Source organism: Castor canadensis, chromosome 5 (genome assembly GCF_047511655.1).
Source record: "Castor canadensis chromosome 5, mCasCan1.hap1v2, whole genome shotgun sequence".
Lineage (NCBI taxonomy): Eukaryota > Metazoa > Chordata > Mammalia > Rodentia > Castoridae > Castor > Castor canadensis.
The window spans coordinates 1,431,357-1,565,687 of record NC_133390.1 but is presented as its reverse complement, the minus strand read 5'-3'; the positions used below and the strand labels follow the sequence as shown (position 1 = coordinate 1,565,687).

Here is a 134,331-nt window from a genome sequence, read left to right as displayed (position 1 = left end):
CTGTCTAGATTCTGATTTCCTGAGAGGGAAAGGACTGGTCAAGGCCATTACTTACCCACCCCCCCAGGAGTGTCAAGCTGGGTGCTGGTGGCCATGCTCCAGAGTCACACAGAAGCCTCTGAAACCCAAGGTGGAGGGGTCTGGGTTTGGGCCATTTCCATCCCGAGGAGGGGCCAGCAGCCAGGTGCTGCTCACTTCTGTGGACCCTGCAAAACCTTTTGAGACAAGTGTCCATGAGCCTGACCGTCACGGTCACCTTCCATTCTAAACCTGTTTTTTCTTGGGAAGTTCAGTGAAGTTCAGTGAAGTGTCTCCATGAAAGTCTGATCAGAGCTCACCTCCCACCACAGCCGGGCCCAAGGTTTGGTTCCTTAGTATGGAATCCAGTCCATGGCCAGTCTCAAGTAGACCACACCCCAGTAGACTGTCCAGCTCAAAGACTGCTTCTGGGAGGGTGAGAACCCAGGAACCAGCCCCTGCTCGGATTAGTGGCTGTGGGTGAGTCAGGCCAGGCAGTGTTCAAAGACCATGTCGGCTCCAAGACACCATTAATTATAAAACGTGACACTGTTGTGTTCGCCATGTGCACATTAAGCTATGATGGGCTATGGATGAAAGTCATCCCACTTTCTGTGCTGTGGAAGTACAAAATGTGCACCTTAGAATTGATGAAACAGTGCCTAAACGTGCTGCAATAAGAAGCTAGCTGAGTGCAGTAGCTCATGTCTGTAATCACAGCTACTTGAGAGGCAGGGACCTGGAGAATCACAGTTTAAGGCCAGCGCAGGCAAAAAGTTAGCAAGACCCCATCTCAATAAAGCTAGAAGTGGTGGCACACGCCTGTCATCCCAGCTATATGGGAGACTTAAATAGGAGGATCATCCAGGCCAGTGCCCGCAAAAATTCGAGACCCTGCCTGAAAAATAACTAAAAAAAAAAAAAAATCTGGGGGTTTGGCTCAAGTGGTAGAGCACCTGCCAAGCAAGTGTGAGGCCCTGAGTTCAAACTCCAGTACCACAAAAAAAAAAAAAAAAAGCTGAACTGTGATCTATTTGCACAAAAAAAGACTGCACCAATATTAAAAGTGATGTGTCAAAGAAGCAAAATGACACTCAGGTAGTGGCGAATCTGAAAAAGCAGCTTATGAACTATTAAGGTATGAAGGCCTGTCGAGAGATAGGACCCTCTGGCTGAGGACCCCTACTCCCTTCCCCCAGCACGGGCTGAGAGGAGGCCTGCATAGAGCTCAGTGTGCCTGAGACAGGTACGTTGGCTGGCTGGCATCGGGAAACTGAGGTCCCCAGCCTTCCTGCCCACTACAGACCCAGACACTCCACGACAAAGCTGGGGTGACACACACACCCAACCGAGGTACTGGAAAGTTGACAAATGTGAGGAATATGGGAACATGAGCTTGAAGAAAAGCCACAAGACTCCCAGCTCCTAGAGAAAGGGACAAAGGAAGTCAGAGCACCGCAGATCCATGCACGGAGGATATCTGTCCAACTGCAGATTCAGAAGGACAAACCAAAGACGTAATGGAGGACATTTCTCTGGACTCAATAAAAATGTGACTACAAGTGGAAAGGGCAGCCCAGCATCAAGTGACCAGGTGAGAAAAGACAGGTGCGAGGTACCATGTGTGAGTCTCCAGAGCATCTGGAAGGGCTCCCGGAGCAGCTGGGAAGGACAGCTGCCTCAGACAACCCGCCACAAATAACCAGAACATCTGCTTTGAAATAGTTTAAAAATCTTTTTAAAGGTATCAGATAGCTACCAAAGCAGACTTTCTCTGAGGGGTGAACATCCCAGAAAGAGGGGAAGTGATGTTTTTCCTGTTAGGCATTGGTGATTCATACGGTACATCCATCGGCTCAGGCTGCCATCGAAACGGAATAGATGGCGCCCTCCACCACAGACGCTTCTTTTGTCACAACTCTGGAGACTGAAGTCTGAAATCAAGGCCCCATAAGGGGTGGTGCCCAGCGAGGCCTCTTCCTGGCTGTGAGCAGACACCTTCTGTGTCCTCACATGGCCTCTCTTCTGTGTGCACAGTGGGAGAAATCTCTGTGTTTCTTCCTCTTTCTTTTTTGGGATTTTGAGACAAGAGTCTTGATATGTAGCCCAGGTTGGCCTCAAAGTTATGACAACTCCCCCCCCCCCCCGCCCAGCCTCCCAAGTGCAGGAATCACAAGCCTGCACCATCATTCCTGGCTTTTCCTTAATAGGAGAAAAGCTGGCTGGCAGAGTGGCTCAAGCAGTAAGAGCACCTGCCTAGCAAGTGTGAGGCCCTCAGTTCAAAGCCGAGTGCCACCAAAAAAAAAATTTTAAATAGGAAGAAAGCCTTGTTGGATTAGGGCCTCCTCCTTATGGCTTTGTTTGGCCTTCCTAAGGGCCCTAGATCCAAATGCAGTCACATAGGGTGCTAGGGCTTCAACATGTGGACTTGGTGGGGTGGGGAGCGTACATCAGAACAGAACTCAGACAGTGGACAAGAAGCTGAAACACTTCGTGGAAACTTCGGGGTCCCCTGGGGTGAGTGGCGCAATGGCTAGTGACGGCCCGCCAGGTTAGTGGGAAGAGGGGCTCTGACAGCTAACCAGGCCTTCAGCCAAGAGCAGCAGGCTCCAACTGAGAAGTAGCAAGGAGTCGGTCACAGATGGAAGCGGTGCTGCCCTGCAGCTCAGTCTCAGCTTGGACTAAGCTGGTCTGCCCTGCTCCCCTGCCAACCTGAGGCTAAGAGGCCTGGGGAGGAAAGTCTCACCCTCAGGACCTCAAGGTAGTGAACACATGATCAGACACACACCAGGACTGAAGCTGTCTTTTACAAAGAAGCCAAGTGACCCAATGCTAAGAGAACGACAGAAGACAAAGCAATAAGCCCACAGGAGAGGTGGGCATTGACTTGATGGGACAAACTTGAAGTAACTGTGATTAAGAAAGAGATTAAGGGGGCTTCCATCAGAGAAGTGGAAGATACAAAGAATCCAATGGAAATTTGAAAGCGGAAAAATTCCACAACTAAAATAATGAATTAGTAGGTGGTTTTAGGGACAGATTAGAGCTGGTGCAAGAGATAGCTAACCACTTAGAAGGTTGGCCAGAAGAACACACTGAGACAGAAACAGAAAAGATTACAGGCAACACAGCGACAGGCCTGTGACATCTGTAAAACGAGCCCCAGGAGCAGAGGGAAGGGTGGGCCAGAGCAATATTTGAAGCAGAATTTTCAAAATTGACCAACACAAAGCACAGATTTTAGAGAGACCATCAATCCCAGCCAGAAAAATCCAAAGAAAACCACACTTGAGGGCTGGTGGAGTGGCTCAAGTTGTAGAGCACCTGCCTAGCAAGTGCAAGGCCCTGAGTTCAAACCCCAGAACTGTCAAAAAAAAAAAAGCCCAACACACAAAGAACTGGCGGAGTGGCTCAGGTGGTAGAGCGCATCTGCCTAGCAAGTGTGAGGCCCTGAGTTCAAACCCCAGTCCTACCAAAAAAAAGAGGGCAGGGCAGACAAATGTGAGATATTTTCAGAAATGCAAATACTCAAGCGTTTTCCCACAGATCCTCCTCCAAGCCATCATTAAGGCTTTACTGCTGCAAAGTGCAAGCGATAGAACTCGTGACTAAGAAAATCGGGCAGGGCCGGTGTGTTGTTGGGTAGGCAATACACCATGCAACTCCGAGAGCACCACTTACCTGAAAGGACAACGTGACTGAGGATTCTGACAGTTGTGTGGCTTATTTCCTGCCTCCCACCTAAAAAAACAGTAATGAGCAAAGAAACCAACAAAACTCATATTTAATGCTGAATACTTGGTGTGCACACTGTAGAAAATACTAGCTGGGGCTGGGAAAGGTGGTTCACACCTATAATCCCAGCATCCCGGGAGGTGGAGATCAGAAGGATCACAGTTTGAGTCCAGCCCAGGCAAAATGTTCTAGAGACCCCCTCTCAACCAATGACTGGGTGCTGTGGTGTGTGCCTGTCATCCCAGCCATGAGGCATAAATAGGAGAATCACAGTCCAGGCTGGTCTTGACATAAAGTGAGATCCTGTCTCAAAAAAAACAAGGCAAAAAGGGCTGGGGGGTGACTCGTGGTAGAGCTCCTGCCTAGCAAGTTCGAGGCCCTGAGTTCAAACCCCAGTATCAACAAAAACTAGACCGCTATCTGGGGCCAAAGTCCAGGTGATGCATGCAGCAGGTCAGAGGGGCAGATGTGGGGAGGCAGAGGGGGAGGAACCGAGTCCTTGTCTGGCTCAAGGTGAAAACGCAGAGGCAGACATTAGCAAGTGCTGACAGAACAACGGGGGTTCAAACGCACAAGGTTTGTATGGGCTTTTCGCTATGGGTGTTTAACATCAATGAAAAGGTTTTTGCAAAAGAAAAAATTAGACTTATCCCAAGAAAATTAGATACTGGGAAACCACTGAGAAAAATCCCAAAGGAACAACAAAACTGAACCAGTTTAACAAGTTCTCAGACAGTGGTGTAAGGACTTGTTAGAAACACGTTAGAAATGGCAGGCGTGTCTGCAGCGCCAATGTGACCTGCACTCCGCCTGGTGCTGCTCAGGTGACTCAGGTGCTGTGACTGCGCCACTTCACAGACCTGAGGCTGGTCCTGTGGAGACAGTGCGAAGCTGGAAGAGCAGCGCCCACCCGAGGGCGAGGAGAGCTGGCCATCTGCAGAACCTGCCTTCCCTGGACTCTCAGAGCTGCACGTGCAGGCCGCTGAGTAGTGGGGTCAGTCATAGGCAAGACACGGGCACTGCTCTCCATGGACAAAGAGGGAAGAGCAGGGCTGCCAGAGAGTAGGCAACAGGAGTCCAGATAAACCTGGCAGCAAATTGCGAATGGGCAGGTGTGGGTCGTGAGAGTGGCCAGCCCATGGTGGCCAGCCCTTCTCCACAGAGCTCCACAGGGCATTCACAGGAAAGACTGGAGCAGGATGGAGCCAGAGAAGGCCAGGCTGGTGGCAGAGCCGCCCTCAGTCTTAGATGCTGGGGATAGGTGGGACACTGCTGTCCCCTGTGACACATGTGAGGACCTGTTGGGGCTGGGGAAAGGACAAGGAAAAGCCCCACCTCTCAGAGAGGGGTTGAAATCCACCTGGGCCCAGCCCTTCAGAGGTCTTCCATCTCAGGAAGGAACAGAATCCCTGAAAAAGCCCCATGACAGACCCAGGCCTACCTGACACTGAGACAGGATCGGGGCATCAGAGGACATCTGCCCCCAGCAACCAGACTTGGGAGCATGAAGAAGCAAAAGGGAAAGCCAAGAGCACGGAGAGGGGCTGGGTGAGGTGCAGGCAGCGGGGCAGGAACACGGGGAACGCCCTCGAGCAAACCAATGTGGAGGACTGTGAGGGCAGAGCACAGAGGGTAACCATGCACTACAAACCCAAACCCAGCTCAGCTCCTCCCTTGGCTGCTCAAAAAGAGGGGTGCATTCCCAGATGGGAGCTGTCCGTACCCAGAAACAAACACTGCTTCCTTGTGCTCTACGGTGCAGCACACAGTGTCTGGGTTTCAGTAAATAAGGATCACACACACACACACCACCACCACCACCACCACCAAGAGAAGAAATCAAGCGGGCACCTGTAATCCTAGCTACTTGGGAGGCTGAGATTGAGAGGATCTCAGTCCCAGGCCAGCCAGAGCAACAAAGTTTGCAAGACCCGATCTCAACCAGGAACTGGAGTAGTGGCACGTGCCTGTCATTCCAGCAATGGCAGGAAGCATAAAATAGGAGGATTGTGGGTCAAGGCATCCTGGGCAAAAGACAAGACCCTATAAGCCAAAATAACCACAGCAAAAAGGGCTGCAGCCGTGGCTTGAGTACTAGAGAGTAGCTGCCTACTGAGTGCGAAGTGCTGAGTTCAAACCACAGTACTGGAGGAGAGGGAGAGGGAGGGAGAGAGAAGAGATCTAAACAAGCTAAGATGCAGATGTAGGGTGTTCTTGTGATGCGCTCAAGTCGAGAAGGTAAGCAGCATGAATAAAAAGATGAATGTAGGCACAGAGATGGAAATGGTGGTAAGCAGTCTAATGAATGTGCTAGAAGAGCAGAGTAGCAGATAGATGCAGGATTCCTTCGACAGGCTCAAGGGGAGGCCAATGAAAGAATCCACGAGCTCCAGTGAGCCCTGTGAGTCACACCCAGGAGGCACAGAAAGGAGGACCACGAGTTCCAGACTAGCCTGGTCTACGTAGCAAGACCCTGTCTCAAAAAGGAGAAAAAAAGAAACTACTCAAACTAATGAAACCAGAGTTTTGTACCTGAGGCCCAAACTTCTGGGATCCCACATTCCCTAAATGCCAAATAAAGAGACATGGCAGGGGCTGGTGGAGGAGCTCAAGTGGTAGAGTGTCCACCTTAGCAAGTGTGAGGCCCTGAGTTCAAACCCCAGTAACACCAAGAGGCATGGGGACAGCAGAGAAAGGAGATCTATTACAGGGCCCGGCACACGCTGCGGGAAGAGGCAGAGGAAGCACTCAGCATCTTCAGCCATCTTCGAGTTGCAGACATGAGCTGTAGGTTTAAGTAGACAAAGAACTAAGGCAGGGACAAAGGTGTGCGCAGTCACAGCACACCACAGGTGGCCTGGTTGGTCATTATCTCAGTGCTTGTTCTGGGAGAAGTTCTGGAGTTATCTGGAGGGTGGTCCATCCTGAGATAGGTTTACCATCGGGGGTAGTTTCTGTCCCTTGTCATGGAGATGTTATCAGTTCTTTCTTTCCTGGGATGCAAGGTGGTTGCAAGGTGACTGCAGAGAGAAGAGACAGACAGAAAATGGAGGACAGATGCCAGACTTTCCTCTGCTTTTAACTTGTGGGTCCAAGTAAGGAGTTGGTGCTTTTCAGTAACAGCAGCTTCAGCTTAAGCACCTCTTCCACTAACACAAAGGGAAAAAGTAGAAAAAACAACAAATGAAAAATTAAACACAACTGAGCCAAAAAAAAAAGCCTGGAAATAATTTCAAATGCTCCAGTCTGTGTGTCTGGATAGCAGGAGAGAAGAGAATGGTACAGAAGAAACCTTTGAGAACACCATGCTGGGGCTGGGTGTGGCTCACGTGGCAGAGCACCTGTCCAGCAAGCACGAGGCCCTGGGTTCAAATCCGTGCTGCTACAAAAACAAAAGGTAAATCACAGCCAGGCAAAGTGGCTCACGTCTGTAATCCCAGCATCCTGGGAGGTGGAGATCGGGAGGATCGTGGTTCAAGGCCAGCCCATCTCAATCAATAAAGACTGGATGTAGCGGTGTCCATCATCCCAGGACTCAGGAGGCAGGGGTAGGAGGATTGCCGTCCAGACAGCCTGGCACAAAGCAAGACCCTACTTGAAAACCGCCTAAAACAAAAAGGGAGGTCATGGCTCCACGGTGGAGCTCTGGCAAGCTCAAGTACTGAGTTCAAACCCCAGTACTGTCAAAATAATGGTAGTAATGACGATTATTCCAGAAACAGTGAAGGACACCACACCACAGGCCAGTTCAGAAAGCCAATGTGGGGTTAAAATTATTTAAGAAGTCACAGGAGACATCTGGCAAGCGATGGAGAAGGGATGGCAGCACATTTGCTCGGGGCGAGAGGCCGAGGCCTGGGTGCCTGTCCAGCACGGCTCTGCACCGGCAAGTCGCCTTCCAGAGCCCTCCAGGGACGCTTGCTGCCGAGCACAGCCCGCTCTCCCGAAGGCGCTGCCCGCTGTGGCGCTGCAGCCTCGCACCGGGGCTTTTTTGCCATCGCGGACCCGTGGACTCGTGGACTCCAGACGGGGCAGTCATTTCCGCCCAGGCCACGTGGCGAGCCTTCCCGCTGGCCAACGGGAGGCCTGTGATTGGTGCAGACGCAGTCCCGCATTTGCATGAAGCGGTCCCTGATTGGTGCAGGCGCCCTTGCCACGCCCCCTCTCTGGCTGCATAAGCAGACAGACAGTGAGAAGACGCCCTCCCTCCCCGCTGTCCCCTGAGGTTGCAATGTTAGATCCAATGAAAGGCTTCCTTTAAGTGTGTGTGTGACATCTATCACTAGTGAGTGGACTGAGCTGGTAACATGAAGAGAAGAACACGTAGAAGTGGCAGCAGAGCTATAGTGGCAGTCACAGAGGTGTCAGCAGTGAAGGTGACAGCAGGAGTGAAGGTGACAGCAGGAGTGAAGGTGGCAGCGGCAGTGAAGGTGGCAGCAGGAGTGAAGGTGACAGCGGCAGTGAAGGTGACAGCGGCAGTGAAGGTGGCAGCGGGAGTGAAGGTGGCAGCGGCAGTGAAGGTGGCAGCGGCAGTGAAGGTGACAGCAGGAGTGAAGGTGACAGCGGCAGTGAAGGTGACAGCAGGAGTGAAGGTGACAGCGGCAGTGAAGGTGACAGCAGGAGTGAATGTGGCAGCGGCAGTGAAGGTGGAAGCAGGAGTGAAGGTGGCAGCAGCAGTGAAGGTGGCAGCAGGAGTGAAGGTGACAGCAGGAGTGAAGGTGACAGCAGCAGTGAAGGTGGCAGCAGGAATGAAGGTGGCAGCAGCAGTGAAGGTGGCAGCAGGAGTGAAGGTGGCAGCAGGAGTGAAGGTGACAGCAGTAGTGAAGGTGGCAGCAGCAGTGAAGGTGACAGCAGGAGTGAAGGTGACAGCGGCAGTGAAGGTGACAGCAGGAGTGAATGTGGCAGCGGCAGTGAAGGTGGAAGCAGGAGTGAAGGTGGCAGCAGCAGTGAAGGTGGCAGCAGGAGTGAAGGTGACAGCAGGAGTGAAGGTGACAGCAGCAGTGAAGGTGGCAGCAGGAATGAAGGTGGCAGCAGCAGTGAAGGTGGCAGCAGGAGTGAAGGTGGCAGCAGGAGTGAAGGTGGCAGCAGCAGTGAAGGTGACAGCAGCAGTGAAGGTGGCAGCAGCAGTGAAGGTGACAGCAGGAGTGAATGTGGCAGCGGCAGTGAAGGTGACAGCGGCAGTGAAGGTGGCAGCGGCAGTGAAGGTGGCAGCAGGAGTGAAGGTGGCAGCAGCAGTGAAGGTGGCAGCAGCAGTGAAGGTGACAGCAGGAGTGAAGGTGGCAGCAGGAGTGAAGGTTACAGCAGGAGTGAATGTGGCAGCAGCAGTGAAGGTGGCAGCAGCAGTGAAGGTGACAGCAGTAGTGAAGGTGACAGCAGCAGTGAAGGTGGCAGCAGTAGTGAATGTGGCAGCAGCAGTGAAGGTGGCAGCAAGAGTGAAGGTGGCAGCAGCAGTGAAGGTGGCAGCAGTAGTGAATGTGGCAGCAGCAGTGAAGGTGGCAGCAGCAGTGAAGGTGGCAGCAGGAGTGAAGGTGGCAGCAGGAGTGAAGGTGGCAGCAGCAGTGAAGGTGACAGCGGGAGTGAAGGTGGCAGCGGGAGTGAAGGTGGCAGCGGGAGTGAAGGTGACAGCGGCAGTGAAGGTGACAGCAGGAGTGAAGGTGGCAGCAGCAGTGAAGGTGACAGCAGGAGTGAAGGTGGCAGCAGGAGTGAAGGTGGCAGCAGCAGTGAAGGTGGCAGCAGCAGTGAAGGTGGCAGCAGCAGTGAAGGTGACAGCAGGAGTGAAGGTGGCAGCAGCAGGAGAGCCAGTAGCAATGAGAGGCAGCAGAAGAGGTCCCGAGTGGGCAGTGCAGAAATGACAGGGCAGAGGCGATAGAGATAATGAGGCCTGGGGACAACTGAAGACGGTCGGCCCTGTCGTTGGAAGAGTCCCAGTGAACTGTCAAGGGCCAAGGACTCAGGCGCCCTAGACTCCAGAACTGTGATACTAGTCACTGTGAAGGTCTGGGGACCCCACCCTCTAGACCTAAGAACTGCAGAGCTGATGGTCCCCAAACCCAAGGCCTGTAGGGGAGCCGTGACACCGGAAGGTGCATCCTCTTGCTGCTGGTGGCCGCTGCTGCCCTCTGCGACTGGAAGCTGAGGATTACAGAGCTGCCAAGTGCCGGGGCCACTGGCTTAGAGCTCAGAGTGTAAGCGTCAGGCTTCTCCAGCTGGAGCAGGAGGTCCCTCGCTGCAGGGCTTGGAGCTGTGAGCCTCTGGGTCTGTCCGTCTAGCCCGCAGGCCTTGGGTGATCAAGGGTGTGGGATTGTCAGAAGTTGTCCTTGCCTGCTCCTGGCTCCTATCCGGGAGGAGCAGAAGGACCCCAGCCAAGTCCCACAAGCACTCTTCTCGTCTCCAGCTGTGTGGCGCTGTGTACCTTTTGTGGCCAGCAGAAACCCCAAGAGAAAGCCGATTTTCCTGCACAGAGAGAAACCCTGCAAGCCAAAGTATGTGGGTTGAATCCAAGGTTTTGCAAAATCTTGTCTTGGTTTTTCTCATCTCCCAACGTGACCCAATCACAGAGACACACTGTGGCCTGAAACTGTGTACCCAAAACCGTGAGAGCAAAATTTACCTTTCTGGCCACAGAAACCAGAAGAAGGGAACCGGTGGTCCAGAGAGGGTGGGAAAATCCTGCTCTATTTTCCTTCCCTCCCCCATTGCTGCTTAGCCTGAGGGTAACGCCCGTCACGTAGGGGCTGGGCTGGTTAGCATTCAAGAGGAAGCCATCTTTGTGACCAGAAGACTGGTGGAGGGGCCCTGGGAGCTGGTGCCAGCAGGAGGAGGCTCAGTGAGAGGCGCGATGGACAAGGGTCCGCTGAGCCTGCGTGAGTCACACACGTCCAAGGCTGGACCCGGAGCTGCCCACGCTCAGGACAGACCCACAGCAACAGAGCGATGGCACTGGGCTGGGAACTGTGGCTGAGACAGAGCTTGACATCTGCAGTGAACAATATCGGTCGCCTGGTACCACGGAAGAGGGCAAAATGCACACTCCCAGGGGACGTCGGTAGGGCCCAGAGAGACACACGTAATACCAAACGTTCGCGCATCTGACAGACAAGGAACGGGACCGTGCGGTTCTCAAGGGAAAGAACAACGCACGTGTGTCCCCTCGAGGCACAGCTCAGTTGCTGGAATTGTCTTAGACTGCAGCCGCTCTTCAAGTCTAAGGATGCACATTGAAGTCGCTGGGAAGACAGAGGCTCCCACAGGAGAATTAGGAAATTCTAATTAAAAACACCAAGCATGGTAGCATAAACCTGTAATCCTAGAGCTCTGGAGGCTGAGGCCGGAGGGTCAAAAGTTTGAGGCTAGCCTGGGTTACATAGCAAGACCCTGTCTCAAAATATACTCAAAAAGAAACAAATTTAAAAAAAAAGAGAATTCTCCTCCTTCTCCTCCCCCTGCCTCTTCTTCAGCACTGGGGTTTGAACTCAGGGCCTCACGCTTGCTACGCAGGTGCTCTGCCACTTGAGCCATGTCCCCAGCCCAGGAAAAGAATTTAAAAAACACAATAATGGGGGCTGGCGGAGTGGCTCAAGTGGTAGAGCGCCTGCCTAGCAAGCGTGAGGCCCTGAGTTCAAACCCCAGGGCCACCCAAGTAAAGCCTCAGGGCATTCATGGGAAACACAAAAGGTCTAACTTCCATGTCATGGGAGGGCTGGAAAGACCGGTGGTGAATGAAGAAATAAAGACTAAAGACAGCCGAGGCGCTCACTGAACCCCAAAGAAGATGAGCACAGGAAAACCGCGCTCAGGAACGTGCTCATTGAGCAGCTAAAAGCCAAAGGGAAGGAAAAAATCCTGAAGGCGACCCTCACGCAAGGGGCACAAGAGACAGACTGTCACAGACAGGGGATCCTGGCCGAGATCAGCAGATTCCTCATCTGAAACCCAGGGGCTGACGAAGACGAGATGACATCCTGGGCGGGTTCTGCACCCGGAGGAGATTCGCCTCAGAAGGCTGGAAAACTTTCAAATGAAAGAAAATTACTGCCAGCAGACCAAATTTTAGGAAATGTAAAGGAATTTCTTCAAGAGAAGGTATAAGAAGCCGGCACCAGCGGCTCACCTGTAATCAGGAGGATCGTGGTTCGAGGCCAGCCAGGGAACTAGTTCACGAGAGCCCATCTCCAAAATAACCAGAGCAAAATGGACTGGAGGAGGTGAGTGTGGCTCAGGCAGTAGAGCTCCTGCTTTGCAAGTGAAGTCCTGAGCTCAAATCCCTGTACGCGACGCTACTGAGATGGGGGGGAGAGAGAGAGAGAGAGAGAGAGAGAGAGAGAGAGAGAGAGAGAGGGTACATGACCACGATGTCATTGTAGTCCCCTTCACAATAGCCAAGATACAGAACAACCCAGGTGGCTAGCGACAGATGAACGGATTAGAAAGTGGTGTACGCACACAGACAGTGGAGTACTATTCAGTCATAAAACGAAATCCTGGAGGACATTAAGTTACGAGAAATAGACAGGGTACAGACAGACAGACACCGCACGTCCTGACTCACAGAGCAGCCAAACAAGCGGATGGCATGGAAACTGAGAGGACGGTGGTTGTGAGCTGGGGAGAGAAGGGTGTGCGGATAGGAAAAGGGCAGTAGCCCGGGTCTGGTTGCTGTAGTCCCAGCGACGTGGGGACTGAAGCAGGCAACCACTGGAGCCAGAAGTTTGAGAACTACCTGGAAAATAAGGCCATGTCTCAAAAAGCATAATAAGATAGAATTTAAAAAATTAAAGAGAACAGGCATGTGGTAACCACACAAGAAAATGGAGAGCTCCGAAGTGGTTAAAATTAACTACAGATTTCAAAGGACATCTGTTCCTTATTTATTTATTGGCAGTAGGAGGATTTGAACTCAGGGCCTTGCACTTGGTAAGCAGGCACTCGACCACTTGAGCCACACTGTCAGCTCTTTCTTGCTCTAGTTATTTTTCAGATAGGGTCTTGAATTTTTGCTGGGGCCAGACTGATGGTGATCCCACCTGTACCTCCTAAGTAGCTGGGATGTCAGGTACACACACCACTGCTTGTCTTATTTGTAGAGATGGGGCCTCTCTAACGTTTTTGCCTGGGCTGTCCGTGAACTGTGATCCTCCCGATCTTTGCCTCCCACATTCTTCAGTCTTCAGTCACCTAAAAGATAGCCGACTACCTAAAACAGGAATCAGCAAACTTTTCCTGTAAAGGCGCAGAAAATGAATATTTTTCTTTCAAGGCCAAAGGACAATATCCTCAGTCTTTGAGCAGCTGTTACCACAGAAAGGTAAATCGTCCTTTAGGCATTTCACGTTCAAAGTTTTAACTTGGCTCGCGCCCGTAATCCTAGCTACTCAGGAGGCAGAGATCAGGAGGATTGCGGTTGAAAGCCAGCCTGGGAAAACGGTTATAGAGACCCTATCTTTAAAACACCCAACACAAAAAAAGGGCTGGTAGAGTGGCTCAAGTGTTAAGAATGCCTGCCTAGTAAGTGTGAGGCCCTGAGTTCAAAACCCCAGTGCTGCCATGAATAAAATAATAAAAAGTAAAATGACATTTTAACGTCAGGATCACGAGCAATGCCTATCAGGCTGGCTGGCGGCCGGGGCCTGGACAGAACAGCCTGGCGGTGGCTCACCAGGGACTTGGAGGAAGGATGTGCTGGACCTCTTGGGTGAGCAGAGTGTGACGATCTTTGTGTCCAGTGCAGGCCCAGTGGAGGGCAGCCGCCATGGAGAGGCCCTGATCAAATAGGTAAGACGTCCGTTCTCCACGCCCCCTCTCGCCTGCCCACCTCCCCCTGCTGGCACTGTGGCCTGGTGCACCGTGATGGAGGCCAGGTGCGGACAACCCTCCCAAGCCTGGTTTTCCTAATACCTGCTATGCTCAGCTTCAAAGGTGGCACTGCACCAGGACAGCACTGTCCCTTGGTCCCCTCTCTGCCAGGTCGCTGTGAGTCGGCTGCATCTTTTAACCGAAGGCCACGCCTGGTCCATGGCTGTTCCTTCCTTGCCCCTGTGATCCTCAGGATCCACACACATTCATCACCTGTCCACACAGCTCAGGGTAGCTCCTCTGTGAGTCTTGTCAGGTGCCTTACGTGACAGTGCCATCTGGCACCTGGTGGGACTCTGACTTCAGCATTTGACTTCAAAAAGGCAAAATAAGGACCAGGTATGATGACGCATGCCTGTAATTCCAGCTACTCAGGAAGTAGAGATCCAAAGGATCACAGTTCAAGGCTAGCCTAGGCAAAAAGTAACTGAGAGCCCCCCATCTCAATAAATAAGCCAGGCATGGTGGTGTGTGTCTGCAATCCCAGCTATTGGGAGGCACAGGTAGGAGGATGGAGGTCCTAGGCCAGCCCCGGGAAAAATCATAAGACTCTACCTGAAAATAACAAAGCAAGAGGGGCTGGAGGCATGACTCAAGCAGTGCAGCTGCTGCCTAGCAAGCACCTAGCAAGCATGAGGCCCTGAGTTCACCCTGGTACCACCATACAAAAAAAAAAAGCCCAATTTTTGACCAAAAATTATTGGGCATACAAAAGAATCGGGAAAGTATGATTATTGAAAGGCAAAAAAATTAATGCCTGGAAAACTGTTCCTGAAAACACCCTGATGGCAGACCTACAACCACCCCGGTTGGGCATGTGGCTCACGCCTGTAATCTTATCTACTCAGCAGGCAGAGATGGGGAAGATGGAGGTTCAAAGCCAGCCTGGGCAAAAACTTCTTGAGATCTCATCTCAACCAATAACTGGGCATGATGGTATGTGCCTATAATCCCAGCTATGCAGGAGGCTGAGACAGGGAAGACCAGGGATTTAGGACATCCCCAGTGAATAATCTGTAGGACTGCCATCCCAATGGGAAAAAGCTGAGCAGTGTAAACAGGAGACTCACCATCCAGGCTGGCGTGCATAAAAATAACCAATCCAAAAGGGGCATAACTCCAGGTGAAGCCCCGAGTTCTACCCCAAAACTGCCAAAAAAAAAAATAAATAAAAACCCAACTGCCTTGAAGATGCTCAAAGAAGTAAAGGAAGATATGGAAAAAAAGATCAAGAAAACCACCTATGAACAAGCAGAAATATCAATAAAGAGGAGACCTGAGGGAAATTCAAAAAAGAAATTCTAGAGCTGAGAAGAACAATAACGAAACTCACGGAGGGTCAAAGACAGATTTGAGCAGAGAAGAAAGGGTCCTCGAACTTGAAGTTAGAACAAGGGAAATTACTGAGTCCCAGGAACAAAAGGGAAAAAGACCGAAGGAAAGAGAACAGAGCCTAGACACCTGTGGGTACCAGAAGAGGATCAGTGTAGGCGTCGTGGGAGGAGGAGGGGTGGGGGGGAGAGAGAGAGAGAGAGAGAGAGAGAGAGAGAGAGAGAGAGAGAGAGAAGCAGTGGCTGAAAACATGCCCGATTTGATGAAAGACACGAATATAAACTTCCAAACGCTCAGTCACTCCAGCAAGGTGAACTCAAAGCCACCCAACCGCGACACACCCAGATCAAACTGGCGAAAGGCAACGCTGACGCAGCAAGGGAGAGGGACTCTCAGACGGGACGCCATCAGATCGGGTCAGGCTTCTCGGAGGCTTTGGAGATCAGCATCTTCCAAGTGCCGCAAGAAAACAGCTGTCAACCGAGAATCCTGTGTTTGGCGAAAATGTCCTTCAAAAGTGAGGGGAAACGGAGACCTTCCCGGGTAAACAAGACCTGAGGGAGTTCATTGCCGCTAGACCTGTGGTGCAAGACGTGCCCAAGCTGCAGGGTGAGGTGAAAGGCGCCACACAGCAAGCTCAGGTGCACGAAGAGCTGCAGGTCTCAACAGCCAACCCGTCCTGGGGTTTGAACTCGGGGCTTTGAGCTTGAGGAACGCCTCTTGGGCTGGGCTGGCCTGGTGTGGGCTCATACAAGTGTCTGCAGTCAGCTGGCCACTCCACAGGACACGGGGCCAGCTGGGCTGCTGCCCCCGGCAGGATAGCTCGGCCTCTCCACCCAGGCAAACTTCCTTGAGAGGCGAGCACAACATGCAGGGCCTCCAGCCACGCGGAGTCACTTCCACTGCATGTGTGGGAGGGGACCGAGAGTGCCACCGCTACAGAGATCTGTGACAGCAGGTGATGAGAAAAAACAGTGACCAGATCAGTAGACGGGGTGAGAGACGGAAATAAATGGGAAAAGTTTAACATCTGAAAAAGAAAAAAATGCAGAACAGAGGCTGTTCTGTGTCTCAGTGGAGAAGCACTTGCCTAGCATGTGCAAAGGCCTAACACTCCCACACCACAAAAACCTGCAAAAAAGCAGTAGAATTAAGAAAAGTAAGTGCCGTAAACTTGTGAGGAAAATAATGACTCAGGGTGACACCTGCATTTCACTGCCAGAGTGAAACAAATTTTGGAGCGGGTAAAGGCCATCCCTAAGGTGACCCGTCCACCTTGCAGGCTACCTGGAGTAGTGATCTGGGAGGAAAAAACCCCAAATAACTGGCTGATGAGATGTTTTACCCTTGCATTTGAAGTCTAGGTTAGATGGATGACTTTCTAGAAAAACAGGAACTAAAATGTAGGCCTAAAACCTACACAAGAAAGGACAGAGGCGGCTTGGACATTCCAGCTCCCTTCACAGACGCGGCGCCTCCAGGTCTTTGAAGGTCGTCTAAGTCTTTATGGTCCACACAGCCACAGAGACCTCAACTGTGTTTCTAGCATCACCCTGACCAAACCTTCAAGCGTCGCACAGAAAAGAAGGGCACTGACCTCATGAAAGTCACAAATCAAATTCACCAGTGTCACAGTGCTCATGCTTCATGGTCCCTCAACATCCCAGCTCCAGGAGGGGAGTCCTCTATCTGGGGTCCACTCAGGCCCTCAAGTGGACGGTCCCACCCACACAGGGAAGGGACATCTGCTTTGCTCAGTCCTCCGATCCAGATGCAAATCTCTAGAGACATCTTCAAAGACACTCTCAGAAATAGTGCTTAATTGGCTACGTGGGTGCGGACAGTGGATTGAGACACCTATGAGAACTGGACATAAGCAAAGTGAGATCCAGCTCAGCGGCTTTTCCTAAGATGTTTATCTATAAGCTGAGATTGGTACAGCCCTGGCCACAGAAGAGGAAGATGCAGAACAGCTGCTTCTCCTGAGTTGTGTTCAGAGCAGAAACACAGGTTTCTCCTGTTGCAACGTCACGCCCCTCCGTGTTTACCACTGGATATAAAAGACTCCCTGAAGGAGGACGTGAGGCTTTTACTTTTGGGCTTTTTGCTTTTGGCTTTTTGATGTGGGTTTGGAAGGGAAAAGGATTGCCAAGGAATACGAATTGCTGAAGGGAAAGTGCTGGAGGGAGATTTCTGAAAAGGGGGAAAACAATTGCTGAAGGAGAACTGCTAAAGGGGAATTGCTAGCAAGCCTGAGGGCTGAGGCTTTAAGAAAGCTAGAGAGAACACGGGACAGTGCGAGTCTGCACCGAGAACTTTATACATAGGCCTTAGAAAAGCTAAGCTAGAGAAAGGCTAAAGAGAATGTGGGCCAGTGCAAGTCTGGGGGCAAAGACTTTAAGAGAGATTATGCTAAAGAACAGCTAAGAGAAAACATGGGCCAGAGCGATCTAAGGAAAGAGACTTTAAGAATAGAAGACTTTAAAAGCAAAGTTTTAAAGAACTGTAAAAGAGCAAGGCCTTAAAGAATAAAGAGAGAGAAAAGTAGCAGAGTAAATGGAGAGAATAATAGAGAAAAGAAGCAATGAGGGTTGTGCATCTCCACCTGAGCACCCACACACCTGGCCCCAACTTTTTGTCTGTCCTGTGTCTTTTCTGCATCTCCCATCGCCGCCCAGTTAGCCCGTTAGGTTCGCTAGTAACAAGGGAACAAGGAAAAGCTCACTCTAGGTGGGTGTCCAACGAGCCAGTCAAGGTGACAAAACTACCACAGGACTCCACCCCACTGAGACTGGTTAGTCACAGTTGGAGTCAGATGGCCCTCACATGGTGACTCTCTGGGGTCCCCAGAAAGCACAGCCTAGGACAAGGCTTCTTTGGGGGAGGAAGTTGGAATGTGGAGGTGACAGCACAAGACAGGCCAGGAAGAAAAGCCAATTGAAGGGTGAGCCCTGAGCCGCAGGACTGCAGGCAGGTGACACACTCCGTGCAATAGGGACCCTGGTGACCTGGGCCAAGGACAAAGCTGGGGCAGCACCTGCTGTGACTTTGGAGGAAGGTGGGGGGCAGGAAGTGCTGTATCAGCCATGTACGGTCGAGACCTTGCCCAGTGTGCAGCTGTGGACCAGTGCAGCACTGTTTAACCAGTTTAAATTCTTGTCTTCTTGGCTGGATGCCTCCCAAAATCCAGTCACCTCCACTAAGTCACAGCTCTGTCTCCCCCACTGGCTGCAAAAGCCTCTCGCTTCTACAGGTCTCAGGTATCCACAGGACCCTTCCCCGCCCCCTCAGCCCCACTGGGAGGCCTGCACCATGCTGAGCAGCAATGGAGTCAGAGGCAAGGCAGGCAGGGAAACAGGACGCAGCCCTGGGCTCCGCAGCCGGAGTTCCCAATGAGTTGCTCCAGGGCTTCCCTTGGCAACCGCTGGCACGGTCAGAATCCCTGTGCTGCAGGCCCGAGGGGGACTCGTGGAGGAATGAGGGATGTTTGTACTCTCGGTACCACTTTGCGGGACTGGGGTGGTTACACAAGATAGGTGAGCTCACAGTAAGCGACGGTTAGGATATCGGCGAACGCACTGCGTTATCCTTAAAAACAAACCATGGGGGAGGCACAAGGGGCTAGGGTGCATGTCCATCAGATTTCTCGCATGCGGATGGGCCATTTAGTTCAGAGGCAGTGTCTAAATAGATCTTTCTAGATGGCCACAGACTATTTTCTGTACCACTTTCCCATGTGTGAAGGAATCTGAAAGCCTAAACTGAGGATGTCACTGGGATTTCCAGGCTGTGTCCTTGGAAAACAAGGCTGACCAGCCCAGTGGCTCCCACGAGGGAAGGCACGGGAACAGGCACTAGCACTGGTCTGCAGCCACGCCGCACATAGGAGCCAAGCACAGGCTGCAGAGACAGGTCTCCGAGTTGTGTCCAATACCAAAGGAGAAGGAAAACATTGGGTGGGACAGGCCAGAGCAGAGACAGTGACAAGACAGGACCTTCCCATGCTGGCCCGACTAAGGGCCAACCCAACCGCAGGTTCAGTCCTTGGGCTGCAGTGTCCAGGTCTAGTGCAGAGCGGCTCCCACAAGACAGGATGGGCGCGGAAGCCTGCCCACCCCAGCCAACCCAGTGACCCTGCCCAGAAAGGGAGCCCTGAGGAAGTGAACAAAGACAACATTAAACCGTTTTATTGGAAACTGGTTAAAAAGCAAGGCACTGCGTTTGATGGTCTTGACTGTAATGCTAGTTGAGAGAAAAGCATACTGACCAAGACCAGTCTTGTGATCACTGACGTGTTTCTATAGTGCTTGAGAGAATTAAATACACTGTATTTAACAATTGGTCACTCTTTCAGCTCAGCAACCTAAATTTTTTTTTAAAAAGTGTGATTTTATATATACTACCATATTAGTACAAAGTTTACTAAAGTCTATCAGAAAGTTTCTTTTATGAACAGTAGAAAGGCAAATCTTGATGGCTGCTATAAAAGAGGAATGTTTTATAATACTTTAAACTATCAAATGCCCAAGAAGTCAGAAGAATAAACTTATTACAAGCTATTTCCATTTCCCAAGTTTGTGAAAATCTGAGGGTAGAAGTGTCAACTCCTGGTACAAACACCCACAGGTGAGGTCACCTAGCTTCTGGGTGACTCCTTAAGGGACAGGAAGTGCAGTGGCCGCCAGAGGGCCTCATTGCTCAGCTCATGGTGCCCTTGGCCTACTTTCCTGAGGATGTCATCATTTTAGCACTGGGGCTGGAATCAGGGCCTCATGAATTTGGTAAGCCTCTACCACTGAGTCACACCCTTAGCCCAAGAAAATTTTTTTCTTCTTCAGTTCCAAGCAATCTGTCAAATGGGACTTCCTGAAATCTTCAAATTTAAGAGAAGCTTCCAGGCCATTACTCCCCAGTACCCTGCCTTCCCTGACACCAAGCACACGGTCTGCTTACGAAGGTCACGTCTTGATTTTAAGCAAATGCACGGCGTGGGCGGCATCAGGATATCTGGGGTCCCACTGGTGAGCTCCAGAGTTGGGTGAGGAAGACCCAGCCAAAGCAGAGCACAGCTGGAGTGGGGTGGTCTGCTGAGGCAGGCAGGATGCACAGATCTGTCTGTCTGGGCCCACATGCCTGCTTCCAGGATACTTGGCCTCATGGAAGGCCATGTGGATGGACCCTTCATCCTCCCTGGGCATTCCTGTCCCCCCCACCCCCCCACCACCTCACTACATGACTGACCATCTCGACAGCCTGGGGCAGGGAGGGGTCTGAGACCTATGCAGCCTGAGAGGAAGTAAGGCAGGCACCTGAGTGACAGGCTCAGCTCTCAGAGAGATGCTTAAACCTTGTTTACAGTCAGGTTCCATGGGGAAACAGTTGTGTTGTCTATTAAAGATATAGATAAAATAAAAATTATCACCTAGCAAGGGCCTGAACTTGTACGTGGAAGTTTTTTTGGTGAAATCTTTTTTAGGGGAATCTAAGAACTATTTGTTAAGAAGTTGTAAGGTAACTTCAATTATTCTTCAGTGCTATTCAGTACACTCAGGCTGGGAAGTAAGGCCTTGTCAGATTGTGGGGCAGGACATTGTACTTTCACAAAGGCCATCACAATTTATACATATGAAGCCTCAAAGAAATGTGCACACAGACACAGGCCTGGTCAGTTTTCCCAAGGCCAAAGACCTTCGCTTGCTACAGCGTGAAGCTGGTGTGCAGAAAGCCAGGATTTCTGCTGCTGTGAGGAAGAACCACAGCCGTGTGCACATCAGGTCACAGGGTTGTAATCAGCTTGCAAACTGAGAAGAATGGGGGAACAAGTACACTTCCTGAAAAAATAATAATAAAAAACCAACAAGATTAATGTTTCAAGTGATTAGATACAGAAACAGAGATAAGGGAACACAAGGTCACAGCTTGCAGGACAGAGCAGGATTGTCCTTTCGGGGCAGCTCCCACTGCCTGTGCCGAGGCTGGCCGGCACACCCACTCAGGTCAGGACCAGCTGTAGTGGCGTGACTCCCTGGGAGGAGCCTGTGTCCCAGGAAGCTTTTGCTGGATCTGAAGGAAGTGTGTGCTGGCTGCTTCAAAACTTCGCATATGGGTTTTGTTCTTTAAACAAACCTAGAAAAAAAGAACTTGAATTATAAATTCACTTACTCAACTGGAAACAAAATCTACCAGCTGTGAGTCGACTAATTTTTAAAAAATTATTCATTTATTCAAGTGTGCATACACTGTTTGGGTCATTTCTTCCCCCTGCCCTCCGCCCCAATTTTTTTTTTTTGGAGTCGGCTAATTTTATATGAAGATCACTGAGCCTGTGAGAAACTGGGCTCTCAACAGGTTCAAATACTATCTAAGCTTGACCTTGCTGCAGTCAAACCACAGGTGATTTAAGACTGAAATCAGCGGGGCTGGTGGCACACGCCTGCAAACCCAGCTTTAGAGGCGGAGGCAAAACATGGTAAGGTCAAGGTGGGGTTATATGGCAAGACCCTGCCTCAAGAAACCAAAGCCAACTCAAACCCCGAACACATGAAATAAAATTTAGCAGAAATAATTCCAATAGGTCCTAAAAGCAAAGACATGGTTCTGATGCTCATGAGAAGTCAGAAAAGTTTCTAGTTACAGTGGTGGGCTAGAAATTACACAGAAAGACAAAGACAAAAACACCACCTCCTTACGCTGAACATCAGACTTGTTGCTGAACTTTTAAAATTAAGGCTATAAAAAGAACTAAAAGCATCTATTTGAATCTCAAGTATTATGGTGTACCTGGGATAAGATATCTAACCATAAGAATGAATCTGTGGTACTCACCATGGCCTAGGATACTCCTGACATTGTACAACTTCCCTCCCTATACACACACACACCCACACACCTACACACTACAGCTACACACACCCACATCCCCCCTACACCTCCACACACCCCCCCACACCCACACCCCACATACACATAAGCAGGACAAAGTTACGTGGAGCCAGCGCAACTACACTGCTGCACTTTTCCTGTGGGCAAGGGGCAGCAACAGGGGAGTGGACAGTGTGGGCCTGGTCCTGTGTCTCTTGACTGTCAGAGCACAGTGATCACACTCTGGGAGATGACAGACACCAGATGGACAGGTGAGCAGGCTTGCCAAGGCTCTAGCCATTATGGTATGGAGGGGAAACAGACAAACTGTTCTGTGGTAAGGAAGTCAAACACCTTCTGAAACAAAGCAGCATTTGGACTGTGGTTTCTGATAGGTGGACTAGGCTAAGCCACATGCCTTCTCCCACCAGGTACTTCTGGGACTTGTCCACACAGCCATGGCTTTCCAGAGTGAGGGCCATTCGATGGCCTTTACTAAGCTGGTAACAATGGTGTCACGCTGGGTGTGGTGGCACATGCCTGTAATCCTAGCACTCAGGAGGCTGAGGTGGGAGGACAGCATACGCTATCCTAGCTCAAAAAACAAACAACAAAAAACGTTGATTCGGTCAGTGTGGGAGTATACACTATAGTTCCAGAACTTGGACAACTGAGGCAGAAGGATCACGAGCTGAAGGACAGCCTGGGCTACACAGTGAGGCCCTCCCCCCGCAAACACAGTTGTTCTCATCAGCACAATTAGGGAGCAAGTTAGTCAGGCAACAGCACGAGCAGGTGAATCAGAACAAGGACACTGAAGACACTGGCTCTGCCAAGTCACAGCTGGCCCCTGCCCACTCTAAAGATCAGCGCAAAGCGCAAGTTGAGGAGTATCACACACCTGTACTTGTGTCTGGGGATGACAGAGCAGGCGCTTTGTACCGTGTGGGCATACCATTCACCTTCTGTTTTACTCATATTGGTGTAGCCAATGTCAAAAGCTCCCTGGGACTCTTTAGCTTCACAGAAAGCACACTGCTCCCTCACAGGCTGTACAGACAAGCATGCACTCACCACAAGGGAGGATGACACCATACCAACTGCTGCATAAACAAATCCCGCCCTGGAAGCCAAGTTGTCACACTCACCCACATCACACCTGGAGTCCTGGGAATACCAAGGGACAAGGAAAGGACGAGACACCAGGCTAGCACTGCAGGGAGGAGCGGAGATGAGACCAGCCAGGAGACAAGCAGGGTCAAGTGCAGGAGCACAATGTCAGAAAAGCCCCAAAGCCAAGGCAGCCACAGTGCAGAGGAGACTGCAGCAGGGCCACCAGAGAAGGCAGTCTATCAGCTGCTGGACAGCTCGCCTTGGAGGGAGAGAGAGTGGTGGCCAAGGACCAAAGGGGCAGCCTCAGCCTGAAGCCACCCTCCAGGGCCGCAGGGTCCATTCTCAGTTCCCAGCATACAGTGTGACTTTCGAGGGGCCTACCCAGGTAAGGAGAGACCTCCTGGCCAGTGGCAGAGTCTACCAGCAAGCAAAGCCTCTACCCCAGCAGCAACGGGGCATGTACATCTCTGAAGGGCTGTAGACTATTTCAGCAACTCGAACCTGTAAGAGCCACACTGTGTGAGAGCTACACCTCACCTGGTGGCTGAGACCAACCAAGTGCTGTGGTCTGAATATGAAACATCCCCCAAAATTCATCACTGAGGGTTTGGTCCCCAATGCAATGTTCAGAGGTGGCTCTGACCTCATCGATGGGTTAATCCATTGATGGGTTCATATTCTGATGGAGTTATTGGGAGGTGGAACTAAGAAAACGGCCTGGTTGGAGGAAGTAGGTCAGCAGAAGTGTGCCCTTCATGGGGATATCTTGTCCCTTCCTCTCTTCCTGCTTCCTGGCTGTTGGGAAGTGAGCACCACACTCTCCTGCCATCATATTCTTTGCCACGAGCAACGGAGCCAGTGACCATGGGCTGAATCCTCTGAAACTGGGGGCCAGAATAAACCTTTCCTTCCTTAAGTTTATCTCAGGTATTTTGTCACAGCAGCAAAAAACTAAGGCACACAGTGATGTAATCATGCCCCTAGTGGGTAAGGTCCTAAAGAAATGGGACTAAAATGGAGCATTTCCTTATACAAATAGAGGCATCAGAAATGCACTTGTTGAAAAAACAAAATACATTTGTTGAGCAAGATTCTGAAATTTTCCTCACGAAATTTTGTCTTTAAGGCCAGTACAATGGGCTCACAGCTGGAGCCATCCCCTGGGCCTAAATGCTTGTGTCCAGGCAGGTGAAGGGGTCAGCTTCTACTGTGCTCCAAACACTATGCGACCACAAAATCCAGTGCAGAAAACTCTACTGTTCTTCACAGCTTTAAAGGGGCTCAGAACCAACTCAACGCAGGAGCAGATGGTGGGAGTGTCATGTTTAGTCACTATCATCAGTTTAGGGGACTGCTGGATTTTAATTCCAACTGAATAAAAGGTTTGCACTTGACTAGCACACTTGTTCACTACTCTGGCTCTTTCAGAGTCACCCCAGTCATTCCAAACCAAACATGTAACACACACACTCACGCACCCACACGCATGCACGCACGCGCGCACTCACGCACCCACACGCATGCACACTCACGCACACGCACACTCACGCACCCACACACATGCACACGCGCGCACACTCACACACGCACATGTGCACACGAGGATGAAGGGCCACCCAGCAAGGCCAGGAACTTGAAGAACTGAGCTTACACGGCACACCCTATTGGACAACAAGGATGCCAGAACAGCTACGATGGCCCCTCTGGAAGTCTCCACACTTCTCTTATGCTAACAAGTACCCAAGACAAAGAAGTCTGGGATAAAAGCCTGCGCGGCTTCCTCTTTTGAGAGGCTGGTGGAATCACAAGTCTACTTCTGCACCCTGGAGCAGTAGCCAGCTGCTGTCCTCAGTGGAGGGAGAGCCCACACAGAAGCAGCCACAGCCCAGAGCCAACAGTCCTGTCCCCTAGGCATCACTCCCAACCAGTCCAAAGGACACAATCAATTCTTACCATATTTTTTTCTGATTTCATCATGTCTTGATTTCATCTCTGCTCTCCTAAAAAACAAAGAAATATCAAGTAGCATCAAGCTACAACACACAAGGGTCATTTAGAAAAGATGGGGCCTTCTGTTTTCCTCCAGCAGAGGCTGTGGTTCCTGCAATGGCTTTTCTTTAGCTTCTCAAAGGAAAGTGGGGATGTGCTTGGCCATCAAGCCACATTCCCCCTAGGGCCAGCAAAAGATGGCAAAGTCAGCCTCCTGAGGCTGCTCCAACGAACCATTCTATTGTTTTCAGTAAACCAGCTTAGGCTGGACATGGTGGCACATGCTTGCAATCCTAGCACTCAGGAGGCTGAGGCAGAAGGATGGAGATGTCAAGGACCTATCTCGAAAACAAAGAAAAAACTCAGATGCCCAACATTATAAACTATACAAACTTCTTTTCATATAAAGAAAATGCACTGGTAAGTAGAAACCTCATGGCAGGTTTTGAGGATGGTTAGGAAAGTCTCCCAGCCTGGGATGGTATGACCTCTCACCCACCTTCCAGGGCTGCAGCAGGCCCCAACACACATCAGGAGGGGACAGCGTCCTCAGAGCCTCTGTAATAGTGACAGGGTGACTGGACCCCACACCCCCCGAGCCTGAGCCGCAGTGCTCATCCTAAGAGGACGGGCTGGGCTAACAATACTCAAAGCCCTGGTCACCTGGGCAGTTGGATGGGCAGCCTTAGATCATAAACAGAGTCCCTGCCAGGAGGTAGTGGCAACTGCCACCCCCCCTTAACCAGAGGAGAAACAGCCCAGGCAGCCAGAGGTCTGTGACAACAGGCTAGAGCTACCTGCAAGGCTCCCGCAAGTTTCGTTCCTTTACCACGGCCTTTCCATCTGAGCTCCTCCAGACGGGATGGCTGAGACTCACCTCTCCTCCTGTCGGATCCTCCTCTCCTCTTGCTCTCTCATGGCCCGCTCGTCGCTCTTGTCTGGTTTCCGGCCCCTCTTGGTCCTGCAGCAGCAGCAGCAGCAGCAGACTGCAATACCCAGGAGGACGGCGCCCCCCAGCACCGACATGGCAATAATCAGGGCCTCAAAGTTCACTGGAAGTCCAGATATGCAGAGTTAGAACCACAGCAAGCCTGGCATCTACCTCCAAAAGCACCTCTCCTTGACACAGCCAGCCATCACGGAACACTGGGCCCAGAGTTCCACATTCACCAGGCTGCAGATCCACGGGCTCGGCATGGTGGTGGCTGTGAGCTTCCTTCAGCCACTGTTTGTGACTTACAATTCGTAGATTAGCCACAGTGAATTGAAGAGTTGTCAGGACAGCACTTTCTACCTGAGACTGAAAGCTATTTCCCAAGGAAACATCTGAGGAAGGTTAACAGAAACCAGAAAGAAAAAGAACACAATCTGCCAGACGCTGTGGCTCACAGCTGTACCCTTAAGTACTCAGGAGGCAGATATCAGAAGGATCGCGGCTCAAAGCCAGTCCAAGCAGACAGTTCACAAGACCCTATCTCAAAAAAACCCACCATAAAAAAGGGCTGGTGGAGTGGCTCAGGGTATAGGTTCTGAGTTCAAGCCACAGTCCACAAAAAAAAAAAAAAAAACACAATCTGTTCAGACTTTCCTAGACAATCTGAACTTTTAATTTAGTGGAACTCATACAAATGGAGGTTAAGCATCCTGGTCAAAGTCAAGAATATTACAAACTTCTTTCAGGGCACACTGATACAGACCAAAGAGGAAGGACCCAGCCCAAGCCCCAGGCACATCTGGGTATTATGGATACCCTGGGTTTAGAAAAGGGTTGACTCATCAGTGCTCCTCACTGGTGTCACTTCCTGTTAGAGCCAACTTTGAGACAGATACAAACTTACTAATAACTCTGATGGTTCCTTTCAGCTTCTGATATTAAGATCTTCATATTACAACCAGTCAAGATCATTCTACTCAATTCAACCCCAAGCCAGTCAAAGATCAAGAGCAGCTCTACAGCTCTTGCAAATGTGCTCCAGTCCTCTTCAAGAGCAAACACCCAGGGCAGCAGGGCTGCCATACAACTCGAGTTTTTGTTAAACAAAGTTAAAAACTGCCACCACATGGAGCTGTTTATCTCTAAGCTGCTGGTTCTGGCGATTTGGGGAGGTGAATGCTCTGCTGAGTGTGTGAACCATGGCAAGCAGGAGGTGGAAGCAGAGTCCCCTCCTGGTGGACTCTGAATACATTTCTTGTGGGCTACTCATGTACCAGACTCCTTTTTAGCTTAAAACCAGAAATGGGTGTCACATCTGCTCAAACGCCTTTGAGAATTTAACCAAATGTTCTGTCCTCCTAATATGGAAGTGTAGAATTACAAAAAATAGTAGTCATGTGCATGATTAGAAAGAAGACTTTCACCAGTAGGTGATGTAATTTTTTCACGGGAGAACTCTAAAAAAATCAACTTAAAAAAAAAACAAGAGCAGTAACATAGCTGTCTCTAAAACCTACCTACCCCCAAACAGATTTTCTGAAAGTAGCTAACAGAAGTTGTAAATAAAAACAGAAATTTTGATACAATGGGCAACAAATATGCGGACTGCTTTATGTTCATCCTATAGGGCAAAACCCATGAGCTTCTACCCAAAGGTGCAAAAGAGGACCCAAAGGAAGGGATGACACCTTCCTTTAGGACAGGAGGCCAGAGCTGTGCAGATCTTTTTGCTCCAAATGAATGCACGCACTTAAAGCCACTACATTAAACCCCTAGAGGGGCAAAAAGATTGTAAAGTTGTAAGTGTCGGTAAGCACCGTGGCATAGGCCCAAAGTTAGAATTCCAGGCCTCCTGGACCTCTTGAAATCACAGGCCCCACTCCTATTCCCGATAAGGACCTGTCAAATAACATTCTTATCATGGGACCAGGCACAGTGCAGGGTCAACCGCAGTAGCAGGTCTCAGTTCCCTCTTAGCCCGAAGAGTCACCAAGACAATCATACGCCCCTGTGGGAATCCAGGCGCCTCACCCTCGTCACTACAAAGCTGCTTGTTTCCCAGAGCTCCTGGAAATGTGTGAACTACACATGAGTAATGAGCTGCTGTGACTCTCATCTGCCCAGGGCTGGGACAAGTGTTCACTATCCCTGTAACTGGGGTTAGAATTTCATTTCTCAAGAGAAAAATACTCACCATCTAAAAAGGTACTCAATGTCAGAAAAATGGCAATCAACACCGCAGTGAGACAGCACTACACAGCTACCAGTGGACCAAAATTAACATGACTGATTGCGCTCAACGATGACAGGGATCTGAAGCAACTAGACGTCCCACATTGTTTGTTGGAGGGGCACAAATATGTAAGGCCATGCCTACAATATGTAAGGCAGACCTACTTAGGCTGAAGAGCCATGGAGAATGAAGAGGCAGATAAAACAATACAGTGTGTGCTTCCCTTCTGTGAAGGTCAGGAACAAGAGCACTGACCTGTGCTGATGTGAGGTCACCCACAGGTCCTTACACAATGGGGCCTTCTGGAAGTGCTGGAAATGTCCTACATATTGTGCTGAGTGGGGAAACCTGCATATGCATGGAAAGTCACTGAACATGTCCACACATGTATGTGTTGCACAGTGAGCCACAGTCCAGAGAGGAACCTCAAGATGAGTGCCCTGCACTGAGGTTACACACCAATGTGGAACAGCTTGGTGGTAGCCAGGGTTCAAGGCTAGGGTTCCCAGTTGGGAAGGAAGGGCTCCAGGAAGAGGACAGCAGCAATGGTGCCGAAACCTCAGGAAGACTTTCTGTGTGAAAACACACACCCAGAATCACCCCCCTCCACCACCACCACCACAAACTTCTGGATTTCCTGGGGCCCTGACACTAGAGACACATGTTTCAGATAGAAGCCGATGGGATTTTGAGATAGAAGTCAGGTAGAAAGAGGACAGCTAAGTAAGGAGTAAGGTACAGAGAGATAAAAAATGCAAACACAAAAGGAAATCCTCAAAAGTTTTCTAAGCTTCTTCATGGAGGTGAAGAAGGCCTGTGTGACCCCAAAACCTGAAACTTTTGAAAACAGATTAACAAATTCAAAAAAATGAGTTATAGGTAGAAAGACACACCACTAATTCATTTAAAAGACAAGTTAGGAAACAAATTAAATCCCACAAAGGGTGAGTTCTCTCTCCAAAGAACACCTGTGAAAGAGACTGCATGCACACAGGTGCTGAGACCCCATGCCCAGGCAACAGGGCTGCAGGAAGCCACACGTGAACTTCCAAGGGTGGCACAGGAACACCTGATACATCATGCACAGAGAAGGCAAAATGTGTTTCCAACTTCCTCTTCCCACACCCCTCCCAGGATGTGGAGTGTCCAGCACCAATGACCAGGCCAATAACCTCAAAGGAGTCCTCCAGATCCCCGGGGACCCAGCTTCTTGCCCAGGTCCCACACCACCATTGGCTTCCTGACATTTTCTCGCTAGGATGCCTCGGGACTATGGCAGCCTCATTCCCAACAACTTCCGTTGACTGATCATATACTAGAATTTTCAAGAAACCACTGATTTTGCAAGAAGTAATTGAAAACAACTTACCCCAGCAAACGCCCCAGCGTGCAGAACTCAACTTACAAAGAGACCCTGGTGGCAAGATTTTTCTGACTGGGTAGTCCAAACATGCATTGTTAGTGTTGCACCACAGACACTGAAAGAGAGTGTCGTTAGGAGACAATGTGAAGAGCCAGCAGCAGACTGTCTCAGACCCAGCCTCCCTTTATAGCTCACCACACCACTACCTCTCCCTGCATGACTGTAACGGCCTTTCACACCCTTGCTGCCCTTCAAGGGCACACACAGTGGCCAGGGGTCCTGTGAGACCCTGTTGTCTCACATAACAAGGCACCTGTAACCAACAGCTTCTACCCAGCCGCGACCACGCTTCTGGTGGTACTGGAGTTTGAATTCAGGGACCCATGCTTTCTAGGCAGGCACTTTACCACTTGAGCCACTCCATCAGCCCTTGTTTGTTGAGAAGTGGTCTAGTTAACTTTTTTATCAAGCTGGCCTTAAACTATGACTCTCCCAATCTCCACTTCTTGAGCAGGTGGAATTACAAAGGTAAGCCAGCACATCCTGTCAGGCACAGGGAGAGCAACTCAGCAGCACCGGGGGCTGCAGCCTCGTCCCCCTTCTCTATTCTTCTCAGTCCTTCCAGGGCCTTCAGGTACTCGCCCATCTTCTAGAAACCTGTATACTCCAGACAGGCCCTGCAGGGCTGGGGCTAGATTTCCTTCCCACTAACTCCACCTTGGTTCAGAGTGGGGGCAGGCCTCGGGCTCTTCTGGACTGGCCCTACCCTATGACCTGAGCACGGCCCATCCCAAGGCAATGTGTACAATAGTGAACTATTCTTAGGGCTGATATGACTTCCAATAAGAAAATCCAGAGCCTAAAAAGAAAACAGTCAGAAAAACACCACTCTGAGGACCACAACTACTGAAGCCGGTTTTGACACTACCAATGTCAAAACAGGCTGTAGGGGAAGCTTTCCACTTCAGTCAGCAAATGCCATCATCCACTGAAGTCCCTGAAGTGATGAGATATGTCTCAGACCTGCACTACTGCCTCAGGGAGCAAGAGCAGTTTGTTGTTGTTGTTTTTTTAAATGTGGCCAGCCAATATCTCAAGAGTGGAAACCAAGACACACCTTCTCATCATTACCCATGGTCGGGGTATGGCACCTGGCTCTACAGTCCTGAGAGCCCTGTGAAACCTGATGGGAAGGGAAGGAGATGGTCTTCCTTCTTGAAGTCTTAGGAAAAGGCTATTTTCTGACCCAACTGCCACCCTCATTGCTAGTCCACCCTTGGGCTTCCCAACAAACTACATAACTCTGAGCTACACAAGGCCAGCCAAGAGCCCCTCAGCTAGGCACAGACACTGAGAGGAGCTCCTGGGGCTAGCCAAGGGATAGGCCACTGCAATGAAAAAGCCCAGAGTCCCTGAACAAAGCACGTGCTCACACTACAGCTTCATGAGATCTATGTTGGGGTGTATTTCCCCATTGTTGGTCCCTGCTTCTCCAGAGCGGAGAGCTGAGTACTATTTCCGTCAGATCCCATGGTGATCCATCTAGAAGCCCTGATGATCTCATGCCAGGCCCACCTCCTACATAAGAGTAGAGGAGCTACCCTCTTGCTCAAGGGCGCACAGGGAAATAAAGGAACTGAGAACAAAATCTAAACACAGTGGCCAAGTCTTTCCAGTGACCAGATGGCTGCAGAGTCTCCTGCTGACCTGCAGTGGCCTCCTTCCCAGGTCCCTACCTCGTTCTTGTGTGAGAAGCTGAAGGAAGCCTCCCTACCAGCCCTAACCACCACAAGGAAAGCATGGGTATCACTGCATAGCTGTGGTCCAGGGCTCACTGATAACCAGGTTTCTCTTGATGGGAGCTCCATTAGGGAAGCTGACCCTGCAACCTGTACACGATGGCAGGAAGGGCTCTGATCCCCCACCCTGTTCACTGGCACACCTCCATCCTTCTGTAAGATGGACCTAAAGTCTAGTGACCCGATAGGAAAGGCCTGGTTACAGACGAGCAGTAGTAGATTAGATGCTCAGTCTAGGGCTTGCAACCTAAGGCCAGCACACCTGATGCTTCCCAGCCAGCCCTGACATCTTCCTAGACCACCTGCAGCAGGAGTGAAGGCACGGACAGCAACTGTGCTTGGGGTATTGGCAGTTTTCATGAGAAGGTTTAATATGTCAGAGGCCGGAATCATATTTAATAACTGTCATAAAGGATACCCCATGATCTCAAACAACAGCACCCTTCCAACATCCAAGGGCCTCCTTGGACTTGGAGGAAGTGAGCAACACTACTTACGGAGACGTTCTTCAGGCACTCTTCACAGGATCTATTTGTGTTCTCAGAACAACCTGCCAGGAAAGACCAGAAAAGACAAAGGCATCACTGAGGGCACACAATCAATGAGGTGCTCAGAGGCAATGGGGAATGGGATGGGACAGGCACTGTAAACCTCTGCCTGGAATCTCCAACTGTCCTGGAACCAGCCTGCCTCAAGGTACTTAGTCAACTGACTCCCATGCTGGGCACACGGAAGGAAGAGCCAGTCTACACTATGTCCTCAGGGAAGGAAGATACCAAACACAATAGTTGTGTCTTATACCTCTCCTTTAGAAGAGGTATATCACATGGCTACACAGCCACTAACCACTGACCCCAAGCAGCACACTTTTCCTGGGAATCAGAGGCCAGAGCAATGCCACTGACACTACCCAGAAGCATGGCTGTGTTTATAGACTTCCCTCGAATTCTCATGGGCCCGTGGCCAGCCTCCCCCAGGTTTGGGGCAGTGCTCCCCAAACCCAAGGGAGAAGCAAGGCGGTATCAGCCTATTACAGCCAAATGGAGCACTTGAGAACCAGTCCACTACTTATAGCACTCTTGCTACAGGAAAGGGTCAAACTCCAAACAGCTTGGGAACACAAACAAATCAGAAGTAAAGAACTGGTAAGAGAATCAAGAAGTTCTCAAATGCTATCCAGCAGCTGCTGGCAGCTTCTCCCAACCATCCTTTAAAACAAACATACTTTGAAAAGAGTTCTGTACTCAACATCATTAGTCACCAGGGAGATGCAAATTAAAGCTGCAATGAGATGTAGAATAGCTAACATGAAAGAGATGGAAATACCGAATGCTGGCAAGGATGCACAGCAATGGGAACACTCAGGCAGTGTTAGCAGGGGTGTAACTGCCTCAACCACTTTCAAAAATGGCTAGAGTTGCTCAAAAACAAGGTATGTGCCCACTCTGAGACTCGGTAAGACTCAGAAGAGAAGTTAGAAGATAAATCCACAGAACACCAGGGCGGGCACGCTAATTCCAATTGTATTTGTAACTGGAAACAACCCAGATGTTTCCCTGTAGGAAGATGGACAGACAGACTAGAACATCCACATAGCACAACACTATTCAGTCAAAAAGAGTAAGGTAAAATAAATGAATCTGAAAACATCATGTGACCTGAAAGAAGCCTTATGCCAAGACCACACTCAGTGACTCCAAGGCCAAGCAGTCCACACAAAGGACAGTCATCCACGAAGGGTAAGAACCATCGTGCTCCATCGTGCTGGGGAGACTGGAGGAGAGCTGAGTGCTGTGGACTGCCTCTGGACAGGTGTTTGGGTTCCACTGTTACACAACGACAACTCTTCCAAAGGCAAGCATAAGTTTTCTGCATTTGATGATAGGAAAAACTCCTCTCAAAAGAAAAACAAAACCTTGGACTCTGGTTTATGACAGGCACAGTGCTGTAGGAGGGAGTTCGTGGACGTCTCCACTGACCTGCATGCGCACTCATGGAATTCTATGGCTGGATACCTGGACAGACGTAACAACAACAACAAAAACATGGTGACACACATAACCTAAGTGGCGGGGACACGAGCACACACTGCATGATTGTTCCTACTTTGCTCCTCACCCTCCTAATTTAAGGCAGACCTGAGCTAACACCTGAGTCCCTGTGGTGCTGGGGCTCACTCAAGTGCCATTACCAACTCAATTCAGAAACTGACTCCAGCTCTGTCCACACAAAGGGCCTAGAAAGGACAAAAGCAGTGGGTCCTCACACAGACTGGCCTTCTGAGAACAAAGATGGACTGAGGAGCTATTCCAGATCAATGCATCTTGTGGTCTGGATGTCAAAAGTGGGGTACCTGGTAGCGCAGGGGCTGTGCATTACATGAAGCTCTCAAACACGTATCAATGCTAGATGCCAGATTATGATAAGAATGTTGAGCTGTGCAGAAGAAAATCCTCCTTCTTAGGAATTAACCTTCTAAAAGAAAACCTCAGCAACTAACTCTCATGGTTTAGTCAAAATAACATGCCATAAAACTACAACTTATCAATTTCTGATTAAAATAAAAAAAAATATGTGCATACAATGTTTGGGTCATTTCTAAAGAAAAAATAAAAATTAAAAAAATAAAATTAAAAAAATAACATCTGGCTATTTTATGGTAACTACAAAGACACCAACAAGCAGATACAGAGGGAGTGGCATAGCAAGCATTGAGCCTTTGGGGTTCACTAACTGTCCCCTCCTCTTTCCTGCGCTGAGATCTTTCTCCTCACGTTGGGAGGGAAGCACAATATATATCTATCACACCCTCTCCAGCCCCTTTTCAAAAGTCATCTTCAGAAAAGGGTGCCATCTTTCTCATCAGTCTCACAGAGCGGCCATGGGAACAGTGAGGATGAGGTACAGGACCTCCTTCACGGGATGTCTGTTCTCATAAATGCTCTTGTGTGAATTGGAAGAATTGCACTCGAAGATACACGCCCTAAATTCCATCTATCCCCTGGCCTCTGGATTATGAGCCAACAAGAGGCTAGGAGGAAGGGGCAGGCGAACTGCCCAGCCACCCTCCTCTTCTTCCTCTGCAGACCAAGAACAGGGTGGGTCCTCAATACCAGGAAACAGTGTCGGGCATTTCTCATTAAAGTAACTCCAAAGCCTGGGAACCTTTGTTCTATTCTCTCATGGAAAACACCACACAACCTTGCATGGTAAGAAGGAAATGCACTGACCACGGGCTACTGCTCCACAGAAAGGCAGTGTGCATTTCTCAGAGGCCACAGACTAGACGTCTTGCCTCATCACAGGACAAAGAAAACCAGGTGCTGGAGCTAAGAAGAAACACCCCTGCATTTCCCAAGTACAGTGCTGATGTGGATGCCCTGGCTCTGAGGTCTGATGACTTGAAGGCCTCAGCTTACATTCCAGTTACTGATTTAAAAAAAAAAATTTTTTTTCTCAAAATTGGTTTTTGTGACTAGTTACTGATTTTTTTTTTTTTTGAGTTTACTATTCTTTTTGTGGTACGTGGGGTTTGAACTCAGGGCCTCACACTTGCTAGGCAGGCGCTATACCACTTGAGCCATTCCACAAGCCCCACAGTTACTGATTTTTAAAGAACTTTCAGAGTCATTCCCTTTACAAATCAAAAAAAGAAAAGAGTTCTTCTGTCAGGATATTACAAACCATATAACTTACTTTCGAGTGCTTTCCAAGTTTCAGATCAATTCATTCATTAAGTACAAAAAGGATATACTACTATGTGAAGAGAGATACTTCCTTCTCAAAAATAAAGGAACAAGTGAATGCTACTTATCATGCCTTTGTCACGCAGCAGGCTTCAGAGGGACATCTGCTGTGCCTTTAAACAGTAGAACACAACTGTATGGGCTTTGTGTATACTCTGTGGTGACAGGTTTGGCAAGTACCTACACCATCAGTTTCAGGTGAGGAAAGATTTCACATAGACAAAGAAGTCCTGGTTACTCCACTGTTATCAGAGAAAATAAGGAGAGAAGTGGCACCGTGTATCAAAACCAGGCACCGAGGGCTAGCAGAGTAGAGCACGTGCCTAGCAAGTGTGAGGCCCTGAGTTCAAACCCCAATACTGACAAAAAAACAAAACAAACAAAAACCACCGTATGTATCGTAGTATTCTGTGCAACTCACTTAGAACGTTTCTCAGTGAAGGGGCAAGAGAACTACAGATTCATTTCCAAACCAAGTTGCAGTATAAAGGACCCACCACCCGGGTGACTTGCACCGGCCACCACTGTGCTCCTTAGGATTCCTGGGGAGGACCACAGCTGAGGTCCTTTTAGGGAGACTGCCTTCACCCAGATGAAGCTCATGGATAAAGTCAGACTCCATACACCATTAACGAGGAGCCCAAAAGCTTCATCAAGGTTTCTTTAATGAATTCCATCAATTATATCTTAAAGATCTTTAGTACATTACAGGTTCCTAACATCTGCTCTCCAACAAAGCACACAAAATAGTACAAACTATGTGTTTTGGACTGGTGTGATATACTCTTTAAATTTATGTAGTATCTTTGTAAAGATTAAATGTTTTAGCTGGGTCCTGGTGGCTCACACCTGTAATTCTAACTACTCAGGAGGCAGAGATCAGGAGGGTTGCAGTTCGAGATGAGCCTGGGGGTAAACAGTTCAAGAGACCCTATCTCGAAAATACCCAACACAGAAAAGGACTGATGGAGCGGCTCAAGGTATAGGCCCTAAGTTCAAATCCCAGTACCACAAACAAAAGAAAAAAAAGTTTTAAACATCAGTAGCCACATTCCTACAAACAAAAGCTAGTAGAAATCTCACCTTGTGTGTGTGTGGGGGCGGGGGCATGGCGTCAGTGCTGTCAGCAGTGTCCCTCTCCAGTGACAAGCCGACACAGATCCCAAGGGCACCTGAGCAACTGCACAGGCATGACACTAATGCCTCCTTTCAAGGTGTCCCAATGAAGAGTCCACCCACCTAGGAGTGCAGGCACCACTTTGAGAGGGACACACCAGAAGGACACTTCTAGATGACTTCTCCGACTGCCCTTCAGAAGTCCAGAAGGAAGAACGGAAAGAGCTCCAGCCAACTTCTTGGCTGCTCTCCTCACACGCGTACTCCAACAACGTAAGCAAACACACCCCTGAGCCACTGATAAAGCATCTTGTGCCCTCAAACTCTCCTGAACACCATTCTGTTTGGTGAAAAGTATTCTTTGTGCATGTGTGCTTAGAACTCAGTTTAAGCCCCCAATTCCCTGCCCAGTGCTAGTCAGCAACTTCAGGAACACACTCCAAGACAGCTGCATTGGGAAGGTCACAGACACTAAGCACAGCTGGAAGCAGATAAAAACCTAAACAATCCTGGGCTTGAACAACACTCAAAAAGGTCACAAAGAAAAAAAGCACCCAGTTAGCCTAGAGTGAAAGAGAACTGGACAGCACCCGGCCTAACATGAGTTAAAGAAAATCACGGCTGGTCATGAAACAAGTCATGGGCTGCCTGTGGTTCTATTACCCTTGGGAGTGACCACCTGGGTACGACACACAAACATGAGGGACATTTCTGAACCAGGTCCAACTAGACCCTCCCCGCTTAGAGCTTGGAGACAGCCTGGCAGGCTCAGCCCTCCAGGAAGCCACCGTCCGGCCACCCTTGTAAATTCTGTGGGCTCAGGTCATACACTTTGCTCCCCAAGACTCACCCTCATTCCGCACCCATTAGGTAGTTATGCCTATTTCTTGGTCAGTGTCCCCAGGAACCCTGGGGGCCACCAGTGGGCCCCAGCATCTGGCACAGACACACGTGCAGCCTGCCCACCCAGGCCTGCAGCGTGGACAACCGGGAATCAGCTTGCTTCAAAGCAAATGCTCCGACATCGGCTCTGATACAGCCTTTCTCCGGTGCCTGAAGGCGTAAGGTAACGCCCAGTGTTCCGCTGCCCTCGTGGACGCTGGCGCACGCACAGCCACGCCAGCGGCGCTCGCCCCCTCGCGGGGCCTGGGCCCCCACACCACCCCCGAGGCCAAGGAGACCACAGTGCCAAGTGGAGGCGGGGCCGCCGCAGCAGCTGGACAGAGGGCCACCCGTCCTTCCCTCCGCCCACCGACCCGCCGTCCTGGGTCTGCGCGACCCCCGGGGTTCCCAACGGGGCGCCGCTTGTGACCGCGCGCCCCCAGCCGCCCCGGAGTCCGAGCCGTGATCCCGACCCCCGCCCTCCGGGCCTCACCCACTCCGGAAGGCTCCTGGGCAGCGGTGTCCATAATGAACAGCAGGAGCAACGCGGCGCCGCCGAGGAGCAGAGCCCAGCACGGCGTCGGCCCGCGGGTCCCACCCGGCGCCATGGCTGCTCGATGGTCAGTGCCTCCGGCTCGCCCCGACTCCAACGCCAAACTCCGCTGTTTGTGCCCGGAAGAGCCGCGGCGCCGGAAGTGGGCGGGCCGGAGCAGACGAATGCGCAGCCGCGGGCGCCGGCTCGCCCCGCCCCTAGCCCCGCCTCCTCTCTCAGTGCGCCTGCGCGGCGGAGGATCGCTCTCCACCCCGCCCCCACTTAGGGGAGGAGGGGGTAGTGGCGCTGGCTCTGCCGTGCGTTCGGGAACAGGTAGACCGGAGTTGAGGATTGGCTCCAAAGTGGCGTTGGGGTCCAGGACGGTGGTCCCAAGCACTGGCAGTTTCCTTTTAAAGAGGGCTGCTGGAAGCGGTGGTGGTGGACTTGCACTAACCTTATGCGGGTCACCACGAAATCTGGTGACGCAGCCTGGCCCCATCAAGGCCTCTCGGAAGTTGCCTTTGGTTGTCTTCCTCAGAGTAGTGACAGGTGTCCACTTGTCAGTTTTCAGGATTTATTTGCATATGTACGTGAAAAACAAACTCAAAGGTGTCTTAAACTCGAGATACTGAAACTATCCTTTAAATCCTTGAGAGAATATTGATTGCCGTAGCAATTGCAGAATGGGAATTTGGAGGGCTGGGGATGTAGCTCAGTGGTTAAGTGTTTGCCTAGCATGCTCAAATCCCTGAGTTTGATACCCAGTGGTGCCGAAAAAAAAAGGGGGGGAGAGGTTGGGAACTTGTGAAAGTTTGATTTGTTCAGAGAAACAAGAGTTGCCTGTACTTAACTGGGCCATCCTGTCTCAGAGCAGTGGCTGGTATCAATTAGAGACGTCTGCGCCATGGGTGGGGTGTCAGGTAGGTAGTCATGAGCAGGAATAAGGAAATCCCAGGCTACAAGATTCCATTCTAAAGCCTCAGAGGCCTACACCCTGAGCCAACAATTAAGATAATAGCCCTATGGCCTCCTTGTGGAGCTCACTCCCCATGTCAGGGCTGGCGTGCACCTTGAGAGCACTGGTGTACTAAACTAGGAAGGGCAAAGAAGATGAAAGGAGTTATGCAGGCATATGCTTCCTACCCCCTGGCAGCTGCTTGGAAGTCATCAGACTGTGTGGGGAGGGGCCATATGGGAAGGCCTGTGTTTGGAGTCACCTAGGAAACCCACCCTATTGGATAAAACCCTAAGCCCTGGCAGCTTCCATTCAGACAGTCCTTATGGGAACTGCCTGCCTCACTCCTCGATAAGTCACTTTTTGCTGTCTTCCTCCTCTTCAAGGTTCTTTTGCTGCACCTGAGGCAGAATCCTAGACTTAGACATCATACCTAAGTCTGCCATCTTTGATCTTCAGGGCCTCACAGACATGTCCTGTAGCTGTTCCAAGTCTACCTGAACCCCTAGGGAAGAGGACTTGGTGGGGTGGGTAATGGGCTCTGCATCCCCCCTCTCCCAGCATGCTGGGATTCAGCTCTGTGGACTAAGGAGTCTTCTATGTTTCCTCTCCTCCCAAGGACGGCTCCCAAATGGCTACAATCTAAGCTGCCCTCCACCCTAGGGGGCAGTGTGGAAAGTACTACTTTCTGACCCAGAGGTCACTGTTAAACTCCTGTATTCCTGTGTCCGTGTGCAAGGACCTAAGGCAGCATCAAAGTCAACAGAAATACAGAGACAAATCTCCAGTAAAGGAGTATTCATTTGGGAATAAAGAATAGGATTGCAGTTAGCGACACAATGCCCAGGCCAGGTGCCAAGGGAGGGTTGGAATTTATCAGAACACAGAAATCCACAGGGGTGTTTGAGGGAGTCTGCATGCTGCATCTGCAATGGCTAGAGTTGTGTGTATAGTCAATCTTAAGGCCATAGTCCGCAGTTTATGCACAGATGCTAAGAACATAGTTAAGCGCTGGTGGCTCAGGCCTGTAATCCTAGCTATTCAGGAGGCAGAGAAATCAGGAGGATTGCAGTTCGAAGCCTAGCCCTAGGCAAATAGTTTGCAAGATCCTATCCCAAACCTATCTCAAAAAACCCATCACAAAAAATGGCTGATTGAGTGGCTCAAGCGGGTAAGAGTGCCTGCCTAGTGTTAGAAATATCGGGGCACTGCATGGTCACAAATCAGGCACATGCTCGAAAGTTGATGGACAAGGCAAAATTTACTTCTGCAGAAGGGGGTGTGTGCCTCTGACCTGTCAGGCAAGCCAGCACACACACGGGGGCAGAAAGACTGCCTCCATTTTTATCCCTGACGCAGGACTGCCCCTTGCTCTAAGGGAGGGAGGTCAGGGTTCACAGTCTTTGGAATGGATTAAGGTTGAGGCTTAGGGGAGGACATAGGAGAGGAGCAGACATGATGGACAGCATGAACACTAAATTTGGTTGGTGTAATCAAAGAGGTGACCCATAAGGTGAGAATTCTAGGATTCTGGGGAAACTGAGGCCTGAAAGGACTGTTTGACCTGAAATGACAGCACCAAGTGTACAATTAACCCATGGGCCAAGGAGATCTTGAAGCAGAGATTCCTTTGGACAATGATTATCTTAAAGCTAGCAATTTGAGTTAGGACATCCAATGACAATTCTCTGCTTCAGGGCAGAAACTTTACAGCCAGGTGACGTGCCACCAAGCACATAGACGACTGGGAAATTAGCTAATATCCAGACAGTGGCAGACATTCCATAGTGTGATACTGGGGGTGGGGCAGGAGGAAGGGGATCAAACCCACAACCCTGAGATGAGTCTTATGCTCTACTGACTGAGCTTGCTCTTTGAGAGAAAAGACCCAATTTAGTTGATTCTTACACTAGCAAGCACAAGACCCTGAGTTCAAACCCCAATGCTACCAAAACAAACAAACAAACAAACAAACAAAAAAACCTGAGAGACAAAGAAAAACAAGAAGTAAAAAAATAAAAAAGAAAAGAAAATGGCCCATTTCACCAGATTGGCACAGGGCAGTTCCAGGAACAGTCATAGGCAACCAGAGGGTTTTCTCCCTAGCCCTGTTTTCTCTTTCCCTTGGCGGACAAGCACGCCTTTGTTTGTATGCGAGGCAGATCCCAGCTCTACCTGTTCTCACAACCACCACCTTCCCCAAGTTACGCAGCCTCAGAGAGCTTCAGCTCGCAGTTGAGGAAGGAAACGAGCCCAGGATCGAGCAGTCAGGTACCGAAGGTCATAGCCCAGTGTCAACTTTCCTGCCCTCCCCCTTTATGGAGACCTGAGATAACTCCGTGCTCGTGGCTCCTTGCAGTTTCCTCGGGCCTGGCACACGGTCACCAGAGGGCTGCACTTGATACCCCTGCACAAGGACGACAAGTCCCTGGTGCGTTGGTGTGCAAGGGGGTGTTGTAACAAGCAGGTTGCACCTTCCCACTGGCTCAGCACAGTGATAAAGTCCTGAAGAGGGCTTTGGCAGCAGTAACCTGTGTCTCTCTCTGCTCCGTTTCTTCCGGGGCAAGTACTTTGTGTCCCCAAGGAATCTTATGTTATGCAAAAAAGCGTTTAAAAATCTACTTGCAGAAACAGCAGACGCAGCCTAGCTATAGAACTCTGAACCTGGAACAAACATGTTTGCACCCAACCAACTAATTTAATGATGGTTAGAGGACATTAGGCATTTGTAAACAGGATAGTAGAATGCTACTATCTTCTAAACAATGACACCAGTAGCAACGTCTTAAAAAAACAAGTGGGTAGGGGCTAGAGGCATGGTTTTGTGGTTGAGTGCCTGCCTAGCAAGCACAAGGTTGTGAGTTCAAACCCCAGTACCACCAAAAGTTCACCTCATTGTATGTTAGATTTATCTTGTGTATTTCATATTTCACTGGGTGTGGTGGCCCATGCCTGTAATCCGAGCTATTTGAGAGGCTGGGATTATGGCTGGAGGCCAGCCCGGTGGACCACGCCTGTAATCCAAGCTATTTGGGAGGCTGGGATTATGGCTGGAGGCCAGCCCAAGCAAATCCTTCAAGAGATCCCATCTCCAAAACAACCAGAGCAAAATGGAGTGGAGGTGTGGTTCAAGTAGCAGAGGGCCTCTTTGCAAGTGTGAAGCCCTGAGTTCAAACTCCAGTCCCACAACAACAGTAAGAGTGCAAGTGGAACGTGCCTATAATTCTGGTTACTGTGGAGATGGAGATCAGGAGGTCAGGTTTGAGGCAAGCCACAGGCAAGAAGTTCATGAGACCCTATCTTAACCACTAAAAAGCTGGGCATCTTGGTACACGCCTGTCATCCCACCCACAGGGAAATGTAAATAAAAGAATCCTGGTCCAGGCCAGCCAGGCATGAATGGGAGACCCTATTAAAAAATAACCTAAGCAAAAGGGGCTGGGGCATGGCTCAAGTGGTAGAGCACCTCCCTAGCTAGCATGAGGCCCTGAGTTCAAATCCCAGTACCACCAAAAAAAAAATACAAATGGATAGGTTTTGGGACAAATCAGTGATGCAAAAATTCAGAAAAATTATAGCCCATGTTCCTGTTTATATCCACACAGAAGTGGGAGGAATTTAAAAGAGGGAGGAGGTAGATGACGTGACTGAACACATCTGCAGTCCACAGCTACAACTTCAATTGTTGAATAGCTCCATGCTCACAGGAATGACCCTCAGGGGACATCGTACAGGAAGCACAAACTGTAGAGATGTTTCAGAGAAACAGAACAATATTGAGAGCAATTTCTGCTCAAAAGCCTGTATGTTCCTCCAGGAAGTACAGTTAAGGAATTCAGCTGACAGCTTGGGAGCCACACCCTAGGCCCATGGAGAGGGTCTTCTAGGGTCTTAGGGTACAGTCCAGCCCCACAGGCAGAGGGCCTGTAGTTCTGGAACTCCAGGGTCCTTCCCTAGCACACACCAGAGTCACCTGCTGAGGGTTTCACCCACATTTTTATTTGGTAGCTAAGTGTCTGTTCCAGCATTACAAGTTTATTCCTTACTAGGTTAAAGAATTACTTTCAGACAAGCTACATAAGAAGACTGAAGTGTCTTCCTGGACCATAGCACATTAAACCTCAACACTGGGAGGACAAAGAGCTTGCACTGAGGGACTGGGGACTTTGTACTGCTGGAGAGGACCTGGCCAGGGGCGGGGCCTGGGTCTGTGGGAGCCCTTAGACAGGCCCAGGTCAGCAGAGGTCTGGCTGGGGAAGGTGTGGAGGGATGGCTGTGCCCCAGGCCAGAGCCCATTTTCCATGTATTGAGCAGGGTTGGGAATGTGCACCCCAGAATAAGAGATGGCTTCAACAGGGCAGAGAACAGCTGTTCACTTCACAGGGTTTGCAGCTGGTTCACTCCATGTGGGCTCTGGTCAGGGGGTTATCCCTCCCTGGCCAGCAGCCAGCCTCTCCGAGTCCTCCGGGGGACAGGGGCTTCAGTGATCCCTTCTCCTGTGCTTTTGACAGGATAGAAAACATTACTTGTTCAAGGTCACACAGCTGAGAAGAAGTGGAGCTGGACGAAGACCCAAGGCCACCCTTGGGTCTACCCTACCACCCCGTGTCTCGACCAGCTCTGAGGACACCAACTCTACTGTTCATCATGCTTGAGATAGCTTCTGACATCAGCCCTCATCACAGAATGTCACAGTGGCAATTCGATTTCAACTTGAGCTTTGGGGAGCCAGTCAAACCCCAGCAGAGGACTCTCAGAGGTAGAGCACTTGCCGAGCACGCCCGAGGGCCTGGGTTCAATCACCAGCAAACCATCCCCCCCAAAAATAAAAGGCAAGACAAGACCCATACAAACGTCAGTTCATAGGAAGAACCTGGAGTTCTAAACACAGTCTCCAAGTTGGCTTAGATCCCGTGTGAGACTTTGACCCTAGTTAGCTCTGAAGCCTGTCTTCTTTTTTTTTAAAGTTCAATTGCAATGTTAGATTTTTTCTTTTTAATTCACTGCCCTCTATCCCATCTTCCCCCCATTCCTGGAACCATTTCAACAGGTCTCATTTTTCCATTTTCACACATGAATATATAACATTTCCACCATATTTGTCCTCACGCACCCTTTCTCTATATCCTTTGTTTGTTTAAGATAGCTGCACAGGGAGTTTCTTTGTGACTTTTCCATGTACATATGTATTATAACCTGAATGGGTTCATCCCCTCTATTTTTCTCCTTTCTACCTTAGTCCTCTTCTTACGGTGATTTTAACAAGTTTAAAAGTTCTATATTCATTCTTGTAGAGGAAGTACATCAACCATGTTCACCTTCCTAACTTTCTTCTTTTACCATCCCCCTCCAGTTGGTGACCTTCCCTGAGCGTGACCTGTTTTTCATAATATTGCTTGTATTTGTATTGGGCTCTGTATTTCACATAAGAGAGGAAACACAAGGCCTGTGGCCTTCCGAACCTGGATAACGTCACTTAAGATGATATTCTCTGTTCCATCCATTTACTTGCAAACAACAAAATTTCATTCTTCTTTGTGGTGAAGCCTGTCTTTAAAATAAGAAAGCCAAGTGACAACACCGGTGAGTGTGTGTGGACTCCACAATCCACAGACCTGCGTGATTAAACAGAATCACGGTGCTGGAGCTGTGGCTGTGGGGATGGAGGCCAGGGCCGGTGTCAGGAGAGTCTGCTCCCATCTTGTAAAAAAGGGACAGGTGCCTGTCCATCTGCAGTGTCTGTGTAGACCTTGGTGCACCGGGAAAGGACTGGAGGGCACCAGCAAGGGAGACACAGGGCACCCCAGAGGAAGGAGAGCTGAAGGTTGTGGGATGTGCTGCCTTTATGCCTGTGTCCGTGGGATGAAGTGAAGAGAGGGGGCTTTGGGGTGCAGGTTCTGTGAGGCAGGCTGACATGGGAGGGTTTGGAGGAGCCCAGGGACATGCAGGACACTAACACTTATGGAGCAGGGCATGACCTGCATCCCAGCTTTGTCTGAAAAACGGTTCCATTTTTTCAATCAATTTTGAACATTTCAGATAAATAAAACAAGGCCTGATTCTTTTGCTAGATGTGGAAGGATGTCACATTGCTAGTATGGTTAACAGCACCGTGGAACAGAAGGAGGGGACCCACCTCTGCCTGGGGCACTGGGTCAGAAGCTAAGCACAGGTAGAGCGCTGTTACTTCTGTAAAGCACTGTCACTGACAAGCCTTTGCTGTAAGCACCCTCTGAAAGCTTGTTTTTCCTTAAATGTGCTTGAGATGTTGGGTGTGAAGCTAACTAATGGGCCTTGGAAACTCCACTTTGTGTCTGGACTCCATTTTGGGTAGGATAACCTTCCTTATCCTTTTCAGACCAGACCCAGCTAGTAACTTCTTTGTTCAGTCCTGAGAGCCACAGTACCCTAAAACATTGAAGACATGTCCCCACACCCTGGTCAATGTTCCAGTCTAATCCAGATACCCATGTCACCATCTGTCAAAGGGACCAATGCTACCTATTCCCAGGTCTTTCTGGCTCTTTCCCAAGACTCAGACCTTCAACTCATCACCTGTCTGGTGCTTCTGTTGACTCTTCCTTCTCACCTCTCCCCAACCCCGCCAAAACAAATTCTGAGTTCTCGGATGATTTCTCTCCTGATGCCTCTTCTTTCTCAGCCTCCTCACCTTTTATCCATCCCTTTATTCGTTTTTTTTTTTTTTTGCAGTACTGGGACTTGAACTCAGGGTCTACATCTTGAGCCATTCCACTAGTCCTTTTTTGTGATGGTCTTTTCAAGATAGGGTCTGGTGAACTATTTGCCTGGGCTGGCTTTGAACCACCATCCTCCTGATCTCTGCCTCCTGAGTAGCTAGGATTACAGGCGTGAGCCATTGGTGCCTGGCTCTTCCCTTCAATCTTTTTGGGAGGACAGACTCTCTTCGGAACCAAATTCCCCTCTAAGAATGCTCTAGGGGCCCATCCCCACCTGATCACACATCGCCTGTCACTTATTCACCCTCTCCTCCCTTCCTCCCCAGACCCTCTTCTCCCACTGTTCCCTCCAGCTTCACCAGGTCAGGACACCTGTTGAGGCCTCAGTGCCCCAAACACCTCCCTTTCCTTCAGGAGATAGCAAGTGTAGAGAGGTTCATGAGAGTTACATTACAGACTTTCCCCAAATTGAAGCCAACCTAGATAGTCTCAATTGCTAAGGAATTCGAACACCTCTTTCTCACCTATGACTTAGAATGGTGGGATACTCATTTCCTTTTTTTTACAACCTGTGTAAACGGAGAAGAAAGGAGCAGTACCCCCAGAGGAGATGCAACTCCTAATAAAGACCCCAATGAGATTATCAATTGCTCCCCCCCGTGCCAGTTCTGATGGTCTCGGAAGTCTGAGACCACAAGCGTACACACCTGATAGAAGGTATGAGGCCTGTCAACTTCGATGAAGTCAGGAAAATTACCCAGGGCCCAAATGAAAACCCTGCCCTGTTCCTTTCCCGACTATCTGATAACCTCCGCTGTTTTGCTAACCTTGACCTTGACTGGGTGGAACATGTATCTATTCTAGCCAAACACTTCATCTTAGTTAGCTTCTGACACCTGGCGCAAACTCTAGTTCTCCCATTTCAGAACTGGTAGACGTGGCCTTCAAAATTTTCAGCAACAGGGATGAGGAACAAAGGCAGGCAGCAACCAAAAGAAAGAAACTTACAAAGAGGGAGCCGGCTGAGTCTGCAGTTAATGCAGCTCTATTGGCACCATCATTACAGGGCAGTCTTACCCAGGCCTCTGACAACCCAATGCCTTTGGCAAGGACTCTAAGATGGGACTTGCTTCTACCGCAAGCAACCTGCAATGCCTCCAGGACTTTGTCTCCATGCTAACTGGAGCGATACTGGAAGAGGGAGGCAGGGGGAGGGTGCACAGGTGTGCCAGGGTGCACTGGTGTATCACAGTTCGCAGGTTGTCAGGGTGCACCAGTGTGTCAGGATGTATGGGTGTGTGAGGGTACCAGGGACTGCTGTGATTGTTGCAAACACAATCCTTCGTTTGCGTAAGGGGCCTGTCATGATTGGTGCACCCTTGCACCCTGTCTGCTTTCTGGTAATATAAGTGGGCACTCAGCTCACTTTGATGAGACCTGGGTATCATTTGGCTTGGAGGTATGCCTTCTGGGTATCGTGGTTTCTCAGAATAGAACAGAGAAGTTACTAGCTGGGTCTGGTCTGAAAAGGATAAGCAAGGTAGACACCCTCCTGTGCTGCATCCCTGTCGTTGCAACATTGAGTCCCAATAAAGACTTTCTCTTGAGTCATCTTGCCTACCTTTGCTGAGTTGACGACAAAGAAAATAAAGAGAACAAGCAGTGGCAGCAAGAGAAGTGGCAGCAGTGGCAGCAGCAAGGTTGAGTGGCCCAAGGTGGGAGTGGCCTTAAGCCAATCACATTGGGGAAGCTGACAAGGGTGGCTGGCAGTAGAGAGTACTGTGGGGACAGAGGTGGAAGTGAAAGTGACAGTGGCCAGTTGGGATCTACTGGTGGAGAGACACCTCCTGCCACTGGTCCCTGCCTGGGCACAAAAGAGCTGTCACACTTAGGTCTGCCGGCTGTGATCCACTCTGCTGCCTGCAAACACTTACCAAGGCCCAGGGTAACTGGAGGAGCTTCTCCTCACGGACCCATAATTTCTATCTGGGGTGAGCAGAAGAACACCAGCCAGCTGATTTGTAACACTAGGGGTGAGGTACACATGGCCTTCCTTTAATCCTGGCTCTATGTTGTCTAGCATGGCTTTCTTCTGCAGCCCCCAGGTCTGACCTTGTCCTGAGCCCTGTGCTCCTGCCGGGGGCCTCGCCCGAGGCAGGGACCTGTCTGCCCTTCCTGCTGTTTTATCCACACTGGTGCACAGCACAAACTATTAGTACTGTTTTGTTTTGGTTTTGGCAGCACTGGAGTTTGAACTCAGGGTTTCACGCTTGCTAGGCAGATGCTCTACCATCAGCCCTTTTTTGTGTTGGGTATTTTCGAGATAGGGTCTCACGAACTATTTGCTGGGCTGGCTTTGAACTGTGATCCTCCTGATCTCTGCCTCCAGAGTACCTAGGATTATAGGCGTGAGCCACTGATGCTTGGTTCTCATTAGTACTTTTTGAATGAATGCCATGTCATTTACTCAAAAGTTTTTTTGAATTTTAATAAAGAATTCTATTTTTAAGAAAAAATAAGGGCAAGTATCACCTGGAAATGTATTTCTGCACAGGACACAGATACACAATTACACACCCTGCACTCACGTCTCCCCACCTCTCTCACATGCACTTGATGTGGATCTGAGTGAGAGTGAGCACCTCTGTTTCGAAGGAGTGTGAATACACTGGGACCCCAAGTTTCCCTACCCTGAGGGGCTCTCACTGGCCCTGGCCAGTCCTTGCCCACTCTGAGGTTTGGGCACATGTGCTGGGTGGCCATTTACAGGGTTGGGTTATCACCTTCAGAGATCATGGCATCCAGAAATCACACATGACTTGGGCTTATTCACCCACTGTGGGACTCAGATCAATGATGACTTTCCAGGTCACTCCAAAAAGCAACCCATGAGAAATAAGCTGCTTATAAAATACCTCTTAGCTTGTGTTCTCCCACCATGCCTTCTCCTGTACCTGACAGGGAGACAGCTGGGGTGGGAGATGACCATTTCTGCCATTTTGTGGAAAGTTGTTTAGGACTTGGGACAGAGGGCTGGGAGGACTCTGTATGCATGAACCACTGGGTGAGAAAGGAGGAAAAAGAACAGCAGCCCAACCCATGGCACAGAGTGGATCTGTACCCTCAAGTGTGAAAGACCGGTAAGCAGGCAGGATGAAGCCCCAGGAGTTCAGCCACCTTACCCTAGAGGACATTGCCGAGACCAGCCTCTATGGACAGCCCGTATGGAAGCTTTATTACGTTTTCTAAACACATGACTGGTTAACAGTATAATCAACGGGATGTAGTTTTACCCGGGGCAAGTTTAACTATAAATACATTTGCACCACCTTTAATGAGACTGCCCTCCTAACCTGTACTGGAAGACAGGTCTCTGACTTCCTAAACTTAGGAAGTCCCTTTCTGGGGTCCATGGAAGGACTGCACAGATCAGAAGGGGAGGCTGTCCCTGAGGATGAATCTGTGTAAAGCCCAGCCAGCTCTGCTGTGTTGATAGGAGCAAGAGGGCTTCTCTTTGTGAGTTGTAAGCCTGTCACAGTGGTGGGTTGTGAGGGGTTCCATGTAGCTGGACCTAGTGGCCTCCTCTTCACCAGGTGCTCTAGCTTTCAGCAAACTTAGGGTTCATGACTGTCGTAGTGGCGCTCTTGAAAAGGGGATTATCCTGGAGAGAAACCAAACATGGCCTTGTCGGTACAGGGAAGTTTCCAGCGCCAGCTCTGAGGCCACCAGGTCCGTCTGAGCTGTCACTCTGAGGGGCGAGTGAGCCAGAGTGGGGCCTTCCCAAGGTTTGAGCCTCAGTGGCGAAGCTTGCGCACTGTAGCGCACGCTCTGGGGACCAGCTGCTGGGGTGGGGTGTGTGCAGCTCTCATGGACAGCCACGGTCATGGCCCCACAGGGAGACGTTACAGAGGGTGGGAGGTGTGCGTCCCTCCACGTGGGACCCTCAGGACGGCCACTTACATTGTTCCACTGTGACTTGAGCTTCTCCTTCTCGAAGCGCCTGTACTCCCGGAGATCACTCAGGTGGGTCAGGGCCTTCCAGATGGCCAGCAGGAGGATGCCAATCAGCACGACACTCCCCACAGTGCCCCCTACAATGGCGCCGATGTTGGGGCCTGGCACGCACTCTAAGGAGGAAGCACGTCCCGAAGTGTCAACCCATGGCCACTGCACTGTGCCTAGTCCCACAGAGGGTCCCACTGCGGAGCTCACCATCCACCACACGGCCATGGGCGGGTGCCAGAAACAAGGCGAGGCCCATGGCTCCAGATGACAGTTAACACGGCCCCTTGTTCACAGAGAAGAGAGGCCAGGTCACTGTCCAATCTGAACAGAGCCCGGATGAGACACCAGCCTCCCAACTCATGGGCACTACCTGCTAGGACAGCCGTTAGCTGTCCCCAGACCGGCAGACGGTGTGTCCATGCTTGATGCTCAGTGGGAACGTGCGCAAGGGGTGCCCAACCATCTCACTGCAGAGTGCAGGAATGGGAACTCGTGATGTCTCTGCTCGAGTGTGCGCCCGGGGGAAGGCGATCACTGTGACCAACAGCAGAGACCAGAGGCCTGTGCTCAGGCAGCTCAGGCAGCTGTGGGGATGAGCAGCGCCTGGCCTCCTCCTCAGCACGGGGCTCTGGGCTGCAGTGGGCCATGCTGCAGGCCCCGACCATGGAACAGAGGCATTAAGTCATCACGAGCCCTTCTCTGCTGGGCCCCCAACACTGAGATTTTTGTGGTTCCCCACAGATCATCCTGGCCTTTGCAGCAGACCCACTGCCCTCATAGAGGTTAAGTAACTTGGCCAGGGTTGCACAAAACCAGATGTGAACCAATTGTGTACATCAGAGCAACCTGGGGAGGCCATTGCCCTGGTAGGCCGGAGCCTGCAGCCCCCAGGCTGGAAAGCAGGCTGTGAGCGCAAGGTACCTCACATGTCACATGGAGAGTCAGGGCCCCACCTGCTTCTCAGGTAACTGTCTTGAGGGGTGGGGGCAGGGCGCTCCAGGTCTCAGTCTTGCAGGAGTCCCTGTGCTACTGGCCTGAGGTCCCTGTGGTTACTTAAGTGGTCTCCCCAACTCTGTCCCCTCACCTCTCTGAACCTAAATGTGGTGGGGGTGCTGGAATCCTGAGGGATCCATGTCTAAACCCTCATGGCCCATTCCATCCCTTCATGTGTCTTGTTGCCCACGTCAGTGTCCCTGACATCTTTGGTCACTGTGATCCAAAGCACCTCAAAACCTCGCAATCCCCCTGTCTTCCCCTCCAACTGCTGGGGTCCTGGATCCTTGACCCATCATTTATTCCTCCCAGTGCTCCTCCACCATGCTTCATCCAAGGCCAGGCTCTGTCCACATCACCCCTACCCCACCAAGCCCACCTGTCACCTCTGCTCTATCAGGTCCTGGACTGGTCAGCAGCCCTCAACAGCCTCTGGCAGGAAGCGTCCACCTGGCTACTGACAGGACAGTGTCTGCCTGTCCTCTGACAGGACCTAGTCCACCTCCCCTGACAGAATAGCGTCTACCTTCCTTGACAGGACTATGTTCACCTCCCCTAACAGGACAGTACCTACCTCCCTGGCAGGATGGCGTCCACCTGTCCCCTGACAGAGCAGTGTCCACTCATCCCCTGAGAGTATAGTGTTCACTTGGCCCCTGAACGGACAGTTTCTACATGGTTTCCAGGTGAGAGTTTAAGAGCACAACTTGGTTTTGAACCACTTTTCTCCTGGAAACCAACTAATGGTCTCCTGGGGTACATCCAGGAACAAACCTGACCCATCCCAGGACTTGGGGAGCTCTGTGACTGGTGCTGACATCTCTGACCACCATGTTCTCACCTCTTCTTGTCCCAACACTCTCAACCTTCCTTCTGAGAGAACTCCTGACCTTGGAGATCCCTCACCCCCAGATCTAGGCATCACTGTGATCTCGGCCACAGCTCCATGTAAGTGGGTGTTGGTGTCTGACACGTGACCAAGTGCCTCCCTCCCCCTTGGAATGTGAACCTCAAGAAGGGGGACCAGGTCGTGGTCCCCAAGTTCACAGGTGTTACTGAGTCTGGCAGGGACCAGCGCCTACTGGAGGGATGGCAAACAGTGTTTGGGGTGTCAGTGCCTTGCTGTCCAGAAAGTCCCCATGGAGCAGCTGATGGGCACCAGCCCTTGGGATCCTCCCATCAAGTGGGAGCTATCCTAGGAGACTGGGTGGTCAGTACATAGTGGTGTTCCTGCCTGTGTCTACTGCCTCTTGCCCCACATGGGGTCAAGTAAGGAAAGTTGAGCGAAGGGGAAAACTGGCAAAGTGGGGCAAACACACAGCTGCCCGGTCACGTTGGTGGCCTAGATGGCTGGTTTACCATTGCTGGGTTTGCCTTGTCCCACAGAGGACAGGGGGCTCCCTCCGTAGCCCCTCACTATCTGTGGAGGCCCCGTGGTAGAGTTCTGCCCCAGACCCTGGGCACCGGCCAGCCTCACCTCGGTTCTCCTCCACATAGATGTCATAGCTGTCCTTCCCATCCCGCTGCCGCAGGGTATAGGTCATCCAGCAGCCCTCTGAGTCCTGCTCCTTGCAGGACTTGCCCTTCACAGGTGCGGCCTGTGCGCTCACGTTCTTGCACGCATCTGTGCAGTTCTTCTCAAAGGGTCCCTTGGCAAATTTCAGGCACTCAGCACAGGAACTGCAGAGGAGCCAGGCATGAGTGGGCACAAGGGAGTGATGAACAGGGAAAAGGTAGGACACGAGATGGTGTGAGGTCGTGTGAGGGTGCACTGGTGTGTGAAGGCACACTGGTGTGTCAGGGCACACAGGTGTGCGAGGATGCACAGGGGTGTCATGTGCACAACTAGGCAAGGGTGCACAGGTGTGCCAGGGTGTACGGATGTGTCAGGGTGCATGGTCTGCACAGGTGCATTGGGGTGCACAGGTGTGTCAGGATGCAGGGGTGCATCAGGGTGCACAGGTGTGCAAGGACGCACAAGTGCATTGGGATGTGCAGGTGTGCCAAGATGCATTGGTGTGTCAGGGTGCACTGGTGCTTTGGGGTGCACAGGTGTGTGAGGGTGCAAGGATGTGTGTCAAGGTACATGGTGTGCATAGGTGCTTTGGGGTACATAGGCGTGTTGGGGTGCCTGGTGTGGAAGGGGTGTGGGTGTTGCCCACCAGGTGGTCCTGAGTGGGGGCCTGGGTGCTACCAGGGGTGTGAGTGAGGGAGGCAGGCTGTGTCCAGGGTGGGGAATGGAGGGCAGAGCTGGTGGGAGTGGAAACCTGATCCAAGGTGGGAGAGAGACACAGGACTGAGACCCCCTGAAGTGAGGCCTCCCCAGGTGCTCAAAGGAAGGGAGAGGTCAGGGGGCGCTGGGGCTGCTGGATCCTGCCTGGGGCTGCTGTGCAGTGGGTGCTCCCTGGGCTCCAGGTGGGCCTGGCAGCGAGTCAGGCAAGGACAGGAGGACACTCACATGTACCGGCTGCAGGGTGAGGGGCAGCCGGGGCAGTCCTCGCACAGGGGCGGCTGGTAGCCACTCTCACACTCGCATGTGTTGCAACGGCACCGGCCGCGGCCACTGCACTCCACCCGCCGTGCGTTCAGGCAGCCCGTGGTGGACCTCTGGCACTGGCAGGCCGAGCCCTCGTAGCCCTCCATGCAGTAGCACTGGCCACAGGAGCAGCTGCCCCTTTCTGGAAGACAGAGGAGGCCGCTGTGACCTCTCTACCAGGCAGGGACGCCAGGAATCCCCAATGGCTGCTCACTTGCCCGACACCGCTTCACAGGGAGGTCTGTGCCTTCAGCCTCTGCCACTGCCCACCTCCGCCTGTCCCTCCTGCAGTCCCATGGCACTGGCCATGTAAGGACAACTGTGTCTGAGCAGGCCCATGTGGCCCCACCAGCAACACAGTCACCTCTCAGCCAATCTGGGCCTCCACAGTCCACCTGTGAATGGGATCCCAGTCAGGCCATGAGCGCTGCCCCCAGGGCTCCTCCCAGGATGACTCCTGACCCTCACAGACACAGAAACTGGCCAGGAAGGAAGGAGGGTCACTCCAGATCTTGCTGCTGTTGAGCAGCTGAGCGAGACTTGCAACTGTTGTCCATCTGTATGCCTGTTCCCAGCCTCCCACTCAAGGTCCCCCACCCAGTACAAAGAAATAAGAAAGCCCCGGGGATGGCCCCCGTCAGGACCAGGACCCGACCACTCACGTGGGCCACCGCAGACTTGGCCATCATAGCGCTCACAGTTGACATTGTCGCATTCACAGTAGCGCCCAAAGATCTGCTTGTTGGGGACGTCACTGGCATGGCACACGCACTGCCCACAGATGCAGTCCCCCAGCCCCGAGCACACAATGGAGCTGTTGTCCTTCCTGCAGCTTCCCTCCAGCTCCTGGCTGCTCCGGCCCTGGGTCTGGCACTCACAGTTTTTCCCAATGTAGCCTGCATCGCACCTGGGGCAGAAGGGGCTGCACTCAGACCTTCCCCTGTGATGGGGTCACCTCCCGTCCCTCAGGGCCCAACCCTGTTGTAAAACACCTGCTATAACCTGTGGTGTCTGCTCTTTCCTTAAGGGTCTCCTGAGCACACATAGGAACTAGGTGGGGACATCTCTGAGGGCACACAGGTGATCTTCTGCAAGTGTGGCACCTCTGGCAGGCTCACCTTGGAGCTGCCCCATGAGCTGTGCCATGTGGCCAGTGTCTGCTTCCACACACTCTGGGGCAAAGGTGGCTGGTGGGGACTTAGCACTGCTGCCTGGACATAGCAGGCAGAAGGAAGCAGGGACCCGTGGTTTAGTAGGACAAAGGTGACAGTAGCCAAGCCACTGGCATGTGAGTTCTGAGCACAGGTCCAGTCATGCACGGAGGTGACCCTGCAATGGACTGTCCTACCTCCCAGAGGAAGGAGCTTCGGGACCGCTGACCAGTGGCCCAATGATTTAACCAAGTCATCCTCAGTCCTGTGGGGAGGTCACCCCAGGCCTGCACACTCAGAAAAAGAGCAGGTGCCACTGAGCCAGGACCCAGAGACAGCCACTGTCACAGAGCTGCTGGGAGGATGCAGGGGGCGGTGCAAACCTGAGGACTGGGACAGGGCACTGGGAAAGCAGTCAGGGGAGAGGAAGGTGACCAGTGGTAAACAGGGCAGGTTCCCTGGCGGGGTTGGCCCGGCAGCTCTGGCTAGGTGGCTGTGGCTCTGGGCTCCTCAGTAGGTGGGGTGAAGGTTGAAGTGGCTGAGCTGACAGCTGTCCACAGTGGACAGCCTGCAGTGTGCAGTGTGTGGGCTGGGGCTGGATGTCACAGACACAGCCCTGGTGTCCTGGATGGGAGGCAGAGGGTGAGGCCAGCCACCTTTGAGCAGTGAGCGCCCATTGGGAAGATAATTCAGCTTCCTCATTCAGGGGCACGAGACCCTTACTCACCACTCTGCTTTCTCTGCTCTGTGCCTCTCTGGGCCTCAGTTTCCCCACTCATAGATGGGGAGCAGTTGGTTGGAGCTGTTGGAGCATTTAGGGGGTATAGGCTTTGCTTGGTTGGGGCTGAGGAGGGGGCTGAATGCGGTGGGTGCCCCTCAGAGGTGCCCGGCCCTGTTGGGTGGGTGGAGTGCTGTGGTCTTCCTTGTATCTGTCTTGCATATAGATACCTGTCCTGTGGTATGGGCAGGGTGCAGTGGTTTTCCTGTCTGTCTCACCAATAGACACCTGCCCTGTGGGTGGGGAGCTGAGGGCAGCTTGTGCCCACCTCACCTGCAAATGCCACATTCCACAGAGCCTTTGCCTCTGCAGAGGCTGTGGTCCTGCTTCTGATCCCGGCACTGGCACTCACACTGGGGAAGGACTTGCACGGTCACTGTGTCGGTGAAACCCAGGGCACGGATGACAAAGGACTGCTCCTGGATGCACTCTGTGGCTGTGACCTTCACCTGGAAGGTGATCTGTGGGGCAGGGGCAGGGTTCAGGTGGGGACCAAGAGGACAAGGATCACAGCCCTGCTCCTGTTCCCTCACTGGCTGTAGAGCATACGGGGCTTGTGCAGATTGCAGGGTGCTGGTCTCTAGGGGTTCGGGGGGAGCAGATCAGAGTGTGAGGAGGGGATGGTGTAGCTTCCCTGATGAGAGCTGGAGCTCGGGATGGTGATGGGGCCCGGCCACAGCGAGGCCAAAGTCTACACCCCAGCATTCACTGGCCAGTACTTGACACCTCCTGAGGTTCAGACTGGGGAGGGAACATTGGTAGACTACATTTTATTCCACAAAGTAGGGGACTTTAAAGTGACTTTGAGGGAACCACTTGTTCTTGTATCCTGTGCATAAGTGCGGTGTGCCAAGCCACCAGCACCCCACAGAAGATTCAGGTCCTGAAAGGCAGCTGTGTCCTGACCCTGGATGGAGGGTGAGCATCACGGGCAGCCAGCCAGTGCCAGGGATCAGGGAGGCTGCACACAGTGGGCACCGCTCCACTCTTGGCACAAGGAAGGCAGGTGCCAGCGCTGGCTGCAGGGGGTGTGGGTTTGGCAAAGTTGAGTCACATCCAGAATAAGTGGAAGTGAATTTCCACATGGTAATTTAAGATAGACAGATGTGCCCATAAAAAAAAAAAAAAGGATAACTCAGCAAATGAATAGAATTGAATAAATTCCCGGGTGGACCATCCAGTATGAGGGTAAATACCCTGGTAAAAACGCACACACAGCGTCTAGGAAGTGACACCTGGAAGTGATATCTGGGAATTTGAAAGACGTATTAAAGGTGCAGTAACAGCAAGTATTTGTCTGAATATTAGTTTACAGCCAGCAGAAAGAAAGTAATTGGGTTAATACATTTGAATCTAAGAGATTAGGGAAATAAGTCAATGTCTATTTCTGTATGGCTCCTGTATTAATATTTGCCAAAAAAAACCCAAAATGAAACAAACAAAAATCAGGAAAACTCAAGCCAACCAGATGGGTAGGGTTTGCCCTGCTCTGCACGCCCTGCGGTTGCCCCCAGGGGCCGCTGTCATTGCATGGCTGGTCAGTCTACACTGGCCCACTCCAGGGATTTGGGGGTTCTTCTGCTGTGCTGATAAACATGGCTCTGTGTCTGGGGAGGTGCCCTCTCTGTGTCCTGCTGCCAGTGTCAGGGCACAGACTCACATGGAGTTTCTGGCCTAGTGACAAAGGATGGTTTATGCAGGAAAATGGGGCTGGCTGCTGGACACTGACTGCTTCCCCTCCTCATGAGGGCCTCTTTCATTTTCTTGTAGCTGTCACTGGGACTGAGTCATCGAGACCCCGAGTGGGTCTCCCAGCGTGCTGGGGAGGAGACCCCAGACTACTTCGCAGAGGCTAAGCTCACCGGCACATTGATCTGCACGCCATCGCAATCCCCTCTGGGCTGGTTCATGAGTGACACTCTATTACTGCAGAAAGAGTCGTAGGTGACTTTCAGGGTGTCTGGGAGGGTGCTGTGGTCCAGGAAGACTCTGGAGGACAGTTTCTGCAGGCAGAGAGCAACTGAGCTTAGGGGTGAAGCATCCACAATTAACAACACCCATGCTCACTGGGAACACAGCAGGATGCACCCGGGAGGGGACAGCAGCAGCCTGCTCTGAGACAGGCCACCTGCAGGGGACCAACATGGACACAGGCTGTGAGCTCCACGAGGACTGTCAGGAGAGATAGGAGAGAAGAGACAGAGAAAAGAGGGAAAAGGAGGGACAGAGATAGAGAGAGAGATAGAGATAGGCAGAGGGAGACCAGGAGGGACAGAGATAGAGGGATTGAGAGAGACGGAGACAGTGGTGGCACGGAATGGGTGAGCAATGAGAACATCACCGGTGCCATGCATGCAGACGGTACATGGATAGGCAGCGGCTGGGCACAGCAGCCTGCTTGGGGTAAACGAGGATGGAGAAGGCCCTGGGAGCATCACAGCTTGAGGTCAGTTCGGTGACAGCAGTGCTTATGGGACTCCCACATGCTGTGTGCTGCCAGCTTCAGGACCTTTGCCTTTTATCAGATGGGTACAGGCCAGAACTTTGAGAATGCCTCTCATCCAGGGGAGATTTCCAGAGTGGTCAGGGACCCGCTGGTGCCTGGTGCCTGAGTGGTATCTGCTGCCCACCCATATCCATCTGGACCATGGACTTCCAAGGGAACAGTCCTGGGGTGCAGCTGGATGGGCTACATGCCAGGAAGGAGGATAGGGGACAAGGACTCCTGCAGAGCTTGCCCAGGAAGGAAAGGAGGGCTGGCGTACATGAGATGCTGTCAGGTAAGCACCCAAGTCCACCGTGGTGATTTCTGGGGCCTCCCCACCCCATGGTGCAGCATCTGCTCCCCTAGCCATCCATTTCCCACTTCTCCCTGGTGACCAGCAGGGAAGAGCCCCTGGGGAGGAGGGCCTGGAGCTCATGTTTCAAGGAGTGTCTGGGTGGGGTCTGGATGGCACATGCCGGTGCCATCAGTGAGAGGACACAGAGCTGCCCTGAGCCTCGCAGGATCCCTGAGGGGCCCCACAAGGCAGGGCTCTCCCCCTCCCAACCCTCTGCTGACTGGAGGGGAGGGGAGGGTTGCTGCCCATTGGGTCTAGACCAGCCCAGTGGCCGCCCTGCAGAGAGACTCACGTTGTAGGCGTTCTTGATGAGCTGTACCACATTGCTGGAGTCCTCAGACAGCTCCCCCACGGCCGACTTGGGGATGATCTCGGTGAGTTTCTGTCGGGCAAAAAAACCAGCACAGCTAGCACCATGGGCCCATGTCCAGCCTGGCAGGCTTTTGATGGCCAGGGACCTTCCATGCTGTGCTGTGGCTCACACGATGCTCAACAGTTGTGTGTCACAGAGATCTGAGAGTACGTAGTCCCCTGTGTGCTGCAAAGTGTTGAATGACCTGCTCTTGGGAAGCAGCAGTCCTGGGCTGAGCATACAGAGTGCACTGGCGCAGCCCAGGGACCTCACCCCGGCAAGGGTGTTTTCTCAAGCCAGGCTGCACACGGGCCAGCAAGCAGAGGCAGGGGCAAGACACTGGTCAGAGCTCGGGACGGCCCGCACATGTCCAGCGGCTCTGACAGAACAGTACGAGCCACAGGCAGAGTGGCGAGGGGCTGCAGGGAGCCACCCTGACCGTTGGAAACATTGTCCAGTCCCGTAGCTACTCCTTTCTCTGTGACACCATTGGATCCTATCCCTGACCTCTTCAAAGACAAGTGGACAGAGGTGAGACCACTGATCTGTGAGCATCCTGATGACAAGAGTCAGACTCTGCCTTCGTCTTGAGGCCTCTGTTTCTACATCAGCAGAGCTGAGATGAACTCCCTGGACACAGGGCCTTGAGGACTGCACAAGGATAGATGGTGGACTGCTTCCTTCTCCAGGCCGTTTCAAAGCCAATGTCAAGTCCACAGTCCTGTTTGTTCTGGGCTTGGCTCCTGCTTGCTCCCAGTCAACAAGTGGATGAAGGAGGCATGCACTGCCCAGGTCTCCCTGGGGTCACAGGCAGGACCCAGGTTTCTGATCTTACTCCTCCTGAAGACTGGTCACTCAGCTGTACCTCCTCTGTGACATCCATAAAGTTCTGCCCTTGAGATCTGTGATTTTCCTTCATACTTGATGCTTCATGAGAAATGTCTACACTGAAAATGTGTGTGGGCATAAAACAAGGAAGTTCCCCCCAATAAACAACAACAAAGAATAGATCTGGAGACTTGCTGTGCTGTGTTCCAAGGAAAACAGAAGCACCACCACCACCACCACCGACAAGACCTACGCCGCTGACATTACGGAAATACGAGTCAAGGGAAATTCCTTTTTGAACCCACATGCAAACGTTGTGCTGTCCAAAGACAGCCTAAAGCTTCTCCACCCTGATGTTCACGCCCAGAAAACTGGCCACCAGCCAGGCGGCTGCCCACAAGCCAGCACACGAAGCAGCAATAAGGTGATGTCCTGCAGTGCTGGTTTCTGTCAACCTGCAGCGGTCATGGCCTGTCCTCCCCGCCTAGCTCAACCTTGACTCCACCTACCTCATAGGTTTTCACCATCTTCTTGGTCACAGCAAAGATGGGCTGAATGTTGCTTTCAGCCAGCTTGTGTGCCAGCTGGCCCACTGATGGGTAGTCCTAGAGAGAGGAGACATCCCATCAGGTGGCCTGAGTCCAGAGACAAACCTTTCAGGCCACGCCATGAGTGCCCAGAGTCCTGAGGGTACTGGCCGGCACAGGCTCAGGCCTGGCCCCACTTTGTGCAGTGGCGGTGCCTTCTCTGAGCAAGGCGATTAGGCAGGAAAGCAGTTATATTGAAAATCGCGCTGTGCCCCTTGGTCAACTGATAAAGACATCCAGTGCAAGCCACCACTCCCGGAATTCAAAGACACCAGGGTGTGAACTTTGAGGGGGTCTTGCTGTGGCACGCGGGAAATACTTCCAGTTTTTACTGAGGGCCAACTCTCAGCCACCGTCCTCACACAGTGTCACCTGCTTGCATGACTGGAGGATACTTCATTTCAGGCAGTTCCTCTTGGGCAGAAGATGCCATTTTCTGTCCATGGTTGGGGTCCTTGGATTCTCTCCACCAACACCCCCCACCCAGTCTGTGGGCTCCAGGTGGAGGACCCCTGAGGTGTACAAACTGAAATCCTCCGCAGCACCTTTGCAAGTATGAGGGGGTGTCCAGGGACGGGAACCTAAGCCATGATAAGCCTCATCTGGGGAAGGTGGGGGGCCCTGGCCACAGCCTGGGATGGGGGTAGGCAGTTCCTGCACTTGACGTTATAGGCCCAGAGTTAGGGGGTGGCCGTAAGGTCAGGGCCCCTGCTGTAAGGACGAGGGTCAGGGCTGCCTTGGCCACCCACTGCCCTCCCTGACCTGAGGTTGAGTCTCCAGGCACCTCACAGCGCCCCTCAGGCCCTCTGGAGGGTCCTTCGGGATTTGTTACTTAGGTTGGAAGGAGGTGTCCAGACTCTGGTGAGGTGACCTGCACATGACCCTGTGGATGTGAGTCTGTTTTCCTTCCCTCCCCTGGCAGGGCCATTAGGGGCCACAGGTGCTTCCTCCCTTAGTGGGTCTCTGACCCCACACCCCGCTGGGCAGGCCCCAAAGGACACATAGGTGGGAGGACTCTCACAAATTCATTGCTGCTCTTGTACATGTTATCCTCCAGGTGGCAGCGGCCATCATTGGGGGTCAGGATGGCACCCAGCTTCCCATCGCCGGCGAAGTGAAAACCATCGTCCGTGGCAAACACCAGCAGCCGTGTGACATTACGCCAGCCAATCTCCTCCTGGGAAGAAGGTGATGGGGCGGGGGGTTACTTGCCCCAGTTTCCCAGTTGGGCCTTTCAAGAGCCAGGTGGGTCAGCCAGTGGTTGGCACTGCTGCACCCTCCCTTCTTGGGTTTTCACAGTGGAGGTGGGGAGGACTGAGAGAGAGGAAAAGAGAGACAGAGACAGATGCAGAGAGAGAGGACACAGGACCCAGTCAGGGCCCAGGAGCAGCCTGAGAAGTGTCTGAACTGACAACTCCCAGCATGCCCTGCAGGTGCACGAAGTGAGAGGAACTGAAACAAGTGTCTGGATCTAAAGAGTTGAATCCTTTACAGCCCACTGTTTCAGACCTAGGAATAGATTCCCAAGGAAATAATCCCGAAGAGAAAGAAAATACTGCAGCAATGTCCATCATGTGCAGAACAGCCCATGTGAGAGAAGGGGCCAGAAGAGTGTCCTGCCGGGGGGAGCTCAGTTGCCCTGGACCGTCCCTGGAAGCCTGAGAGCAGCATGTGTGTCTTGCACACATGGAAGGTGTGTGTCCGTGGTGTGAACACAGAACGCCCAGGGCTCCAGGAAGCTGCAGAGATGAGAGCCAGAGCCAGGAGGGTGAGAAAGTACACGGTGAAGACAAGGGTCAGCCTTGTTGGAACAACTATGTTACAAAGACAGCCCAGGACGGACGCAGGCAGGGATATGAGTGAGGAGACAGTGTGGCACAGCAGTCACCCTCCTGGCCTGGAAGGGAGGAGGGGCCGTCACTGCTGGAACCTCAGGTTCAGCTGTTCAGCAGCCTGGCTCACATGGTCACTTGTATAATGTTAGGCTTCGAAGGAGTCACAGGGGTCACCAGTTAGCCTGTTAGCCAAACCTGTGGGCGACTTTTCAGGGGCTTGTTGCTCTTCTCCCTTGCTCTGCAGCCTGAAGGCTGTGGGGATCAGGCTGATGGGTGGAGCTGGCGGGGCAGGTGGTCCCAGTGCAGGTAGCCTACAGCACCTGATGGGGCTTCCAAGTGAAGGGACAATGGGACACCTAAGCAGGAGCAGTGCCCTTACCGGGCAAGCAGCGACTTGCATCATGGCATCCAGTCCACCCTCAGGAGCGTCCAGGTTCCCAGAAATCAGCTGCTTCCCCACCTCCCTCTGAAACAGATCGGAGTTGTCAGTCAGCTTCAGCACATGCTGGAAGGCGAACGGGGCCTGGCACTCCTTCTCCTTGTTGGGGCACGGGTTCCTCAGCTTCTCGGGGTGCGTGTTGACGAAGGGCAGCACCGTCTTGTCCACGAAGGATCCGAAGCCTGAGGGCACATAGATGAGGCTGGGAGGTGAGGGGGCACGAGGAGGCAGGTGGGCCCCAGACACACGGCCAGCCTTGATCTTCCACGGGACAAGGGAGAGGGCAAGATGGCGCCTGCAACACGTGCTTGTGTGCGTGTGAGCACGAGGATGTGTGTGTAAACGTGCAAATGGGAGCCTGACCATGCATATGCTCGCACACACGTGTACCCAGGCATGTGCAGGGGCATGTGAGTGTGTGTGTACACGTGTGCACAACACTGTCGGGGGTAGCACCGGGTGGGGGTGCCTTGTTCCTGTGTTCCTCACACGCCAGCATATCCGAGGCTTGTGCGCTGGGGATTTGTTCACTGCTGGTCAACGCTGAGACTCTCAGCCTGCAGGGTTTGCTGAGGTTACTTCCTCAACGCTATGATTACTGTGTAGTCTACAGACTTTTTAATAATTACCACTGCCAGCCAGCTATTCAGGAGCTTTACAATCTAGTGGATTAAAGTTCGAAGCCAGCCCCGGCGAAAAGTTAGCAAGACTCCCATCTCAACAACCTCAGCTGGGAGGGGCAGTGCACACCTCTGATCCCAGCTAAGGAGGCATAGGTGGGAGGGATCACTGTCTTGAACTGGCCCTGGGCAAAAACATGAGACCCTGTCTAAAGAAATAACAAGCACTTGACCCTCCGGAAGGAGGCAGAGATCAGGAGGATCGCAGTTTGAAGCTGGCACCAGCAGTTTGCGAGACCCTATCTTGAAAAAACCCGTCACAAATAAGGGCTGGTGGAGTGGCTCAGGTGGTAGAGCACCAGTGTAGCAAGTGTGAGGTTCTGAGTTCAAACCCTAATACTGCCATAATAATAGTTAATAATAATAATAAGCACTGTAAGATTTTTGTCCTTTTTTTGGCAGTACTGGGATTTGAACCCAGGGCCTCACAGTTGCTAGGCAGGTAGTCTACCACCTGAGGCATCTACCAGCCCCACTTTTGTCTTTCAAACATATCAAAAAAAGAGGAGGAAGGGTGGGGGAGGGGTGATGTCACCAGTCTTCAGGGAGGCGGCAATGAGGCACGGCCCCTGGTGGAGCCCCAGGCCCAACTCTGGCTCCATGGAGCCCTCCAGTTCCCTACTCCTGGGGACCTGCATGCATGCATAGAGGTGTGGGGGTGGCGAGGTCTGCCCAAGACTGGGGGGAATAGCTGAGCCAGCCAGCCTTGGCCGAGGGTCTCACCGATGCGGCCGGACTCCGTGATCTCATTGAGGGCACGCAGCAGATCTCCACCCAGCTTCTTGACGTTGATGAGATCGTCCAGCATGGAGTAGGAGAGGTCCATCAGGTAGTACAGGTCGATGGGGTAGCCCTTGGCCCTCCGGAAGGTCACGTTGAATGCAGCTGCCTGACCTGCCAGCAGGGCAGAGGGTGAGCAACTCCTCAAGTCTCATCCTGGACATCCCGGGTGCACACAGCACCAAGCTGGCTGCACACTGCCAGCCCTCACATTCTTATTGGCTCCTCCTTTCATCATGGCCTGGTGGGGGCTGGTCACACGGGATGGCCAGGTAGATTCGAATTCAGGTAAAGATGTACACTCCAAGTACAAGAACGTCCATTTGTTGTGGACCGAGTGTCTGCATTCCCCAAAATCCACACGGGATCAAGGTGATGGCTTGGGAGGTGGGGCCTCTGGGAGGTGACCAGAGGCCTCTCTTTGATGGGGGGTCCCCATCAAAGAGATTAGGGCCTTACAAAAGAAGTACAGACAGCCACCTCCCTTCCCCACCAGTTAAGGTTGCACCTGTGCCAGCCTTGGTTTCCTTGCTGTGACATGTGGCCCAAGACAACTGGTTGAGGCTGTCTGTCCTCTAGGGGTCAACAAGGCCAAGCCCTAGAGTTTGAGGTGAGAGGCGGAGGTCCCAGGGCAGAGGTGCTTGGCTCACGGGACAGCAAGGGCCAGTCTCTGCTCCTATTTCCCCCAGGGACACATTGGGCCCTGCACACAGATTGCTCCTGGCCCTACCCCACCATGGCCTCTTCTCACTGCCACCCTCTGTTAACTGCTGGCTCCCCTCTGAATGTCCTCACCTGGTCCACTTTACCCAAAGCCAGGGTGACCTCTAACCTGGGCTCCCCAAGGGGCAGTGCCTCTGAGTACCAGCTCCTCAGACAACAGCTGGTGTCTCCAAAGTCACACTCAACCCCTCTGTGCTCCTCCCTGGGAAGCTACCCCTGGGCTTCCTATATGGCAACATTCAGGAACATCTCCTAGTCCCCTCACAAGCCTCAAGTGGCCTGGGAGTTCCCACAAATGTAGTGACTACATAGTCAGAGTGGAGTCTGCCCCTCTAGACCTTGTGTGCCCACCAGAGTTCCTTCTGCCACACCTGCTCCCCAGGCCCAGCCTCAGAGAAGCAATGGGGCTGTGTTGTGAAGTAGCTGCTGTGGTCGTGCCAAGTCTGTTGTGCCTGCTGATTTAAACAGTTACTCAGTTTCTTGGCTGCAGGACTTATCAGAGCCCTTACCCTACCAAGAGTACCTCAGCCTTTTAAGAGTCAAATAGAATAGTGTTTTCCACAGGGCTAAGCAAGGTAGAACACAAGACTAAAAGAGAAGCCAGGTGACCGGATGCAGACCAGAGGCTTGGGGACAATCTGCCTGGGAGGGGGGCTAATGGCTGAGAGAAGAAGGGCCTTGGCAGAGCTCAGACTTACTCATAAGGTTCCCTGCAGCCCTTGGGCCACACCTGGCTCACGTTGCTACTCAACTTGGACACCCCTCCCCTGTCTGGCCAGCCCTGACCCCCAGAACAGATTGAATTTAGCGACACATGGTGTCTGGCTTACCCCCAGCCAAGGCCGAGCCTACCTGGTCGCAGGTAAAGTGTCATTTTTTGTGGGAACAGCTGCTTCTGGGCCCCCTGTCCATTGCCCTGGGGCTCAGCCACGCTCCTGGGATCCACTATGTCATCAGCCTCACAGCCCTTCTTCAGCAGCTGCGCACGGGTGTCACAGCGAATGGAGTCAGGCTCCCCTTGTCCTGTGAAGTTCTGGGGAAGGGGCCTGGGAATCAGGAGGAGGCCACTGTGCAGGACCAGTAGGACAAGCCCTGTCCCTTCTCATCTGCACTCAGAATTTGAGAAAGAAACCCCTGTGGGGGTGGGATGGCCAGCTGGGGAAGCGCTGCCAGCCTCCCAGATGGCCTCCCCAAGGGCTCCCAGGTCACACCTGAGTCACGAGGAGCAGGCCCTTCTCCATGCCTCTGCCTCTGGGTCTATCAGCAAGGACTTAGGGCCCGGCATCCTCAGCCCAAAGGCTGATCCATAAGGGTCAGCAGCCTCTTCACCCAGTGCAGGCTGGGGCCGTTAAGCCCTTCCTTGACAGGACCTGTGTCCCTGGGCGCTCTATTCTCCCAGGAGAACCCAGCACTCTCTCAGCCAGCTTGGGCACCCCAGGAACCCTGGGACATAGACCAGCACTCAGAGAGAAGCCTCCAGCACTTCAGGAGGAAACAGAAGTTTGCAGGGGCCAGTGGGGGAAGGGGGAGAGGAGTCCTGGGCCCAGGGCACTTTCATCTTGACTGCTTTGTCCCCTCAGATGCCAGCTGGATTCTGATGCAGGCCATAGTGAGTGGGTTCTGACACAGTCGGAACCACTGCTCTCGAGGCAGGTGGGGCTAAAAACGTGAAGTGCTGAGAAGGACCGGGGACACAAAAGAACCAGGTAGAATAGCCCAGAAACGCACGAGGTGGGTGAGCCCCAGCGGGGGGTGTGTGTGTGTGTGTGTGAGATGCCCCCTGAGTGTACTTCCATTGTTTCGACTTTCAGAACAGTATTGATGCGTTAAGTACACAAGAAGTACAAGCAAGCTGTCAGTAACAATGGAGGGAGAAGGAAATCTAAAATGCCATCCAGGCTGGAACAGCTGGATTTACTTCAAATGAACAGAATGACTTCGTGAAAGGGAGGGAAAGCCGACCTCTCCAAGGACAGAAGGACATTCAATTACACCCAGAGCCTGGCCACAGTCCTCCTTCAAAGGCAAGAGTCAGAAACCACACTGGCTTCTCCTCTGTGGCTCTGTTGGTTGCCATAATGGTGCCATGGTGCCACTGCAGCCTCGCTGTGCATTGTGGGATTGAGAAAATGAGGCGAGAGGCCAGGGGCTGGCTCCTCAGAAGGAGCCGGGAGCCTCTGGAAAATGCCGGGTTCTGGGGCCAGGGCAGGGTACTGCAGATGGGTCTGGGCAGCTCATATTCCAGAAAGTAAGAAAGTGCTAAAAATAAACAAAAAACAAAACGAAACGATGAAGGCATTCGGATGGCACAGGGAACTGGCTTAGAGGGGCCCAGAGCTGGGATTACCGAAGATACGAAGATATCGACTGAAGGTCATCGTAGAGAACAAAATGAAAATGTATGGATCCACACTGGAGAGAGAGCGGGGGGGGAAGGAGAAGGGGGCAGAGAGAGAAGAAGAAGGAGAAAAGAGAGAGAGGAGTAGAGAGACTCTTCCTCACATTAGAGGGAGGGAAGGAACTAGAACCTGCCCACTTTGCGGTGGGATGCGTCCAGGCTGAGTTGCCTAGGAGACCAAGTTAGCAGGTGAAGCTTGGTGGGAACAGGACAGCAGCCTCAGAGCATCTCCCACTGATTAGCTTAGTCCCTAACTGCAAGTGTGGGGGGGACAGGGATGTTGCTTAGAAAAGTCTGAGAGATGCCACCTTAGCTGTGGTCCAGACTGATGTCATCAGCCCTAGGACAGAGTGACCAGTGACCACATGTGCCTCCTAAGGGACACAGGAGGACACAGTCACCGTGTGGTCACCGGAGCACGCTGGAATGGAATCAGGGGAGATACAGGACAGGACTGGCTGAGAGACATCCTACTCTGAGGCTGCCAACATCCAGAAATGCCCAGAGCTGGGGACTGTCCCTGATTCAGGAGACGAAAGAGCCCTGGCATCTGAACATGAGTGGTCTTGGGTTATGGAATCACCAGGAAGAAAAACGACACTGAGCACATGACTGGTAGAATTTGCATAAGGTCTCTAGCTTTGATCATATAGATATCAGCGTTAAATTTCCTGAGTTTGACAAGTGCATTTATCAAACATGAATATGTACCTGTTCATCAAAATACGTCATGTGGTTTTGTAGGTGAACACCATCTTCTGAAGACTCATGGCTTCCCTAGTGTATGGTGCTACTCACAGCGCCATACCTCCTTCCGGAAGATTCTTTTCTGAGCTACTCCTGCCTCTGGGGATGGGGCTGGCTTAGGGGCAGCCTGCGTCTGTCTGTGTGTCCCTGTCTCTCTCAGATGGTCTTGTGGTCTCTTGTGCTTCTCCTGCTCCCATGAGGAAATGGAGCTGGTGACCCTCCTGTGTCCCTGGCATCACAGGCAGGGGGAGGACCCAGCCCAGGAAGATGGGAAGGGCAGCTCAGATCTGAGGAACCTCAGGCAACCATAGCGTCCACCCAGCTCTTACCAGCTTCTGGCACCAGGCGCAGCCGGGCCCTGACTGGACACAGTCCCGGCAGGTGCTGACCTTGTACTTGGTGCATTCCTGGGACAGGGCTGCGGAGAAAGACAACCTGGGTGAGTGGGCCCTTCCCCTCCCTGGCTGCCCTCCAGGGTGAGTGGAGGAGGAGGGGAGAGGAGGCTGGGGAGGGGGCAGGTCAGCATTGCAGCCCCATGGGGCCTGAGACGGGGCTCTGAGTCACCTCACAGAGAGGGGCAGAACAGAGGAGGACATGAGAGCCACTGCCTCCTGAAGTGTGGGGGACGCAGGCCATATCTGGGACCTGACCCTCCCAGGAATGGTCCTTCCCCAGCCAATCAGGACTTGAGCCCAGGAGGACGCGAGATGGGCCTGTTATCCCGACCTGGAATGCCATATGTGGAGTCGGCTTCGGAGAACTCACCAGATCCCAGGAAGAGCAGCAGGAGGGGCCAGCCTGGCATGTCCTGTGGACGGAGGGACTTGGTGATTCTGGGACCCTGTGGGCTGAGGGAGCCAGTTCCTGGTTCCACAGGTGTGAGAACTGGAGGGAGCCTATATATGCCAGTCACTCTGAGTCCCTGTGCTGGTGTCAAGCTGTCTGGTGTGGGGGGGGCAGGGTTGACAGGGGCTGGACACCTGCTTAGGTGGCCAGGCATATCAGCAGGACTTGGGCTTCTATCAGAACACCCTCAAACACACATGCATGTGCACACATGCATACCACATGTTCTACCTATATGCACCCTGCACACGCACACACAGATGTGGTGCCCCACACTGCTGAGGGCAGGGGGCCAAGCCCCCTGGGTGCTCCAAGTCCCTAGTGAATTGAGCCTGAGCTGGAAGCAGAGACTCAAATCAGCCCAGGTCTTTTAGCAACAGGCAGAACCAGGACCAGGAAGAGAAGTGAGCTCCGAACACCTGTGTGTGGCAGGTTAGAGCTGTCCTGGGCAGCTGGGCCCTTCTGTCTGTCTCTGCCTCTCTCAGTCAATTCTCTGCTCTGAGCTCCTCCTCCCCCATAGTGATCCTCCATGTCCCTGTCCCAGGTGGGGAAAGAAAGGGCTGTACAGAGCTCGCCCACCAGCCCACACCACCCTGCTGCAGGGTACCTGCTGCTGTGGCTCTCGATCCATACCACTTGTCCTCAGAACCAGGTGTCCAGCACCAGAGGCTGACCAGTGGTCACCCACTGTCCTGATGCTCTGAGGGGTGAAGCAGCTGATGCTGCACTTGAGGTGGACACACTGGGAGGCCAGGCTGCACCTCCTCTCAGGTGGAGCTGTCCTGGAGCTGCCCTCCCCTCCCTAGAAAGTGCCCAGAGCAGCCAGGGCTCAGCTCCTGGGGAATAGGGGGGTTGGGGACCAGGAGATCCTGGCTGGGGTGGCCCTTGGATCTGACCTCCCAGGACGTGAGAACGCTGTGAGTTGATAGGACCTTTAGCAAGCAGGAAGAGACATCTCTCTACAGGACCTGTATTATCAGAAACAAAGATCAGCTCACCTGAGCCAGGGCAGGTCCTCTCCCAGGGTGGGGCTCTGAGGCCACTAGAGTGCCTGGTCTTCATAGGGGTGGGGAGAGGCAACAGGTTACCTCGGGGCCAGACCCAGGTTCCAGCCATCTTGATCCTGGTCCTTGATCCTATACTGTGGCCTATGAGGCCCTTGTTGTACCTGGCCCATGAGTCCTGACCTGGCCCTTGCTCCCTCAAACCTGCATTGGTGTCCTGGCTCTTGGGCAGAGGGGAGAGTGCCGTTCAGGTGCCTCCATTGGGGATCCTAGGAAGCAGAGGCCCCATGTGGTCCCATGTTTCTATCTTTTTGGAGGTTCCTTGTTTCCTCCCCAAAAAGGTCCAGAGATGTCAAAATGAACCCCTGACCCTTTCCCCTACAGGGCAGAAGCAGAACTCCTGCTCTGACCTGGCTTCCTGGGTCCAGCCACGAAGGGAGGCAGCTTCAGCTCTCTCAGGGCCCACCCCATCTCTGAAAGCCACCCCCACCTCCCCATCCCTGGAACTCAAGCTCTAGCTAGGCAGCTGTGGTCCTGCCTCTCCATCTGAGCCCCAGAGCGCCTTGCTGTTTGACTCCATGGCTGACTTGGGGGCCTGGCATGTGCCCCCAGGTCTTACATGCTGACATTGCAAGTCCAACCAGACTCAGGAGAGCTCCCTGCCTCCCAAGATGCCCCAAACTGTGCATGTGATGTGTTAGGGGAGCCAACTACCAATTCTGAGTAAGGACTGCACTACTTTGTGCTCTCTCCTGGGGCCACACCTCAGAACCCCACCCCACCCCCTAAACCCTCATGACAACCTGCCTGTAAACTCCTCAGATCCCCAAATGGGGACACGGAGGCCTCAGACGATAGCTGGATGTGGAGCTGGGTGTCCCACTACAGCTATACACCCTAAGAGGGAGGGGAGCACAGCTTGGTTACAGCAAGACCAACCCACAGACCACAATGACCTGACCTTGACCACAGGAAGTGGGCAGGCAGGGGAGCTGCTACCCTCTCACTGTGACTGTCACTGTGTTCAGCCATAGGGAGCCTTAGGGCTGGGGGACTGCCTAGAGAAGCCAGGCCCCAACCTGGCCTCCTTTTGCCCCCAGCTGAGCCCAGACAGTGGCAGCTCTGAAAGCTGGAAGGGCCAATGGACAAAGGCCAAGCTTGAGGAGGTGAGGCAGAGCCAGGAGCCTGGGACTGAACTCAGCTTTGGCAGCCAGCCTCCCCTCTGAATGAGAAGCAGAGAGGGGCAGCCCCACCCCACCTGCCATACTGGCCGTTGGAGGGCCAGGGCCTTGCCTGAAGCCAGTATCTCTGAGTCCAGAGGCAGCAAGGCCCCCCTGAGTTTCCATGAGTGACTAGAGCTGAACGTGAGGAGGACAGACTCGGGTGACACATGCATGCAGAGAACATATGTAGGCCACAACCAGGCCTGGCTCAGGCAAGCCCTCCACTACACAGGGCGGCCGGAGACACTGGCCACCATGGTCCCTGGCACCCTAGGGCTGTGCCAGCAGGATGGGCAGGGTGAAGGTGAGGAAGAGTACAGCTTCTCCAGGCCACTGGGGCCAGCCTGGAGTGCTCTGTCCTGAAGGTGGGCGACCCCTTGAATGGACAACTGACCAGCTTTCCCTGCCACCCTGTTTATTAAGGAATTGGTGCCACTGCCCGCAGCTCCGGGCTTCCTGGGGCTTTGTGGATCTCAGGGTGCAAAACCCTAAGCAGAGGCTGCTTGAGAAACCCCAGCCCCAGTGACTATCAGAAATCTGCATCAGAGCCAACCTTGCCCTTTACCCTCCCTCTGGGGAAGTGCTGGTGCAACCCAGCATAACCTCAGGAAGTTGTGAATGTTACCAAGTCCCCTGAGTTTTGGGGCCTGGGTAGTCCTTCCGTGGAGATCCCCGTGGGAGCCACACCTCCCCTTTCCTGGTACCAAGTGAATATTGCTCACAAGGTCACTCACCAGGATCCTAGTTCACCAAGAGTGAAGTGCTGGCAGTCCAGGTTCTAAAACATAAGAGTGACATTAGAAAAAAATAGGATGGCTTTCTCTAAACCATACACATTCTCGAGAAAAGCAGAATTCACATACAAAAGGCAGAAAAAGAGGAAACATTTAAAAAGAAAGGAAAATGTAAGCAAGACAGAAGTGGGAGGGTAAAACGTAGGTGTTAGGATGACAAGTGACATGGGTCAGGCTTCCTGTGAGAAAGGTTTACAGAGTTGCAAAACTCTACGCCTAGGCTGCCTGAGAAACCCAGGGTTCTGTGGCCACCAGAATCCTGCATCAGAGTCTGGCCTGGCCTGGCGTGGGCCAGAGAGCAAAGCCCACCGTTGACTGTGCCTGGTGAGCCCGTAAAGATGGGTAGAGGTGCCCTAGGGTGGAGGCCTCTCCCCTGCCTGACTCTGAGGCTTGTGTCAGGTAGAGAAAAGTAAACATGTATGGGGATTATGAAACAGGCCTCCACCTTTTTAAACCAAGAGCCTAGCGCCAAGAAGTAGTCCTGTCTTGTGCTTGCTTTGGCAGCACATATACTAAAAAAAAGTAGTCCTGTCTTCCTTGTACACACACCAAAAAGAATCAGAGACCAGCTGGATTCCAGAGAGCTGGAGTACTGGTCCCAGATCCCAGAGGTTTGGACAGACCCAGGGGACAAGAGGGCCCCTGGGAACAAAGGCAGCGGGACACTGCTGGGAGAACTCCGCCTATGCGTTCTCCAAACCTCCAGCCCGCAAAGCAAATTTTCCCGAGTGTCTCTGAGACAGGCTCACACTGTGTGCCCAGTAGCAGTTTTCAGAGGCATAGTTACCAACGGAATGCCACATTAATGATCAAGTCTAAACGCTCAGTGGTGGCTCTCCAGTGGAAGGAGAGATGAAGCCATCTTCACCAATGCCACCCCCGGAGACAGCTGGCTGCCCGCCCCTTACAATGCTAGACCTCCACCCTGACCGGGTCCCTCAGCCCAAGGCCACGAGTGCTTTCATTGTTGTCATAACAGTTTTAGAGAATAAAATCAAGAAGTGCAAGAATATGCTCCTCAGAGCCCGGAAGTCTGAGCATAAAAACTAAGGGGAAAATCATCAAGAAGACAGGCTCCGAAAATGCCAGATTTCGAACATAATAAATTGAATAGGAAAAATTAATATCTGTTGAGTGCAAACCGTAATCCTCATCTCGACAGAGCTCTTAGATAGTAACAACAAAAGGTAACTCTCTCACAGAAAAGGCTCCAGGGCCTGACGGATAATCGCAAAAGCAGGAAGGACGGGTTGTCAGGTGTGAGTGTTCTCCTTCTTGCTGAGAAGCGAGGAGATGACCTGCTGCTACCAGTCATGGGCAGGGACTGTGGCAGGCCCAGGCCTTGGCGCTGGGCTCAGGGTGTGCTGCGGGCAGTGGGCAGCCGACCCCCACAATCAGGACTGAGCATCTCCTACAGCGTCCACCTGCTGGCCTGGCTACCCTTTGCACGCACAGTCTCAATTTACCCTGACTCCTCCCCGGGGGTCTATGACTGCTCCCTGTCCTGCCGAGGGGCAGCTCTGAGCGCTGTGTGTCCAGACAGCACAAGCAGGACAGAGCTGGGACCGGAGCTCACCGCAGCCTGATCTCAAGGCTGATGCTCCCAGACCTCCACTCAGCTGCCTGGGGACTGTGGAAAGCCACTTCTGCCTCTGATCTCAGTTTCTTCCCTTGTTATAGAGAGCAAAGGATCCAGTGATGGCAAATTTCACAAGTCAATATGAAATATGAGCCACAGTTTCCTGACTGGCTCAGACATAGATGTCATTGTGCAAGTATTTTTAGAGGTGATTGCCATTAGACATTGAGCAAAGTGTGATGAGCCATGTCCCAGCAGCTGAAGGGTACCCCTTCTGTAGATCTGCTTCTCTGACTACTAAGACCCCAAGATAAGGACCAGTTTCCAGGGACCTGTTAGCTGGGCTATAAAACAGCACTGTGGGGCTGAGGCAGTGGGCAGAGCTGTGACTTCCTGCTCGGTCTCTTCCTGGGGCAGCCAGAGTACTTCTGTGCCTCTCTTTCCCTTATCAGCACCAAGTGGAGCGTGTGTCAACCCCACGTGCACCTTCTCAGGCCTGGGATACACAGGGGACCCATGCAAGGGCCCACGTCGAAGCCGGGTCTCTTGGTCCCTGATTCCCATTCCTACTGCCTTGACCACTGGGTGGGTGAGCAGCCTGGCCACTCTCTACTTTCTGAGGAAGAGACCAGGCAGAGGCCTGCCAGGGTCACACCCAGGAAGTTCTGGGCCTCCATGCCTGCCTCTTCACCAAGGCCTCCACTTGCTGAAGGCAGAGGAATGGGATACCCGCCTTGTCCAAGAAGGAGGTCCCCCAGAAAGGGGCTGGAAGGGCTCTTCCTGTACCCCTCAGAGTGACACTGCCCCTCACTTGCCACTCCAGCAAGGCCTCGGCTCCCAACCAGGGCTGGAGCAGAGCAAACTCCTGCATAGCCAACTTTGTGCAGAGCCTTCGTGTCCCCAGCAAGAAAAGTCACCAGCTTTGCTGGGACAAGTGGGGCTCACGGATCACAGGGTCCCCAGCTACCATCCTGGGCTGGCTGCCCTCAGCCTGGCTGGCTGCTGCCTCCAGCCTCAAAGGTTCTGCGGAGGCTGCTCCTCTGTGCTTTGGTTCCGCACGCATGGGCGTGGAACCCAGAGGGAAATTAGTGCTCTGGTTTGAGGTCAGGTTTGTATGAAGGAGAACAGAGGCTGATACAGTCAGCCTTTGGCCACCACCCTGCCGGGAGCCTCCCGTACATCACCTGAGATTTTGGAATGTCTGACAAAGAGAACCTGAGCTGGGGCTTCTGGGCAGCCTGGCCTGTACCCACGGATGGGCACAGTGACATGGACGCAGGCATGACTAAGGCTCATGCACAAAGTGCCAGGCATTCAGAAAGGTGGGACCACACATGACTGCTCTACTCAGCAGAGCCACTCAGACACCTTATAGCCCCATGCACCCAGGCAAATGCCTCCCCACAAACCCATCACCTAGAGGGCTCCGCCTGGGCCCAGGGGATGGAGTTTATCCCCAGCAGGAGCCCTGTCTGTCCCCACAGCATCATCCCTAGGGGAGTGAGTGTGAGTTCCTTTTGATTATAGAGCTAGCTGGAGCTTGCGCACTTGGCCAGCCCACTCTCCCATTTCACAGATGGAGAAACCCAGGGAGGCCAGAGACCTGTTCATCTCACACTCCATCCTGGGCAGAAGTCCTTGCACCGGGTCCCCTGTGTTAATGCCACATGCAGGCAGGGTCAGCACCCCCTCTCTCAGCAGAGAAACCCAAGGTTCAGCAGAGGGGGCGGGGACAGGAAGCTGGGGTTTCTCCATTCCTACCTATGGCCCTCAAGAAATGCCCAACTTGTTCCTGCTGGAACAGAGGCCCAGTCACCTGTGTCTCTCCCTGCTTGTCCCAGGCACCTCACCAATGTCGGCCTGCTCACTCCCTGCAGGACTGGAAGTGCCCTGCTAAGCTGAGGGCTGACCTCACAGGAACCTGCCGGCACCAGCCTAACCAGCCCCTCAGCAGCCATGGCCCGGGGTCCAGGCCCTGAAAACATCCAACCTGTGGTCCTTTCTTGGGAAGTGGCCCCCAAGAGAACTGTAACTCGAAACCGGGCCTGGCCACAGCCATGCTGGGACCTCTCCTGGGATCTCTCTAGGCTGAGAACTTCCTCAGTGACTGTGTGCTGTGGGTCATGCCTGGCACCTGAACCACACAGTACAGGTCCCACAGACTCGGCCCAGAGGCTTGGAGTGGGGAGGTGATCAGGAGATCCCTTTCCAAAATATGAAGTCCTTAAGTCCCTCGGTTATAAAGTGGCTGTGTGACAGTTGTTGTCCCAGAGCCTCTCCTCAGTTCTCCTTCCTGTTCATTCTCCAAAGTCTGAAGTGGCCTTCTAGCCACACTGTCCCAGGAAGGCAGGGGGCAGCCTGTGTTTCCTCTGCTTCCTATGCCTGTAATCTCGAGTCATCCCCCATCACAGCTGTCCCCTCCTTTCCCTCATCCCAGACACTACCCTGGAAGGGGCTCTGTCTCACCCTCTGCCTGCCTGGCCCCACTCCCTCAGCTACAAAAGTCCCAGCATTCCTTGTGGCTCTGTCAGCCAGCAGCAGAGCTCCTCCTTGAAACGGGTCTCAGAAAAGGGGGACTGGACTGGATGGATTTGAGACTCCTTCCTGCCAGACATGCTGGGCTGGGGACGTGGTGAAGGAACCAGGAACCACTCCAGGGCAGGGTCACGTGGGGCTGTTCCCCAGAGACAGCTGTTCCTTGGGAAATGTCAAGCACTGAGGCATCCTCTGTAAAATTCACCACAGACATAGGGACCCTGCACTCACCTCACTCGGTTCCCTGGAGGTCTCAGGTCAGTGTGTCAGGCTTGGTCGTGATGGCTTTGCCTGCTCCTTGCCAGGTTGGCTCTGCAGCCACGTCTGGAGGACACAGCCAAGCCCGATGCTTCCTGTTCTAAGTCAGTCCCTCAGGGGAAGTAGAGTGACATGTGGCTGGTTACCCCATAGGCGGGCCTCATCCTCCTCTGCTCTGCACCTGCTCCCGACACGGGATGTCACAGAACAGCCACAGAGATGGGGTGGAACCTGCTGTTGATGACATCCTTTCGTGGTGAGAAATGGAACAGCGTGAGATGATGGGCATCTCTTGTCTCTGGTGACACTGAGGACCTCCCCAGCACAGGAAGGAGGAGTGGGGACCCAGGGGACAGTGGGAAGGGGCTGGCTCTGGAAGATTTGTGCTCTGGGAGAGGGACCCTGCCTATGGATGAGCACTGGGCAGAGGACATCAACTCACTCATTAAGAAGGAAACAGCATTGGGAGTGAGCACGTGGATGGTGCAAAGAAAACAGCCAGACTGGCTGCCAGTGGGCAGAGGGAGGGAGGCCAAGGAGCAGGGTCCCAGCAGGGTGGAGCTGAGATGGTGGCTGAGGAGGGCAACAAATTGGGGTAAGGAAATTGATCTAGGTGCACGGATGTGACAGGTGACAGCACCGTCCAGCACAGGAGTCCCAGCGAGGAGACACTGTGTACAGAGGAGATCCTCCAAAGACAGAAGAGAGAAGACGAGAGTCTACTGTGTGCCCCAAGGGTGGGAAGTAAGGTCTGTGGCTCGGCACACTGAAAGACAGCAGAACAGGCTACAGGTTCTGGAGATGGGGGAGGGGACAGGAGGAGGGGAAGGAAGAAGAGCTGGACTGATTATGCCTACAAGAAACGAACCCAGACCTCTCGAGACGGTGGAGGACTCAGCACATCACTTCCTGAGCTCTGCTGCAAAGATGCCCTCCAGCAATAGTCAGGTGGATGAGGACACCCAAGAAGGACACAGAGTGGCCGGGGCCAAGTTGAGCAAAGAAACAGGCAAAAATTATGAAGTCCATAATTGCTGATTTTTAAAAAGTGGTTAAAACTATGAGCAATCTGAGGCAAAAGTCCTAGAGGATCCAAACGGGAGGCGGGCGGAGGAGTGCACTGCATCTCCTCTGGGGAAGGGGACGGTCAGCAACATGCGTTCTGATCAAAATGCTTAACTTTGAGGACACGCGATAACAATTTGACACTTACCTTAAGAGTGCAGCGAGGATGAACACATCTCAACGAAGGAAAACATGGCAAGAGAAGATAGAACAAAGGAGAAATGTAAACCAAAGCCATGCAGTGGTCAGGAAAGGCTTGAGACACACCGGGAGCGGCCACGCTCCCCTTTCCTGATCACAAATTCTTGCAGAGTTTTAAAGAGGAAAGAGACAAGCAAGTTGGGATGAAATGTTCTCTGTCATAGACTTTTTCTAGAATGTTCTCATCAGACTTATTCTAGAAAGCAAGGAAGAAGGAAGGACAGAGTGAGAAGGTGACTGCGTCACGCCCACTGGTGACCTCATAGACCAAGCAGTGACGGCACAGGGACACACCAGACCTTATGCACAGATCTCTGATGAAAGAGCCCTGATGGAATAAAAATAAATATTAAGATAGCAATGAAGTAAAAACAATGATAATTACTATTTAACCTGAATCAGATGGAGGCTTTAGCTGACTGCTAGTTCACAGGGAAAGTGGGATGGAGGGAACCTGCTGAGTGAAATCACAGGGATGCATTCAGAAAAGGGCAGGGTGGAGGAAACCCACAGACGAGTAAGAAATTGCAGAACTGAAGGGCTGGCAGGGGAGAACTGCAGCAGAGACCTACAGCCTCAGAGGTTTAAGAGACGCCCACTGATCACATTAAGAAATTGCTCATTTTTTTTGGTGTATACTATTTTTTGTTATGACTCAGAGCCCTCATCTTTTAGAGTTACATGTCGAAATACTTACAGATGACATGATAGTACATTTCAAATTTTTTTCTAAATTACCAGAGATGGCCTAGGGCGGGGGGAGAGGAGCGGGGATACAGACAAAGCAAGACCATCCATGAGCTCATCACCGTGAAAGCTGGCATTGGGAAGCCGGGCGCCCGGTGGCTTGTATCTGTAATCCTAGCAACTCAGGAGGCAGAGATCAGGAGGATTACGGTTCGAAGCCAGCCTGGGAAAATAGCTTGTGAGACCCTATCTCAAAAAAACCCTTCACAAAAAAGAGTTGGCTCAAGGTGTAGGCCCCGAGTTCAAGCCCTAGTACTGCAAAAAAAAAAAAAAAAAACTGGTGTTGGGGACCTGGGGTTCATTAAACTATTTGCTCTATTTTAATATATGTGTGAAATTTTCTATAGTAGAGGTGTTAAGAAAAAATAAAAACCTTTTAGAGGCTGGAGGCATGGTTCAAGTGGTAGAGTACCTGCACAGCAAGTGGGAAGCCCTGAGTTCAAATCCCAGTACTGCCCCCCCAAAAAACCCCTTTAGAAGTGCGAAGTGTCCAATGGGTCTAGAGTTTCAGTTTTGCAAAATGAAGTTCTAAAGACGCAGAGCTGTGCTTAACGCCCTGATCTGTGACACAAAAGGTTCAGATGGCAAGTTTTATGGTATGGATATTTTATCACAGTTGAAAAGAAAAAAAAGTGTGAAAGATGCTATCGGAAGAACTGTGAAAAGAACCACGTTGAAGACTAAGAACAAGGCACAGAAAATACACGCACATACTGTGTTAGAAAATAGCAAAAAATGCAGCCAGAAATGATACCAGAAAGGCCAAATTCTAAGTGGAAGCAATGCAAGGAAAGAGAAGGATGTAACTGGCCAGGATCCACAAAGAAAAGTAGAGCAGCCAGAAATCTGCACGTCCTGAGTGACAGCTCCAAAACAGATCAAACAAGATGACACAAGAGCAAGCTGACAGACCGGCCGCAGACCGTGAGCCCCGTCCCACGGCTCTCAGGAGCAGAGCGCAGACAATGCAAAGTGGACGGAGGGAGGATTCGGACACCATGCCAGGCAGTAAGCAGGTCCTTTGTTAGGCCTAAAGACAACAAAATTAGCTACTCACGCAGGAGCGAGTAGCACTCTTCTTCCAGCAGAAAAACTGGAAGGGAACGTGGCACAGAATAAATACACTGTAGCACATTTGTGCCATGGATTAATAGGCAGCGCTTACCACGTTCCTCTGGAGTGAAATGTACCCCATGCTACATGAGGTACAGAACCTCACAGTGACATTCTTCTCAAAAGCAAGTTGCATGACAAAAGCAGAAAAAGTCAATTTAATAATGTGCACGATGGGATTATACATATGTCTTAAAAGAAGGTACACAAACGGCCAGTGAGTACGCGGAAGAATTGCTTCATGTTACTAAATTATCAGGGAACGGTAAATTGAGACCGCCCTGAGGTATCTCACCCCAGTCAGAATGGCTGTCGGAAAGACAACGGATAACAAATGCTGGTGAGAATGTAGAGAAAGGGGACTTAAAGACTTCTGGCTGCTGTACTTTCTTTGTGGATCATGGCTTCCACTAGTTATACCTTTCTTTGTCTGTGCAATGCTTTGGCTTTAAATTATGTCTTCCACATGGGTGGTGGAAGTGTAAATTAGCACAGTCATTGAAGAAAACAGTGTGGAGGTTCCTAAAATACCTGCAAAAAGAACTACCACATGACCTAGCAGTCACTGGGCAAACACCCTAAAGAAGGGGGATGAGAAAGCTGAAGAGATAACTGCCCTCAAGTGACTATTGCAGCCAAGATATGAAATCGAGTTAGGTGTCCACTGACAGATGAATGGATAGAGAAAACGGGATACACAGACATGTACATGAATATCATGCAGCCATGAAAAACTATAGGACCCTGTCATTTGTGCCAACATGGAAGAGCCTGGAGGTCATTATGTTACATAAAATAAGTCAGGCACAGAAAGACAAATGCCACATATTTCTCACTCATATGTGGAAGCTAAACAGTTGATCTCAAAGAAGTAGAGAGTAGAATTGTGGTCAGCAGAAACTGGGAAGGTGTGGGGGAGGGAGGACCCTGAGTTGTGGCCAGAGGACCAGGGAACGGGAAGCCAGAAGGGGCAGGACAAATTGATAAGAAGATCAAAGAGGGGAAACCATGCAGATTTGTACAAAGTTCCAGACTCACCTCAGGGCTGGACACGAGTGGAAATGACCCCAAGAGCATATCAAAGGCTTTGAGCATGGCCCTGGGGTAAGTCACTGTCATGGTCACAGACTGGACCCAGAGGGAGGAAGTGTGAGGTGGATCAAATACACCGCCTGACTTTGAAAACTGAAGTCACAGCCCACAAGAGACCACTCTGAACCTAACCAGACTGATGGCCAGCAAAGGCAGGACATCAAGGTTGTCCAGAGGATTCTGATAGGATCCAGAGTCATTAAACAATATTCTGAATGTCCAGCATCTAATCCCAATACCCAGCCAACAAGAGCGGCAATAGGCTCCCGAGGACTCGTGAGGACATGTTGCCGACAGGATCAGCTGAGTTGATCCAGCCGTGGAGAATTTAAATCAGCAGTTACACACAAGCGCACGAAGGAAGGACAACCCTCGTGAAACAAACGCAGCAGTACAAATTCTCAGCAGAGACAGAGAAACTACGAAAAGGAACCAAAGCGAATCTTGAAAGTTAAAAACACAAGAATAAAAATTTCACCAAATGGGCTTCAGAGGAGAATGGTGAAGACAGCAAAGAGTGAATGAACTTGAAGCAAATCCTCAACAGGAATGACACAGAGAAAAAAGATTGAAAAAGAGCAAAGATCAGAACCTTGGGCACCTGTGGAACAATATCAAGGGATGGAACCTGTGATACTGGGGTCCCAGAGGGGAGAAAAGCAGTAGTTGAAGGATTAATGACTGAAAACTCACAAAATGTGAAGGAAAATATAAATTTAGAGATTCATGAAGCCCAGAGAAACTCAAAAAGGGTAAATTCAAAGAGATCCAGCTAACACATACTTCTCAGACTCAAGCTGCTGAGAACCAAAGATGAAGAAAAAAGTCTTGAAAGCTCCAGCAAAAAAATGACACATTACATACAGAGAAGTCATGGTGTGACCCACAAATTCCTCATTTCCAAAGAACCCTGGAGGGCTGAGAGCAGAGCAACAGGTGTGACGTGCTCAAAGCAGGGATCTGTGGGCCCTGAATCCTGTATCCAGAATAATTATTCCTAATGCATGAAAATCAATTTCCCAAGAGGCACACTAGAAAGAGATCATAGGGAGAAGCAAAAGGACCCCAGAGGAGAACTTAGGAACTCAGGAATGAAGACACAGCAGCAGGAATGATAAAACAAAAACCGGCCTGGTGCCAGGGCGCACGTCTGTAATCCTATCTGATCAGGAGGCAGAAATCAGGAGGATGGCAGTTCAAAGCCAGCCCAGGCAAATAGTTCACGAGACCCTATCTCAAAAAAACCCATCACAAAAAAGGGCTGGTGGAGTGGCCCAAGGTGTCGGCTCTGAGGTCAAGCCCCAGTTCCACAAACAAAACAAAACACCCTGGGTGAACGTAATAGATGAATTTTCTCCTTAAGTTCCTTAAAATAGGTTGAAAGCAACAATTACTGCAGTATCGGGTGGGGTTTTCACACCATGTAGACGACAACACAATGGAACTTGTAGAATCATAAGGTTTTTCTGGAATTCCCGTGTGTGTAGTTCACGGTAGAGCTGTTGCCTAGCGTGTGTGAGGGCCTGGGATTGATTGTAAAAAATAAAAAAATAAAGCTTTCCCTGCATTTCATTTGAAGTGGTAAAAATTCAGCAGCGCTGTGTCTCGTAATCCTCACATTGAAATCTGTGTGATGAGTTACAGGTGGAGTGCACGCATGAAAACTGAGGCCTGTTGAAAGTATTCCAGGAACAGGGGGAGGAAGGATAAAGGAAAATGATGGGGGGTGCTGAATTTAACTAAATTACACTGCAAACACTTCTGTAAATGTCACAGGTACCCGAAGTACAACAATAAGATAATAAAGAAGAAAAACCAGATGCAGCCAATTGATACATTAAAATGCGACACTACAAATGTTCTTGCAGCTTGAAAGAAACCAGGTCAAGGAAAACAGAGAACACGAATAGAAAAGAAGACAGAAGCAGTAGAGTGAACTCAAGCACTTCAGGAATTACACGAAGGGCAAGTGGAATCACGCCCCAACTGCAAGACAGGTGCGGGCAGGTGAGATTTTAAACATTGAAGGGAAAGGGTAAGGGATGTAGCACCTGGACACGGACCAGGAGGAAACGAGAATGGCCGCGCTGTGTGGGTACCCAGCAAAGCCTCCACAAGGGCACCTGGCAGGTGGAGGGGGACTGCACTTGAAAGGAAAGGTCCGCCCAATAGGAAGTTCTGATGATCGTAAGTGTCTACACGGGCTAGCCGGGGGTTAAGGAACCAGGTGGTCTGCAATGGGACAGAGGCAGGGGGCACTGGAAAGCCATTTAGGAGACAAAGTGGGGATCCTCTGGGAGCAGGAGGAAGAACGCAGCTCAACTCAGAAGTGCAGGCTTGCCAAGGCTGTGGGAATGACGGGGAGAGGGTACAGGTGAGGCACAGCTGGGTGCCCAGGTGAAGATCCAGGCACAGATCAGGAGCAGCCTTGGTGGGGGACCGGGGGAAGCTGGGCCGTGCAGGGGTGGGGCTAAGGAGTCTGGGTCTTCCCATGGAGAGTTGACCCTTCAGTGTGGGGGTCAGGGAGGTCAGGTAGCACGTAATGACCCTGTGTCCACTGTCTACTTCCCTTCCACTCATTTTATCTTCGGATTTGCTGTGCCATCTTCTGTCCCACAAGGCTAGAAATCAGAAACCATGCATACTTTTTTTTCTTGCAGTACTGGGGTTTGAACCCAGGGCCTACACCTTGAGCCACTCCACCAGGCCTTTTTTTATGTGCTGGGTATTTTCAAAGTAGGGTCTCGCAAACTACTTGCTGCTCCGACTGGTTTCGAACCACGATCCTCCTGATCTCTGCCTCCTGAGTAGCACTGGCTCACACCTACCCTTTTATAAGAAAGTCAAGTAAGCACTTGGAATGTTTAATGTAGACAAAGTGTGGCCACGCTGAGTGAAAATCCAGGCACAGAGGAGCTTGCCCAGCCACCTTCTTCGTGATGAGGGTGTGGCGGCCAGAGAAGGCCATGTGTGCCCTGGACTGGCGGTGGCAGGAGTGGCGGTTCTCAGAGCCCCATTGCCTGAGCACATTGCTGCTGCAGGCTTTGTGGAGCTATTGGTCCAAGCTAGGAGGGAGACGTGATTCAGAAGAGCAAAGCCGTGCTTTCCACCCACAGCTGGACTGAGAAGCAGCACCGCCCAGGCTCCCATCGTCCATGACATCCCTACTGCTCAAAGCATGAACTCCTCTCTGAAGCCAGGGACGAGCAAGCAGGACTGGAGCAGGATTCCAGGACCATCTCTTTCCTTCCCTTGCAGTCCCTCTTACCTGCACCTTCAAGAGACTGGCCTCTTCTTGGATCTATGGAGGGTCATCCAGAACATCGGGGTCTGTTAGGAGACAGACAGCGGTGCAGGTAGAGTGAGAAAGGACCCTCAAAGTATAATCCAGGGGAAGAAAGGAAGCCAGGGGAGCATGGGAAGGGAATGCCATTCTCATCTCTCCCCATCCCTAACATGAGGCCCAAGATCACAGGCAGGGCATCCAGGTGGGATTCTGGAAGGTTCCACAGAGGAGAGCACATGAGAGCTTGAAGGTTAAGAAAGGTTCAGTGATGGTGAACGTGGGGCAGGGGTTTCCAGGCTTGGTCAACAGAGGTATTTCACCTGACACAGGGGAGGCTGGAGGGTCTGAGGGATGAGAACTACAGGTCACACCATCCACAGAGGCACCCACGGTCCAGCACCAGCAAAGGGCCAGGGGAAAGAAAGACTGTCCACCCAGAGACAGACATCCCTGGAGAACACAGCAGGAGTGGGGCAGAGCTGAGCTGCCTGGCAGGACTTCCCAGCCCTCAGTCCTCTCTCAGGCTGGCTCTCCTTGCCTTCCTCCCAACTGGCGGCAGTTCTCCCACCAGCCCAACCTTGTCTGGCTGCCCTGCCCCCATCTTTGCCTCTTCTTTCTTTCTGACTCCTTCCCCAGCAACTTCCTCCTGCAGAGTAGATTCAGCACTGCCCTCTCTGTGGTAAGGCAGGGGCGGGAGGCGGAGCTGGCAGGGGAGGAGGCCAGATGGGCCATGGGAGAGATGCAATATGTGCTTTCTCACTTGGTCCCTCAAACCACACAAACAGAGTGCCATGAGGACCCCAGGCCACATATGCAAAGGGCACCCAGCTGAGTGCAGGAAAGAGGGAAGAGCAGTGAGGGTGAGGTCGCTCCCCTCCCTTCCCAATCCTGACCACAGGTCTGTACTCTCCCAGCATGGCTCCCCACACACTCATGCCCCAGTCAATCTCTTCCTCCTCAGCCTTCCTCTTTTGGCTTCCTTCCTTTGTAGGAGGGAATTGAAGAGGCTGAATTCTTGCTTCCCTGATTTACCAGAAGAAGATGTCAGGGTTCTCCCCACAAGGGGCTGGATTTTGGTCCTCACAAGAGCTGTCGTTAAAGGACTCACTTCCCAACTCTTTCTCCTTCTCAAACATATCAGACAGATCTCACTGACACCTGGACTACGTGCAGAATTATTCTGAGAAGCATTTTACAGATCTGTGCGAGGTAGGGAGATATGGCCCTAAGTCAAAGGAGACTGAGCAAGGAAAAACGTTAAGCAATTATCAACTCTAGGGGAAAACCAGAAAGTTTACAATAAAGTAAATGTAATTACAACCCGTGCACTTGGTCCAGCATGAATATCTACATGGTTAGAATAATAAAAGGATGAAGCACAGATTAAAAACAAAACAGTGATGCAGCTAGGGGAACTAATATCCTCATCTACCAAACCAGGAAGGTCAAAATGCCTTCCCACCACTCAAATCTGATTCCTCCCTCTACTACAAAGGCCATGCTGGCTTGTGCGTGTGGCTCCCGTGGGTCAGGTAAGGGTCACCTAACTGAAACCCAGGCTGCATCTGGACTCCAGGCCTCTCTGCTTGTCCTCAGAACATGTCACTTCCCTTTCTGGTATTTACCAAACCACTATTTCCTGTTCAAAGTTGGTTTCCACTACTGTCCAAACAGAGCTACTTGAGAACACCTCTTTCCCAAAGGAACAAGTGCCCACTGAAAATCTGGGCTGCCTGCGCCAAAGCAAATTTCCATCTCACAATTTGTTCTCATGTGTACCTTCTCAGCTCTTCTCTGCCTGACTGGGGCACAAGGAGGCTGAGTTAGGGACAGGGTGGCCTTGGGGTCTGATGTGGGGTCCTTGAACAGTGTTGAAACCCTCAAGGTGTGCAATGTCTCATCCCATGCCCCCTCAGTGTTAATGAGAACATATGACAGGGTCCTGCAAATGGCCAGGCACACAGCAGGTGTTTAATAAATGCAAAGATGTAGATAATAAGATGATGAACGGAGGGCTGCTGGTGGGGCTCAGTGGGAGATGCTTGCTTAGCATGTGGGAGGCCCTGGGTTCCATCCTCAGCACTGCAGAAAAAAGATGCACAAGACTGGGTCCTAGTGATTCTGAAACTTTTGAAAAAATTATAGCTGTTTTGTTTTTTGTTTTTTTTTTTGAGTAGAGGGTCTTTATCTGGAAGTTTCTTTCCACTGACTTTTCTGCTTCGACTTTTTGACTTCTGCACCTGTTAGAACAACTTATCTGCATCAGTTTCTTTGCATGCAATGGATTAGCATCAAATCATCCTCTCTTACCTGTCAGAGATGGGGTGCCGAGGAGAGCCTGGTCTTCCCCACGCCGAGAAGAGGATGAAGAACAGTGCAGAGAAAGGCCAGGCATGTGGCTTTAGGGAGGGAAGCACCCGGGAGAAAGGGCAGGCTGAGGCCCTGGATGGCCAATAGTGTCTGAGAAACTTCCTCACATCATTCTCACCTGGAGCCCTCAGAAAGCCTACAGAATAAACCACACTCCCCCTGCATCCCCACTCGTGCTTCTGCCAAATCTGACCACCTTCCTGAATCCCCCCCCACCCACACCTTCCCATCTTGAAGGTTCAACTCAAATGCCCTCCCTCGTGCATGGCCTTCATTCCCACCGGTAAGGAGCCATCCCTTCTGGACTCCGGTGTGGCACTTTACCCAGGAATGTGTCCCATAAGTTGTGACAAGGGGATGACAAAGGCCTAGGACATCCCTAGCCGGTGGCCGTGGCTGGCTCAGCCTGTTTTCAGGAGGATGGAGATGGCATGAACCTGCAGGGCAACAGGGCAGGGACCAAGCCTGGCCACAACCTTCTCTCTTGGCCACTCTCTCCTTGGGTGGACTGAAACTCCTGGCCTGGCCCCCCAGCTTCCTTGGGAAACCCCAAGAACGTGTGTTCCAGTCTCTGCCCCTGCCCTCCGGGGCCCCTGGAAGGCAGCACAAGCCATGCAGAGGCTCCTCTCAATGCAGAAATTGCCTCTCAGCCCAACGGGGCCTGTCCAGGGGTCTCTCCAAAGGCCCTGAAGGCTGGGGACCGTCTCCCTCTTCTTTTTCTGGCTTAGGCTGGGTTTCTTTCTCACAGAAGTAGCCTGTAGGCTGGGTTGGCTTCTCACATACACACAGAGGAGCTGGGCAGATGGGTATGGTCCATAGGTGGCTTCAGAAAGCTGGGTTGTGAGTGCCTGCAGTTCAGGGTCCCTGCTGGGCAGGTGGCCTGTACTTTCATTTCCTAAAAGGCCTCCTTTCTCTTTGCAAAGTGAGGTAAGAGATCTGCCTCCCAGTGAGGAGCAGACAAGTATGGAAACTCCTGGCCCCACCTGGGGTGGGGGTCAGTCCCAGGAGGCAGATACAGCTGATGAGGACCTCTTTCTGAGCTTATGTCACTAGCCTTGGCAGACCTGACTAAGGCTGAGTGGGCCTCAAGAAGGGGGATGCTTACTCTACTGTGTGACTCAATCCACACCAACAGAAAGAGTGACACACTGAAGTGGGGGTGGCTGCCAGGAGACCAGAGCAACAGTGAAAATTCCTTCAGAAAAGACTGCCTAGCCTGGCCAACACAGGCCTTCGTGCTGGGCTGCAGCTCCTGCAATGGGGTCAAAGACAGTTAAACCTTAGCAGAGTGCTGGTGACTCACCCCTGTAATCCCTGCTACTCAGGAGACGGAGATCAGGAGGATCGAGGTTCTAAGTCAGCCTGGGCAAATGATTATAGAGACTGTATCTTGAAAAAACTCAAAACAGAATAGCACTGGTGGAATGGCTCAAGTGGTAGAGCACCTGCCTAGCAAGTATGAGGCCCTAAGTTCAAACTCTGGTACTGCCAAGAGACAGAGAGAGAGAGAGATTCAGTTCAACCTTTTAAAGTACTTTGCTGTATTTTTCTAACGTCTACCACAGCCATGTATTCACTTTGCAATCAAAGGATGGCATTATAAATCAAGTTCACTGGATCCCAAAACCAACCTCAGAGGATCCAGACCCAAGAAGCCATCCAGTCTAGTTCAGAAGAGGGTTTTCAGAATGGAAAAGAGAAAGCTCAGAGGAACAGCAGTCAGCTCTCCCATCTGCCCCTGGAGGGTGTCAGGGGCACCATTGGGGCAGCTCCCTGCTGGGGGCCCTCCAGTCCCCTGCCTCTGTGGTATCCAGAGTCTTGTCCAAATTGTAACACCGGCAATCTCTTCCCCAGCTCTCTTCCTCCCACACCCCTCCCACTTCCTCTCAGCAGTCCTCAGCTCACAACATGAGTTCGACACTATTTTTACCCCAAGGGTTTTCAAAAGAAGGAACTTCACCGCCTCAAATTGTTTGCATCCTAACTTCCCATGGCATCCTGGCAAGGACAGGCCTGGATGCTGCTTTGGGGTTGCTCAGCTCAGCGAAAGGTGTGTGTTGGGTGTGTGTGGGGGGTGGGGGGAGCCAGCTTCAGTCTCAGGAGCCAAGTGGGAGGGGAAGTCAGGCCACGGAGACCTCAAACAGCACCAAAGAAACCAAACCATTACTTTAACCCTAGCCCTCCCTGAAGCAAGCCAAAGGCAGCAGAGACAACCCCACGCAGCTGTCCTCTCCCAGCTCAGGGACAGGTCCATGCCCCCTGGTCTGTCCCAGTGGACTTGGTTTGTCAGTGCGACTGAGAGACTGGGACATGGCCACATTTCTGTGCCACCACCACCCCGAGCAAAGGACCTTGGATCCCATTCTGGGAATTGCTGGCAAGTGGCCTTGGCAGACACAAGTGGGGTAGATCTGGGTGGCGGGACCTAATGCCTGCCTCAGTCTCCCTGCTGTGCGCACCTGCGGAGAAGGGCAAGGGAGGAGAAGCAGCCTCCCTGCCTAATGGCCAGGAGCAGCTCGATGGAGCAGGCATGGGTGGGGTCGGACTCAGGACTTTGCCCAGTAGGTCAGGCGGCAGAAGGACTTGAGTCTCCATGCGTGCCCATGGTGCCACCCCAAACCTGGCCAAGCGCCCTTCCTACAGCCCAGGCCACGGGAATTTACCTAGCATGTGAGGCCCACGGATGCGGCCTGGGGGCTTTTCCTGTCAGTCCTCAAAGAACCCCCACGGCAGAGTCTGGGAAGCTCAGGTGTTGCCCAGGTCACCTGAGGTGCAAGGCAGTGACCTAGCAGGGAGGAGGGCCAGAAGAGAGAGAGACAGGCTGTGTTCTGATAATGCGGCAGGGGGAAGGGATGGCAAAGCAGAGAGAGAAAACGTGAAGAATTGAAACACGAAGCAAATCGCATAGCACTAGGGAAGTCACATGTAGCCATATGTGGTTGAACTTTGCTTTTTTGCTTCTGTAACCTACTTGCAAGGGTATATATGGTGACACCTGTTTGTTCTCCGGGCTCAGCCTTTGGACAGGAGTCCGCTGAGTCTGTGTAGGCCTAATAAACGTTGCTTCCCGCTAAACTGCCTCAGTGTCCCGTTTCTCAGCTGAGATCCCCGCAACATTCCTTGGGGGCTTGGTGCCGGGATTGCGGAGACAGTGATTTGTCACCTCCTGTGTCGCCGGGGTCCATCCTCTGGACCACAGGAGAAGATCCCACCAGGCACCAACGGACAGCTTGATCCAGAGGAGGGGACTCATCTTCCCAGCTAATCCGGGTGAGGGCCTCGGATGCACAAGAGAACCCAGTGAGGCGTAGGAGCCATCGAGGGGAGGGGCCATCGAGGGGAGGGAAGCACCGCTCATCAGATCGGTAAGAATCCGGGTTCGAATTCAGGCCTGCCTCAGGCAGAAGGGGAGACTGGTCAATTCCTAGAGACCGCTAGTAACTGCCTTTTGGGGTGAAGCAGTGTCTCTCAGGTTCGGGGAGTGGGGCGGAAGTACTGTGCTATGTGAAAGTGTGTGAGACACCCCCAAGAGTTGAGCTTTTCCCAGGAAATAGTCACAACTGAGGTTAAGGGATGTGTAACAAGAAATTCAGTTCCAAATAGGGAGACTCCCAAGGGAACAGAGGCATCATCCACCATTCCACCGGATAGCCCTCTGGCTGTAATTTAAAAGTTTTGTTCTTTTTTTGAGAGTGCACTGTAGTTGTGTGTGTGTGTGTGTGTGTGTGTGTGTGTGTGTGTGTGTGTGTGTGTATTTGTTTAAAGAACTGGGCAAAATTTAACTTGCTTCTAGAATTCCAGCTCATCATCCAGGGCTTAAGTTGACATTTCTTTTTTGGCATACTTAATTTATAAAAGCTTTGTGTGTGTGTGTGTGTGTGTGTGTGTTTGTGTGTGTCTATGTAAGCATCTTCAAAATGGTTCTTGAACTGCTGTTATAAGGTTAATGTGATATTCAAGTTAACAAAAAAAAAAGGGTGTTTGTTTTAAAGGTCTCTGTTATAAACTGCTTAAGCTTTTTACATATGGATATGTAATCATCTTGAGGATGGTTCTTATTATAAAGTAAATGTAAAAAAAAATTACTCTGTTCTACTGCTATGAAAGAAAACAGGCTTTCAAATTTATTTCAATCAGGTCTCACTAGGCTGGCATTCAGGGGTTAGCATTCTGGCTTAGACCAGAGGAGAAAAAAAAGGAGGCTACAGCCTGCAACAGGAATCTTGAAATTTGGGTAGTTGAAAATGACCCTTAGCCTGTTTCATTCTATTAACAAATGGGCTGTCTATAAATTGTTTTTGTACAAAAAATAATTTTAAGGTTGCTTTCTTTCTGGTTTTTTCATGCAAATATAAGGCTCTAAATTAAAAGGGTTTATGAGTTATTTTCAACAAGTCACAAATATATATATATATATATATGGTATTAAGGATGTGGTTTTTAACAATAAAAGGTTAAAAAATACTTTAAAACAAACAAACAAAAAAAAGGACAAAGACAAGCTCCCCCAGGGGATACAAAATAAGTTGTCATAAAGGTACAGAGTAAGTTGTCATAAAAAGATGGAGCCTATAAATGTTTATGTAAGTGATTGAGTTGACTGAAATCCAGTTACATTAAAGGTTTTTTAAGGTCAAAATTTAATGTACTTATGTTAAACTAAAACTTAATTCTCTAAGCTCATAGCAACAAGGCTGTCTGAAAAATATTATATTGTTCTTGATAACATTTACAAAAAAAACTGTCATAAAATGGTTTTTGTTTTGCCAAGATAACTGTCAGGAATTTTTGATGCTACAAATTAATCCACAAATTTATCAAGACAACAAGAGTTTATTAAAACACAGAATGGCAAGAGGAGGCTGAGCACAGGGAGTGCTGCTGCACTGGTGTGAGGGTTGAGACAGATTTACTTATGTAAAGCAAGGTAAAAAAAGCCAAAGTGCACCCTTCAGATAGGATAAAGTAAAAAACAAAACAAAACTCAAAAAGGAGCACTACACTGGAGGTCAAGTCCTCCAGTTTTTATTGGAGTCACCAGAGTGGAGGTGTTAGTCCTACTCCTTGCACATGTCAGGTGGAGGTAATTTTGCCCTCAGATGGCCAGATTGGGCCTGTTATTTTAGGGGGGGCTCCATTGACTACAGGTTGGTGGGATCCTGCTGGATGTCATGAGCCATCTGTTAACGTCAACAATCTGGGATGTGATCCCTTATCAACATCTGAGCCATGGTTCTGACCAATAGGTTTCTTAACTCCACACTTAGTCCCCATAAATATTTCTTTGGTGATTTTTGCCAGGGTTTTGACTACTAAGGTAACTGAGTCATAACTCAGTTATGAGTTTATGTAAAATTTTCCAGATGACCTCATGGTTAAACAACTGTTGTCTTGGGTGATTCTACTGCAGTCAGTACTCTACATGTGTCTGTGACTGGGCTATTTGGGGTCACTGACACTGTTCCCCCCCAACTGATGAGAAAATCTAAGGTTTTACTTCAAGAGCAACAACTAAACTAATATGTATGTATAACCTCTATAGAGCTGTGACGCTGTTGCCTCTTCCTGTATATTAAATATATTTATGCTTTTCAAATATCAGGCCTTCTAAGATACAAAATTTAGATAAACATGGTAACAAAAAGTGAGTGGTACTAATGTACTGTTCTGTTAGTTGCTAAATTGTCCATCAGAATTTTAACCATTGCTCTTAAGTTTTTGACATTACAGTTCTGATCCTTCTGGGGCATTCACAATCAAGTCCATAAAAAATGACCCTAATAACTATGTGTTACCCAGGTTAGCTTTTTAGACGTCTGCTTTTGTTGGGTTTTGTTTTGTATTGTCCTGTCTAGAAGCCCACTGCCTAAGAGCCACTCCTTCTAAGCCTCTTCGTTGCTTAAATTTGGCCAAAAGGGTCTCGTTGGCACTGACTCCCACCTGATCTGCTCATTATTCCGCCCCCCCTCCCCAACATGGGACCTAAAACAACCAAACAAACAAAATCCAGAACAGAGAAAATCCTCACAATGAGGGAAAAAAATGACCAATTGAGAAAGGTCTTACCACCCTGAACACACCTGATCTCGTCTGAAGCAGGGTCGGGCCTGGTGAGCACTTGGATGGGAGACAATATTTGAAAAGAGACTGCTCAGAGACAAGCAGTTTGGAGATGGTGGGGGGGGGAATGCCATCAAAGTTCAAGTGGAGTCACTGGTGCCAGGCCTCTCAAAAATAACCAAGGCTGAGAGGATTGAGGAAATGGTTCTTATGCATGTGTGGCTGTCTGGCATTAAAGCCCTTCCAGACACAAACTCGTATTTTTAGACAGGTTCTTCTACTTAAAGACAAAATGATTAGTTTTACTGGCTCTAAACATGTCCTTTGATACTTAACGATGGTAGTTTTAATTTTTTTAAACAACTTGTTTTCTTAGGCATATATACTGATTATATGTTGTTGCCATGGTAATTCTACTCAGTTTAAAAAAAAAAAAAAGATACTGACTGGATAAAAGGATAAAATGTCCAACCATTAAAACCCCATTGGAGGGGCCCTTTTGTTGTCGTCTATCCCCACTACAGTTAAAGTAACAAAAATTGCTCCCTGGATCCGCCACAGCCAAATAAAGCCAGCCTATCCCAAATGGGAGTTCATCCCTCACTCAGCCTCACCATCCAAGATCACCCTTCAGAACACCTGTGCTCTTCTTTGGCAGGACTCCACTTCCCAGGAGACAACCAGGGAACCACAAACAACAGGCCTGCTCTAGTTACTCTGAAAGGTGACTAGTCTATACACAGAGGAAGCTCAAACATGGGATGCACCCCTGCTCTCCTCTTGGTCTTTTACCTCTTGGACTCTTACCGTTTGGGTTGGTCCTTACAAGGTTTTTCCCATGTACTAAATGTTACAAGAGAGCCATTGTTGGGACTGCTGCAAAGTCATACCTTGTATCATGCACCCACCAATAGGTCAGATGTTACATGGGGTCATCTACTCCTAGGTTAGCAAGGTTACTGATAAATGATACTAAAAGTGAAAAAGAAAAACAGTACAGACTACATTTGTCATAAAAGCGGGAACATGCTTGATATTACCCTGCCTGGTCCCCCTGGTACTGGGGTCTATCAGGACCATTATGGAGGCCACTGTAAAAAGAAAAAGAGCCGCCCATGTAATGATGCAATGAAAATACAAACCCCTAAATCAAGATGATGCTCTTTGACCCTAGGTGGGTCTGAGCATCTAAGAGGGGTATGATGTAGCAGGGAGGAGGGCCAGAAGAGCAATGGACAGGCTGTGTTCTGAGGAGTCAGGGAAAGGGATGGCAAAGCAGAGAGATAAAACTTGAATTGAAACATGAAGAAGTCCACATAGCACTGGGGGAATGAAATAGCCCATGAAGTCACATGCAACCACAAGTGGGCTGAGCTTTGCTTTTTGCTTCTGTTACCTGCTTGCAAGGGTGTGTAAGGTGAGGCCTCTGCTCTCAGGACACAGTCCACTGGTTCTGTGCTGGCACAATAAAGCCTTGCTTCCTGCTAAACTGCCTCGGCGTCCCAGATCTCAGCCTGGGATTCCCGCAACAGCAGAGCCAGGATCCCTCCAAGCCTGGCCGCCTCCCAGGGGGAACGAGGGAGACATTCCTGGTGGGGGTGTGGGGGCAGCGGGAGCGGAGACCCGCCTCGGGTGGGGGCTGATCCCGGTACACTGGGCTGCGCTGCCCAGGGAGACTGGTGGGTGCCCACATGACCGCCTGGGAGGGGACGCCTGGCGCTGGCCACGTGGCTGGGGCCAGGCGCGGCTGGGGAGGCCTCAGGCGGTGTCCACGCCGCCCGCGCTAGCTTGGTGGCTGAGGACCTGGGCGCGGGCCGCAGCGATCGCCGGGGTCCCCACGGGCGGAGCGACCCAGGGGCCGTGGCCGGGGTCTCAGGCCGCCCAGGGTGCGTGGGAGCCAGGGCCCCTCGCCGCGCGGACCCGCAGGTGGGCCTTGGGGCGCGGGGTGGCCTGTCTTTTCGCCGTCCAGTCCCACGCTTCGCCTCCGCCACGGAGAACCCCAGAAATTCTGCGGACGCGGGCGGCAAGCGGGACGCGGGCGCCCTCGGGCGACACAAGAAGGAAGAACCAGCCGGGGCTGACCTGCAGGGGCCAGTCAAGGCCAGGAGTACTGGCCAGGCGCCGCGCACGGGCTGCAGGGGCGCGCGATGCCGAATGGACCGGCCAGAGGCCACTGCCGAAGGCTGGGAAGGGAGAGCCAGAGGGCGGGGCCTCCGGGAAGGCCAAGGCCAGGGCGCATGATGGGGAGACCCCCTCTGGGGAGATAAAGGGTACTGTGATCACGGGGTCTGGGAAGGAATGATGCAAATTCATTGGTTTTCTAGTTGCAGAAACAAAGAATTTATTCCCAAGACACCCCAAAGCAGGTTTGTAGCTGGGCCCTTGGGAGGGCCTGGGAAGGCCAGGAGTGCCCCTTCTAGAAGCGCAGCTCACCTCTCCTTGGGCATCTGGGTCACTTCCCCTTCTCCTTCAGCAGGCAGCAACCTTGGCCCCAGTCCTGCCTTGGACCTCCTGTGGGTGTGAGGCAGCAACCAAAGCTGGCCCACACCTCCAGTGCTCCAGATGTTTGGAGGACCCCAGACCCCTCCCTCTTCTAAAGCTGCCACAGACCTGCTCCACAGAGCCCTTGTGGTGAGGCAGTGGGGGTGAGGGAGAAGGGCTAGGGGCAGGAGGTGGACCCTTGGAGGGACAAAGCAAAGTACAGCTTGCGCAGGGCTTCTCTCAAGGTGATGATCCTGAAACAAGAGACCCGTGGTCAGGGGCAGCTTGCTAAGAATTTCCCAGTGAGGATTCTTGCTAATTCATGGCCAGCTCCCACTGCCCAGGAGAAAGGAGCTGGGTTTGGGTGGGAGCACCCCTTTGGAACTCAGGCAGGCTCTGGGTTCCAGGCCCAACACTGGCTCTACAAGGGGCCACACACTCACTCTGCATCCCTGACCTTGGGGCATCTGTGGGTTCCCAGAAAATGAATATGTGGCCTCCTTCCTGGGGTCAGATAGCAACACAGGCATTCCTGATTCCCTTCCGCCCCTAACCATGGCTGGGTCAGAGTGGTACCACCAGGTCTGTCTGACCTCTCTCCCTCACTTTGAGGTATTCACCACTGAGCTGAAAAAAGCAGCAGAACGCCAGGTTGGAGAGTGAAATTTATTTCACGCTAGCTCCAATCCCTTGGGGCAGAAGAGACTTGGAGCCCCACTGAACACTGAGGTCCCCAGCACTGCTCTGAAGCACAGTGACATTTGGAGGGTGATGCCTGGGTGTCCAGGTAGGGCCTTCCTCTGGGGCTGAGGCTGGCATTTGCAATCACTGTTGTCTCTTGGTTCTTGCCCATGTGTCATGTTGGTCCCAATGGGCAGGATGCAGTAGCCCCTTAGCATCTGTGCTAAGTCCAGCCATCCCAGGCATGTCCTCTACCACACTTGTGTGGTGGCTGTTCTTTGAGGGGCTACTCAAGCCCTCATGCATTCGGGTTATGACATGCAGCTGACAGCTGTTGCCAGTGCTCTGGGCCTGGAGAGGAGCCTTCAGCTATGTCTGCTATAAGAAGTACCAGGGCACTGCTGCCATCACAAATCAGACATGGGCTCAAAAGCTGGTGGGGAAGGCAAAGTTTACTTCTGCAGAAGGGTGTGTGTGCCTCCAACCAGAATCAGGCAGGCGAGCACACTGAACAGGAAGTCTGCTCAGTTTTTATCTCTAATGCAAGTCTGCCCCTCACCTTGATGGGTGGGTTTGGTTTCACAATCTTTGCGACTGTCTACTTAGAAAAGGGGGCACATGAAGTAAGGGGGACCTTGAAACAGGGAGAGCAAGAACATTCTTTTGGGTAATATTCATCTTTAAGCAAGCAGTTTGAGATTAGGACATCTGGCGATAACCAGCTCTTTGATTGCAAGAACTTTGCAAGGTTAGCTGGTACCTACACAAAGATAGTTATATTACACAGAAACTCCTTTGACAGGAAAGACCTGACTTTAGTTGATTCTCACACTGCTACTGAAGCAAGAGACAGCAGGCCTATACTTGACACAGGTCTCAACACATCAGCTGCCGTACATTTAACGGTCTCTTTCCTGAAACCGGTCTTTAGAAGGATTCTGCTTGTATGTATAAGGGTCACTCACACTGTGTCACAGCAGGAGACTGGGGACAAGTGATACAGGCATAAATAGAGCCAGAGGGAGTGGGTGAACACCAAGTTCTCCATTTCATGGAAGACGCTGGGTGCAGAGCAGTGCAGAGATCTGACTAGTGGGATAAAGAGGACCAGTGATGTTCCTAGAAAGTCAGTAGGAAACCGGGAATTCAGTATGACTGGGGAGGGGAACTAGGGCTGAGCAGGGGAGGAATACCTCCTTTTGGATGCTTTGCTTCCACTGACATTGAAGGGCTGTGGAACACCTATGTGGTCATCTGTCCTGTTTCCCAACTGGGTATCACCGGTGTCCTTCCTGAGAGGGGGGCGTCCAGATCTGTCCAGGACCCACTTTCCCTCTGCAAAGCCCTATCTCACTGTGGATCTTAGGCAAGGCTCAGTCCTGGACAGAGACCTGCCTTCCTTTGTGGCCTCAACCATGGTTTGTTTTATCCTAGATGTGTGAGACTACCCTGTGTCCACAGCTGACTGTGAGAAATACACACACCTGTCCATACTCAAAAGAATGGACTCTGACACGTGCAGTACAGTGAAAGTGAGACTTTAATGGCAACCTTGCAAGGCTGGGTGCCTGGTGAGCAGAGACCCCCAGAAGCTGTTATAATAAGGATATTATCTAGTGCGCAAGTCCCTCCCCGGGACTATGGGGTTTACATTCTTTTCACAGACCTGGCTTAATTCCTATTGGGTTATTTAAAACATGCCTCTTGGGACTGGTCAGATTTTAGAGGCGGGCTATAGGTGGTTATCCGCCTCTGTGGCCAAAAAGTCTCCATGTGCTATGTGCTTTCTGGTGCATAAGCCGTTCCCTCCCTCTATTGTGATTTATCCCACCAGTTTAAGTTCCCTTATCGGTTGCCTCTCCCCCAACATCCACAAGCAGATAACCAAGTAAAGGGCTAGGGTTAAACGCCTTGAAAACGGACCACTATCAACTTTATTTCTAACACTGACTCTTGGCCTGTTTTCCATGCACTCCTGCGCTGGACGCACAGGGTCGCATGAGCAGTTTACAGACTGCGCAAGACAGGAGATGCGCGGCCGCGGAACATCATTCGCCAACTCGTTCCCTTTTAAGTGGACGAGTAACGTCCAATTCAAGGAACTGTCCAGAGGACGAAATGCAGTAGTGCACAAAAAGAAATCGACGGGAAGAAACATGGACCAGCTTAGCTGGGGCGGCAGCTGGGACGTCAGTTACCTTCCTCAGTTTCAATCCTTTCCGACAGAAACACGCCATTTCCCATAATTTGCACCCCGAGACCTTTTCTCTCTTTGTTGCCCCAGGCCTTTCCGGAAGGCCAAGGATCGTGTAGCAAATACACCTTCGTGTACTTCCAACACCCTCGCCCCGGTCCACCGTGCTCCGACTGCGCACTGCGCACGCGCGCCACGAGGCACTTCCGGGCGGCGGCAGCGCGCGGAACCCGGCGGGCCGACTCCTGTTTCCGCCGGGCGCGAGCGCAGTGGGCCAACTTCCGGGAGGCTCGTCCTCGAGTGCGGCGGCGCTTCGGCCCGCGAGGCTCTCTGCCGGGAGGATGGGGAAAGTGAGGGGGCTGCGGGCCCGGGTGCATCGGGCCGCGGTGCGGCCCCGGGGCGAGGCGGCGCCGGGCCCGGTGCCCCCCGCCAAGGAGCCGGCCCTTGCGCAGGCCTCGGGCGCCGTGGGGGGAAGGGTAAGTCGGGGTGGGCGGGGGTCGCTCCCGGGGGCGTCTTGGATCCCGGCCGCTCCCGAGGCGCCTTCCCGACACGTGCGGAGTTTCCTGGGACCCCGAGGCTGACTCCCGAGCTCTGGCCCTGGCAGAGGCACCGCTGCCACCGATGTTGGGGGGCCTCCCGTCCCGGTCTGGGAACGCCCCACGGCTGTGCCAGCGGCTCCTAAGATCCCGCCGGGCTCTCGGGAAGGGAAGGAAGTGCGGGGTTGAGGAAGCCGAACCCAGAAACTCACCTTCCTGTGAACCCCTTCCCACTGGCCCTCTTCCTTTCGTCTCTGCTCCGAGCGTCTCCTGTGAGGAATCAGATCGGGCCTTGGTGCTGGGTCCCCACGCTCAGCACAGGATTTCCAGGGTGCGGCCTGGCCGCATTCAGGCCGCATTCCGTGTGGCGGGTGCTCGTCCTCGAGTCGCCCTGGAAGCATTTACTGAGGTCCGAGAGCCAGGGGCTCGCACGCAGCAGCAGTGGGCATTGTCAGTTCACGGGGCCAAGGGTTTCTGCAGTGTGAAAAGAAGCCATGTTTATGAAGCGTGTGCCGTGTGCTGTCCGTTGTACACACCTGGACAAGGGCCTTCACTTTCGCTCTGCAGTGGGAGATCTAAGAGTAAAAACATCACCAGGGACGCTCAGTGGAGTTGCTGATGTTTGCCCAACTCTGGCTCCAGAACCCTGGCTTTAAAACACTAACAACAAAGGGTTGATTGAGATGTAATTCACGTGTCAAAAAATCTTCCGTTTATAGTGTACCTTTCAGTGTTGTTTTAGTATATTCAGGGAGTCCTACACTGATTACTCTGAACTGAGAGGTTTTTTTGATTTTTTTTTTTTTAATCATCTCCCCAAAGAAACCGTAATCTGTCATTCTAGCAACTGTTAATCTACTTTCTGTCTCTGTAGGTTTGCCTCTTCTGCGCATGTCAGATACCTGGACGATATCAGTAAGTGACCTCTGTCCAGCTTCCCTCACTTAGCATGTCCTCCAGGTTCATGCTTTGAGCATTTTTTCTGCATCATAAATATATTCTTTTTGAGACTGAGTAATACTACAGTGTGTATGCGTTCCATTACCACAGCACAGTTTGTTTTTCCATGAGTTGATGGCATTTTGGTCCCCACTCTTTGGCTGTCATGAATAATACTGCTGTGAGCATTCACACATTTTTCTGTGGAGTGGAATTGCTGGGTCATATGGCAACTCTAGCTTTTTAAAGAAACTGCTAGACCAGCTCCCACCATTTTACACCTGCACCTGCAGTGCATGAAGGTCCCAGTTTCTCACACTGTCCCCAGTCCTAGTAATTGACTGTCTGTTACAGCCATCCTGGTAGATAAGAGGCGTATCTCCTTGTCATTCTGACTTGCATTTTTCCAAGTACGAATGATTTTTCATGAGCTTACTGGCTATTTGTGTATCTTTGTAGAAATATCTCTTCAAGACTGGCATCTGTTTTTAAATTGAATTTTTAAATCTTTTTGTAGCTGAATTGTAAGAGTTCTTTATATATTCTACGCACTAAATGCTTGTCAGACATACATAGTTTACAGTGTCAAGTTTTTACAGTTCTATTTTTTCTTTTAAAGCTCTGTGTTGATGCTGTGCTTGGAAGCATACACGTTTCTAATTTTGTTGAAGTACAAAAGTCTTTTCTATTTTTGTTTGTGCTTTAGTGTCACATCTAAGACATTATTGCCTCATCTAGGGCGTGGAGATTTATATGATCAGTAGCTGGGATTATGGGCTTGTGCCACCACACCCAGTGCAGTTGATTTCATTTTTAAGTATGGTGCGAGGCTGGCATTCTTTTGTATGTGGGTTTCCAGTTGTGCTAGCACTCTTTCCCTATTGAGTAATCTTGGACCAAGTACACATGAGTGTATTTCTCATCTCTCAGTTCTGTTCCATTGGTCTTTATGGCTGTCTTTATGCCAGTGTCATACTGTGGATTTTCTTTTTCAAGGTTGTGTGGCTATTCTGGGTCTCTTGCATTTCCATATGAATTTTAGGATGAACTTGTTCATTTCTGCAGAAAAGGCAATTGGGATAGAGTTTTATCTAATATTTAGATTGGTACAGGAAGTATTGGCATCTTAAGGATTAAGTCTTGCAGTCAGTGACAACAAGGTATCTTGCCGTACTGGGGTTTGAACTCAGGGCCTGCCAGCCAGGTGTGCTACCACTTGAGCTACGCTTCCAGCTTGCCATTTGTCTTTCTGACTTCTTCAAATGTGATTTGTAGTTTTTAGCATAAAACTCTTGTACTTTTATTAAATTTATTCCTAAATATCTTACAAATTTTGATGCTGTTGCAAATGGAATTTTATTTTTGGATTATTTGTCACTGCAGAATAGAAATACTACTGAATTTTTCATATTGATCATGTGCCTTGAAACTGCTGAACTTACTGAGGAAGTTCTTTGTGGGATTTCTTAGGAATCCAGTTTTTTGTTGACTACTTAGGACTTTTTGTATAGAAGATATTACCGTCTGTGACGAGATAGTTTTGCTTCTTGTACTGCTGCCTTTTATTTCTTGAACTTGCTTACTTGCTCTGACTAAAACCCCTATTGCAGTGTCCAGTACAAATTTCCAGTGTGGATGTCCTTATCTGGCACCTGACCTTTGGGAAAAGCATTTTGTCTTTTGCCATTAAGTGTGGTGTTTTCTGTGAAGTTTTGTGATTGATCCAGGGCTTCTGTACATTAAAATTACTTATGGCTTATACTTGTTTATTTCCAATGAAGTATAGAACCTTTGCTCATAAATAGTTCTGTTCCCCTCCACTCTTACCTAAGGTGTGTTTATATATGTTACCAACCTGACCTTAAAACTATTCCTTATATTTACCTACATGTTTACTCTTTCCAGTGCTCCTTATTTTGTTTTTGTGGATTTAACTGCTGTCTGGTACCATTTGCTTTCAGCCTCAGAAACTTCCTTAACACTTCTTATAAGGCAGGTCTGCCAGCAGCAGGTTCTCAGCTTCCTGAAGATACTGGGAGTATCTTCAGGTAGTTTTTGAGGACATGAGATTCTGGGTTTTGACTATTTTTATTTTGGCACATCAAGTATGGTATCCCACTGCCTACTGGCTTCTGTTTTTATTAAGTTTGAGAACCATTGCTTTATTTATTTCTTCTTTGTTGGCACTGGGGTTTGAACTCTGGACTTTATGTGTGGTAGGCAGGCATTCTATGCTTGAGCCACTCTGGCAGCCCCTGTCTGCTGTTTCTGATGGGAAGTGAGTGGTCAGTGTGCCAGGGTTCTCTTGTTGTGATGAGTCATTTTCCTTTTGCTGTTTTCAAGATTTCTCCTTGGCTTTGCATTAATCATTTTGATTTAATGGGTCTTGGCATAGATCTCTGCATTCATTCTGTTTGGAGTTTACCAGCCCTGGAGTTCATTAAGGATAGTGTTTTTTCATCTAATTTGTCCATTTTTCAGCCATTATGCCATGGTATATCTTTCCCTGCTGCGTCTCTTTTCCTTTGCTTCCATTGTAACTACATACACTGCAGTGGTGTCACACATTGCCATTGGGCTTTGTTCTTTGTATTTTCTTTGGGTGGCATAATCTCAACTTTCTTCAAGTTCACCTATTTCTTTTGCTGGTCAAATCTACTTTTGAATTGCTCTAGTGAAAAATTACATTTCCGATACTTTCTGGCTCTAGAAATAAATTACTTTCCTTCCTCCTCAAAGTACTTTCCCTTTACTGTTACTCTCTGTGTGATGTGACGTTGTTATACTTTCTTTAATTATTTACAAATGGTCTTTCTTAGTTTTTTGATATATTAGCTTTTTATTACTGTGTCAGAATACCTGAGGCAGACGAGAGGTTTACTCGGGAGGCAGAGGTATGTAGGATTGTGGTTTGAAGCCAGCCTGGGTAAAAATTTAGTGAGACTCCATCTCAATCAATAAAAAGCTGGGCTTGGTGCTGAGCTTCAGTGGCTTGTGCCTGTAATTCTAGCTACTTGGGAGGCAGAGATCAGGAGGATCATGGTTTGAAGCCAACCCCAGGCAAATAGTTCATGAGACCCTACCTCAAATACTCAACACAAAAAAGAGCTGGCATAGTGGTTAAGAGGTAGAGCACCTGTCTAGCAAGCGTGAGGCCCTGAGTTCAAACCCCAGTGCTGTGTGCACCTGTCATCCCAGCTACATGAGAAGCATAAAAAGGGGGACTATGGTCCAGGCCGGCCCAGGCATAAATGTGAGACCTTATTAAAAAATAACTAATGGCGAAAAGGATCAGGTGGCATGGTTCAAGTAGTAAAGCATCTGCCTTGCTAGTGCAAGACCCTGAGTTCAAACCCCAGTTATGCTGCCAAAATAAGAAGTGCTTTGTTTAGCTGGGAGCTGTGGGGATTAGAAGTCCAAAGAGCATGTGCGTGTCAACTCTGGTCCCCACAACCAGCTGCACACACCATGCAGGGGCACGCATGTCACTTTTAACATGGCCACCAGGTGCAGTCAGGCACGGTGCTGTGCGCTGTAGTCTCAGCACACGGGGCTGAGGCAGGAGTATCTCTAAGCCTGGAGTCATGATCAGCCTGGACAACGAAGTGAGACCTTGTCTCAAAACAAAGCAAACAAAACAAAAACCAGAAAGAGAGCTAGATTTGGAGGACAAAGTAACAAATGGGATTTGAACATATGCCTAACTGAGGCCCTTTATTGTGGGGTAGATGGTGAAGCGGGGTTCTTTTTTCTGATCGGATAATGGCGTTGCAATCTGTAAGACACATGCATGCAGTATAATAGCCATACTTTTACATCAAGCTCCACCACCCACAGTAATGCAGTATGAAGTGTCATCGTGGGAAAAGTTACAGTGTAAAGAGCGCTTGAATGCTCCCAGCAGACCTGCACCTGATCCACAAGATGTGTGCTCCCCATGTCTCCTGGCCTCCTGCTTCCCTGTGCCTGCTCAGTGCTCCCCATCTGCCCTCACTCTGCTGGGCTCCAGGCTGCCACCCTGTGAACTCTGACCCATCCTCTCAGGCTCTGGGTGAGGGACTCAAGGGGCCGCAGTCCTGCCTGATCCTCCTGGTGCTCTGGCTGGATTCTGCCTCTCCATCAAATGTGGGAAAGACACAATTTTACCTCTGCCATCAAGGGTTTGGGCCTGGGACTTAAACCAGTGCGAGTAAAGTGAACATGTTTATTTAATAAGAGTTCCACATGACATAGAAGCCTCATAAGGAAGTAAAGACCCAAAGGGTGGCAAAACCTAAATGTTCTTTTGTGTGTGTCTGCTGGGGATTGAACCAAAGCCTCTTGAATGCTAAGCACATGCTCTGCCACTGAGCTACATCCCCAGCCCTCCCAAATGCTTGTGTACTAGGCTGAACAAAGGGAGGCAATTGTAGAAAATCGCTAGATCATGTGGGGAGACTAAAGGAAGGCAAGGGAGTCCCTTCAGCAAGGTCTGTGTCAGTAGAGGATTCTCTCAGCTTGGACTTCAGTCCTTTAATGATGAGGTATAGGGAAGTTTGCTTCCATTGGGGTTCCTCCTGTATCTGCTGCTATTTTAAGTGCCTTAACCCAAAATAAGCCTTCCAGAGTGGCATACTTTTGACTGGTCTAACAAGCCCTTCCTGGGGACCGATGCTGTGGTTCCTGCAGATGTCATAGAGCTTGGGCCTTGAGTGAGCCTAGTAGGTGTGGCTGCAGAGTGACTTACAGGGTGTGAAATCTTGAGGTAGAATGAATGTGGGGTGGAAGTAGACCTGGGGATGGATGAAGCTGCTGACAAGGCTGCTGAGGTAAAAATGTGGGAGCGTGGCAGGAAGCAGAGATGAAAAGGCTAAAAGGAAGCAAACGGCTTACAAGTCGCCTGGGAGTTGGTGCTGACCGTGTCCCAGTGAGGAGAGGAACAGAGCTTGCCTGCCCTCTGAGGCAGAAAGGCAAAGGCCGATAGGCTGCTCTGGGGACTTTCTCCCTGGCAGAGAATCTGAAGGGCCATGGCTGTGTGTGTTTGGCCCGGCATTTTCCTTGGAAACCACGAAGCCAACTTGACGTTGTCTTCTTTCTTTTCTTTGTTGGGGACTGTAGGACTGGGCATTTGTTCATACCGACATCTTTGCCAAGACCCAGATAGACCCCAGTGCCTTGGTGCAGAGGCTGGAGCTGGACCAGAGGAGTGTGTCTTCTCTCAGGAGAGGTGAGTCGCCACCCTAGGAGAGACAAGGGATAGCTAGCTATACCTCAGCACAGGCTGTTCATCTGCATAGGGCGGACCAAGTTCAGGCGAGTCTGAACCTTTAAAAATACTTCATTTTTATGGGAAAATTTAAAAGATACACTGAAGTAGAAAGTCTGTTGAGAAACTCTGTGCCCGCCACCCCCCACCAGCAGGTACATATGTGGTATTTCATTCATAAACTCTTTCCTGGGGTAAGGCAAGCTTAGCTACAGGGTGTTACCACGGGTAGTAAGTGAGCAGTAATTCCCTAGTGTCAGTAAGCACACGATGCTCACCTGATTTCTCAAGAAGCAGGGCCACAGGCCTCCAGTTCTTCCCCACCTTTTCCCCTTCTTGCTCTTTAGATGTAGGGAGCAGGTTTTTCCTGTTGTGCGCCCCCTCTTTTTGATTTTGCTAATTGCATTGTCATGGTGTCTTTTATTGTTTCTTTGACCCAGCCAACATTCTGACCCTGAGCTTGGTTTCAGCTATGGTCTGGAGGTGGAAAACTGCCCTGCCGACAGGGTATGCACCTGGAGGTGAGGGGCCTGGGCCTGGGGCCCACCTCCCACCTCTTTCTGGGTAGAAGCCATTCGTAGATACTTCTAATGGTGGTTTTTCTCACTCATAGCTAAGCATGTAAAATCCATAGCATTTGTGACCAGGCCCTTAGTCTCTCCCCCAGACCCTCCAGGACAGGGTTGTTTGCCCTGTGTGTAATCCTCCTGCATTTTACATGCAAAACTTCTGACATGCCTAATCCTGCTGTGCATTGTAATCTTCAGAATTTAAGTAGCTGTCTTCTTTGTCTTACTGTTTTAGAAGTCATTTTGTGTTCTCATAGTACTCCATGGAATCAATGTACATAGTTTTCTTAACTATTTTTGGGTAATTAAGCACCTCTTAGGATATTCCTGTTATATTTTCAGGTTTCTGTATACAACTTGTAAACAACTCTTGGAAGGTGTAATTGTGTCACAGGTATGATTTTGTATCAAGTGTTTTCCAAGGGGCCTGCATGGCCTCATGGTCTGCATCACTGCGGTGTGGCGTTTTAAAAATCTGGATGCTCTTATTTGTGCACACAAACCTTAAGTAAGGGACCAGTCATGGCCTCATGAATTTTCACAGACCCTGCAGTGTGGCCTCGGGGTGCCCTGTGGGCATCAGGCCTGCGACTCAGCCTCTCTTCACCATGCTGCTTCCTCGTTTCTAGCACTTCTGGTTTTGGTGTTGGTCACTGCTGCAGGCTGGTCAGCACCCTGGGCCCAGTGGGTGGGGGGGGGTGCCTTGTGATTCCCCCAGGATCATGCTGGGTTGGGGCAGATCATGCAGCTTGTGCCTTAGTCACTGGTCTAACCTGCTTGGTTTCAGCAGCTGTATGTGGTGCCTGTGTGCATTAGCTTGTGCCTCATCCTTTCTCTTAGCAGTCTGTCAGAAATAGCTCTGTGTCTCTGGCTCAGGAGCTGACGTGGCCCCAAGGAGCAGAGCCCCGCCGACTTCTGGTGCATCACTTGGTGAACAGATGTTTGTCATGGCCCCCATGTGCATACAGGGGCTGCCCTAAATACACCCCACATACACCCTGGGGTCTGAGTCCCTGCTGCTGCTTTGCTGGTGGTGTCTTTAGTGTTTCTACTGGAGCCTTGAGAGCCAGCTGGCTGGGGAGCCCCTTCTGCCCCCCTAGCTCCCCTCCTGCCCTTGGACTTGTCTCCTTGTTACAGGAAGGGGCTCTGTGCTTCCTGTGAGGACGTGCTGGGCTATGAAGCCACAATTGGGGGGGGGGCTCCTGAAATGTCTGGCTGCACCTCCTACCTTGTCAAGGTGGGGTGTGGGTGCAGACCTGAGACTGGAGCAGAGTGTCCTCCCATCCCCTCAGTTGTCCTCCTCCCCCCCTCCCCAAACTTAGCTATGCTCTCTGGGCCAGGGCCTGTGCTGGAAGGGTCTTCGCTGCAGGACCCACGTGCCGAGTGGCTTACAGCTCCTCTATGCTCTTCAGGCAGGGGTTGCGGGGCTAGTGATAGATCCAGGTGAGCACCACTCCTGGGTCTTTAACCTATACTTGAAGCTGCCAGGTGTGTAATGAACCTGTGGATTATGTGGCCTGGATGATGGCGATGGTGTGCTGTCTGGTGCCTGCATTCACTGACCTTGGGCACAAAACTGATACTTGGTTTTGTGCTATGCAGAGGAAATGGTCAAGGGAGCACATTCTAGAGTTCTGTTTCTACTTCTATGTTTTTCTCACTGGAAAGTTACAGTGAGTTATTCTCAGACTAGGACCTGGACTCAAGCGTGGTGATGCAGACAGGAAGGGGCAGAACTGGTAGGAGGACAGGGTAGGACTGGGGCTCTAGGAGCCAAAGGATGCAGGAGGCACTGGGGAAACAGGTCTTCATGATTGCTGGGCTGGGTGAGGTGGCTGCTGAACCAGGGTGCATGGAAACTCAGAGTGTGTGGACAGGACTGGCCCTAGTCCAGGTTGTTGGATTTAATTTAGATCCTGACTTCCCCCATTCTGAGCAGAGTGAGAGACCTGTAAGCATCCTCTCATTCCTTGGTGAATGTGGCTGGTAGGAGTCTCCCTTTTGTGAGGTCCTTGTCTCTGTGCTTGAGCTCTGTCCAGCAGAGGGCAGCAAAGTCACATTTCCATTTAGATTAGCCCAGCTGAGGACTGCTCTTAGCTGATGCAGGGGCTCGCTGCTTGGAAAGAGAGCTCTTCACACAGGTGCAGGACTGAGTAGGTGTAAAGGGCTGTCTTTTGGAGTTTTTAAAAAGACAGCTCTGAAGTCAGGGGTATAGCAGAAACCTTGTAGAACATATTCCTCTCGTGTTCCCACCCTGCCCCCAAACTTAAAACAAATGTGTGAGTTCTATGAAGCTGCTCTGGAAGCAGGTCTCAGCACAAGATGGCCTTGACCTTGACCTTGTTGCTGTGCCGTTTTTGGCTGTTCTGCAGTGCAGGTGTAGGGCTAGTTAGAGGCACTTGTTCCCACTTGTGCTCCCCATAGAGTGTCATTCTGCTGAGCCTTACCTGGGTATGTGGGAAGTTGTGGATTAGGTCTGGCATCCTTGTGAGTGAACCTTAGGAGGCACTAGATGGGGGTTGGTGTGCTCTTAGTGGTATTTCCTGGGTCTTCTGTCCTGCAGCCATGTAGTGCAGTGCCGAAGTGAGCAGGAGCCAGCACAGAGCCTGCTGTGGTTAGGTTGTGCCCATCACTTCCTAGCAATCTGAGGCTTTCTGAGCTCGGTGCCTTCATCTGCAAGGTACTGTGTTACCCCTGAGCTCATCCTTAAAGAGCTGCGAGTATGGAGGCTGCTCCAAGCAGGTGACAAGGCGAGGCTGCAGCTGTGACAGTGGTCCTCGCTCCTGTCCATCCTAGAATACATGGCATCAACTGGCACAGGCTCAAGACAGCATGGTACGCTACTCCTTCATTGGATTAAAGTCTCCTGTTGGATTGAAGGCCTTAAAAACAGTTTGCACAGCAGTGGAAGAACATGCACTAACAGATTGATTTGAGCTCAGCCAGCCTTCCTGTGAGCTGCCTGGGTGCTCTGTGCTGTGGTGAGCCTTGGCCCACTCATGTGGCTTATGAGGAGACTGTTGGGGTGCCTGCCTTGTCACAAGATGTGGAAACCCATGACCATTGAGGGGACGGCATCTTACTGTGCCTGGACATCTCCAGGCACCAAGAAATAGGGAGGTGTACGGCCATTCAGAGTCTTGGAGGAGACCTGGGTGTGGCCCTTCACCCTGTCCTGTTGTGGCCTGGCTCACAAATTGTGGCTTTCAACCCTATAGATACTACTGCAGCTGTGGCGACACTTGAACCTCTATGTTACTCTTTTGTGAAAAATAATATTTGTAACTGAGATAGCAGCCCGTGCAGCACCAGAAGACACACTTGGTCTTGCCTGAGATGTCCGCTATGCCTGGTCCTGTGTGTGATACAAGTACATGCTCACATTGGGCCTGCTGCAGGAGGCCCTGACCTGTTAGGAACCCTGGTGCTCTTCCCTCTCAGGAAGCAGCCATGCTAAGCTTAGCCAGCGGATCCTCAGAGCCTGCTGGCCATGGGGAGAGAGTGATGCCTCATCAGAACTGCCTGCCATCAGGGGAGATGTTTACATTATTTCTGGAATTACTTTCTAGAACTTTCTGTCAGGGAAATGGACCTGGCCCCTTCAGGCCTGGCCTGTTGTTTTGGGACCAGAATCTTGACCCAGGAGCCTTTTCCTTTCCCTGTGGGTCAGTCCCCAGCTGCTTCAGAACTACCCTCCCATAAGAGGGGAACCCTGAGCCCACCACCAGTGGTCTTTTGCCTGAGCTATATAACCATTTTGTGGTTCCTCTCCTCTTTGGGGTACTGCTGCTCAGGTGAGTGTCCTGGGTTTTGGACACCCACCTGCTTGGGAAGGCAGGCAGGGAGGGAGGTGTCATCTGAGTGTGCGGGCTGCTGTTGCTAAGCCTGACACTTTGGATCTGTGGCTGGAGCTATTTTGGTTCTTAGCATATTTTTGCTGTTTGTGGCCCGGCTGGCAGTGTCCTGCCGAGACCGTCTGCTCCTCCCTATGTCATTGGCAGCTGGGCCAGAGGGCGGCTACAGGTTTTCAAACAGAAACCTGGGGTAGACTAGGAAGATGGGGAGGCCTGTGCGGTGCTGCATGCAGATGTGCCACCGGCTGCCCAGCAGCCACTGTCCTGAAGCCTGATGGACTCTGCCCTTGATCTGGTTGTGTCCCTCTGGGCATCCTCACCTGTATATTTCCCAAGCAGGGTGTGTTAGATTGGGTCCTCCTGGAGTGTTGTGGGTGATTGATTGGTCCTTAGACTCTGACCCTCCCAGCGTGACACTGAGCATGCCCCTGGCTGCAGGGCTTCTCTCCTCTGTAGGCTCATTGCTGGGTGGCTGTGGGTCAGTACTGAGACACCATGGCATTAGGTTGGTAGGATGCCAGTATGTTCCTCATCCTGAGTGCAGCTGTGAGGTGGGCTCAGACTGCAGGGGTGGGAAGGCCTTAAATGACCCTTGCAGAGATTTCTTAGCCCAGGCTCTCAAGTTGCATGAGGCTATGCCTCAGGCTTCTGTTTTACAGTAGAATGCTGTGGACTCTGCCTTGCCCTCTTTGTGCAGGTGAACTGCAAGTAGAGCTCAGTGCAAGACTTGGTGCCATTCTTTAGGCAAGAAGGAGTTGTCTTGTTTACTCCTGAATGAAACTAGTTTGGGGCTAATACTTCTTCTCTAGCAAGACAGGGATAGTTTGAGCAGAGGCTGAGGCCACAGGTATGACTGTGACCAGGCCGACCTTGAGGTCAGTGCTGCTGGCCTTCGTGAGGTGCGGTGGGCACTTTGTGTTTGAGCGTCTTATTCCCTTCCTGAGCACAGAGGCAACAGCACAACTCCCCCGGGGAGGCTGACGCTGCTCTTGGCCTGGGTCATGGCACACCATGACCTCACCATGACCTCACCTGGATGCCTTGCCGGATTCACTTAGTCCCAGTAACCGGAAGATCCTTTTGAGTTTTCTGCTATGTGCCAAGCCACATTTGTAAACAGTGTCACTTTCATCCATCTCGCCTTTTTTCATTTTTATGCCTTTTATATGTTTTTCTTACCTTGTTGCCCTAGCTGGCAACCTAGCAAGACAGCAGGGAAGAAGTCAGTTTCAGGCCTTGACTCCCTTTTGTTGTGCTGCTTAAGAGCCTGGTAGGACTCTCACTTGAGCTTTTATCGGCCATGCTTGCCCGTTGTCAGAAGCCTGTTCTAGTGTCCACTGAGACAGCTGTGGGTTTTGAGCCCACCTTTCTCCCTCAGCTAGGCTCCATGCTCTCTGCAAGGGACCCATCCTGTGGGACTCTGTCCAGCTGTGTAGATTGCAGAGAGAATGGGGAGCATCCTGTGGGTGCCCTTCTGTCTGGGCAGATGTGGTTCCTTCATCCAGCCCCTTCCAGGGGGAGGCTGATATGGGCTTCAGTGTCTCAAGCTGGGGGCTACCCAAGATGGCACTTTGGAAAACTCTGACTGTACGTGGTTTTGTCCCCTAGATTGGCATGTCTGCTATTCTAAACGCCCACCCTCAGGCCCTGAGAGAAGAAAATCCTGGTGAGCCCTCTGCCTCCATCTCAGGGTCAGTACTGGAGAAAGCCTGGGGCCTGGAGTGCACCTGTGCCTAACTCAGAAATCCCTCCTGACACATACCAGGAGGGTGATAGAGAGGAGGTAGCAGTGACTGAGTGGGGGAGGCTAACCAAGGCTTCCCTCTGCTGGATGGCGGGGCTTTCCAGCAGCTGCCAAGATACCACAAAGCCTTCCCAGCTCTGGAAAGTGCCCTTGGGGCCAAACCACAAGGTGTTTCATGTCACAGTCAGTCATAGGATTTGGAGTCTTGCCCTTTCTACATGCAGAATGGTTTGGAGTACCTAACAGTTCAGGAAAGACAAGTTTTTTCATCAATAGAAAGGGTACTTTTAGGGCTGGGGGTGTAGGTCAGTGGTAGAACACTTGCTAACATTCTAGCGATAGTTCAAAGTGAATCAAAAACGAGTAGCCAGAACTGCAGCTGTACTATATACATTTACTTGAGAGAAAAGTGCAAGTCAGCATGTACAAGGCCTAGGCTCCCTCCCTGGCACCACCAAACACAAAAAAGAGGAATAAAGGGTTCTTTTAGTTGGTAGGGATGCATGGTTAATAATTTTCAGAGCATTGTCTTTGGTTAGGATGAATCTGCCCAATTTTTAAAAACGTCTTTTGGCTTTTCTTTAACATGGTTCCTAATGACAAAGGTGCCCTTTAGGTAGTGCGAGAACTTAGGAGACATGCCAAGGAAAGGCACAGACTCCTAGCCAAGCCCTCAAGGATGATTGCCTGCTCCAGCCTCTGGCCAGGTTGCTTCTCTCCCTGTGAGTGTATCTGCTCCCAGAGATCACTGAGCTTCCTCCATTGTGTCCCACTAAGACTGCCTCTTACTGTGTGCGGGAGTGACAATGACAACTCCATGGTGCCAGTGAGAGCCTCCTCTGTGGTGACTTCTCTGTCTCTTTACCCATTTGCACAGATGTGTGTACACCAGACCCTCACTGCTCACGTATTACACAGCAGTTCTCTTGGAGGCTGGTGAGAGTTCATTTGTCACATGACACAATTGTCACTATATGTAACAAACATCTTTGTGAATGTGAGTACACATATTTATAGGGAGAGCCACAGCTGTGGGATTGCCAAATCAAAGGTGTGCACATTTAAGACACAGCAGGTGCTGCCCCATCCTATCCCCCTTGCTCTGCTTCTGCAACAGCTCCCCATATTCTTGTTTGAGGGCTGTGAGCCACCTTGGCCTGAGCTTGGACTTGCTGTCTGGGTCGGGGTCACACCACAGATACTGGCAGCTAGATAGGTCTGGGCCCTATGGTTTGGCAGTACAGAAACAGGGCTTTGGCTCATCATTCCAGAGTTGAGCATCAGAGAGTCTACTCTTTTAGCCCTGTCCTCACCACAGGAGCTCCTTTGTGGGGCTCTCAAAGCCCCAGTGACCTCAAAGGACAGTGCTGGCCTAGTGCTGTTGGGCTGCCTTCTTGAACTACTGCTCCTCCCTGTGTAGGTGTGTCCACAGCAGCTGCCTCCTGGGCTCTGGTGAGGACTCAGGGAGGGAGGTATGGTGGAGGGATGCAGCCCACGGTCGGCAGGCTCATCCTGTGTTGCTGTGTTCGTCACCTCCTCCCCACCACCGTCCATCTGCCTACTGGCTCTGTGGTCACCAGGACACTGATGCCTTGGATTCCAGCCCAGGTCAGGCATCAGGGTGGATGACAGGAATACCCCTGGCTGCTGATGGGCCCCACCTCAACCCAAACCATAGGAGCACTCAACCCGTCACAAGGCTGGGTTGGCCTTCGTTTGTTTGTCTTTTGAGACAAGATCTGCCTGTGTATGGGCATTGAACTTGTGATCCTCCTGCCTCCCCCTCTTGAGTGCTGGGCATTACAGGTATGCACCACCACACCAGCTTCCGTTCCTCTTAGCCCTTTAGGCTTGTTGGCTTCATCAGCAATGGTCAATCCCGAGGCTTTGGCTACCTGGAAGGAGTATGAGGTGTGGTTTCTGTCAGCATGCTGCCCTGGGTTAGGTCCATCTTGGCTTGGGACACACCTGATTCCTGCCAGGGCCCTGAGTGTTTGGAGCTTTGAGACACACCTCCTAGGGAGGTTGTACTTTGAAGGAATGAGGGAATGACTGCTCCCTCCAGAGTTCTGTCTGCCTCCCCCAACTGGGGTTCCATGGGGTTTGGTTTGATGAGGTTGTCATGGTCCCCTAAAAGCTCATGTATTGAAGACTTAGTCCCAGCTGGTTCTCCTTCTAGGAGGTGGTGGAACCTTTAGGTGGTGGGGTCTGGTGGGAGGAAGTTAGGTCACTGGGGACATGCCCTTGAAGGAGATAATGGGACCCTGGCCCTGAGCTCTCTTTTCTGCTTCTTGGCTGTCATGTTCCACCTCATACAACCATGGTGTGCTGCCTTGTCACAGGCCCAAAGTGATGGGGCCAAGAGACCACAGACTGAAACTTCTGAAACTGTTAGCCAAAATAAACCTTTCCTCTTTGTTTTTTGGGGGATGGGAGTGTTTCTCTGTTGCCCTGGCTGGCCTCAAACTTATGATCCTCCCACCTCAGGCTCCTGAGTACCTGGGGTTACAGGTGTGGGCTACCACACCCTTCCTTTGCTTATCTCAGGTGTTTTCTCACAGTGATGGAGGGGACTTGCCCTCCTCCCCTGGTGCTGTGGTGGTAATAGATCAGGCGAGAAGGACCAGGTGGAGAGGTGTGGGCTTCCCATGCACCAGGTGGCCTGCACTCACAGCAGGGAGGGCACAGGGCACCTGGTTCCCGCCTGCAGCCCTCAAGCTCAGCATGATGGTTGGTGGGTTCTCTTACGCTGTTGTTATTATAAGCTTGGGGGTACTTGCTCACCCCTGAGACCAAGCTGCAGGTTGGACTTTGCAATCTGGGCACCTACTTTCAGTCTGGTTCTCTAATGAAGACAGCTGGGTGACCTGCCCTGGCACGGTTGTTACTTGGTCAAATCACTGGGGCTACAGTGCTGACAACATGGGTAACCTAGTGGTCAGGCGAAGCCTAGATGTGGGCACACTTCTGCCTGCTGCAGATGGGGCTGAGCTGCTGCTTCTGCCCTGGTGGCTCCCCTGAGTTCCCTATACTTGGCAGCAAGCAAGCTAAGCTTACTGCCTTAGCCTGTGTCCTGTTCTAGGTGAGAAACCAGAGGAGCCCACTGATATCACACATGTCCCTACGCTCAGTGTGGGGGCTTATATACCTGTCCTGTTGCCTCGTAGTTATGGACTTGCCTGTATGCCCTCATGCAGGAATCTGTGCAGGGAGTGTCACCTTGTCTAGAACGTGATACGGTGGGGCAGACTGGGGGCCCAGAGAGTAGCAGGATCCTGGGGCTGCTGACCAGGGTCTGGGGCCTTGGTGTGATGTCAGCATTTTAGGCCCTGGTGCCTGCTTGGTCCGGTTCCCCAGAGACATGAGGGTGGTGCTGGGACTCCTGGCCAGGGCTGGAAGGGTTACACACCACACTCCTGATGTGGCCTGCACCAGCTTCCTTCATCCCAGCATGGCGCCAAGGCAGGTTACTGTTTGAGTTCATTTCCACTGTCTTAGATTTTTTTCTTTTGAAGTAATTTCAAAGTTACAAAGAAGTTGCAGAGAATTCCTTCCTGCTCCACTTGGGGCGCCCCACCATCAGGCACTTCTGAATCCTTGTTTGGCCAGGCCTGGTTCCTTCACAGGCTTCCACACGTCCCAGATTCCTCAAGTCCCATCCCAGCCCTGACAACCCACGTTTGGGTCCCAGTGTCACCTCACTTGTGGTTTGATGCAGTGTGCAGCCACATGGACGATGTCTTGAGTGTCTGCCAGGGTTACTGCCTTCTCTTGACAACCTGTTTCTGCTTTGTTTGTCCCTGGATGCCGAGGGGTCTGTTGTTCTAGCCAGGAAAATCTGCACACATTAGAATCAGGAGACCGTGTCTCCTTCACAAGTGTTCTGGGTGAATGTGGCCAGGGCTGAAGCCATGTCATCTCTGGGAAAATGAGTGAAAGCCGACAATAAGGGCCTGCATTGTGCTCTGGAGCAGGCTGGGGACAGGGATGCCACCCCTGTGAGCTCATTCCACTCCCTTCCAGTTCCCAACCCTGCCTCCGTCCAGCTAGGCTCCTTTCCCCACAGGAACGCCTGAGGGGCTCGCCTTACTGGGGTTCCTGTAAGGTTGCCTGTCTTCTCCAAAGGCTGTATGAATTCTAGAGAGGCTCTGGGCTTATTCCCTAAACTCACACATAGCATGGAAAGTTTGTCCTTCCTGAGTGCCCAAGGACATGGGGGCTTCATGAGGCTCAGTGCTCTGTGAGGGGCCTCCCATCCCATATCCTGACTCCTGCTGACTAGTTGCTCTGGTCCGGCTTTTGCACCAAGGGTCAGAAGGAAGCCTTGTACTGGCCAGGGGCAGTGTCCCCTGGCTGGCTGCAGCCCATCTGGGCACTGTCTTAGCTGTGGCCATCCTCAGAAGAGGAGTCTCAGAACTGCCCAAGGCTCCAGCTGGCACTGCTTGGGCACTGCAGGGCCAGCCAAGCTCACACATGTCTGCAGCAGTTTCTGCTCACATAGCTTACTGTCTGTGTCTAGCTATTACCAGTCACCTCCTGGTAATGTGGGGCAGGCCTCACTGATGTCACCACAGAGCATGTGGTCCTGTGTGCTGGGGGCAGGTGGTCCTGATAGGCCTGGGAGGCCCCACATCCTGCATTTGGGGACCAACTATGTTTTCTAGGCACTCTGAGGCTACACCTACGTCCACACCTTGTCATAGCTTACTTTGGGGATGAAAGCTTCATATCCCGTGTCTCTAGGACCCTTTCAGCTTTAGCATCCCTTGGGTGCAAGTGAAGAGTCAGCTTGGCCCAGCCTGAAGCCACCCTGCCTCGAGGCACAGTGGTTTATAGAGGGTCCTCATGTGCAGTGGGCCCAGCAGTCACACTGGTCAATGGAAGCTCCCTGTGACCCTGGGCAGCTCACTGTTGCCGGTGCCCCCAGGCCATTAGTGGATGAGTTTACAGAGACACTGCCTCAAAGGTGGCTGCAGTGATGTGCACCTCACCGGGTTGATGGCATTGCACTGTTCCTCGGGAGACGGGCTGCATCTCAGGCTGTGACAAAGCACCACAAACCCACTGGCTTAACAATATTAGTGGTCTCAGTAGTCCTGCATGCTGGGGCTGGAGCACTTGGGCTCTTCCTGGCTTGCAGATGGTATCTTCCTTATGTCCTCATGTGGTTATCTCCCCATGTGTGTCTGTGTCCTGATCTCTCTCTTTTCTTTCTTTTATTTTTTGGAGGTACTGGGGTTTGAACTGAGGGCTTCATACTTTCTGGGCAGGTGCTCTACCATTTGAGCCATCCTATGCTCTACTTACAAGGATCCTAGCTAGTTTATAAGGACCTCCTTTTACCTATCATCTTGTAAAGACCTCCTCTCTGAAGATACTCGTGTTCTGAGAGACCAGGTGTGGGTCTTGAGCATAGGAATTTGAGGCATACTTCAGCCACCCCAGTGGGAATGTGCAGACACAATACAGAGAGTGAGATGAGGCAAGATTGGATGCCTGAGGGAGATGGTCACAGAACTGGGACAGGTAAAGTGACCACTAATTAGGGCAGGACAGGGAGCTATAGAGGAGAGACTGGTGTCCTGTGTTCTAATGGCAGGAGGTGTCCTGGAGACATGAGAAACCCAGGCACACCTGACTTTCATGCTTTGCACTCTGGTGCTGGCAGGAAGGGAAGCCTGGCTGTGTTTAGCTTCCTGACGTTATGTAACAGGTACTGTGTGTGTCCCTAGTGCTACACAGATTTCTTGGGGGCAGCTGTCACCCAGGCACAGAACAGCCACTATGAGCTTCGGGGGGCCAGCACCGTTGGCCTGACATCAGACTCTGTGGGGTGGGGCTATGGCCTGTTGGAGCAGAAGCACCATCTGAACACCCATTTCTTACCCATGTGTTCTCTCCTCAGGTGCGGAGGTCAAGACCATTTTGCCAAAGAAGGAGAAACTGAGGCTGCGGCGTGAGCAATGGCTACAGAGTAAGTTCATGCCGCCGTTTCCAGGATAACCATACCAGCCTCTCACATCTGTCTGTGCCAAGGTTGGGCTTCTGTCCCAGGAACACTGGGCCTGTTCCCAGCTCACAGAGACCCCACAGGATCCTGGAGCTGATTACTTAGAACCTGTAGATGATGCCTTTTGTGACCAGCTTTATCTGAGGCACAGAGAAGATGGCCAGGAGCGGACTTGGGGGGTTGGGGAGGGTGGACTGTAGGGGGATAGCCTGTGCCCAGAGTGAGTGGCACAACCCACTTTATGAACCTCTGCAAGGTCTGGCCTCCTCCTCCTCTGAAAACCAAGAAGCTGGTTTCTCCTCCCTTTTGGTTAAATCTTTATATTTTCAGCTCCTGTGATGAGACTTAATTACAAAGTAGCACAAACTTGCACATCTTGTGCTCCAGAGGTAATGCAGGAGCAGAGGGTCCTTCTGGATGTGACTGGGGGCAGGGAGCCCCTTCCCCACCTTGGCTTCTTTTCCAGATCTGTCTGAGGTTGGATTTTGTCACAGGCTTCCAGCCAGACATTTCACAACAGTCAAATGTTTCTCTCAGTCCTTTTGTTTTGGAATAAGTAGTTAATTTTCATAGAGCTGAATATTTGCTAATGTTTTTCTGAAGATTTTCTTGTTTACATGAAAATTTCAAAAAAGATTATTTTGTAGGGGTTTTTTTTGCTCTTTTTAGTGTGGTTCTGCAGCTTTGTAAAGTTAATTTGGGACATTTTGACCTCAGTGTTCTCACGTGTTGAAATATGGTTTGCGTTACTTTTTCCTTGAAGATTAAAGAAAGTACATGGTTCTGTTTGTCTTGTGATCTTGGGGTTTGAATTTAGGGACTTGCCCTTGCTAGGCAGGCACGCTACCATGTGAGCCACTCCTCCTCTTGCTTTAGTTTGTTTTTCAGGTACTATCTCATGTGTTTGCGTGGACTGCCCTCAAACTGTGATCCTCCTACCTCTGCCTCCTGAGTAGCTAAGATTAAAGGCGTGTACCACCCCACCCCACCCAGTCCTAAAATATATATGTGGTTTGGTTTTTTTTTTTCCCCATGGTACTGGCATTTGAACTCAGGGCCTACACCTTGAGCCACTCCTCCAGACCTTTTTTTTGTGAAGGTCTTTTTGTTTTTGAGATAGGGTCTTGCAAACTATTTGTCCAGTCTGGCTTCGACCCACAATCCTCCTGGTCTCTGTCTCCTGAGTAGCTGGGATTAGAGGTGTGAGGCACTGGTGCCTGGCAAGTGCATGTTTCTGAAGGTGATCCTTAGAGAAGTATGTCCATTTCTCCCATGATCAGTAATTTTATGTTTTCTGTCACTTGTTGGGTGTTTCTTAAGAAATGATTCATTCCTTCATAATTTTTTCACAATTCCTTGCATAAAGTTGTATAAAGTATTTGAAAGATAGATCTGAAAAAGTTAAAAGACTGTGACCATTCAGACCTGAATATTTCTAAAGTATTGTTCTTTAAAATGGTACTTGTTCTTTTTATTAACTACTTGAGTCAATTTTTGCCTCTCATGGTTTCTCGTACAATAATTTTTGTGGTACTGGGGTTTGAATTCAGGGGTTCGTACATGCAAGGTAGGAACTCTACTGCTTCAGCCATGCCTCCAGTCCTTTTTGATCTGGTTATTTTGGAGAGGTGGGGTCTTGCTTTTTGTCCAGGTCAGCCTGGACTCAATCCTCCTATTTTACGCTTCCTGCCGTTGTTACTGGGATGGCAGGCTTCTGCCACTACACCAAGCTTTTTTCCACTGACATGGGGTCTTGAGAACTGCCTGCCCTGGCTGGCCTCAAACTGAGATCCTCCTGATCTCAGCCTCCTACGTAGCTAGGATTACAGGTGTGAGCCACTGGCACCTGGCTAAAATAATTAATTTACCAGAGGGTCGTATGTTGCTTTCCTGTTATTAAATGTTTTTGGCCTCTTTATCATTATTTGTATCCCCCACTTTCTGATTAGTTAAGAGGTTTCATCACTTCCAGTCTAAGAACTCTTGATTTTAATAATCCTACTCTCTTGTCCTCCAACTTTCTGGCTTCTGTTTTCTCTGTTCTGGCTTTCTTTAGGTGCGTATGAGTTGCTTAGCTCATCTCTTTTCTGCGGAAATGAAAGGCCAGAGTGGCCTCTGAATATGGCTTTAGCTACGTTTTCAATTAACTCTTTCTTCATTACATAACCATTCATTTACCCATTCCTGTCTCTTGTCCATCCCAACCAAAATAAGCTGCAGACAGCAGTACACTTCCCCCATATAATTTGGCTAAAGTTCAGGTTGTTTATGGATCCTTTTTTTTCTTTATTTTTTGAACACTATTTGTGTACAATGAATAGTGACTTCTGACAGATGCATACACCTGTACAGCCCAAGCTCCTGTCAAGGTACTGACCTTCACATCACCCAGGTCTTTGTTCCTTCCAGGCAGTGCTGTCCAGCTGCCTGCACAATGCCCTAGGCTGGATGTGTAGGTGTAGGTCAGGTTGGTGGCTCTGACTCCCGTGGAGTCCTGCTGGACGTGCTCTGCCTTCCTGTCAGGTTGCACACAGTGGTCATCTGTGCCTTCTGGGGCTTGGACGCGTCTCTCCGTCGTACTCGCCCTTTGCTACCTAGTCTTCTGCTGATGGACACCTGGCTTTTTCCAATTTTGGAAAGTGAGTATGGCTGTCTGACTATTTTTCCGTCTTTTGTGGTCATGTTTCTGTTCCTCGTGTGTAAATACTTAGGAATGGAGCATTGGGTCGTAGGGTAGGTGTGTGTTCAGTTTACCAGGGACTGTCAGACATTTCTAAAGCAGTTGTGCATTTGCACCCCCATGTGGAGTGTTAAGGGAGTCCTAACGCCCCACAGCCTTGCCAACGTGGCACTGTGTCTCCAGTCCTGCCATCTGGGGCTCCACTGCTGGCGTCTCACGGGGTTAGTGGCCATTGCCAGGGAAGAACATACTCCGAAACTGGCCACTTGTTAGCTATCTTTTTTTTTTGGATGGCAGGAGTTTAATTTTGAAAAGTCTGTTTCTTATATGGTTGTGGTATACATACTATTTAATGGTGTCTGTCTGCTGTGAGTTCATCAGCTCAGCATAGTCTAGAAGGCTCTGTGAGTCCTCTCTCTTGGTTCCTCTCCCTGAAGGATTCTCAGTTCTTGGTATTTCCATTTTATTTTACTATTAGCTTGTCAGTTTCTTTAAAAGCAGCAATAAAATCTCAGTGGTATTACATTGAGTCTGTTGATCAATTTCAGGAGAGTTGCCATCTTAAATTGTTAAGATATAATATTGACTCTTCCAGGACCATGAACATGGTATATCTATCTCACCATTTATTTAATTTTCCTTAATTTCCATTATCAGTGTTGTTTAGTTTTTAGCATAGAGGGGTTTTGTGTGTTTGCTTCTTTTGAACAAATTTATCGCTAAATGTTTTATGGTTTTAGTGTTGTTGTAAATGGAATTTTCCTCCTAACACCTGAAAGTACAAATGGTCCTTGAAATATGTTTCATGCCCTATCGTCTCTGCTCAGGTGGCTGCCCATTTGACTTTCCTGCCCCAGACTTACCAATCTGATGTGGCAACTTGGAAGTTATGCTTCACAGCTGTGATTTCTTTCCCTTGATATCTAATGAAGTTGAGCAACTCTTACCGTGTTGTTTGGCTTTGGCCTCCTTACTGATTCATTGCATGTGGTTCATACATATCGATCTTCAGGAGCTGGGGGGGGTTGGCAGGGGCAGGGGCAGGGGCAGCAGGGCTGGCAGTGCCTTTCTGTGTCCTTGCTGCTTGACACACACATTCGTAGATTCTTTGTAATTTGCTTTGAGATCCAGTGTTCCTGCTCTTGCTACTTGTTCTGTCTTAAGAAATGTTTTGATTGTTGCTGTTTTATTTTTTGGTGGTACTGGGGTTTGAACTCAGGACTTTATGCTTGTGAGGTAAGTGCTCTCCTGCTTGAGCTACACTTCCAGCCCCAAATTTCTTTTGGGGAAGAGTAAATTCAGGACCTTGCACATGGTAGGCAGGTTCTCTACCTTTTGAGCCACACCTTCATCCATTTTTTTTTTTCCTTCAGTTATTTTTCAGATAGGGTTTTGTACTTTTTGCCAGAGCTGGCCTGGGACCTTGACTCTTCTATTTATCCCTCCTTCATAGCGAGAATTAGAGGCTTGAACCACCACTCCTGGCTTATTTGTTGAGATGTGTTCTCAGTAACTTTTTGCTTGGTCTGGCCTCAAACCTTGATCCTCTCCCATCTCCTCTTCCTGTGTAGCTGGTGTTATAGGCCTGATCCATCATACCTGGCTGTTTTGACCATTCTTACACATAAATCTTTTTTACAAAAGAGGATTTAGAATTATCTTTACAGTTTTGGTTAAGGATCCTGTTGAAATACTGAGACTGTGTCACTTCTGGTCCATTTGGAAGAGCTGAGCCCCTACTCCTTCCCTCATCTGGTCAGGCTGCCCTGCACCGCCTGTCTCCCTCACAGCTCCACAGATGGGGGTGTCATGAGATTGCAGCTGCGTTCTTAGTAGTGTCGAATGTTTTGCTGAGAAAGGTGATAGCTACTAGAGGCTCCTGGCACTTGTTCTCTGTCAACGCTTTTCTTTCTATAACTTTTATCATGGGGGTAGTAGGGCTTTTCTTCCTCTCAGCCAACCTTTTGGTGGAGCACCAACTTCCTCAGCATGACTGGGTCATCCTGGTTGGGCACTGCAGGCCTCCAGAAGGGCGGGCCTTGTCCTGGATGAAGGGACAGACCCTTGCTGCCAGGGACATACCTGGCGTGATCCGGGTGGCTTTTCAGACTTGGTGGCTGTGGCTTGGAGGGGAGCAAGGGTATCACTGTGCCCCGCTTGTGTTTGTCTTGGCTCTGTTTGTGTCACCTCACATTTGAACCCAGGGCCTTGCCCTGCTATGTGAACCTAGAGAGAGCAGGGCTTTGTCCCAGAACTGCACACTTTTCACAAGCCACATGGAGGCAAATAGAGTGTTTTAAGCACTTGTTATAATAACTGTTTTAAATTAATATATTTTTTGATGAAAACCAATTCCCAAGGCTATGCCCTCTCCATCCAGACCCTGCAGTCCCTTCTTCAGCACAGAGGTCACCAGCCTCAACCTCCTGTGCTTCAGGCCTTAGCCCTCCTGGGATACCACTTGCCTCCGCCTCTGGGCCCTGCCGAGAGCCCACTCTTGTATTAGTGCTGCAGGACCTAGCTGCCCACCCTGCTCCCTGTGGCTCTTTGTGGCTGTCAGCCCCTCCCCACGTGGGGACCTGCTCTTGTTGTCTCAAGGAGGCACCAGTCTTGTCTGACTTGCCCAGAAGAGAGAAGACTGTGCTGCAGAATTTGAGCCCCCTGTATCAGCCCCTGCGCCTTGTGTGCCCAGGCCCTGTACCAGGTCCCTCTGCAGAGGAAGCCATCTTCAGAGGTGCAGCTTCATGCTTGTCATCCGCCCTGTAATTAAAAAGCGCCTCTGTGATTAAGGAGGAAAAAAATAACTCGAGCTACCCGCCCCTCAGGTCTCCAAAGGATGGTGGTGGGAAACTGCACTGCCAGCTGTGTGGGAAGAGGTAGGCCACAGTCGGGGCCCAGCGGATAACACTGCCTGCTGGGCACTGGGTCCAGACTCTGATGAGGACCTCGTCTCTGGTGTCCCTAAGTTGCCTCTGGGTTCTGTGTCTCTGTCTCTGACCCTCGTCTCCTCTGCCTCAGAAATTGAAGCTATAAAGCTAGCCGAGAAGAAGCTCAGAGAGGAGCGGAAGCGTAGGGCTACGGTGGTGGTGGGGGACCTGCAACCCCTGAGGGACGCGCTGCCCGAGCTGCAGGAGCTGGAGGCTGGCAGCCAGAGGCAAGCCAGGAGGTAAGTGTCCCACACAGGCTGGCTTTTCCAGAGCTGTGGCCAGCAGGCCCAGGTCTAAAGAGGATAGGTGCAGGCAAGGGGCCACAGTGGCTCCTGATGCTGCAGAGACCAGTGAGTCAGTACCTTTGCCATATTTGCCATGAGGACTTTCACTCTGTGGATAGAGCCCTCAAGGCAGGTGGTGGCTGGCCTTCCTGGCTGGCTGATGTACACTCCCTCATGTCCCTCTGCCAGTTGGCCTCGCATTTGGATTTGTCTCACTGCTGTGTCCCGCAAATGCCTGATCCTGACCACAGGCTTGTCCTGCGCCCCTTGCAGGTGGTGGCTCCAGTGGCCCTTTCTCAGTTGGCCTTCCCCTGCACACGCTGACTGCATTCCTTCTTTCCTGGTTCCCACCAGAGGCATACCTCCATACCCAGAGCCTAGTGCCTGTGTCAGAGCTCATTGAACGTACATGGAGCTCACCTGCAGCCTTCTTATGCTCAGGACCCCTAGCTTGTCTTCATGGCAGTGAAGGGAGCCAAGGCCAGGCAGCCGGGGCCAGGTGTGCTTTGGCATGTGTGCCTGCAGGAGCTGCAGCCTCTGCTGGGACAGGTGGGAAAGCTTCGGGCTCTGTGCTGTCACAGTTGCTGGACTTCCATCATTTATTTCTGTCATTTCTAATTTTGCCTTTTTAAAAATAATTCACTTTCTCCTACTGAATTTCCATCTGAGGAGAAAGCAGGGGCCGTGTGCACTTAAGATGTGAGGCCCCCACCCTTTCATGGGGCTGACATGCTGCAGAGCCAGATGGTCTTGGGCTGGCCTCCCAAGATGGGAGCATCAGAACATTTGCTCCAGACAAGGAGCTGCCACTGGGTCGAGACTTGACGACTGAGCACAGCCAGCGATGCAGATTCCATTCCTGGTTCTTGAGCAAAAATGTGACCCTGGTCAAGGGTCCCTTCCCGCTTTTCAGTTTTCTCATCTGAAAAATGTGCTTGGGTTCCCAGAAGGGAAAGTGCTGTGTAAACAGCCCACTCCGCCAGCCCGAGCAGGAATGTGTCGGAGGCTGTGGGCCGCCAAGGGTGCTGTGCTGCGTTTTTCTGCTCTGGCAAGGGAAGGTTCCTGTCGGGCGCCAGACCCAGGGGCCTCCACATGAGGCTCCACATGAGTGTGGGCCAGCTGGGTGAATATACTTTATTTTAGAATATGCAGACTTACAGAAAAATGTCAGAGGTAGTTTCCATAAAACCTGCACCTAGGTTCCCATTCAAAGCATCTTAGATCAGTGTGGTACTTTTGTTACCAGTAAGGAACCACTAAGGAACTGGTCTGAAGTAATAAATTTACAGTAACAGTTAACTAAAGCCCTAAAGTCCTCCTCCCACCCCAGGACCCCGTCCTGGACAGCACCTGACATTTAGTTGTCACGTCTCCTCTGTTCCTCCTGACTGAGAGGGTCTCAGACTCTCCCTGTTATGACCTTGACAGTTCTCAGGAGAACAAGTCCTGCACTTTTTAGGCCATCCCTCACCTGGAGGGGTAGGGCTGTAGGTTACCAGATGGAAGGCCACGGAGGCCAAGGCCACTTTCATGAGGTGGTACCTGGACACTTGATGCAGGGTGTTCGCCGGGCTCCTCCTGTGCTTCCAGGTGGAGCTGTCTGGAAGGAAGGGGCCCTGAGGGCCCAGCCTAGGGTGGGGAGCGATGCCCCTCCTCCAGGACACGGTGTCTGCAGAAGTGACCTGGGTCTGCTGGACTGTGAGCTTTGTCTCCTCCCCCATTTGTTTATTTACCAGTCGTTTATTTATGTCAGCGTGGACTCGTGGGTATTCATCTGATGCTGTGGGCTGTAATCCAATACTACTTTATTTTGTTGCTGGAAGTGTTCCAGCATCCAGCACTGGTGGCTCCTTCAGCTGCTGCCGTCAGTGTGGGCCGTTGTGTTTCTGAGCACTTTCTTACTTGGTGGCACCAGCAGGTGCTCAGGGCTCACCTTGGGCATACCCCGCCCTGTCCTAGAATCAGCTGTTTCTCCAAAACCTGTCACCTTGTCTTGGAGAAGGGCGTTAGACATCACGGTCTGGCATTGGGATTCTGGTCTCTCCTAGGCTGTCCATGCTTCTAGGCCCTCAAAGCTGGCAGACCAAAGACACACGTGTGTGTGACGGCCTGTGCACATGCGCACAGGACTGGAGGAATGTGTCTCAAGACCATCCTCACTGTCACTACTGGCAGATATGCACTGGGGACCACACCTGCCCCAGGTGGGCGCTTTGCTTCCTTCTGTCCATGCCTGAGCCCTGCAGGCCCCCTGGCTGGCCTGGCCTGACCACCAGGCCATTCACAAGTCAGGGTCCCCTCTGGGATAATACTCTAGGTACTTCTTGCCTGGAGTGTTTAGAGCTGCACTTGACCTTCACCTCTTCCATTGTTTCTCCTTTGCAGGGTTCCTTGCACTGAGGAAGAGGGCATCCCATCTAGGCAGGTCACACCAAGGGTCCCTTTAAGGTTCAGCTGGCGAGTTTCTGCTCTGCCCTGCCATGTCTTAGACTCAAAGGGACCTAGGGGGTAGCTCTGTGACCCAGCTTCCCTGTCACTGTTCTGGTCCACTCCAAGTCTGAGGTCCCAGTGATATTTCCCTGACAGGGTAGTTGTAGAAAATCCAAGGGTCTGAGCTGGCAAAGCATGTCTTCACAGGCGCTCCAAGTGACTGCTTCTTCCCACCTCGCCCCACAGGAGCTGAGGATCTGTCAGTGCAAACAGTGCTGCTCCAACAGTGCTGCTGCCAGTGGGCCCCAGTCACCAGTAAAACATGACATTCTCTAGGAAGTTAGTCCTCTGCAACCAAGAGCCTCGGGGTGCCTGCAGGACACCCTGGGGCCTGGGGCTGCTGCTGCTGGCATTCAGGGCCTCCCTGATCCTATGGCCAGAGTGGCTACGGACGCTGGTCAACTCTCCACGAGGGGCAACACCCCTCTGCAGGCTGGTCTTGGAGTTGCCTTGCCACACTGCTCCCCAGATAAGCTGTCTCTGCCTTGTTTGGTGGTTCTCGTGCCCTAGTGGTTTCTGGAGCATTTGCAGGGGTCAGGAGATGCAAGTGTCCCTTCCTGGCAGACAGGACTGGAAAAGGTCACAGCCTGACAGTCCTTTCCCATATCAGCGGGGACAGAGTAGGGGTAAGAGGAAGTAGAGCTCGGGCACTGAGGAGACACAAAATAAATGTCTTTCATTCATATTTTAAAAGAAACATGAGTAAGACTTCAGGCCTCCTGCGCAGGAGTCTAAATTTAGGCATTGGCCCTGGGACTTGGTGCTTTTCTGCCCTTCTTCTGCCCTGCCTCCCATTGCAGGGCCTCACTGCCTCTGCATGGAGTCTTCAAACTTGTCTTGTCAGGCCAGCTGCTCCCAGGAGGAAAGCTTGGTGATGCTTCTCTGGTCTGCCCTGTTAGGGCCTTTGCTGGTCCCTGCGTGAGGTGGGCGGAGCTGCACGGGCACTCCTGGTATGACCCAGAGTTGACAGGGTTGGCTTCAGGGACCTGCTGCCTGGCAGTCTGCCTGCCTGAGTCAGGCCCAGTGAGGTGGTTTGGAAGGCCCCAGGAAGCTACAGCTATGTGATACCCTGGCCTGGCGGTTGTGGGCAGCCCCCTGCCTAGAGAGCAGCACTGGCCTTCTCCAGGAATCTGTGGGTTCATGTTGCTGGTTCCTTAGGTTACAGCATGGTTGGTGCTATGTCTTTCTAACAGGAAGAGAGAAGGCAAGTGGCCAGTGCCAATAACTGTCAGAAAGTGCCATGTGTCCACTCTAGTAGCTTTTTCTCCATTCAGACCAGGCAGGGCAGTAAAGTCAACATACAAATTGGGAAGCAGCCAGTAAAGTGATTGTCCTTTCCTATCACAGGTCCTTAAAGGCAAGTCCCAGATAACTGTGGTCCTCAACTCCAGACATGGTAGTGGTTGAGTGTTCGGCAGTTGCCCAGCTCATCCAGGTTCAGGACACATTGCAGAACTCACAGACTCAACAGTGTGGGCACCTGGGGCCCCACAGGCTGCTGTGAGGAGGGAAGAGCCAGACCTCCTGCAGGGCAGGTTTTTAGGAGAAGCAGGGTGTCTGGCTGACCTGGCCTCTCTTTATCCTCAGCAGGGTGACCAGCAAGCCCAGGCCAGCCGAGCTCAGCCGGATGAGCACAGCCCAAAGACAGCAGCTCCTGTGAGTATGGCCTCGACACCCCAGGGTTTCCTGCTTGACACTCCAGGGCTTCCTGCCTCCTGCCCCTCAACCTCCCACCAAGACAAGCTATAAGTGGTGCTGTGCAGTCAGACCCAGTGCTCCCAGGGGAATTGTGATTCCTTGGCCAGAGTATTAACAGCTCCTTGTCCCTCCCCCACCCAGGGTTCCTCTTAACCTGGGGAGATGTGGATGGGGCATGTATTTACAGTCAGTTCTGAGACTGAGCCCCTTCCCTGGCTACACCTCTCTACCCCATTAGCAGGGTGCCCCGTCAGCAGAGCCAGTGCCAGGTTGTCTTGTATGAACTTCTAGGCCACATTTTTTTTTTTTTTTTTTATCCTTATCAAGATGGCCCCAGTTTTCTGTGCACTGATCTCTGGGAGCCTGAGCAGCCTGACACTTACACCCTCGCTTACAGCATGTGGTGCTTTTGCCTCTGGAGTGACTTTTTTCCCTCTTTGGAGTATCTCTGCTAAGACATTTCTTAGTATGGTGCACCCCTCCACTTGAGCCATGCCCAGTCCTCTGGGGTCTTTCTGTTTATAGACTAAGGTCTTTTTATGATTACTGTTGCTTTTGGTGATGTGTGTTGAATTACAGCCTCAAATGTTTCTGCCATAGGATTCTTACTCTTTATTTTATTTTATTTGTTTTGGAGATACTGGGGTTTGAACTCAGCTCATGATTGCTAGGCAGTTGCTGTGTACTATTTGAGCCACACCCTCAGCTTTTTTGCTTTAGTTGATTTTTCAGACAGGGTCTCGCTTTTTGCCTGGGGCTGGCACCCCTGTGTGGATAGGAGATTAGGTTTGCACCACCACGTGCAGCTTTGGCTCTCTCCTTTAGGGCACCGTTACACTTTTCCTGGACCTCTGTGATCTGCAATCTGTTTTTTACTCTGGATACTTTCTGACCCTGAGTCTTTACATGTTTCTGTGTATTTTATGCTTACTGCCTCCTCTTTATCTCTTGTGCATTCCCCTCTTCCTTGACAGCTTTGTCTGCAGGCAGCTCATCTAGACAGATGTTCTCTTGTGGGCACTGTGCCTGTGGCTCCTATGCTCCCTGTCCATCTCCCTTTCCGCCTCCACAGGTTCACTCCCTCTGCATGCGTGAAAACGGTGGGCATGGGGGTAGCTCAGGTGCCAAGCTCCTGGCTCTGCAGATGGACTTTGTTTACTCTCTCTCTGTCTTTTTTTTGTTGTTGTTGTTGGATTGGGATTTGAACTCAGGGCTTCATTCTTGCAAAGTAGGTGCTCTGCTGCTTAAGCTACGCCTCCAGTCCATTTTGCTCTGGTTATTTTGGCGATGGGGGTGGTCTCATGAACTGTTTGCCTGGGCTGGCCTTGAACTATGATCCTCCCAATCTGAACCTCCCAAGTAGCTAGGATTATAGGTGTGAGCCACCAGAGTCCAGCTGTACTTTGCCTCCTGGGCTCTGCATAGTGTCTAAGAGGGGAAGCAGTAGCTTCCTTGCCCCTTGGTTTGGAAGCTCCCTTTCACATCCTGGGTGTCTCACTGGTCTGTGGGGGTGCTCAGCTGAGTGCAGTGGACGCTGCATCTTTCCTGGTACGAAGTCCATGTTCCTCACTCTCAGCACATGCAGACTCAGGGGATTGCCTCAGTAATCCTGGGAAGGGTGGTCTGTGCCCTGCATCACTCCCAGCTGTCACTGAGCTAGGGAAGGGTCCATCTTTGGGTAGATGGGCTTTGTCTGTCAGCTTCCATCTCCTGGTGCAGTGTAGCTCCTGCACCGCCATCCCACATCAGGCAGCCTGTGCCTACCTGCATGCTGGCTTCTGGTGTAGCACCAGCTTCCTGGCACCTGAGCTAACCCCATGCCGACCGTTTTCACGCATGCAGAGGGAGTGAACCTGTGGAGGCGGAAAGGGAGATGGACAGGGAGCACAGGAGCCACAGGCACAGTGCCCACAAGAGAACGTCTGTCTAGATGAGCTGCCTGCAGACAAAGCTGTCAAGGAAGAGGGGAATGCACAAGAGATAAAGAGGAGGCAGTAAGCATAAAATACACAGAAACATGTAAAGACTCTGACTTTGGGGGCTCCTCTGCTGGGGGGCATGCTGGGTTGTGCTCTGACAGGTTCACTTGCCCCAAATTGGGTCCAGCTGTTGACCGCAGGCCTTGTTAACTGTGTCCTGGCTGTGACAGACTTTTTACTTCTCACCAGTGGGAGTAGAGCCCCAATGGTCATGCTAGGTCCAACAGGATACTGACAGCCTTGTACTATAGTGTGATCCCCCAGCAGGGGACAAGGCACCTGTCAACTGCTGAGAATACTAGCATGATTTGGAGTGGTCCGAGGTCACCCAGGGGCTCAGCCCCCACACACACACACACACCCCTACTCAGAGCCAAAGCTATCCTTGTGGCCTGGCCTGGTGCCATCACCCGAGGTTTCCTATCCACTCAATTCACCTTTGCCATCCCCCAGGCACCTGTCTGGAGTAGAGGTGACTGTACTAACCATACCGCATTCCTGGAGGGTGGCCTTCTAGGTTAGTTAGAGGAGGAGGCAAAGGTCTGGCCACCATTGGTCTTGTACATCTAAGAACAAGAGCTGACTGGCTGCAGGGGTCAGAGTAGGGCTGTGCCCACCTGTTGCCATGGCACCTGGGCCCCTCTGAGCAGCCTCTGCCAACAGCCTGTGTTGCTGCCCCTCCTGCTCCTGGCTCTCCCGTATGTCTATTTTGGGCTCACTGAGGAGAAAGGTACCTCTTATTTAAGGCTGTGTGTCTGCACGGCATGCAGGCTGCCACTGCTCCCCGTTTCTCAGCTCCTGCCTTAGTAGCATCCTGTCAGGTCCCTCTGAGGCCTGCTGTCAGGGGCTCCAGGGCCTGCATGTGGTTGTAGGGTGAGCCCAGAGTAGCATTCCCGTTCTGGAAGTCTTAATGCCCTAGGCATTGCATCCTGTGGTGGCCCCAGCCTCTGCTGTCCCCTCTGATGTCTGAGAGGCCTGGGGAGGTCCTTGGCTTGTTTTCCTCTTAACCTGTGGTCTCCATTCTTTCAGGGAGGAAGAACAGACCCGGTTTCGGGAGCTGCTGGCCAGCCCAACCTACAGAGCCAGCCCCCTGCTGGCCATTGGGAAGCAGCTGGCTCGCCAGCTGCAGCTGGAAGGCAGCAGCCAGCTCTGACGGAGGGTGCTGGGTGTGCCATGAACTCTTAAGGGATGTCTGTGTGGGTCTGGACCGGGGCCAGCTGCCCTGTGGTACCTGAGCCTGGGGCATGCCGTTGGTTCCACTTAGGTGCTTCTGACTTGTTGGGGGTGGTCATGAGAAGACCCAGTTGTGAGCATAATAAAGTGCCTTATGGACTCCTCCCCTGCAGCCCCTGACTCTTCCCACAGCTACAGATCTGCTCCTTCGTTTCCCAGGCCAGGCCCCAAGCTGGGCAGAGCCACGTGGTTGTCAACGTGGTCAGTTTGCAGGGGCTGCACTTGCACAGCACCAGGGACCCTGAGCAGGCAGCGGCACCCTCCCGAGACTTCAGCCCTGTTTCCTCCCTTGTTTGGGAAGGAAGTCTGCCACCGCCTGCTACTCCGGTTTTAGGAAGGGGACCTGGGTGGCACCTACTTGTCTGATACTTCCACAGCCCGCTTCCCTACTGCTGCTTCACTTCCTATAGTGGTCTGTAGAGGCTGTCCCTACCTGGGATCTGTGCTGTCCAAGGGTGCAGAAGAGCTCCCAAGGCTCCAGCCTGCTCTCTGCCCAGGCTGCTTGCCACTTTGCAGTCTTGTGACCATGGAGGACCCAGTTACTGGCTCAGCCCAGGGCTTTATCTGAGCCAGCGAGCCTGATTCATGGTGATTAGATTTGGGGATAGGTTGTTAAGCCTCCTTTTCAGGATGTGGAAAGGAATGGGAGGGTGCGCCTCTACCCTGCCCCCCTGCTTCCAGAGTTGAGGGCTCATTTGGGCTCTTCAGCCCATGTCCTGCATGGGGCTGGGCAAGGGGGCAGTGGTGGCGGGTGTGAGGCTCAGAGACCAGGGACTTGAGCAGCATCTTGGAGGACCATTGCGAGTACTTACCCTTCATTCTGTGTTGAGAGTCTCCATGGTCCCCACAACTTGCAGTCACCCACCACGTGAGGATTCATCTTCACAGAGACCGCACAGCCCGGGCATTGTCCACAGAGGCCTCCCTGTAAGTGGGGGCTGGGCAGAGGGTCCATGGGCACTGATGCGTACCCTGAAGGGACATGGTGAATAAAAGGAACAAATGGGACAGAAGCCGGGAAGCATCGTGAATTCTCTTAGACAAAGGCCAGCTCAGCTGTCGGAGAGAGCACCATCCCAAGCCACACTGGGCTGCCTGTGGACAGACGTGGGCTCAGTAAACAGTGTGTGCAGCCTACCCACTCCTGCACTGTTGGGAGGTGCGTGCAGCCTGGCGTGCCTGGGCAGGTGGGGGTGGCTTCTTCCATTGGCTGTGGTCTCTTCTGTGTGACCTGAAGGTTTGCTGAAGAACTTGTCACTCCTGACACATTGAGAGTGAGCCCTTCTTGCTCCCTGGTCTAAAGATGACTTGTCTGGCGATGGCTGGCATGGACCCACAGCCTCATGATCACCTCTCTCTTGGGGACCCCAATTCCTGCCTAGGAACTGGGGCCTTGCCATCGGAATCTCACCCGGGAGGGCAGCCCACCGGCCATGCTTGCTGGGAGTGAGGACAGATGCTGAAGGGCGCAGGGCAGTGGCAGCAGGCCAGGGTGGGCCCAGCAGAGGGGTCACTTAGGCAAACAACAGGAGAGGAGTTGGGAGCCAACCTCTGAACTGTCCCGAGAAAGCGTGGGGCTACCTCGCACTTTTTTGATCAGAGAAGCGGCGCTCAGTGAAGGATTGCAGCCAGCAGGCAGCTTGTGTGAGAACTTGCTGGATACTGTGTAGAGGTGGGGATCCCTGGCCATGATGGGGTCACCCCATTTTGCTTTCAAACAAAGCGCACTCATCCTTCATGTGTGGAGGGACATATGGAGCAGATGTCAGACAGTAGGTCTCTGGACAGTTGTGGGGATTTTTCTGTTCTCTGTTTTGTGTCCTTTCTTTGTAGAATGAATGTGAATTATTTGGTAATAAACAAGTGAGAGGTTCTCCAAGTTCAAGTCCCTTTTTTTCTTTAAGGTAAACAGCAGATAAGGGCCCGTGGGGCACAGCAGTGCCAGGTACCTCCCTGACAGGTGGAAAAGCATCCTCTGGTCACACCCTGCCCCAGACAGTCCTGGGCCACCCAGAGGCAGGGCCTGGGATGGGGGTCAGAGAGGAAGCAGCAGGAGAAGGCCCTGTGTACCTCCGGGGGAGGTGCTGTGGGAGGCCATTGTCGTGTGTCTGGAATGTCCCCCAGAGACTACGTGTTGGAGGTGTGGTTCGGTTACCAGGAGCTTTTCTTGCAGGGATGTGGGGACCCCATCCTCTTCCTGTTTGTTTCCAGGGCACCATGATATAAACAGCCCTCTGCCACGCGCTGTCACATGATAAACGGTGCTGCTGCCTCAGGCCCAGAGTGAAAGGGCTGAGAGTACACCTTCCCACCTTTTAAGACCATTCTCTCAGGGATGGAAAGTTGACTGGCTCCCAGCTGCAGGAACAGCATCTGCCAGCCCCAGAGTGAAGGGCTCCAGCTTCCCCAAGGCCTCAGGAGCCATGTCTAACCCCCCACCCCGCTCCCCCTGCCCCGGGCCTCTGGTGATAGCCCAGGCCGTGGCTACATCACTCCTGTCCCTGGCTCTGGTCACATGGCTTCCCTGTGTGTCTGTGTCAACTGAGAGGACATCAGTAACAGGTTAGTGAACCTTTCTCCACTTTATCTCATCTTTCTTTGTTGCCTGCTTGTTTGGCTTTTGAGACAAGACTGGCCTTGAACTCTCCATCCTGCCTCTGCCTCCAAAGTGCTGAGATCACAGGCATGTGCTACCATGCCTGGCGCCATGTGACATCATATCCAACTCTATCTATAATGACTCCATTCCCAAGTTCAGCCCCTCTGACTGTTCCTTAGAGGTGTGGAGATTGGGGACATCTCGGGCACCTGGGCTTTTAGAAGTCCCCCCCGTTCCCCCCAGTGAGTAGAGGGCGTCATTGAAGGTAAGCCCCATGGGCTGTGCAGCATAAGAGAGGTGTCAGGGACACCCAGAGACATTCGCCCACAGCAGGCCTGGGGTGGGGGGAAGGCTGGGAGGCAGGCCCCTGTGGAATTCCCACCCTGCCACCCTTTTGCAGCACCTGTACTGAGCACAGATGGTTTGTGCCAGGTGTTTCCTTCTCTGTGCCCTGCAGTGTACCTGGCGCCGGCAAGAGGTGCTGTTGAGTGAATGAGGCCCCACCCTGGCCACAGCCTCCACCTGTCCTTCCTGCTGTCTGGAACGGGGACCCCTGGACCACTCCTGGAGGTGCCTGTTGGGAGGGAGGGAGGGAGGGAAGTTCCACGCGGTTGCTGGCTACTGGCTGACTGAGAGCCGCAGAGCCGGGACCCTGCCACAGGGGAGTCACACTCGGATGTCTGGGGGTTACGCCACTGGTGTCTGGCCCCCTCCCCAGCAGGGGCTTCACCTGCGCTCGCTACTGCACCGCTGGTCTACATGTTGAGAGCCGATTGCCGTAGATGCATCAGACTCGTCCCCAGCAGAGGTCGGCAGGCTGGGTGGGGATGAGGCTCCGGGGCAGGCGCAGCTCCCAGGCAGACGCGTCCGGCAGGCTTCTGTGCTGCCTGGGAGCCAAATGCTGAACGAACACCAGGCGTGTTGCTTCTGGAATGTTCCTGTGCGGTGATAACATCGCTCTGAAACGTCGGGAGGTGCTGGCCGCTACCCAGGCCTTGTCTGCATGCAGCTCCAGGACAGTCATGGGCAAGGAGGCCCCAGCCCCCAGAGGGTTCCCAGCTGCCGCCCTGTGACCCGGTTCCAGGACCGCCACTATCAGCCTGGGCTTCCAGGATGTCGGGGAGCCGGATGGCTGCTGGAGATAGTGGAGGCTGGCGGGGGGCCAGCTGTGTGAAGCTGTGTTCCCGGGGCGTCCAGCCTGGGCCCCTAGCTCCTGGCCGAGACCCTCTCTCTACCTTACTTTAAACTTAGAGACCCAACTCAAGTGCGTTTTCCCCCAAAGATGTTCAAATAATTAGGTTGAAACAATAATTATGGGACTATGCCTGCTTCTGGGTCATGTGTAAGTCTTTCTTAAGATGAAAAAATTTAAAAATTTTTGGTAGACTGTTACTCAGAGAAAATTAGCGATTACTTGTACTTCTGAATGCAAATGCTTTTCCCCAGTGCCATAGGCTTAGTCTCTGTGTTCCTGTGAGGGCTCCTAGGGGTGCTGGGCCTTGTCCCTCACGTCCCTGGAGCCACATCCCTGAAAGACGACACCCAGGAGGCAGCAGCAGGAGCCCAGGTTTCAGGGGCTCCTGCCCTCCGAGTAGAGCGTTCAAGACTGGGGAGCAGCACTGGGTGCTGGGCCTGGGGCACAGTGCTCCCTCATCACTGCGCAGGGCTGGGCTCTGCTGTGACCTCTCACTGGACCTCCCATCTGGTTCAAGTCCTTGCAAGGCTCAGAGAAGGAGTGGTTCACAGACAGACACTGCACGTACATACACACGTCTCTCAGGAGAAGCTTCCATGCAGGGACCCCAAAGTCACCCCACGGAGGGGACCACACGCAGTCTGGACCACAGGGTGACGTGGAGAGGCTCTTCATGATGGGGAGCAGGTCTTGTGTCCCTGGGCACCCGTCCACAAGGAGCCGGGTGAGCCTAGGGTGACCCTCCGGCTGGTGGAGCCCCTCTCCACCTCCCACGTGCGCTTCTTGCCTGGTCTGGTTTTCCAGCACAGCGGTGATTGCGTTCCTCCAGCTTCTCTGCCCTCCTGAGCTGGAGCGGATTGTAATTATCCGCTGTCTAACTGGAGAGTCTGGCCAGGGGCCTCTGCCTCCTATGCAGGAGGGTGTAGCCTTCGTCCTCTCACCTCCTGGGGACTCTGTGCGGCCCCAGCATCTGGCTTGCCCAAGTCTCCCTTACCTGCTAATCTGCCCTCTGTCTGTCCTCCAGGTCCAACTCCTCCTGTCTGTCCCTGGCAGCGCCACTTCTTGTTCTGGCCCACTCATTCAACCGTCCGCTCTGGCCCAGCCCGTGGCGAGCCCTGCCACACTGCCGACAGAGAAGACCCCCGCTCCACAAAGCTCGGTCAGGACTCACAGGTTGCCCGGGGCAGGGAAGGAAGCTGCAGGAGACTTGGCCAGAGCTCAAAGGGCAGTGGGGGTTGGGGGGAAGGGGCAGGAGGGCTGGCGGTAGAAGTGAACCGAGGCCCTGAGCCCAGCCCTCCAAGGTCAGGACCAGGCTCCAGAGTGCTCCGGGGACAGAACTCAGTCCCATGCTGTGAAAACTGCAATGCAGGAGGGGACGCCATACCACCAGGGGTCTTGAGCAGAGGGAAGGTTTTTTGGTCACCTACTAGTTTCCCCTTTTAACAGAAAACCAACATCCATGAGGCTCATGTTCTAAATGAGGTGGACCTCACATTTCATGGTGTCCAGTGCCTTACTCATTGTTATGCTCAAACATAGCTGCCAGAGCCCCAGCCTTCACATCCACATTCCAGGTAGGAAGGAGCTGGGCAGAGAGCAGATGGCAAGAAGTACAGGAAAGGCCACTCTGTTCCCTTGTAAAGGCTTGCTTTCCTCAGAGGCCCACCTGCAATATCCATCTACAGCTCATTGGCCAGAGCTGGGTTATCCCCAGATCAAGGGAGGCTGGGCAGCCAGTAGAACCTGAGCCAAGGAATGAAAGGCCCTGTCCCCAGATGTCACCCTGCCCTCTGCTCTTGGGTGACAGGGAGCTCCTGGGCTGGAAGAGTTGGACTGTGTGTCGTACTGAACCCTGCAGCCTCTTTTTATCATCGAGGTCCTGGCAGGAAGTCACTGAACCCTGGGACCCTCATGGGACTGTGCACCTGTGGTCAGGAGCACAGGTGTGCCTGTCCCATAGCCCAGTGACCAGTGGGGAGGCCCAGGCTGG

The 134,331-nt window shown here is 51.7% G+C and overlaps 3 protein-coding genes and 1 non-coding gene across 11 annotated transcripts; 2 read left to right on the top strand and 2 right to left on the bottom strand.

Annotated features, from left to right (window-relative positions):
* The first annotated feature begins 16,100 nt into the window (after positions 1-16,100).
* Positions 16,101-16,240, top strand: LOC141423537 (U12 minor spliceosomal RNA). The gene has a single exon (XR_012448387.1). It is a non-coding gene; the product is annotated as a U12 minor spliceosomal RNA (small nuclear RNA).
* A 2,868-nt stretch (positions 16,241-19,108) lies between these two features.
* Pttg1ip (PTTG1 interacting protein) lies at positions 19,109-37,666 on the bottom strand. The gene is made up of 6 exons (XM_020177214.2): positions 37,467-37,666; positions 31,727-31,779; positions 29,437-29,545; positions 25,778-25,952; positions 24,865-24,911; positions 19,109-21,063 (listed from the first exon to the last, which is right to left on the bottom strand). Exons 1-6 carry the CDS (start codon positions 37,579-37,581, stop codon positions 21,026-21,028), a joined length of 537 nt encoding a protein of 178 aa, XP_020032803.1. The 5' UTR covers positions 37,582-37,666; the 3' UTR covers positions 19,109-21,025.
* Positions 37,667-48,368: 10,702 nt separating this feature from the next.
* Positions 48,369-92,602, bottom strand: Itgb2 (integrin subunit beta 2). Of its 7 annotated transcripts, none has more exons than XM_074072499.1 (18): positions 92,400-92,602; positions 82,556-82,617; positions 70,638-70,681; positions 67,596-67,638; positions 67,160-67,248; positions 64,538-64,718; positions 62,906-63,076; positions 61,443-61,684; positions 60,250-60,405; positions 59,151-59,246; positions 57,754-57,843; positions 56,484-56,624; positions 54,895-55,082; positions 53,355-53,599; positions 52,615-52,834; positions 51,634-51,836; positions 49,119-49,285; positions 48,369-48,819 (listed from the first exon to the last, which is right to left on the bottom strand). In XM_074072499.1, exons 4-18 carry the CDS (start codon positions 67,633-67,635, stop codon positions 48,757-48,759), a joined length of 2,292 nt encoding a protein of 763 aa, XP_073928600.1. In that variant the 5' UTR covers positions 67,636-67,638; positions 70,638-70,681; positions 82,556-82,617; positions 92,400-92,602; the 3' UTR covers positions 48,369-48,756. The 7 variants fall into 7 exon arrangements, with proteins under 7 accessions (XP_073928600.1, XP_073928601.1, XP_020032843.1 ...); XM_074072500.1 differs by lacking the exon at positions 92,400-92,602 and adding an exon at positions 82,894-83,097; XM_020177254.2 differs by lacking the exons at positions 82,556-82,617; positions 92,400-92,602 and adding exons at positions 68,675-68,732; positions 75,043-75,299.
* Positions 92,603-96,613: 4,011 nt separating this feature from the next.
* Slx9 (SLX9 ribosome biogenesis factor) lies at positions 96,614-128,651 on the top strand. 2 transcript variants are annotated; one of them, XM_074072501.1, is made up of 7 exons: positions 96,711-96,835; positions 97,770-97,810; positions 102,932-103,040; positions 115,152-115,220; positions 120,955-121,102; positions 125,225-125,293; positions 128,344-128,651. In XM_074072501.1, exons 2-7 carry the CDS (start codon positions 97,787-97,789, stop codon positions 128,465-128,467), a joined length of 543 nt encoding a protein of 180 aa, XP_073928602.1. In that variant the 5' UTR covers positions 96,711-96,835; positions 97,770-97,786; the 3' UTR covers positions 128,468-128,651. The 2 variants fall into 2 exon arrangements, with proteins under 2 accessions (XP_020032804.1, XP_073928602.1); XM_020177215.2 differs by lacking the exon at positions 97,770-97,810 and having other exon boundaries at positions 96,614-96,835.
* The last annotated feature ends 5,680 nt before the right edge of the window (positions 128,652-134,331 follow it).

Excerpts from the sequence above, each read along its gene's own strand:
- Pttg1ip (XM_020177214.2), bottom strand. The coding sequence starts at position 37,581 with ATGGCGCCGGGTGGGACCCGCGGGCCGACGCCGTGCTGGGCTCTGCTC. Across the intron at positions 31,780-37,466 it reads CCAGGAGCCTTCCGGAGTGG|GTTGTTCTGAGAACACAAAT; the intron begins GTGAGGCCCGGA and ends CTTTCCTGGCAG. Across the intron at positions 25,953-29,436 it reads ACGCTGGGGCGTTTGCTGGG|TGAACTTTGAGGCCCTGATT; the intron begins GTAAGTTGTTTT and ends CTGGACTTCCAG.
- Itgb2 (XM_074072498.1), bottom strand. The coding sequence starts at position 68,307 with ATGGATCGAGAGCCACAGCAGCAG. Across the intron at positions 60,406-61,442 it reads TGCAAGTCGCTGCTTGCCCG|GAGGAGATTGGCTGGCGTAA; the intron begins GTAAGGGCACTG and ends CCTTCTTCCCAG. Across the intron at positions 52,835-53,354 it reads CCAAGTCTGCGGTGGCCCAC|AAAGGGGCAGCTGCTCCTGT; the intron begins GTGAGTGGTCGG and ends TCTGTCTTCCAG.
- Slx9 (XM_020177215.2), top strand. The coding sequence starts at position 96,701 with ATGGGGAAAGTGAGGGGGCTGCGGGCCCGGGTGCATCGGGCCGCGGTG. Across the intron at positions 96,836-102,931 it reads CGGGCGCCGTGGGGGGAAGG|GACTGGGCATTTGTTCATAC; the intron begins GTAAGTCGGGGT and ends TGGGGACTGTAG. Across the intron at positions 121,103-125,224 it reads AGCCAGAGGCAAGCCAGGAG|CAGGGTGACCAGCAAGCCCA; the intron begins GTAAGTGTCCCA and ends CTTTATCCTCAG.